This window comes from Balearica regulorum, chromosome 11 (assembly GCF_011004875.1).
Source record: "Balearica regulorum gibbericeps isolate bBalReg1 chromosome 11, bBalReg1.pri, whole genome shotgun sequence".
In the NCBI taxonomy this organism is placed as follows: Eukaryota; Metazoa; Chordata; class Aves; order Gruiformes; family Gruidae; genus Balearica; species Balearica regulorum.
Window position 1 is genome coordinate 21,053,269 of NC_046194.1, and position 144,179 is coordinate 21,197,447.

At 44.2% G+C, this 144,179-nt stretch overlaps 1 protein-coding gene and 1 long non-coding RNA gene across 2 annotated transcripts; one reads left to right on the forward strand and one right to left on the reverse strand.

Moving 5' to 3' along the window:
- Positions 1 to 6,731: 6,731 nt before the first annotated feature.
- Positions 6,732 to 101,246, reverse strand: TRPC5 (transient receptor potential cation channel subfamily C member 5). Its single transcript, XM_075763651.1, has 11 exons — positions 100,810 to 101,246; positions 69,908 to 70,306; positions 52,766 to 53,287; positions 37,063 to 37,399; positions 33,866 to 34,005; positions 29,561 to 29,883; positions 25,002 to 25,197; positions 9,956 to 10,162; positions 9,734 to 9,775; positions 8,034 to 8,123; positions 6,732 to 7,641 (listed from the first exon to the last, which is right to left on the reverse strand). Exons 2-11 carry the CDS (start codon positions 70,283 to 70,285, stop codon positions 6,907 to 6,909), a joined length of 2,970 nt encoding a protein of 989 aa, XP_075619766.1. The 5' UTR covers positions 70,286 to 70,306; positions 100,810 to 101,246; the 3' UTR covers positions 6,732 to 6,906.
- LOC142603388 (uncharacterized) lies at positions 37,118 to 60,262 on the forward strand. Its single transcript, XR_012837309.1, has 4 exons — positions 37,118 to 37,177; positions 47,353 to 47,463; positions 57,438 to 57,509; positions 60,181 to 60,262. It is a non-coding gene; the product is annotated as an uncharacterized LOC142603388 (long non-coding RNA).
- Positions 101,247 to 144,179: the final 42,933 nt, after the last annotated feature.

Consider the following 144,179-nt stretch of genomic DNA (forward strand, 5'->3'; position numbering starts at 1 on the left):
CCATCAAGTTTTTGACCAAAATTAAAATAAAGGAGGAGGAAAAAAAAAAAACCCTCTCACCTTTTCTATCCCATGAAGTAAAATTGTATTTTAAAATATGCTCAGGTGTGAAACCATTTCTGTGATAGGTATTTTTTTTTAATGAAGATTTAATTTGGTATTAAAACTCGATTGCTAAAAAAACTGTTTGCAGAGTAAGCCCGGATCTCTAGGGCTTGCCATATAGAAAATAGAGTACTTAAGCATCTGCTACTATCCTTTGCTTCTCAAAGATCCCTAGCCCTCTAGTTCCCAGACCCACCTTATAAACACATTCAGTAGTTTTTAAATAAGACTGTACAATACTCAAAAAATAGCTAGACCAAAAAGTGCCCCCTTGCTCAAAAACAACTATTTATAGTCAAAGGCATTTCACTCTGTTGGCTAAAGGTATCACAGTGTTCTGTTAGCTAATGTGCTAAAAGGCCAGCTCCTTCACTGCTCACGGCGTTTCTTCTGGCTTAGGAGTTTCTGCTGATATGGAAATGCTTTAAATGGGGGAGTGTGGGGAAAGTCCCCAAAATAAAATAAGCCAGGCTGAAGGAGGATGTGCGAGGCAGGAGGAATGGGCTGTGCTGTTTTCCGTAGGTGGCGAGCCGTTGATCCAGAAGGGTCTGTGTGTAAAGAAAGATCAGTTTGGCTTTTACAACTGTGGGTGGTTTGAGCTAGGTTCGGGGGTGTCTATTGCTGTGATGGCTGGGTATTTTGTTTTGTTTTGCAGGTTAAAGTGTTTCCCTGAAGCATAAAATACTATCAAACATTTGGAAGATAAGGATCAAACACTTCCGCCTTTTAAATATACCTTTTTTTAGGTAAAGCATTTTTTTTTTTTTTTAAACAATCGTTCTTGGTCATGAATTTACTCCAGAGCAGTGGTGGTTCTGGGTGGAGGCAATTAGTGAATAATATATAAATGACTTCTTTATAAAAGTGTAAAGGCCTGAAATGGGGAAAGTAGTGTGAAAATTAAATTGAATCAAATTACAAATGTTTAGAAAATATGCTAATGTGGCTAGCCCAGAGTGCTCCCCTCCTCCAAAAAAAAAAAAAAAAATTCCAGTAAGGGATTGACTTTATAGTTGTTAGGTTTCCAGTTACACATTCACCAAAAACTACAGATTATTTTGGTAAGTTTATTTTAGATGCGCCTCCAGTGAGCTGATTTATTATGCACTGTAGTTTCACTGATTCCAATTAATTTTAAATTAATTTTACCATTACATGAGTGAGAGTCACTGGTGCTCCCAGCACCCCTGGGCAGGCTGCAACCAGCTGTGCTGCCTGCCTCAGCCGGGGCTGCGGTACCGGATGGCCCTGGAAGTCCCAGAGGTCCTTAGGGTGCACCCACCCAGAAACCGCTCCAGAGAGGTTTTAGTTAACGAACAACTTTCATTAATTCTGGGCAGCCCCAATGGGTTAGATTTTTTTTTTGCCTTTTTTTTTTGCCATTCTGCTTGACTGTGGAATTGCAGCGGAGGTGGGAGGGTGATTCTGTTCTTTGGAAATCAGCCCTTGAGGCTGCACAGAGCTTTCTCACAGACATGTCTGGGGAAAGTGTTGGCACGCTGCAGGACGAGTTAACTGATTGAAGAATAACTCAGCCAGAAATTAAACCAAAATTGTACCTCTTCCAGGTTAACTGAAGTATGCTTTTCTTTGGGATCTTGGCCTTTTGAAAAGGAAAGTAGAAATATCAAAGCAAAGCTGAGAAGTCCCGAGGGAAGTGGGACATACACAGAGTGGTGTGAGAGCAGCAGGTGCTCATGTAGTTTTCTGACCACTAGAAAACCCAGTGCTAAATCAGATCCTTGCTTACACTCTTAGTAACTGTCCAAATATCCAGTGCAGATACCCTGCAACTGCTTGCGCTCCTGGAAGGGAACTCAGAATGCTTGTAGCGCCCTGACCGTGCAAGTCCAATCTTAGAGCTCCTGTCACTCAAACCAAAGATCTTTCTCCTGAGTAAGCACTAAAGAAAACCAAATTGTACCTACAGAGAAATCGGGGCGAAGAGCCCCCCAAAGGAATGCAGGAGGGAGTCTCCTGCTGTCCCAGCAGAGGTTCCTCCAGCAGCCATTGTGCTGGCGACACGCTGCCTGAGGCTTCTGCCTTACCCTGCTCCTGGGGACAAAGAAACCTGGCTTCCCTCTGCCCCAGCGTGTTGTGCACCCTCTTGCAACACCCTGTCACCTGTCTGACTTGCTGTCCCTGCCAGGGATGGGGTGAAAAGTGAATATGAAGGAGGTGATGACATGTGGTGACATTTTCCTATAGCCCTGCTCCAGGATCCTGGCGTGTGCGTTGATGCTGGGCTGCTTGTGGAACCTCCCTGTCCTTAAAAGTCTGTTGCATCAACCAATTTTAACCTCTTTAAAAGGTAAGGTTTTATATTTATACATGAATATATTATTTAAATACTCCTAATATTTACAGTGGCCGTTTCTGCTAAAAATTGTTACATGTACCATCAGAAAAAGGATGAAATGCAAGTACAGTAAGGTGACATTAAGGGTGAGACATAAATCACAAAAGCAAGGGTGTAGGAGTTTAGGCTTCCAGGGTATGCTGCTCCTGCTCTCTGTCTGCTGCAGAAGTCCCCTAAATTCCCTTTGTGGGAAACCAGGCTAGTTTTCTACATGGAAAACTATCATAACAGACATACAGTTACATCCTAACCTGAATTAGTTGTAAGAAAATAAAAGTACATACTACTGCTACGAATATTGACTACTTACTGTATATAGCGCCTTTAATTTGAAGATCTGAAAGTGCTTATAAATAATGAACTAACCCCCCCTGCGAGGTAGGTAAGTATTATTATCCCTATTTTACAGTTGGGGAAACTGAGGCATTAGAAAGGCAAAGTGACTTGCCCAAGGTCACAGGTGAGTCAGTGGCAGAGCAGGAACGAGCCCTCAGAAGTCCTGTTCTCTAATCCTGTGCTCTAACCACTGTGCATGCTTCCTCTGTAGGGACCACCTACACAAATAATTGAGTATTTACATATATACCAGTAAGTGAATAATATACAAATGCAATTATCCAAATAATCTGCAGAGATATGTCAGTTAATTTCTTGTTTCTGAAACAACTTCTTTAATCTCTGACCTGAGTACACACACCTCCTAACTCTATTTGATATTCTTAACCCTGGATGTTATTTGTTCACTTTTTAATTGGTGATCATTTGTAGGTGTGCTGCTTTAAAAAGCCAGGTGAAAATAACACCGGGGATGGGGGGTGAGAAATGAAGCAACTTCAAGAAACCTAAAGAAAGGGCAAGTGCTCAAGATCTCTATTATTCTTAATTCCTTTCATACCTACAAGGATTATTATTGAAACCCACAGAAGAAGGGCTGGTGTGCACCAGTTGGAGCACAGCTGAGCATCTGGAACTGGAGCCAGGGAGAAGCTGAACTCCTCACAGGAAGAACTCGAGGTGTCCCATCAGCTCCTACCCTGGGCGCTTGCACAGACAGTGCAGGGGTGGGTAGTTCACTGATTTCTCTAAAGGGAAGATTAACTTTCACTAAAAAGTGTTTTCTTTTTGAGCAATTGAAAATGGAAAAATGCTAGTGAAATTCCAAATACTGTGACTGCCAGTGAATATAAAAAAAGCCCCAAAACCCAAAAAAACCCCAAAACCAAATGACCAGGTTTTGCTATCAAATGTGTTTTTCACAAGATACTTTAATTTCCCTCCCCTGAAGCTCCTGTTTTAGCATAATAATAATTCACCAGCTGCTATAAGGCCTATTGCTACCAAAGGGGATGCATAGATACAATCAAACAGAATTTTGTCTTTTGGGGGACCAATTTGACAGTTTTTTGCAAACTCCTGGACACAGCTATAAATCACAGCCAAATCAAGTATTTGTTTTAAATTCCAAAGTCAGCTCAAACTCGCTCATAGCCGGGAGCTAGGAAGTATCTGAGTCATGAAACAAATCCCAGGGGAGCCCCAGCCAAGCAGCCACGTGACGTACCTCTCGCCTTCAACATAACATTATTGAGAGATTTTGTAGGCTGCCGTTCCAGTGTGGCGGTTCCTCCCCCTGCCCTTTCAGGCTGCAGCAGGGGAACAACGTGACTCACACAGTTTGCAGAGAAAGGGTTTGCGCTGCCCAGTGTCATTTTTACATTTTGGGGGGGCACCACTGTGGAGTTGAGTTTAATTTCTCCTTTGTACCTGTTAATGCAGTGCTGCATCTGATGACACAACATAATCACCAGTAGCAGTGTGCTTGCTCTCATGGAAAACTTAAAAGCCTTTCTCCTGTCCAAGGATATGAACCCTGCTTCTGTCCCAGCCTCAAACTCAGTTGACGTAATCTACATAAACCATACTTGAATTGTTTTCATTCTTTCTTGTTACACAGGAAATACTCTAAAGATTTGCTGGCCCCACATCAGGTAGAGTTCATGAACTGTGCTGTGGTTAGGTCAGACATAAAATGATTCAAACCCTTTCCTTCATCCCCCTATGGCAGCTCTTGCTAACATTCATCTTTCCAGAAATGGTCCTCTGTGTGGTTTATTAAACTGTAGGGCTTTTATTGGGAGCTGCTTTGAGAATTATTTTCAGTTGGTTCTGACTGTACCTCTCGCTTATCGATGGATTTGCCTCTTAAAGGACAGGGGCACTGGATTTCTTCACCAATGATCAGCAAGCTGCTTCCGACCTGCGGATTTTGCAAGTCTCCTTGTGTAGTGCCAACGTCAGTTTGCTCAGCCTTTTGTAAAGGAAGATGAGATGCAGTTTTCAAAGACAACTCTAACCCTGCAATTAGTATGAAAGCCTGAAATCTGTTGATATAAAAATGCTTTTCAGTCTGCCTTAACTAACCCATCTAAAGGCTTAAATATTTTGGGCTTTATACTGCATGCTGGTAACAAGACTGGTGTCACTTATAAGCAAGGAATACAGAAACACTTTTGAGTCTTTGCTCAGAGTTGCTGACTTAACTTCAGAGCTGGCCTTGAGCCATGGTCCCCACCTTCAGCTCTGTATTGAAAACTTCCCATGTGTCCAGTGTGTTGGCATCTCAGTTCTGCTACAGGAGCTGGCTGCATCCTGCACAATGATCTCTGATGTGGGTGTGCTCCACCCTGACCTTTAGGTAATGCTGCATAGGTGCCCAGAGGGAAAACCCAGTGACGTGGTTTTCCTTAATGAGAGGAGGGAGCCAGGTTTAAAACTCAGGAAGAGTATCCAGCTGTGGGCGTTCCAGCATCTCTTCCATGGGGACTGCTGCAGTGAGAAATCCCTCTGTCCTGCCATGGGAACTGTTCCTGTCCCTTGCTGGTAAAATCTGACCAGGTGTAGATTTTGCAGCGTTATGCTTTTACAAATGCACTTCGCAACCCAGTTCACAGTTTTGGCAACTGCCCTTGGGATATGCTCCAGCTCACATCACCTCTCCTGGGAACAGAGCCTTAAGCACAACTGCAGCAGTGCAGTAACGAAGCTCTGTCACGGGAAGGCCATTTCTGAGCTCCTGGTCAGGAGTTGCTTCTTCCAAGAGAGCAGCCGACTAATGACAGCTCTGAAGTGGTGGTAAGGAAGTGCCAGTCATCTCTGTTTCTTAGCAAGACTGCAGAAGAAAGTTCAAGTATCACATTGTTTAAAAAAAAAAAAAAATCACTTAAAAATTATAACCATTTTGCTCTTGATGGGGTTGTCTTCTCCCCTCTCTGATGCTCCTTAGGACAAGACCCCTGATGGTGCTAGGCCCTGTCCAGACACTACCACACCTGGAGAAATAAAAGCTAACATCTACTGCTGCTCTCCTTTTTGTTGTGCCTTAGAAAATGAACTGCAGAGACTTTCCAGGCTGCCAGATGCAGTTTGAGCTGCTGTTGCTTAGGCTGCTTTTCAGAAATGCAGCTCCCAGGCCCAGGGAAGACTATCTCTCTTTGTGCTTGCCCTACACCAGGAGGATGGTTTTCTTCCTAGAGCCTGACATCCATCAGAGAGGCAGCAAAAAGCAAATGCAGTAGTGGAAGTAAAATTAGGAATTTCAAAAAACAGGTACAGCTCAAGAGGTAGGGTGTAAGGGCAAGGCTCAGGGTTTGGGGTTAGCCCATCAGAAATGAGAACCACACTTAGGTTTGGGTTCCAAGCAGCCACAGCTGGTTTTAGGTCAGTTCATCCACGCAAAAGTCGGTAGCAAGGTGCTGGCAGCCTAACGGGAAGGTCATTCTGCTCCCTACGGGGGAATTTCTTATAGGAATTAGGTAAATAACCAAATCATAACATGTTTGAGCTGGATGATCAAAGGGGTCTCTTGCTCAGTAACAATTTACAATATTATTATATTAAACAACCTGAAAAAACACAGAAAACCAAAAGAATCAGAGGTTGTATTGCTTAAAGAAAACAAAAAGCCAGTTACAAGTTGAAACCCTTTCTAAAAAGATTTTAAATATGATTCTCAGCCTCCTGCTAAGCCACTGCTCACCCGCTGGTTGTGTTGATGAGGAAGATTGAGCAGGACGCAGAGCCAATCCTGTTGGATAGCAGCAGTGATAACCCAGCGGCGGTGGGACAATGGTGGTGAGAGCACAGGAGAAATCCTTTACTCGTGTCTGAAGTCTGGGGGGTTTGAAGACTAAGACTGCATCCGAAGGGATTCCTGTGGTTTATAGTGACCTTATAAATGGTGAAACCTTTAGTTTAGCATTTGAGAGTGTAAAAAAAAAAAAATTATAAAAGGTACAGATGGCTATAAATAGGCTAACATAAGTAGTTTTACACTTCTTTTTTTAACCTGTGGACAGAAAGGAAAGAGTAATGCTGAATCAGATGAGAGCAAATAATTACAAATAATTGGCTAAGTTTTCCAGTGAGTGTTACGATAGCTTTACTTATAGCCGAGTTGTAATGTGATCCTCCTGCCCATCTTTCCACTGATTTATAAACAAGTCACAAGCCTCTCCCCAAGAATCAAACACATCCTCTGTTGAGTCTATAAGTTTGGAATTAGAGGAACAAATACTGGAAGCACAGTGAAGGGAGCTGGTACAAACCACAGGGCACTCCTTGCTCTGTCCTGTAAGTCTTGTGTTCCCACTGTAGTCCACCTCATTGAGGTTAATTTCACTTTTGGAACAATTCTCTTCTCTCTCTTTATCAATCTGAGAATATTTAATGTCTTTCCACATGTAGTGTGGCTGAATAATCCCATCTGAAATAGTGTACATGGGTTCTGAATTTGGTTCAGGTACATGTCCGTTCATCTTGGAAAAAAGCAGGCCCAGTCTCTTAAAGGACTCCTTCTTGGAGCTGGAAAGTCTCTGAACTCGGTTTCCATTTCGGACAAAGGAGCGCTTACTGATCCCATTGCTTTTTGGCTTCTCTTCCACCATATCGATCCCAGACATAGTTTTAATTAGAGCAGATACATTGAAGTCCTTTTTTTTGTTGGCTACATTGAAAGACACGCTCTTGGCTTTGGATTTTTCTCCAGCACCATCCTCATTTGTTTCATCCTTTTGGGACACCTCTGTGCTGCTGGTAGAATAACTTCTCCTCTGGGGCTTTCTGTTTCCTAAGAGGTCAAGAACTTCATAGCGAAAACTTGAGATGTCCTGTTTTAATTCCTAGGGCAAGAGGAGAAAGGAGTTACGCTTGGCAGCTTTATCTGTGACATGAAAGAATGATCATGCTCCCTTGGGAGAGCTGTTCAGAGTTATGCAAATAGCTGATACCAAATCACACTTGCAAGAATACCACCTATATCGTCATTATTCAGTGACACACAAAAAGAAAATTTTGTTAATCCTGAGAATTATAGACCTCAGAAGGTCTCCAAAGGCTGTGGGACCAGCCCTCTTGACCAAAAAACCGCCACATGCACATCATATCTATTCCCAGCTCCAGTAATAGTCTTATTTCTCAGCAGGTTACAAATCATCTTAACAAGTTAGTGTGAACTCTGCAAGTGGCTACTTGAATTAATATAATATATTACTATTAAGGAATAATAAATTACCTTGAAATTTTCTTCAGTTAAACCTTCATTGGTTTTGGAAGTTCTTATCATTGCTGCAACATATCTTTTCACAAGATTTCTTATCACTTCCTGGAATAGGAAACAATACGAGTGATTCAACTGCTGGCTCAGGCCAAACTCTGTTCTTACCACATTTCACTGAGTTCTTACCGACAGTGGCTCTCTAAGGAAAATCACTGCCATCAGAAACAGAACACTTTCTTTTAAACAGAACAAACCTTTGGAAAGGGTTATATACACCTCTGTCTTGAATGTTCAGTTGTTAGCTACAGCGAGCAGGTATTTTGTACTTGTTCTGTGTATGTAAAAGTCATTGAGAAAAAATTCTTGATGTTCTTAAATGTCCTCAAGCCATTTAATCTCAGCTGCTGAAAGTTTTTAAGACTGTATATGCTGTGTATCCTGAGGGACCAAGCTTGCCATCTGAAGATTGTTTATGAAGCATTGGAAAGTCAGGGAGGGTATGCTGACAAGAAATCACCAGAACAGCCAGGACCCCACGGGCCAATGCACATTCTGGTTAAACCGCATCTGCCAGCCTAGGCGTTCCCTGATGGCGGGTTAGAAACTCCTTTCAAGGCTGCTGCAGTGTCTGTGGACAGGGCAGAGGGCTGAATCACACCCTCCATGACTTCTCTAAGGGCTCGTGCTCCTCTGCATTACCTGGGCTGCTCCAGTACAGACTTTTGGTAGGATGAGATCCAGTTTGCTCTGTGTTCCCGTGCCTCCCTGCTGGCTTTACGTAAGCAAACTGGTACTTCGAGCTTGTACATTTATCTGACTACTCCAAACCTTCCCTTCGTTTCCCCCATTTCATAAACAGGGATAATGAGTCTGAGCAACACCAAGCACGAAGACGGTCTCTGCACCAAGGTTTTACTGGGAGGCTTTATAAGATCCCACTGTTGGTACACGTAAGCTGTGCTGTGAAGTCAGAAAGTACCGAATGTCTGTTGTCAAAGGTGACTAACTATGTTAAATATCAACTTCAGATAAAAATACTCAAAGCAGGAGATATCTTAAGTAAGACAAATTACAAGTGGCATTTGACAATGTAGCCTAACGCACCACCTAACATTCTGGAGAATTGTTTTCCTTCCAGCACACTGGCATAATACATCACACTGAATTCAAGGACTGAAGCTGGTGTTTTTAGTACAGTTTCATCCGTTTGTAGGTTGACTTTAATGAGTACTTGATGACAGGCAGGCTGAGAATAAACAAAACCAGCAAAATTATCAAAGGAACCATTCCTCCTTCCTGAGCTGTCCAAAACAAAAGGCAATCCTAACCACTGTTTCAGTTAGGGACGCTTTACAAAAAAGAGCAGGAGAGGAACAGTTCAAGAGTGTGTAAAAATGCTGCAGAAACAGTTTTAATCAGGGTGGTGTGACAGCCATCAATCCCTCTGATGGCAATGGCGATGTCACCTTTGACTTCAGCAACCAAACTGATACCTGCCAAGTCTTCCACTACTTCACAGGTGGCAAAATCTGGGAGTGATTTACTGAACCATCCCACCTCTAATGAGGAAATGTTGTAATCTGTGATAAGCAAAATCCTCTTAGAGGACCTACACTTACCAAAATATATTCTAGAAGCAAGCAAGAATCGCGGTATTAGAAAATGAGCAGGAAGAAGAAACAGCAAGTAAAAACTTTATATGCTCAAGAGCTTACCTGGTAATGTTGATTCTGAATCAGGTTGTCAGCGTGCCGTTCCTGGAAAGAGAAAGGCACAGATACGTTACCAGTTTAGTCCTGTCTTTAGAGCTCCTGATGGCTCTTAGCAAGTCACGATCCAGCAACATTCCATTGCACCAGCAGAGCAGTGGCCCTCACAATCCTGAACATGCACAAACACCCTCGAAAAATGAAGTATAAAACTGTGCAGCTCCTTACAGTGAATGTTTTGAGGTTTTCATGCCTCTTCTGTTCGTTGTCAGAGTCGTTGCCTGGGCACAGCTGATTGTGAATCCACTTGCAAAGGTACCAGACTGACTTGGGACTTGGGACAATGTTAAAAGGAGGCGGCAAAGTGGCACCTTCATCAAAGTAACTCATCCAGAGCTTTGTCCGTGCAAATTTCCACTCAATATCTGCATGGTCCTGTGAGAGAAGGAGAGAGACTATCAACAGCTTCAGGCAGGCTTTCCTGGAGCAAATGCCCACGGCTGAGGAGGTGACATGTCAGCTATAAAGGATTTCTCCAGCTGCAGGCAAAGCAGTATCGCTTCTTCTATCTCCCTCGCTGGGAGGGTACTTAAAAATCAGTGTGAAATATAGCTAGAGTGTAAAAATACCAACCACTGAGAAGAGAGATGATAGCAATATTCAGCAAAAAGAATTTCACGTGCTAAAGACCAGCTTTGTCCTTTAGAGGTCATGCTTATTAATTCACCGATACAAGAAGCAAGAAAACACATTTCTTATTTTGCTTTGTGCTAGCCCTTTTATTCTCACAAACCATTGATTCTCATGTGCAAATCCAATGAATTCTCACATTCTTCCCTGGAAAGAAATCTTTCATAGTGTTTTTTTATTAGTTTGGTTTTTTGTAACATCCATTAATTCAGCTCTTATGAGGAAGTGACACATTTTATGCGTGCCATATTTTAAATCTTGCCTCTGCATTATCCCTACACAAAATGGGATCACCATGTTAGCTTGCTGTGCCTTAGTGTTTTTCATCCCAACAAAATAAAGGTGGAAAGTTATTAGTACCATTTCACAGCTGCACAGACAGGCACATGGTCCGTACAGTCACCAGGAAAGGAATACTGAGGCTATGCAAGACACCGACCTTACAGACTGCACAACGGTGAGCCCCAAATCAAGCTATTTGCAATCTATCCAACAGATCATTCTGCCCAGGAGCAAACTGCATATTCCCTTCAACATCAGGGCAGAGACAGCGACCTGCAACCTGGATTTAGAGATACCGCAGCTATTCCACATGGATTTCATGCTGTTTCGTGCTAGTTTTAAGGTTAACAAATGCCACTGGTTTTTGTGTTCTGCAGAAATTCTGACAGACAGAAAAGGAAGGAAATAGTTTGAAGCCTTCAAGCCAAGTGGTGCTGAACAAAGCTTACAATAGTACACTGAATTAAAATGGTGAATTTGTATAGTTATCGTTGCACAATATAGTGCAAAGCTAATGGTTATGACATTTTAGCTGTTCAGCATTTACATTAACAGTATCTGACATGAGATTAAACCAGAGCCGTGATGACCTAGGCTTAAGTAACACCACAAAGTAGGAGAAAAGAACAATGTGGGTTTTTAAGTTTCTGTGATTTCAACCAGGTTGGCACAAGCAGCCCTCTTGAGCAAGGGATGCTGGGCTGCAGCTCTCAGAACTGAGCAGTGAAGCACAGGATGGGGAGTTTAATAAAATACAGCTGAACATCACGCCCAAAGAATTACTACAGTGGCTTTCTGGCTACACTCCAGTGCTCTGACATGGGTAAAATATGCTCACGTTTTGACAGTGAGGTGCAGGTGAACTCCATTTTAGTAGCGTATTCAAATGATGCGCAGCTCTCAATTTCAAACCACTGCCTCGGTGGCCCAGGAGCGTGTTAATGTCTGCAGATGGTCTGAATCAGCCCAGAATACTACTGTCCCCTGCCAGCTTACTGAAAGGGCTGTTTTCAAGCCGTAGGTAGACTTAGAGAAGCAGCCTGCCATGCCCCTTTTTGCCTCAGACATTATCAGACCCTGTAAGCTAGCAAATTTCAGTATCACCATGAAGCATTAGAAGCTGATGCTAGTAGAAATGAGGTTCCAGGTAGTAAAAAAATGCAGTTTACAACAATAGAAATAATTGCCACCAAAGAAAAAAAAGTCCTCCTTTTTTCCTCCCCGCAGGTTTCTGTGCTCTACGTGGACATGCGTACTACCAGGGAAAACCCAACAGCAGCTGCATCTGCAAAGGCTGCAGACAAGAGGCACGTTGCTGGTTCAAGCACTTGAAGCCTTTTGTAGAGGAATGGCTGCATGAGCCCAGCACTAAGTTACTTAGCCCTGCTGTGAGTAAGCCCTTCTCAGGGTGTGCAGGAACTACAACCACCTGGCAACACTGATAGCACTATCTGGGGCAGCTGGAGAGGTTAGGGTAAGGCAGGAGTGGAAGGAGAGTGCAAAAACTTATTTTGGATAGAGACATGTATGTTTTAAGTTCTTTGTCAATACAGAAGTAGGTGTAAATGTACTACTGAGGAGTCAGAAGGGAGAAGGTAGTTTGGAGAAGGTTATAAATCCACCCTTCCCTTCTACAAAGGTCCATCAGAGGTCCAGCGTCATGGGTGGGATCAGGTGTGGTGGCTTGGCAGCAATGTCCTTCAGCACGTTACAAAAAGGGCATGTCCTGGGTAGAGGTAATTTAGTAGTAGATGTTGGATGCTGTTTGTAGAGGAGGATAGGGAAAAGCTGTACTTTAGGGATTGCAAATTAATTTCTGGGAAAGGAAGGAAGAAAAGGGGTAAAGTTTTTCTGCACAGAGTGTTTTCTTTTTGTTCTTTCACTTAAAAATAGCTTCAGGGCACTAAATGGGCTTGACTAGGGGCTGGATGCAGGTGCAGGACAGTGCTGTGAAACTTAGCAGGAGTTTTTCATTGGCAAGTTTTGTGGTTGGTCTGAACAAATCCCTGTTGATCTGCACACGTCAGTGGGTGAGGCTGGGGGATGCTGGCTGCAGCCCCACCTGTATTTCTTCCTGTGCAGTCTCAGTCAACAAGTGCAATGTAACCTCTCTTAAAAGGCAGACCCTCTGTACAAAGCTCAGAGTAGCTTTTCTTTCCTTCTTTTTGCTGCTGTTGTGAATTCCCCAGGGTTTACAAACTGAGCCTGTCTCAATTATTCACCTTGATGTTTTGAGAACCTGAGCAAATCAGATGAGAGCTCCTGGCAGCAGTTTTCTGTTGGAAATATATAGCAAAGAGACATTTCAATTTTCCTGAGAATGTCTTTGTGTGCCAGGAAACCACCATTTTCTTGGTTAGAGCTCTCTTTAGTGCTGTAAGCAGTGAAATCTGCGCACAGAACTACAGCTTTCCTAACTCTCCTCCCTGTGCTGAGTACCAAGAGTACAATGCTTCAGCAATCATTCGATACCCAATTCAAACCTGAAGCACTTGGTAGTTACAGCCAGTCCATCAGTCACTGCATTGGCCCAGTGGACCACTAGACATGCTCCAGGTCTTTGGTTGTTCTTAGATGTGACAACTCTTTGGTAACTTTTATAATAAGCTAAAGAAACAGATCCACTAGCTTTGCAAGTGTGACCTTGTTGCTTTAGGAATTTAAATCCAAGTTTGGATTTCACTGTCGTTTCTTTGAGCTTCTGTTGCTCTTACCCTTGTTCTTGTCACCATTTTCTTTCAAGCACTGCTCATCGTTTCAGCTATAAAACACTCTACTTCTTAAGAGGGCTGAGCCCTCAAGCTCAAAGAACACAGGAACTCAAAGAAACCAGCACTCGGCTTCTCTGTGAGAAAAAAAACCTGTATCACAGTCACAATGCGAACATTTCGCACTGGCCACATAATCCTCTTGCAAATCTCTGCCATTTGAAGTGAGAATTAATCTCCCATAAAGATTTCCCTGTGGGATTGCTGGAGCCATCTTAGTGTAGCAGTTGTGAGGATTTTCTAATTCAGTCAAAGTGATTTATTCACAGATGTGCCAGATTTTAAATAATTACCTGCTACACTAATTATCCAGGATAATTCAAGCATTAATCTCCATCTTTATCTCTGTGTAAAGAATCTGTTGTTTACATTTTGTGAAGTGTTTTCTATAAAGATTTCCATCACCATCTCCTTGCTGTACCATATGGTTTAGATCATATTTTGCCGAACAACAGCCAGCTTCTCAGCTGGTACTGACCCAGCCAGCAGAGCCCCAGCAATGGAAGACCCTTTCAGTTCTCTGTATGAGATGATGGCCACCACTGCCGCAGCCTCTGGGTTCCTCACCCTCTTCATGTGTTTACTATTTCAGCTCCTTTGTGGCTGGAAAGCTGACGGAGGAAAATGCTATTGCTTTTAACTTAGCTCATAGGAACTAAAGCACAGGGCTGTCCTGTGGGAAGCCTCTGGAAAATTGGGACATGGGAGCCCGATCTCGTGACTCTTGAATTAGCATCTCTGAAAGCACTGGGATAGTCCTGAGTTGATGTTTGCTCGAGGCTGATAGGCCGAAATGGATTATGGCAGCTCCCTGCACACCATGGTTAGCTCTGGATTAGGCTGGTGCAGAGCCACGGTACAAATGCTCAGATAAAACATACTGCTGAGATGATGGTAATGCTCGGCAGCCAGGCACTCTGAGATCTTCAAACTTCTCCACTGTAAAACAATCACAAGATAATCAGTTACTTAAGTTCCTCTATGCTACACAGAGGTGCATGAGGGCTTCTGCCCCTTCCTCTAAGAAATGTGTTCCTGGGATGCAAGTCCTCCCCATGCCCATTTGGAAAGAATAATGTGTAAAGATTTCTAGCTGACGCAAAAAGGGGGGGGTGTGCCTTTCTTGTGTTTTATTATACAACAGTCAGTGGGCTAAGCTGGAAACCAGGCTGCTGCCTGTCAGATGCAGACAGAGGTGCCTGTGACAATGCCCTCGGGACCAGGCTGTCTGGCCGTGGCTGAGCGCCTCGGAAGGAGGCACAGGAAGCTTTCCTGTTGTGCTGGGAATACTGGCAGAAGCCAGGGTGATTTCTGCATCAGGAGTAGCAGGATTGCTCTCTGCAGCTGTACCAGGACGTGCCGGCAGCAGCCCCACAAGATTAGGAAGTGCCCAAGCTGTAGTACTTTCCTCTAGGAAGGCAGGAGGAGATGCAGAGTTCACCTGTAAAAGGTGCTCGCTGATGTATCATCTTATCTGCAGCCGATTGAGTAATGGAGCCTCTGGCCTGAGAGGCACAGGAACTTCAAAGGTGCTTTTTTACTGGGCTGGGAAGTGTAGGAGAAGTCATTAAAGTATTTAGTGTATCTCTATCTCTTGTGCCTCTTTCTTGCTCTTTGCTAAGCCCAGAGCAGGAAGCGGCACAGAAAATGTATCAGCAATGGCTTTCAAGAAATACGTGCTTGTGTGTCCCGAACAGAAAGCATTGCAGAAAGAAGGTCAGGAGAAAGTTAATCTTTACAGAACCTGACACAGACAACTCGTGCAGTTTCAAAGCTGTTAATTTTGTAGTATGTGTTGGGCAAACTGGTAATAACATCAGCAGAGCTTGGGGGTTTAATGACAAGCTCAGAGAAGCAAGCAGCAAAAATCGAAGCAGGCTATTTGAGGTAAATGGTGCTTAATATTTTTCAAAGAAAAATACGTCATAGAAAGAAAAAAAAAAGTCTATAAGAAAAACCAGGGACCTACAAAGGCAATTAATGCATAGGTAATTCAACTGCAGCTGACAACAAATGACTTTGCTTTCAAAGCTGGGGATGACATACTGAAGGATAAGAACTTAATAGGATCAATCTAAAAAATAATACAAGAAAAATTACTAAAGGAGGACAATCTAGTATTAGAAAACGCAATTAGAACTGTTAGGGAATGAGACAGCCAGAGAAGAGATGAAAATTCTGTCTAGCACAAAATCACATGCTGCGCTGGGTAAAGCAGAGGGAGTCCTGACCAGAAGAGGAGTGTCTGGCAATGCCCTGGGGAGAACGAGCCCACAGCAGATGCAAACCAGCACGTACAAAGTGAAGGAGTGCCCAAATGTGAGGGAAAACATGCCCGGAGAGCCACAAAGCAAACCCCATGCATGAGGCAAACGGGCAAGGGCAGGGCGCATTCTCGCTCCAGCATGGAAAAGGAAAAGGACGTTCATGAAGCAAAGACAGGTCCTGAAGAAATAGTCATAAATAAATACCAGCACTGGGATACAAGAAAAGTGAATTCTTCAGCCAGGATACAGGTAAAGACTTGATTTCAGAAAAGAGCTATCCTTATCTGGTAAAAGGCAGAAGGCAGCAAGGCCCTTAGATGAGGAAATCAAACAGAGCACAAGAGAGAAAAAACCCAAAATCTAAATTTTTACAGAGCAGACATTTCAGATAAGCCATCGATGGGATTGCAAGCCTTAAAAACTTGAAAGCTGGATGAAGATCCCAGTCACTGCAGAGCCCATAAAAGAACATACTGAGGAAGTCAGGAAAAGCTTCCGTAATTTTGTAGTGTCTGAGGTCCATCACTTCAAACAGCTCAAGGGAATGGCCAGTTCAGTGTCAACAAGACATACAGCACTGTAAGTGCATTTTATAATAAGATGGATATCTTCAGAGTATAGCCAGAGAGGCTGGAAATAGGGTAGATCACTGGTTGCAGTGGAAAAGAAAACCACTAACGGCTTCTGAATACACAAGGTTAAGTGAAGAGTGAAGAGCACGGCATTGACTCCGGAGCAGCACAGGAGCTGGTGCACTGGCCATTGCTTCCCCAGAACGGACCTCCATACTGCGAGCTGGCTGGTTTTCCCAGCTCTGGGGAATCAGTTTGTACTTGGAAAATGCATGATTTAGCATCTCAGCATCTCTGCTATTTATATCTTCTATGTGCAGAATATATTTATCATTAACATTTTTATTATAGCTTGCAATGCACTACATACCACAATGTATTTAGGTTATATATACCAATTACCTTTCATCTCCACCAGCATATTGGATGGAAACAACGACAGCTAATGAGAAGGCCAGGGAATATTATATTTGAGAAAATACAGAGAACTGTGGATTGTGCTGGTTTTAGTGCAGTTAAATTATTTGAACTGACACCTTTTATTTTCTTTAGTCATATTCCAGCAAAGTTCAGTTTTTATTTTAATAGTCAAATATATCAGAGCAGTTGGAAGGTCAGGCAGACAAATAGTTCTCTAAAAAAGCCTCAGCAGGAAGAAACAATGAGAAAGATATCACTAAGGCTTTGTTCTTCCTGCCATCCATTCTCTCTCCTTTATCACTGCCTGATAAGAGCCTCTTTCATGCTGAAAGTCAGAGAGATACGGTGCATCTGTGCTGATAATGTTAACTACCTCCAGCCAGGTCAAAATCAAGTAATTCACACATGCCCGCAGAGAAATGGTGGGCTGAGAAGGTATGTCTAGCCCAAAGTGCTTGAGTGTTGATGACTCTGTTAGTACCATGGCAAAAAAAAAAAAAAAAAAAAAAGACTTTGCCTCATTTCAACTTGCACTATTTCCAGAATATTATCTTTGATATTTATTTTTTTTCTGCATAGCTGGTCAGCCTGGGCTTAAACTCTCCCAAGGAAGAAGAAATGTCTTGAAATTTATTGCCGTAGTGGTGGGAGCTAGATACAAAGGAGAATCAGGTACTTCTTGGTAACCCTCTTTATTTTTTCTTTTTTTTTTTTTTTCCCCCAAAAGAAATTAGTCCCAAGAAGAAAAATCCCAGTTTGGATCCACATGTGAATTTCAGATCCCAGGATCCAGTCTGTGCCATTGTAAGGATGTGATTTCAGCTGGGAAATGCCATGTCAGCTGTGACAAAGGTATTTAAAGGTCCAACAGTTAATTTAACATGTTATTTAGTGCCATTTGCAACTTTTAAATCTGAGCTCTGATTATGAATAATCACAATGCACGTTTGATGGTCTTCGCCACTGATCCCTATGCTACAAAAATGTTTACCAGAGCATCTGGTCACATTGAGCTGACCAGAAGGAACAGTAAATTCATTACTGAGCTGACCCTGGGAGCTGTTTTCACATGTGGCTGGAATTTCCCTGAGCCAAAACTCCGAGCCTCAGTGTATCTCCTTAGGCTTTACAACCTTTTAATGCACATATATATATATACACAGCCCTTATATCCCTTGCTTAAGTAACCAAAAGAATAAAATAATCATTCCAAAACTTTCATAGTTAAGTGATGAAACCATGTACATGTATTCAGGTACCAAATGCTTTAGTATTTTGCTATTTTATGACTGGTCATAAACTGCCTTTCCTCAGCAGAGTGGAACTGGACTGTATCTTTTACTGAGTCTGTAAAGGTCATATAGCACCGGCAGGAGAAGCAGGTGTCTGACACCTCTGGAACTCCGCCTGCTTGCAAAATCACTTAAATGCAGTGCATGAGCTTAGCTGCCAAAAATTGAAAAATGGCCCAAAAATGAAAAATCCTAGCTAAACATCCCAATCGTTTCAATATATCCTTGAGCCAAAAGAAAGGGAACCATTATAAATGTCTGAGATCACTCAAGTCTCTAAGTGAATCTTGAGCTGTGCAGATAGCACTGATTCCGGAGCTGAAGCTCCTGTTTCTTCCCCAGATTCTGAAGGCAGGGTCCACAGCTGAGGAGCTGCAGGGGACTGGAGAACAGAAATGCAGATGAGGAGCCACAGCGTCCAGGTTATTAGACATCTTCCTGTTTAACTGGATAGGGTTGTATGTATCCTCTTTCACCTATGTAATCAGCATCAACTTATTTGCTAGATTGCAGTGTGTTGAAAAGGAAATCTGTGAAGCACTGGCATCTAAAGAGTCATGTTTCAGAGGACTCTTAATATAGCTGTTCCCATTGCTCAGTATCAAGTGAAGACTCTTCCTAGATAAATCCCTTTTAGGTTTTCACTGCTTTTTCCTCAGTAATATTTTTCCTTTATCTTTCACTTCTCCTCTCTTCTTCTGCCTTTTTAAACAAAAGTCCCCTCGATGCAGAAGCACAAGATAATGCTAATTGAGCTTGTCAGGCCTAAATAAAAGATGGGGTAGTGCAGGGGGCTGCAACCTATGTGGTTCCATCTGGATCCTTCAACTCCTATCATGTAGCAAGAGCAAACCTTGCTGTGCTGCTTCGCACGTAATGGGCAGAGAATTATTGACCTGTCATGCGGGGCACTGGTGTGTTAACTACACCAAAGAAAACAGAACCCACCCATATAAATGCCAGCCAATTCCCTATAATATCTTAAAGCAGCCAGGGGTCATCTACAGATTGCAAGTTCATCTTGGGTTTCTACTTAAATGTAATGTTTTGGCTCCTCTGAATAAGCTCTGGAGTGGTTTGGCTGTGGTGGTACACAGGGTCAGAGAAATATCTGGGGTTTCAAAGACTAAAAACGATAGAAAGGATTAACCTTCTGATCCTGCTGACAACACTCGTATGAGCAGGGGGTTGCAGAATTGGGCCCTAGGATGGAGAAATAGTTTTGCCTAGTCAGAAGAAAGATGCAGTATGTGAAGTCAGAGCACATCAAGTGCTTCCATTTAGAGGCTCTGCAAACATCAGATGAATATTAACAACTTGAATCAAGTCCATGGGTTATATGTAATTAGGCCAAAGCCAGCAAAAAGACAAACAGTTCTACACCCTCAAATGATACTTTAGCTTGCTAACAAAAAGCAATTAAGCTGCCTGCCAGTCTACAGCGAGGCTCCGGGGCTAATTTCACACACAGGCCTCTCACTGTATGGTAGCATCACGGCACATCACTGCTGCAATGTTATTTCCCTTCACTTTCAAATAAAAATGTGCTGGGATCTTGTCACAAGCTCCAGAGAGAGCACTCAGCCTTGGGAATCGATCCCACTCCTCTAAAGGTGTGCTACAGCTACCCAGAAGGGAGCTGGACAGCAGGGGCTCTAGCATTTCTTCACATGTATCACACTCATGGCAAAATGTGACAGAAATCTGCCCGTCCGAATGTCACAAAAGGCACTGAGTAACTTCAGGAGAATTTCTGATTTCAATTAACTATTACTGATGACTTGGCTGAGTTTTGGGAGCACAGTAATTGAGATTGGGGTAATTACAGTTGCATTGTAGAACGAAGAAAAGACTTGAGTATGTTACCTGCACCCAGAACATGGGGTTTGCCCATGGGCAGTGAGCAGCAGGATGTGTATGCTCATCAGCTGGAGCCCTGGAGGGCCATAAAACTGGGGGACAAACAGTGATATTTCATTCAGCCGGCACACCAAAGAACCACCATTTAATCCCCTTTCTAGAGCCTAGTTGTTTTGCTACACCATAAAAAGCTTCAAGAGGCATTAATCCCAGGTCATATTGGCAACAAGAGTATAACGAGCATAATTTAATTTCCTGCTGTATGTCAGAGTTATAAAACAAACACATCTCAATTTCTGCTTAAGAAATTCAAATTAATGGTTCTGAAATGGGGCTTGTGAGATGAACGCTTCCTGAGGCTTTACAATAGCTTAGATTTGAGTTCAAGCTTTGGAGCTGGCCTTGCCTCTATAGGGGGACAATCTACCACCTCAAAACCTGCCACATGCAGGGACTGTCCAGCTGTGTAAGTTTATTGATTCGTAAAATTCTCCCTTAGCAAAACCACCAAGTAATAACAGTGCAGGTCATGCAAGCAGAGGAGGTGCAACATTTTTTTGACAGTCCTAAGGGTCATAGATCACAGTGGGGAAGAGAATTTCTGGCGCTGTTGTGAATTAAACTGGGTAGCGGTTACTGCTGTGCTGCTGAGGGAGTTCAACTGGCGCAGAAAAGTAGAGGAATTCTTGTTCTTTGTAGATCAAGAAAAGTTTGATACTACTTCCTGGGGGAAATACAAAGTCATCTTGGAAACAATGTAATAGGGAGCTGAAAAATCTTTGTATTTCTCTGTGCTTTAATTTTTAAGCTCTCTCTACTCTGCAAAAATGGAAAAAATTTCACGTACAACATCCCTACACTTACATTCAAAATTTCCTGAAAGTGAGCACTTATTTTTAGCTGCACATACCAACTGTTTCTGTTTACTTACAGCTTTTGTTTTGCTATGCAAAATATTTACCATTTTCATTCTTGTCCTCCACAGTATGTGCTAATCCACTCTGTTTCATTCCATCATTTAAAACCGCACTCCTAGTTTGGTGTCCAATGCCTGAATCTCTCCAATCTGAACACTTGCAACTATGTTTCAATTTGATTATAGAGATAAGCTTAAAAAAATTGAATATGCAGCTGTCTTTTGCAGTAACAGCTGTCTGAGGTGAACTAGCTTGAAATAAGACATACAAAGCAATGGGAGGATACCAAATACAATATACAAAACGATTTTGTAACTTCATGCATACTGCCAGAGCGAAGTCATTATTCCAACATCACATGTACACCATGTATTACGCACTTGAAGCTGTAACACCTTTGCTTTCATGCACAGTAGTTAGAGGTAGTTTTTCTCAGACCTACTTCGGTGTGACGCTCTCCCTGAGGAATAAAGCATCGTTGTACTTCCCTAAAACATCTGAAAGCTGCAAGTGCTTACATCTCTCCTTAATACGTCAGTGGGATGCCTAGTGCTGCAGCGCCATTGTGTGCCACTTATCGCTCTAACTCATCTGGAACTCCGATTACGAGTTCACAGCCGTATGGTTTTCCTCCTGCAGATGGGTCTTAGTTGCCGTTTTTCCATCGATCTCGTTTCCTATTGCTACTGCGGCTGCAGAGGTGGAACTGTTGGTACAGTTCCAGTGACTAATTCCTGCACGACTTCCCAGAATATCATGGAAGTGTCCATAAGGAACATGCTTTCAGAAAATATGCGTAGATTGCCAATTCCCTGCAAAACATACCTGGACCCTAGGATCCCCAGTAACTCCCACTATCGCATTGTTTTGAAAAAAATTACAAACTGGCAGAAGGATTGTATAACTTCAGCTGCAGCCAAGTGGCAATCCGATGAGAAATAGCCTATCACATAAAGTGTCCTCATTACCCACTCTGTTTCTTTCTGCCACTTACGAATGATGGAGCCACCTGGCTACTCTCAGATAAGTTCCGTTGTCCTTCCTCTTGTCATCATGACATATTCCTCTTCTATTCATCAGGTGATGGTATTTCTGTCACGTCTGGGAAGGTATTGAGATGAGAGACCCGGCAGTGCTTAACAGCCAGTTGCATTGTGTGCTGCTTGTATAGGACATTCTGATCTTTGCATACCGAAACAGCACAAAGCATATGGAAATTCTGGTGTGTTTGGATTTTGTTTGCTTTGTCAGTGAAACATAGTGTCTCCCATAACCAGCTCTTGACAATGGTTTGCCCAAAGAGAAAAATGGGCTGTATGACAAAAAATCAATATTGAAACTGCTTCAGGGTACCCCTAGAAAAATGTATTTATTGAAGTTTGAAATAGCTTAGTAAAAAACCCAACAAAATTACGGCAGAAAAATTCTTCCTTCTGTGAGTCAGGAGTCACTCAAAGCTGTGTGGAGGTTTTACTCTTTGCTTGCCTTGCTCTGTCTTGCACAGATACTCTGTGGTTTCATGCTGTGTGCCTTCAGTGCTTAATTAACTACCAAGCCCTAACCCCCACGCCGGGGCGACAGAATGAAGTAAGAGCAGCTTAGATTCTCCTTTCTCTAACCTCACAGCAGAAATTCATGTACACGTGAGACAATGGAGAAGAGCTAACTTGAAGAATAACTGCTACAAATGCTTTAACATAATTGTCCCTGGAAGAAAGGAGCGGAGAAAGACTGTTTGCATTGCAGCAGTGTCACTGGCTCATTAACAAGCAGAATTAATTAAGATGTCCTGACCACTCCACTGCAGGGAAATCAACAAGCAGCGATGCACTCTTATCCCTCATATCTAGCTCATTTTATTTCTCTGCGGAGTCCTGCACATGGCACAAGATTTCCTGCTGATGCATTTGAGAAGAAGAGCTCCACCCCACTCCAAGGGCTCCTTGGTCCTTTCCCCTCCTCCCTCTCTGGAATGCTGTCATTCCATCATTCCATGTGTATTCAATGTAACACAACCGCCGGGAGGAAGAAATGCCCAGTCCAGCAGCCAGTCTGCTGTGTTTCAGAAAGGGGTAGACCTGATTATAGGAGGTTTAAAAAATGACCCACAGTTGTAAGGCTCAACATTTATTAATGAGTTGTTTTCTTCAGGGAAGGGATTAATTGATGTTTGCCCTTAGAAGTCATGAAGAAAACTTGTCCCTGAGAGAATGCTATGAGCATGCAGAAATATTAGCTTCAAAAAACAGGCTGCATGCACTGCACAAGAAGAGGCTGGAAGTGACTGCCTCTTGCCTCCCCAAGAAATGTCACTGCTCTCAGTAGCACTTGCAATATGACAGCTTAAGTGACAAAGAAGTATCCTGCAGCATTTTCACTGTCATTCTTCTGAGTGGGGGGCTCACACAGAATTGCGTGTTATACCTAGGTTATCTGGTGAGTTCAGTCCTTTACCCTCGGGTCTCTCACAAGCATACTTCCTGATGGAGCAATTCACTGTTCCCAACTGCTCCATATACAAAAATATTAACAGTCCGTTCTGGACCGTTCACTTCAGTTAATTGTTATGATGGGTCTCTCTAAGTCATGTGGGATTGTTTGTAGTGTGTCATTGCATCACTCCAATTATTCAGGGAAAAGAATGATGAGTGGTTTGTATCCCAGTGAATAGCAAATACTGCTATTCTTACGCCAATCTTAGGTTTGGGCTTTGTGTCAGTGACAAGCCTATTTGAGGATAATAAAGGAAGGGGAATGGGAGAAAATGGCCAAGGAGAGTATCTTTGTTTTCGGCCCCTCATTCCAGTCTCCCTGGAATGTGAGGAGTAGCACTGAACAAAGAGAAAGCACTTAAAGCTTTGAAACAGACTGATAAAGCAGCGATGCCTTTGTGCTAAGCTGCTTTTCTGCTCTTTGGAAGGTCAGTGGTCCTGTTTTTCTCATACTTTTGAACGTGATAAAAATCAGATGTCCAAAAGAATCACCGATTTGATTGGGTCTGTGCTCAGATTGACTAGATAACTAAACTCAGGAGCCACTTGAACCAGCAGATGATCAACAGCAGCTGTGGAACCTGTTCAAGCACACAACTCAACACTCTCCTCTGTGTGCTTTAGCCAGGAAAGGAGCTCACCCATACATTTCTCCAGACAATTTGTCCAGGAACTTGGGAATGGAAACAGTAGGAGAGCTGGTGCTGGTTCTTTTTTCTTTGATTTATCCTCTATCTTCTAGGGTAAATCCAAGAGTCATCCAAAGCAGGGAACTCTGCCTGTACTTCTGAGTGGCCAGCTGAGGACACAAATGACTTTCCTAACTCCTGTTTCTGTTCACAGATGATGTAACACTTCTTCACCTCGCTAAACGCATCATGTTAGGCATCAGAACTGAAAAGTAAGTGCCCACTGGTTTACCTTAAGTACAGTGCACACAAGATTTACCTTCCTTCCATACAGTTTCTGTGTAGTTTACCTGAACAGCCTTAAAATGCAGAGCCATGCTGCTTTAGTTGTAAATCTGTTGACAAATTTAATCGTCAGTGTACAGACTGGCTTCTAGGTACACAGAATGAGATTACAGTAGAGACCAGTTTTGAACATTTTAATGAAGATAAAGTTAAGTTTGAAACTGGCTCTACAGCCAACTGGCAGCCCTGAGCTGCCTGAGCTCAGATCCATGCTGCACTGAGGTTACTCAGGAATCTGAGATTATGGGTCTAGAGAGTCAGCTGCCAGGAGACTGGCTGGTGTTACAGATGGAAATGATCTAATTTCAGTGGGAAGACTGTGGAATAAGAAATTACAGGACTGGGCTCCTGACACACACGGTTTCAAATGAGAAAAGAGTAATAGGAGAGAGGAAAAAATAATATACAACACCCCCAAGTTAAAACCAACCATCAGGAAACAGTGGGAAGGTAAATCAGCTGCTAATGACAAGGTGATCAGTGAGGTTACTCTACAGGAGAAGACAAGGGCAGATCACAGCTGATAAGCCTTTTCCAGCTAAGCAGCATTACAAACAGAGCAAAACCTCCTCCGTGAGCATGAATCAGGCTAGTGAGTAGAAATCCCAACTATCTGCTGTCAAAAAACTGGGGGCAGCAGTCTCCAGCTTCCCAGAAGATACACACTTGCTGTAAGCCAAATGGATGAGGCACATGGAGAAAAATCAAAGCAAAAAGAGAGAGAGAATGAGTTAACTTACGGCAATGAGCTGGTAGGAGTTGTTCATCATGGCTATGAGCATGTTCAGCAGCACAACAAGGGAGATGACGTTGTAGGTCCCAAACATAGTGGCCCCAACAAATTCTGTGAACTCATGTCTGGCTTTCACGTTGGTGACATAGAGATTCAGCAGACCGAACACAGACCAGAAGAGTGATTGGAGGGTCTCGAAAAGTCTGCAAATAAAACCAGATTTTTACTTGGCTACCTGACTCTGGGAAATGGAAAACAATGCCTCATTCAGGCAGTGTTCAGGTGGGGAACACATAGACATCCTTGTGAGATGCAACCAGCCTAAGTGCCCTGAAGGATCCCAAGGTTCCCTTTCCCACTCTACACATGTGCAAAGAACAGCCACAATATAGTCCCTCTAATTAAAATTGCCATGCTGTCATACTGCTGTGATCTATAGATAAAAACTCTTTAATCAGTGCATGCATCATTAACATGTCTGCAGACTGAATGTTCAGGGAACCCATCCCCAAGTACAGCATGACCGTAGTAGTTAAATAGTACGCAACAACGAGACACCACAAGGTAGGAGATGCAAGAAATCACATCCACGTGCACTTTTTACTCTATTATAGGCTGAGAACTTGCAGTTACTTTGGCTGCAAGTGAACCAGGCCAGTGTGCTAAGACCCGGTCTGTTAGCAATGGACGTGGCCAAAAATGCTGGTCGCCATGGCTTGTTTGTGCGCTCCCACCCACCACAGCTCAGTGCCCTCAACAGCATGCTGCAACAATTGATCAGGAGTGACTCAGATGAAAGAGAGTCATCACATTAATTCAGCTTGAGAGGTTTTCTTCTTTTGAAGTCTTCCTTCCATAGATGAACTAGACCTGACCTCACTGTGCTTTACAGCTGATGAGATCATCCCAGGTCTCTATTTGCTTCAGCCAGAGACAAGTGACCTTTCGCAATCACGTCAAATACATAATCAGCAATCTAAATAATTGCTCTATTTGGGCATCTTTGTTTTGGCTTTCCAAAATATGGCATTTATATCATCAAAAAATGACATTTATATGCCTGTTTAAGAGTTTCCATTTTGGCCTGAGGTCAGTAGGTATTTTCAAACGCTCCTACTAGAAAAATCAATAGAAATAATTCAGATACTTCACTTGACATACCAAGAATCTGTCCTCCCGGCTTCTCCGGGCATCTGTTCCACGTGTACCCCCATGCTTTATATGGGGATTTAGTTTCTTTATATTTTATGGACCTATCTTATGGTTTTCACTGGCCAAAATTATAAAGACTCTTTAAAGCAAAAATCCTTTCTCCCCAAAGTCAGGCTGTTTGTTAGATTTATTAAATAAGTGAGGTGGTAAAATAAGCATTAACCAAAGAATGCTAAGCATTTCTCTATTAAAATTGGTGGAGTGCTAGCTATCTTTTAACTGATTTTACCTATTAGCAGTAAAAGTACCGATTAGGCTGTAGGCTCGGGGGAGCCAGAGGTTCCCATCATAAAACTGCAGTCAGTCTTAGAGGTGATCAGTGCATTGCTCTGAATTCACAGTATTAACCAGGAGTATAACCTGGGCCCAGACTAAGGCCAGTATATTTACATGTGGACAGGTAGTCCCCCTTGAAAGAGACAGCAACTGGTTTCTGCAACTTGGCATTAAAGTAAGGCGTAGTTACTCTTTCCTCAATGGTTAATGACAGGCCAGAACCACAATCTCTTTTCACGGTGTTTCAGGTGGGGCTCACGCTACTTCGGAGAAGCAGCTTTAGGAAAAGAATTTTGGAAAGTGCGATTGAGAGACTATACCCTCCTGCTGAGTATATTTTGGATCTTGAGCAAACAGGAGAAATCTCAAAACTCCACCACTCTCTGTGGCATCTTAGAGACAGCAAGTGCCCCGCTCTGCCACAAGAACCCTCCAGACCTCCTGCAGTCCCTGGAGAAACGGTCCCAGGGATCAGATCAGCAAGAGCCTCCAGTGAGAATGACACAGCAGGCAGTAAGGTGTGATTTCCTCCACCCTTTCCTCCTCTTCCTCTCCTCCCTCCTGCAGTTGCCAGAATCACAGCGATAAACATATTTTCAAATTGTCTGCCTAAGCAGTAGACGCTGCTTTCTAAGGGATGGTGAGGCCAAAGCATAAAACCTTAAATTATTCATGACTTCACCTCATTGCTGTCACAAAGGAATATTACTTTTCCATGATCTGTGTTTGCGATGCAGAAAATTTCCTCACCAAGAAAATATTAAACCCATCCTTTGGGAGTAATAGGAAATAATGCACCAGTAAATAGGTGTCACATTTTAAACAAGCTGTACAAACACGAGTGGCATCCTGCTTTTCCTTCTCTTACAAAATTAGATCTTATTGTGTGACTGCCTAGAAATGCTGGTAGGAATCAAGGGGTACTGATTGAAAGCTTTTTACATTTATTCTTTCATTAGGGATGAACTATGAGCAAACTTGAGGTAACACCAGCTCTGACTTGAATTCACTCCAGCCACGCTTGCTCTCCCCAGCCCAACAATGTAATTTTCCGTTTTGCAGGTTGCTCGTTCTTAGCCAGTCACCCATGCTGTGCATCTGCTCAAGGGCCAAATGTCAGCTTGTACTGGGGGTGTTAATAACAACTATTTAAACTTTTAAGAACATGTTAAATAAATTTCTTAAGCAAGTCTCAAACAAAAAGTAACTGCAGAGCATTATGTCCCCTGCCAGGAGACCTCAGTCCTAATGGATCCCCTCCCACTGCGATTTTGTTTTAAACAAACCTCTGCCATTAAAGGCTGAGCCCCCTCAATTTCCTTTCTGTGCTACATTCTCCTCGGCAGGGGGTTTAAACTGAATGTTAGGGTGGGAGAAATTGTGGTCTGTATTTAAGCTGATCTGCACGCTTTCTGTTAAGTGGTTCTGTATCATTTCTAGTTCTCAAGATACCACACCTTCTTACAGACTTGAGGATTTTTTTTTTCTCCTGCTGACCAAACGCTTTTTTCTTTAGTCAAAGAATCCTGCTGTTGTTTTCTCCTCTAACTTGCTGACAGTGAAATCTGTAAAACAACTGGTTTGCAATGGAGACAGGTCCAAACCAGAGCAACTGAATACATCTGTTCACCGTAGCCCCAGGGAAAGGCAGGCTCTAGTCCTCAACTTTGTGGGTTTGACCCTTTCTGAGCTACAAGTTGCCACTTAACGAACATTGTGCTTGCCAAACGTTTCTCCCTCTGGCTGCTGCATCAATATGGACGTAGATCAAGGAATAATATTTGTTATTTAATTAATTCCTTTGCAAGGGCAGCACAACACATTTCTGAGGCATGCGAAGCAATTAAAATAGAAAAAAGACTGAAGTCTTTAATTCTGTTTTTCATTAGCACAGTGCAGTTCCATTCACTTCCTCCAGATATAGATGGGTTTAATGAGAAAATTAATCAAGCCTATGGTGTTCCTGCTCTGCAGTGGAAAATGGCAGCACGTCTGGTCTACCAGGTCATGATGCTCTTGTAAGGTTGGATTCTATCCCATGAAAATCCCCTGCTTCGTTTAAGGAGGGAGCCCGCAGGACAATGTTGGAGCCTTTCCTGTTCCAACATAGTCATGTGGCCTCAGCCATCATCTGCTTTTGATAACAGTGCAAATCTCACAAGTCCCTTCTTAACCTCAAGCCTTCAGCTGAGGAAGGGTGGAGAATTATTGGGCATTATGACAAGTTTTATTTAATTTAGCATAAAGTGGTGGACAACAGTTTTGTTTTGCTTGTTTGCAGGGCGTAGGCCTTTTTCTAGACCGTGCTTTATTTATTTCTCTTCCCATTGTGTTTTAAGTACTGTGCAAGCAGCAAGAACAATTGGGTGGGGGTTGATTATTATAATTATTTCCACTATTAGTAATTAAAACAAATATATCAGAAAGACAATTCATGTTATTTTTCAGCATGTGCTATCTCTTTCAGCCCTGCCAGCTGTCATCACAGCAATTTCCATGCCAACATCTCAGTAAAGTACCAGCATTTCCAGCAAAAAGGATTTTGCTGGGATTTTAGTCTCACCCCACTGCAAGGAAATCAGAGAAACCTGCAACACCATGTATGCATAAAAATGGCCTAGGTGAGATTGTTGTTGTTGCTGTATCACATTTTTTATTAATACCTTTTTTTATAGGTTTATCCCTTGTTTTCTACATTTTGTTTAGCTTCTCCTCCTTTACTCCAGAATCAGACAAAAAATTATTATTATGGCAAAAGGATAGTTGCTTTCTCAAATATACAGAAATTGTACGTAGCCATAATAAAATTTAAGTTGCAGGATCATGTAGGAGACTCTTTAGTCCAGAACTAAAATGATTGTCTCCCACTTCCAGACCAGTCAGTCTGACAGCAAAGCTCAGCAGAATGTCTGCCCCAGTTAACTCCCACCTTTCCTGCACAGTCAGCCAGCTCACCCAATACTTGAGAATGAATAAATAAAGGCACTTTCAGTGCAGTGGCAGACAACAGGCAAAGGCAGGTAAGACGGGGGGACAGTGGAAGTCAACCTTCAAAACAGAAAGGAAAGGATGTCTTACGTGGAGAAGGCATTGTTCTGTTTCTCACATCGGATCCCCTTGCAGTTGTTGGGTTCCTCCGAGGCACTGGTCTCATAATAAAAATAAAGCTGGTTCAGTCCATTGGCAAAAGCCAGAAGCACCAGACAGTAGATAAAAAGGAATTTAAGGATGTCTAGCAGCATGCGTCCCAGAGAAATCTGCAAGGGTCCCAGGTGTGAATTTGCTGTAAACAGGGATATGAGACGCAAGGAACTTAAAATGTTGGATATTGCAAAGAGGGCTTCTGCAATGAGAGTCGGGTGCCACATTTCCCATTCCTCCCTTGGACGAGAACCGTTATACTGAAAGAAATAACAAGGGTATAAAAGTGAATTATGTTGTAATTACTCTGAGATAACTCAAAAAGTCACACCTGCTAATACTGCTGCTTCCCATGTGAACATTGACCAGGTACTGGTGACACAAGAAGTACTTGGAAGTCTCAGCTACTGTCAGACTGACATTTGAGATTCAGGATTGAAGCTGACTTGATCAGGGCAGAGACTTGGGTTTAATGATGCCTCTCCCTACTAGATTATGACCCCCCGATAGGGATAGTTGTGGGACCAGCTTTTCTTTAGAGGCTTCTAGTGTGTTGGCTGTTCTTAGGCTAAATTTAGAAAATCAGCCTTTTGAATTTTGAGCTCACTGTTCTACAGGTCCATAGGCTCATACACAATCTCCTCTTTCAACATTTAAAGAGGTTCAGACTGCCCTTTAGCAGGTTCAGGCCAAAAATTTCCAATTATCTTTTTTTCATTTTCCTTCTAAATATGACTACACATTCAATACACACACTGCACATTCCAGGAAGAATGCGAGGGAGGGTGAAGACAGGGAAGAAGGAAAGCGATGAACTATTGAGCATAGGAAGTGGATGCTTTCCTTCCCTAGTAATCTCAAAAAAAGTGCCAACAGCCCAGAACCAAAACACATTCTTCTTATTAATTTTCTTATTAGTTAATTTGTCATGGCAATTTTAGGAGAGTTGCTAAAGCAGAGGTCATAATTACAACTGAAACGCTGGATACATTTGAGTGCATCAATTATAACGTTAACTTGGCTCGTAATGTAACTGTAAAAGCAGAAGCATTTTCTGAGCAAAGTGCAGCCAGATACAAATAGGTAACACAAAAGAGCTGGTTGTATAAATGTAACTGCTCTGGCTTAACTACACTGGCACAACAGAATGGAGTCAAAGACACTTTAACATCAAAGAATAATTGTCCTTTTAACATTGGTCTCTGTACATTTAACATGTATAAAAAGGCAAAAATGTACTTAGAATAACATAGCTAATAGTGTAGCCAGCATGTTTAGGACTCCTAAAATAATTTTTGTACCTTTTAAAAGGAAACAGTATCAATATCATACTGACAGATGAGTTTGCAGGGACTTTCTATTTACATCTGAAGGTCCAATACACAAGCTCACAATTTTTTCAAGGATACAGCTACGAGCAAGTTGGTATTTCAAACTATTCCTCTGTATGAAGGAGCTAAGACATGACACAAAGGCATTTCAGTGTGACCTCTGATTGCTTCTGACATTTCCAAACTGTTCTTTACTCCACGAACATCGTGGCCTGACTCCGTTAACTTGATTTGAAGATGGGTCTTAAAATGTTTACAAACAGGCAGACGTTAACTTTTTGCCAGTGTCCAGCAGTGGGGGCGGACGGCTGTGATCGGAAAGCTTCCCCTTCCTAGAGAGCAGATTTGCACGGTTGTTTGCAATTCTCTTCTGCAAGCTGGCTGGACACAGCAGCCCACGGGCTCTCTGCTAGGGTTTAGTATAGACTGCCTGTAAAGGTATGTGAAAAGGTCTTCTTCGGCTCACATCTATTTTTAAAGCAATTTGTTAAGGTCATATTTTGTCCCTTTTTAAACTGATGGTATATCCTTGCTTCGAAAACAGTAGTGTCTTCAGAGCAGCCTAGTATCATAGGTAATAAAGAAACAGAAGACTTCAGAGGCATCTAATGAAGCTGGAGTTGTTTGGGTTAGGCAGCAGCAGATGAAACGCAGCAGAGATGTATACAGAATAGTACAAATAAGTTAAGCCAAGCAGTCACATTTACCCTTCCTTGTTACATGATAATGCAATGTAACAAATAAAAACTGATTAAGAAAAGTATTTTTAGCCTATAATTAGCCTGATGATTTCATTGGTTTTGGACAATATTAGGGCCAGGTCTTGGAACCAGTCAAATCAAGAAAAAAATCTCCATGTGAAAACAAAGATGGAAAACATTACTGTCACTATGTAATTTATTTTTCTGATATTTGGCAGAAAGCTAAATGTCTATGTAATCCTTTGAAGTTCTAAGAGTGTTAGAATATGGTATATTGGCATATAGACCAGCCTTTTCCAGCTTGGGGCTGTTCTGTAAATAACAAAAACCTTTACAAGTCATGTTGCAAAAGGTTTTGAAGCCATTATCAATGTTATAAATCCTCATGTTTCAGAGCACACTGAACCTCTAAGTGCCATAGGTCAGAAGGGAACTTGTGTGAGCATGCTGTTTCAGAACTACTCCTATATAAATAAGATTTTATGCACCTCTCAGAACTGTCCTCGTCAGGAGCAGACCTTAGATCAGCCAGGTTTAATCCAAGTGGGTCTGATCTGTACTCAAACAGATATATTCCTGTAAGCATTCTTTTGTATGCTGGCATATAGGTCTTTGTAGTCAGGCTGTAAGTTTCTGTAGTTCTTGCAGAGTATATAAACAAAGCTGTACTTCCTTTGTACCTATGGTTTGGCTATGAGTTTAAATCTCAGTATGTGACTGTATAAATCTGTGGATGCACAGCTCTTCTAGTAATTTGTGTGTGAGAAAGAGAAAGAACGAGATTGCTAACATTTTAAGATTTGTTTGTGAATCTTACGATTTCTAGCATTTTTTTGTATTGCTCACAGTTTAAAGACCAACCTTTCAAGTCTGTAATTTCCTCACTGGTTCTGAATGTCGGGAGAAAAAAAATGTAATCTGTTCCTGCTTTGATGCTGTTACAGAGCTGCCTCTTCAGGGAGCACCAAGTATCTTAAAACCTTTCCCTTTGAAAAACCAACTCACCACTCTGCAGCTTTTCGGATTTAAAATCCAAAGGCCCCATAGCAGGACTGCTTGCTAAAGAGTTTTTTATAAAAGCCTTGCCATTTTGGAGTCAATGAGCTTTGTGAATTTTTCTCATCTTTTCCTCTCTGCCTGCATACATGCTTGGGTGAGACTAAACAAGGTTGCTTTGGAGAAGCGCTCGTCCTGGTTATTAGGAGCTGGGCTAAAAGAAGTAGTGCCCTTCTACCAGGGCAAACCCAACACAGTAGCACAGCAAAACTACAAAGTGTAAGTGGCCAAGGAGCAGACTCCAGTTACTTGATTTACACCTGTGTAACTACACTAACTGTAGTGAAGTTACTGCTGATTCCTACCAAGAAAAGAATCAGGCCAAGCACGCAGCTCCAACTGAAGTCAGAGAGCCATCGCATAAGGAAGTTTGCAGGAGGCCATGTGTGTCTTGTTTGTGTCTTTGAAAAAGACAGAAGGGAAGTTCTTCAGGCCATCCTCTGGCTTCAGAACATGTGCACACGCTAACTTGGAGCATCAGAAGTTTATAAATGTGGAAGGTGCTTTTGAGGATGAGCTCTGATGTGCATTCTCACCATAAATGGAACATTACAGTGAAGAATATACACAATGTTAAAGCTCCAGCATGCTCCTTTGTCGTTTCCTTGTCTATAGTTTAAAACTATATATTGAAGAGAATCTGTTGACTCCTTTGTATCAGATGGAAGCCTCCTACTAGCAGGCTCGTTTTTCTTAGTAGACTTTTGACAAACTTCTGATCAGTAATCTACAGATCCGTAGGACTACAGATTATAAATCCTGGCTGTAGATGTTTTCAGATAACCCTATTCTTGTTTTTCCTTTACTGTTTTATTTTAAAATCATGTTTTCACTATGTCTAGCATTGTCCGGTGTCAATATGGAAAACAAAATGTATCTTTGGCAACTGTGTAGCTACAAAACAGACAGCAAGCGGGGTAGGTGCTACCCAATGCCCAAAAAACCTACTTCAGTCTTAATCAAAGAGTCAGAAGGAGAAGGACAATCATTCTCTAAACAAATTAATAAGCTTTCCAGGTGAATTTTCAAAACTGGACTGCTTGGAAAGCAGCGATTCTCTTTAATCTGTAATTTTGATTTTGACAGTTTCTACCCTGTGTACTACAGTTCTCACAAGCAAGTTGTTACAAATTCTCTCTCCCAAGTTACTGTACCTTGACGTAGGCAACAATTTTAAGGGAGATAGTTGCAAGATAGAGGGAGTTCATTGCAAAATCCATCAGATTCCACCAGTCATGTATGTATTCATTGAATCCACCATCCCACATTTCCTTGATTTCTCCCCAGATAAAACCTGTAGAAAGAGAGTTCATTGTCATAACGAGGTATTACTTGCCATTAAAGCACTGTGTATATCTGATGTAATAAAAGACAATTCTAAGTAAACAGCTTGGGAAGAATGTCTCATTCCTTCTGTCTTCTACAAAGTATAATACTGCTGATTATGAGACATTTTACAGCTTTGTGGGGAATGTAGTCTAGAGAGATATGAAAAAGACCTGGGTTTCCTGTCCAGGGCTCCAGATATACACACAGGGAGACCACTTGAAATAGAACCAGGACAGTTACTTATAAGTAGTACGAGTGGATTGGCTCAGATTAAATTTGTTCTATGTGAATATTTAAGCAACTGTATTCGGTATAGTTTCTAATAGATTGTCTGCTCTCATAGAAACTGTAATTAATTCCTTACTCAGTTGGACAGTACTGATTTTTCCTGACTTTCTTTGCAGAACCTGCAACACTAGTACCAGCTTCTGCGTGCCAGTACATTTCCTCCCTGACCTGGAAATATCACACCAAAGAAGGAAGAAGTGAATTCATTCTCTATGCTCAGTCACTGTATTTATGCATCTTGGTGGACAAAAGGCCCATAGGGACTATTTGCGAAAAAAGGTAGGACTCAGCATGAAAAAGGGTTCTGCAGCCTGGCATCGCGTCTCTCAGCAATGACTCACCTACCGTCAAATACGGCTATGGGTTGTGCGAGGTGAATACTTGTTCCCGAGGATACGGCCAGAGCCCATCATCTCAACTCTGAAATGCCTTCTGGTAATAATTTTTGGCACTTGCTAACCTTCACTATACCTCCTTGCAGCTGGAGGGGTGAGGGGCAGCTTCTGAAGTTCATTACCAGACTGCTAAACTCACCTGGAACACAATTCTAATTTGAAGTAACTTTTATGTCCTTTATTGTAGAACTGTTTAAGTATTTTTGAGAGCCTAAGTCCCATTAAAAAGCCAATAGCAGCTAGGCTCCTTCATGACCTAGGACCTGAAAGTTCAATCTGAAGAGCAGGTAAAGTTGAAATGAACTCCTGCAAACATCCAAATATCAATCTTAGCTCTTCAGCTGCCAGCCAGCAGGTCACAATCAGGAAAGTATAATGTCAAGGCCAATAAGGTAATTTTATTACAGCTGCTTCCAAATCTTTGCATGCACACAAAAACATAAAATAAAATAAATCAATGGAGAGGAGCCTGTTGAAGAACTCATACACTGTATTTATAGTGAGTTATCATTGCTGGTTACTATAGTTACAGCAATGCTGTGTGTGCCTGTTCTCTCTCTCCTTTTATAGTGGAAGATATTTCTTAAATAATAACCTTTAATCTGCTGAAACTGTTCTAATTTCTCCATTTAATAAACAGCCCCACAATATCCCTATTTATCTGAAACAAAGGAACTCAGAAAGAAAAGCAGACAGCTGTAAGAGGTGATTTTGAAAGGGTTTTTTTCAATGGATTATCCTTCTTTCATCTGCAAATCAATTTTGCTGATATGCCTACCATTTCCTTCAGTTTCAACCATGAAGTTAAGGATAAAGTGAAAAGATCACCTAAGCTCAGAAAAGACATTTAACCTTCTCAGCTTATTCTGAAGTTTCCACCAACACATGCATTTCAATGCCATAAATCAGTTCAATAAGATAATGAGGCTTGAGTTACCATTTGTAAGTTGTGGTAGAGCTATGCAAGGAGCAAAGTGCCCTGGGTGACGATGGAAAGTGATTTGTGAACATCCTTGCAACTCCTACTTCCTTTCTTCATTTTCCATCAGCAAATTTTGGGTTGGTATGGGGAACAGCTAGGTTGGTTCAGCACAGAACCAGCCTGATCCAGAGCCACCACAGAAATGAGGAGCTGGGACCCAGCGTTACCAGGAGAGGAGCCAGCAGGCACAGGAAAGCAGAGGTGGACCCAGAAGCATTGAGGAGCCGTAAGGAGAGCTCCAGAGATTGAGGTTTGTGAGAGGTGTCCTCACAAAGCATCAGTGTGGCTTCGCAGGCCACCAACCCCTACTAAACAGTAGCAATTCGCTGTTACCTGACTTCTGGGGTTTTGCGCTGAAATGACCTGGGCTGTATGGACAGAGCCTGGAGGAGAGCTGGAAAGGTGTGTAAACCATTGCCTGTGAGCAGGCCTCCTACTAACAAACCAGTGGTGCTACGTGCTAACAGCACAGCAAGGGAGATGGGACCTTAATTAGAGGAGAGCTCATGCTTCTAGTGGAATCCACAGGGTTTCACTTGCTGTTGTGTTGGAGCTCATTTTGAAAGGACAAATACTTCTCTCTTATCAAAAATATATCCAAATATGCTTCTCTGTTCTTCTCCCTCAGTGGCTCTATCTGCTTTCTTCCATCCCATCTCACTACCTCACCTGTACATCCTGCCCTGAGGAACACAGACACCTCCTTTTCTTCACAGTTGTGGTTGTCCAAGCCAGACCAGAATAAAAGCCTCATGTTTAACCTTCTGCTAATAAATACTCCTTCCTTCTCCTGCTTATATTAGAGCTCTCAATATTGATTTGGTCAGTGTTTATCAGCACAGAGGCATGAGGCAGAGTGAGATTTATCTTTCCTCTTCTGCCTTCCCGTAGGCTATTTGGAAGTCTGGGAGCCCAGGAACAAACAGGCGTGGTACCCACACACCAGCTCTGGGTGAGAAGGCGAAGGAAGAGGCCGGCTCTGGGCGCTGCCTCCTGCCATCTACCAGCCAGCACAACTAAGCCAGCATGAGAAGTGACACTCTTTGTTACTAGCGTGACCCAGAAGCTAATTCCTAACCCGTTCCTCACACAGAGCATGGGGGAAGCAGGGAGAGAGCTGTGTCTGCTGGGTCATGTCTAAAGGCATGTCAGATGGCAACATGAACAGCAGAAAAGCCCTAGGCCAACAGGATCTGTTGTTCCAGAAGGAGCCCAGCTGTTTTATGCAGTTACTGAAGCTGGCTGCCAAATCTCTTTACATGCTGATGATGCTGAGATCAGGAATGAGTCTCCACGCAGTTGCCATGGGTGCGAGTCAGGCGACTGTGGCTCAGGCATTTCTGCATTTCTGATTTACCTAGAACCCAGGGCAGGATCATCCACTCCACGATGGTGGGAGGCGGTCCCTGCATGTGAAGGTCAGTCCTGACGATGTGCTGCGACGCCAGCAGTAGCATGAAGAGGAAGGTCAGGTAAGAGCCAGTGTGGCAGATAAACTTTATAAATGGCTTTTTAATGAACAGTCCCAGCCTGCTCTTCGGTGCAATCAGATATGCCACGGATAGCACAGGAAATAGCAGTCCAATGGTGACACAGGTCAAGAGTTTTACTGCCCAGTGTTTCCGCCTCCATCCTGGAAAACCATCATACCAAAGTGTTGCTAGTAGCTGCTGGCAGTTTGGCTGAGCAACAAACTGAGGAGGAAAAAAAAAAGATTATTACTGACTGGTACTTCACGTGCACTCCCCCTCACGCATGTGTTAGAGCCCACATATTAAGTTTGGGGCTGGCTATGGGGTGGAAAAGCATATTTTGGAGACAGAGGGAAGAAAGGAGATTTCGCTCTTATTTTCTACATAGCTTTTAAGATTTCTTCTATGAGGTCTTTTCTATTTGAAGCATCCTTATGCAGATCAGTCACTCACCACACATGAAGCCTCGTGCAAAAGTGATACAACAGAAATTACTATGAGCTTTTTCTCTTCCCATGTGTTTCTGTTTCAGAATGTTTCAGGTTTCGACTGTCTCAAACAAATCACTGTCAGCATCTTTAAGAAGTGACTAAAAGATGAGACAGGAGGGAAAAGGTGTAAAGCTCTGTGTGTGTGTGAGAGAGAGAGAGAGAAAGAGCGAGAGAGAGGGAGAGAGAATGCCTCCAGAACTGTGTGGGGTGCTGCACGTGGTTTTGTGCAAGAAGACCAGCATATGTGTGTGTGGGATGGGCTGGGCATGAGACAGCACGCAGTAATGTAAAGTTCAGCCAGGTGACATCTGTTGGGAAGCAGGACAGCACATTTGTAAATGCGCCTTGCTATTAAGGAAGAGAACAGTTGTAAAATGTAAGAGATTAAGCAGAGGCAAAAAGAAACCTTTGATCACAGTACCAAAAGTGACACTTGAAAGTTTACTTTCACTCTGTAAAAAATACCGTTATGATAGTGATTTATTGCATCTCAGTGACTCCATACCAGACATGCTCAGGTTGCAACTACTTCAGACTGTTTTAATACCTAACAGCCCTTGGAATTTCACACTCAAGCCAAAATATTTCTGGTCTATGCCAGAAGACTTTATGTTCCTGATTATACCTGGACAGCCCCATGGTTTTCAAAACTTTTTAGACCCATAGCTAATCAGAGATGTCTGCAAGACCACGACAACTGTGTTTTTCTTTACATACTTGATTTCTAATCCATCTTAATGAGGTTATACTTCTGATCTGATTCAGATTTCTCACTGGGCTCTGCAAGTTCAAAAGAAAATCTCAGCTATTGTTCAGAGGTTGCCCGTTATACTTGTTTTGCTGTAATTAAATCAGAAAAACTGTCCTAACACGGATGCAGTTATCGATAAACACGCTCCTCTGACAATATAACTACATCTATGATCAGACAGCTCTATCAGAAAGAATCGCACTTCCAATGGACACAAAAGTACTAGCAGCATTTATAAAGGAGAACAGACCTCTCTTATAAAGCAGACAAAGCGGTAACCTGAAGATGCCAGTCCTGTTTATTACACTGGGCTCATCTGTATTTAAAAGGGATGTCTGGGAGGGATGTATTGCTACCAGGCTTTTCTTCCCCCTCAGGGATGATTTTATCAGGCAAAGTGCTCTTTCACCACTACAATTTAAACCAGCTCTTGGAAGGACTATGCCATGGTAGCAAAAGCTTCTGAATACAGGAGTCTTACTGTTTTGCCACCCCAAATTGGTATCATTTTCCACCCTGGCAGAAGCCTGTGTGTAGACAGTACTGCACTTGGTGTAGACACGGCCTGGGCTAATACTGAATCAGTGATCACAGGTGCATTTATGAGACAGTTACAAGGCTCTTATCATCATATCTAAAGATACCTCAGACTCCCCGTAGGTCTTAGTCACCAGGAGATTGGATTCACTGTGAAAGAGAATTTCTTAATAAAAGCTTTACCATGCAGCCATATCTTTTAAATATTCGTTCACTGCCAAAACTGCCCAATATCGAGAGGACTTTTTATGGGCAGTTCTCAGAGTGCTCTGGACAAGCAGAGAACTAGCACTGCCATGTTCAAAATTACTAAACCACGGTCAAGTGAAAGAAAAATCAGTTCCTCAGTCTGATAAAGTCATTCATTTCTGTAGGTATTTTTAGGTTTTATGTATGTATTTTATATGCTATAACAGGCTGTTTATACCAGAATCAGACCATTTTTGGACTGGGTAGTTCAAATATATGGACAGACCAAAATTAGTATTGAAAATAAGATCTCCAAGAGGAATATCTGGTATTTATGAAGCTGGATGTTTGTGTTATTACTATAATAAACATGGGCATCAGAAAAGAAAATCGCAAACTCATTTGTTTTGGAATCAGCCTACACATGCACGCAGCAGGAGCTGAACAACAGTTGATGTGGTGATGATCTCCAGAAAAAGCCAAGACCTGTTGCCTGTAATGATCAGAAAAAGTTACTGTAAAATTCCAAGTCTGGGGACTGTGATGAAAGAAACAATTCTACAGAAACTGAAAAAACATCAAGCATCGATTGTCATTTGGTTGGTTGGTTTCTAATCTATGATTTCAGAAGGGTCAGTACGTTATGTCTAAAAGCTAGAAGAAATGGAAGGTTACACTGCTGTATTTTCTCATTTAAGATCACAAACAGGAGCTGTGACCGGATGTGTTCTGCAGTAATTTACATGGTAATAGATGCTGCTGCTTCTCAGAGACGAGGTACCACGTTGTTGTTCGGGTTTTTTTGAGGGGGAAAATGTATAAACACATTTTCTCTTTATCACGTATGATAGAAAGCTCTAAGGGGAGAATAAAACTGTTTTTCCCTTGAGTCAAAGTCAGAGTCATTTGAGAAATCAAATGACTGTATGTTCCTCTGGTTGCTGTGCAACTTAAAAGTGCCTCTTCTCTGCCTAATAGCTCATTTCTAAAATCTGCTTTCTGTGTTGTATCTGATGTTAGTTCTTCAAATGGACAGAAATTCACACATCATGAAAGAGCCGCTTTAAAGACCAGCTTGGCAAAAGGGAATGGAAATGGAAAAAGCCATTAAATTTTCCAATCAAGCCCATCCCAACCTCACTGAAAATGGCCTAAGGGAAATTTAAGTACATCACAGAAAGAAACTCTCCCTAATGTCACAGACCATCAAATGCTGTCTTTATTAAAGGTAAGGCTAAGCACTTATCAGTATAGGCTTTTACTAATTTGTATTAGTCCAACTTCTTATTAATCACAGATTTAAAATTAGTATATACTGCAGCTTAGATCTCAGGTAGTGCAAGGACCACAGCTGGCTGAAAAACAACATTTCCAGTGTGCAGAAACACTGGAATTCTGAATTATAACAAAGTCACCTAAGCCCTTGGTGTGCTGCCTAAAGAACCAATTGCTGTTCTGTAACTTTGTGTTAACTTGGAGGAATACAGAACCTAGCCATTTCCCTAAGTAGTCCTGTGAATGTCGGCCTCATCTTTGCTTCAAGGTGCTGCTACCTAGACTAAACTATCAAATTCATTGACTAGACTAAACCACTGAATGCTCAACTCATTAAAGATGGTCTAGGATTCATACTGCTAAAGCAATGCACATAAAATATAGAACCATGAAAAAGCTCAGCTTTAGCCCTTTTAGTTCTGAAGTAGCCTGAAACTGTAATAATATAGTGGAATTTAAGTTATCATACATAATTTCAAATTTCTTCATAAAGTTAAAGAAATAATCTTATTTCTACTTTGCAAATAGATAGAACTGAGATCTGGAAAAGCAAGTTGACTTCTCCAACAGTACTTATGCCAAGGCCTTTCCTGAATACAAGTTCAATTTCCATGTAATTAAGGTCCCAAATACATTTTTTCACCTTTTTGCAAAGCCTTTAATTTGCCATAGATAGAAGTAGCACATGTGTATATCATAGTCTTTTATCATTTCACATGAACATGCTGTATAAGACAGGATTTGGTATCAGTTAAAGTTTCTGCACAAAGAAAAGCAGAGATTGGGATCATTTAAAAACCTGCATATTGTCCCAGTTTTGTAGATGGTCCAGAATCGGAGGCAGATATACTGTCCCATGATGGAGAATGTTCTGACAGCTGAATTAATGAAAAGAAATGCTTCCAAAAGGTGGCATTTATACTAAATTCAGCTAATGTATGAACTAAATATTCAAAACTATGCAGCCTGTGGTAGTGCTGGCATAACATTGTCCAGGATTGTCCCTTCTTGTAGACTGTAGATGCATTCCTAGGGGAGGTAAGCCAAGGAGCAAGCTCCTTCCCCACTACTTGTTGAGCAGAACCTGTCCCTATCTGAAGATGCATTTCACTTAATGACTAGGAGATAAGATGCAACTCAGAGTACCTTCTGGTGAGGACAGTGCCACTGTGGGCAAGATGCTTAGTCTCCTGGCTTCTGAAAACAGGGATAAGTACCTTTGCCTTTCCAAGAAGTGAGATCAGCAACTTCAATCACAGTTGGGAAGCACTTTGAGGGTAGAGACTACTGCAATACAGTGTCTTTTATGTTCTCTCTTTCTTCTTTCAGTCTTGCCAGGGTCTTTGTGTAACATTTGGCTTGCAGCTGGATTGTGCTATTAGAGAATTTCATTTTCAATGTTCATCATACTCATTGTCACCTGATCCTTTACCAAGGGGAAAATTTTTAAGCAAAAAAAGCAGCTGCTGGATGGAGTGTCTTTTTCTTAATATCTGATTGTTACTGATATTTTTGTCACCTAAATTCTACTTCTCGGGAATTAAACGCTTTCTGCATGCTGTGCCATTAATATAAATATCAAACACAGAAATTATGTTCCACCCCCCCTCCCCTTATCTATGGGGAAATCCCTTATCTCTCACAGTCATAAGTAATTTAGGATCAGACACAGATGGGCTGAGATGTGAATGCCTCCGGGAGCAACTGAAATAGCTCCCTGATAGACATCACAGGGGCTGAGCACAGTATCTCTCTGCGTTTATTCTGATTGTCGTGACAGCTGCCAACAGGCTGTTCTGTTTGGAGTTTGTTGGAGTTCTTTTCTGTACTCTTGCTGCGGATGGTGATAGTGAATGCTCTTCATAGATGAATAAGCACTAATCTGTAACTGCAGAGCCCTGTGTTAATAAGCAGGACTGAATTCTTCTATCAGTCAGCTACATCAGCTCCCAATGAGGTTACCACTGAGAGCCAAATGTGACATGGGAGCCATGAAATTAACTTTAGTTCCCCTGTCTGACACTCATTTCAATACATTAGACCTCACCAACAGCACTGTATCCCACAGCATCTAAAACACGGCAGCTGAATACCTGCAAGGTTACTGTGTTTGGGGGTATTATTATATGCTGCTGCCTTCTACAGTTAAAGCTATTTTGGCTTTGGGAGGCAGATCTTCACGTGAACTGAGCTAGATTTTGCAGTCTGTGTGACAATCAGGCAACTGCAGTGTCTGATGTGGTAGCGTAAGTACGTATTTTAGCTTGATCTGTAAACAATGTACAGTTCCTATGAATCCAGTTCTATCACGAAAAGGATATATGCCATTGCCATTCTTCACTCAGCAGAAAGCTCTGTCCCATCCTGCAGAGGTACTGCCTCACACCCTCTCTCTGGCAGATTGAAGGGAGATGTCTCTGAAGACACAGGCAGGGCTGGGAGCAGCAGGACTACGCCCCTCTTCATCCCTCGCTAGCAGGGGTGACCTACCCAGGCAGAGAAGTACCTACCCCTACAACTGCAGATGGACGGGGGAGAGCACGGCCTTTCGTACTTGAATTTTCATTATCAATTGGCTAGAATTTCTTTCCTCCCATGAAGATACAGGAAACTCCTACACTGTCAGTCCTACCACAGGTGTGCATTTATCAATCAATGCCAAATCTTCATGTCTTAACCCACAAAGCTTAATACACGCTGTCCAATAGCCCAAACATGCTGTAACACTTGGCACAATGTCAGCGGGCACGAGTCACACTGTGCAATAAAGTGATGCTCTTTACTCCAACTGCAACTTCAGGAACACGAAATGGCATGCAAAGAAATGAACTTTTAAAATCCATCTTCTTCCTGCACTCGAAAATTCTGCAGATGCTCCTGCTAAGAACCCAGCAGCACGATGCACTCCCAGTGCAACCAACAATCCACTCTGCCTCCATTTCGCACCACGGACGGGATCTTCTGAGGAAGAAAAGAAATGCAGTTGTTGTATCAGTTTGATTGCTCTTAAAGGAAATTCCAGTGGGCAGTACTCAAAGAGCTACATTTCTAAATTAGCCCAAGACAGAGAGAGAAACTATCTGTGGCCTAATTTGATGTCTGCTGCAGAGAGCCAGTAAGCCCTACGAGACCAGATATTCTACATAAGAAATACCAGCCTCCTCAAGTTTGCAGTGTTGCAAACAGTGAGATGAATAAGAAAATCCTCTTTTGTAGCACATTTCTTTTTAAAGTTCAACCTTGTTAATGACTGCAAAGTTATTTACATTCTGCTGCTGAAGTGTGAGCTGCAGAGGGTAAACACCTAATGGTTGTTCATCCTGTTAATTAAGTACTTTCTGCAACAGGAAAAGAAGGAAGAAATGAGACAAAGAAGTTGGAGGGGAGGCTGTGTAACTTGGGGAAAAGGGACTACAACTCAAAACATTCCTCATCAGGCACTTCCAAGAGATAATGCCTTTTTCTCTGGAAAATACAGGATGAATATCCTATCAAAACCACAGCTGCTACTCACTTGCCTGTTACTACTAACAGGGAAGCACGATTGCAAATCCAAACGCAGTTATTCCTGCCATTAAGAAGATCACTAGCTGAGCTGGAAGAGTCCTTCAAAAAAACCAGGTGCTACCCAAATTACTCAGTCCCTCTGCTGGTGAATTAAAAAAACTCCAGATCCTCCACAGATGAACATATGGCTTCAAATTATACTGAATTTTGTCTAATCTGTTCTTAAAGTATTTTAAGTGATGGTGACACATGAATCTTAACTAAAGGTCTCCTATCCATAACGCATCCCTTCACGGTAGCAGACATGAACTCAGTTTAAACAGTAGCAATTGGCAGTTCACTAGTGATGTGACTGCTGGCAAAAGGCAAGACTGAATAACCTCTAAAAGCCTGTTACAATTCCATCAAAATTCATAGTTTTCACAAATTCATGTTGGATTGGTTTAAATATTCAAATAAATGAGGTCCTGCATATTCTAGGACAAAGGTAGAAGCTTGCAAATCCTGGGTACCTATGCATGGAAGAAGCAATTAACAAAGTATTTAAGCTTGAAATAAAATCCACCTCTACTCAAAGCACTTAAACTTGTGTTTAGCCATAGGTTTGTGTTTATAGCCTGTGACAGCAGGATTTAAGCACAGGCATAAATCCTGCATTGAATAAAGGCAAGGTGCTGAACGGTTCTTCTGGAGGCCAAACACCCCACCAGAACACGGTTCGTCCGAGTCAGACCCTGAGCAAGAGTCCAGACATAAGCAAAACTTTTCAGCATTTATTTCAGCAGACAGAAGACTACAGCTGATAAATAAATTCCTGTAGGAAGTATTTCAGCAAACATTCCAGGATACAGTTCTGTTTGACTGCGTTTCCAAAGGCAGAGTGCTGCAGTACAATAAGTGCTGAATATGAGCGACATACCTAAGAAAGACAGTCAGTTAATTCACAACACACTAACTAGTTTCCAGGAGCTGAACAGGGGATATCGAATACATTCTACAGAAGCACTGAAAAAAACCACTCGGCTTAAAAACTGTTTGGAGACAAATTTTGCAGAGTTTCCTAAGTTCTGTTGTAGGCAGCACTTCAAGAGTTACAGTTCTTGCAAATGAATACCAGGAGCTCTCACAGGCTTTAGCTGAAGTGGAGAAGGTAATGACTTTTAAGTAAAAGGCTGGGTTTATTCTCCCTAGTGAATTTCTAACATTTACATTAAATAAGTGATAAGTAAAGCAAACATGAGAATTTAAAAAGTCATTCACAAGTATTTTTAAATACATACCTACTTTACCCTATTAGTGTTAACAAAAAGTTCTAAAAATATTTTTCATTTGCTTCCTTTCTGACCTGAGAAATATCTATGCTGAAACTATTTAATCTTGGTTTCTTTTTTCTTTCTACCTTACCTTATCCTGAATGAGTAAATTTACTCCAATATCCAGGAAAGAACAGACCAGCATACTATAAACACTTCTCACATTCTTGTAACATCACCATTGTAGGGTGAGGAGGACATATTCTTTGCTGAAGGATGTTTACTCAGCCAGCTGGGGTTTGTAGAGAAAGAATAAGAACACAAAAACTGTAGTCACAGCTTTTAAATGCCATTCTGCACAAGATCTCAGTTTGAGGGGATTATGATTAACCCATCTATCCATCTCACTTTTCTTGGAGTGAAGAACTATGAGCTAACTGTGTTCTCAATCATGAGACACCTAAATGGCTTGTCTGGGTGATGATGGATCTGATGTATGCATAAGACGTGTAAGTGGAGTGAAATATCAGTTCTCTATGGAGTTTCATAACACATCAGTAAGCAAAAGAAGTAAAGCTGAAATTCACAGAAATCAGATAAATAACAATGACCACTTCTATGTCCAGAAGGGAGAATCCATAGCAAGATTTTTTCTATGGAGTTTATTATTTCAGGGTTTCATTCAAAGTGAAGTATGAAATGACATGATACACTCTTCACGACTGATGTAAAGCCGATTCTGAAAGGCACTCTAGACCTTCAGATGCGGTAAGACTGAAAACTTGGCTTATACAATATACCAGGCATCACTTCTCCTTTCCAGTTTCAGTTGTCTACAGAAAGCAAATCAATCATGTCCTTTACTTTAACTTTGCCTTCCCAAGCCTCTTCTCTTGCTGGGAAGAAGACTGATGGGATACATGAAGTCAAGGGAACTGATGAACTCACTAAATCATTCTTGAATGTTCTTAAAACAGTGGCAATCCCTTTAGCTTTCAACATATTTCCTGTCTTTGTCCAAGAGATCATTTAAGTCAGAGGCACGAGGCACCAAAAATGACTTAAAGAATGATCCAGGCATTTACTGCCTGCTGCACATTACACTAACACAAGCAGAGTCCTTGTCCTTGACTGACATACCGGTCTTATGTTGTTTTTTCAAACTGGTGCATGACAAGATTAGTCAGAGATGATTTTGCTGTCAAAAGATAGTCTTCTGCAGTTCTGTTCTGTGACAGCTGCAATATGTGGCTAACCTTCATCAAGTTAGAACATTTTAGCGTTACGTGAATAATATACCAAATAATACTGTTTCCTCAAATAAACATCCAAATCCACTTTGTCAAATTGATGAACCACCAGTTCCCTATTTCTTCTTCTTCTTCAAAGTTTGGAGAGAAGTTGCACTTAAATGCCACTTGTCCTCATTTTTGTAACACAATGCAGCTGTACGGGTTAAATTTCCCTGCTAATTTCCAAAAACTGAACAAATAGATCTGGCAATTGCACAAACCCATAGAGTAGGGGCTCCAAGACACGAACCCGCCACCCTGCTGCCCCACCAGAGATGGGCAGGAAAGACTGTTTTAAGGGCGCAAACGCGGATAAGTCTCGCCACCTGCCACCCCAAAGTCCCACCGCCAACACTGTTGGTAACAGCTCAGTTAGTACCACATGCATGGAAGATTTTGTAATGTGGTCATCTGCCTGCTGGGATTGAGTCTGAGGAAAACACAGCTTCATTAGCATAGGCCACTGTTCATACATCAGATGGTAACTTTGCTGCATACAATAATGAATGAATGAATGCTGATGGAAAATGAAGGGTGACATTTGGATATTCAGTGCTTTTGAAATCCCTAAACTTACATTCAGGTTTGTGGTGTAGGACAGATCTGGACATAGCGTAATCGCACCATCCTCACCATCTAATACCCTAAGGGATATGGTTGTTCCAGGTCACTAGAAAGGGAGAAAGCTTCCACAAGGAGCAGCTCTCCTTCCCCCCCCCCATCTTGTCCTAATAAAGATCTTTTCATGACATGGTATGATTTCATTCTAGAAACCTGAAAGTAAAAGCCTGTTTATTAATCTTCTGAGCTGCGCTAGCTTTTTATTGTGCCTTTAAAGAGCACAATACAAATATTCAGCCCTGTATCATTATACCTCCAGGCAACGTTGCAAGAAAACAGACAAAACCACAGGAGAATAACTTAGCGCTACCTGCAAGCAAAGAAAGATCTGTGGCTATCCATCCAGATACCTGAGCGGCTTTCCAAACAGGTAAACAAGGTGCAGTAGATGAGCTTTGATTTTCACAGACCTCGCGCTTCATTTTTCATGCATCTCTGGTATTTTTAAAAGCTCTTTTTATACACTAAGTGAAGTGTCCTTAGAAATTCGCCAGGTTTATGCATACTCCCTGGAGAATGATGCTGTGCTTCTAACTGCAGCCACACAGTTGACAAGAGTCAAGACACAGCTGAAAAATATGTGGCATGGCAGGAATGATTATTCATTCACTCCAGTACTGTATCTCAGGAGGTACTTGTCTATGTAAATATCTTGGAAAAAAAAGAACTAAAACTTTTGAAGCTTCATCCTGAAAACAGCAAAGAACACCATTTTTAGATTAGAAAAGCAAACAATTCTACTGCTCTCCTTTCCTGTCATTGATTTTGAGTACAGTGAGTAAGAGAGACTAAGGTTAAGGTTTCTGAGAGGGAATTTCATGCACTCCTTTGATCTAATTCCGTGAAATTGCTAAGCAATATAGTCATAGGTAAAATACATTTTTCCTTGCATTGTGTGCGCTTCTTACAGACATATAAACTAAACCTGCACTGTCATCTGCAACTACCAGTACCAGAAAAATGCAAAGCACTAAAAACCCACTACTGTGGTCTTTCACTTCATTTTGAAGATGTGAATGACCTGTGATGGAGAGCAGGAAAGCAGGAACAGGCTGAATGTATATTGTTATTCTTGTGGCTTAGCAGAATGTTATTTACAAGGAGAAATCTGCCCTTTCAGACCTGATTCATTGCTATACTATGGTTGCTTTACATTATTTTGGCAGTGTAAACAAACCTTAAAGGTCCTAAAAATTGTATTTGCATTCAGCCTATGCTCTGATTCTCCAATACAGCAATGGTACACTGTATGTACAACTGTGCTTTATGTGACTGGCAGAATCCTAAGAAATTACTTTTCCCCATCTTTTCTTAGAAATGCAAACAAATTAACAAACACAGAGCTTATCTGGTGCCAAAACAGCATAGTGAAGATTGATCCCCAACAGCTGAGCTGTGCCTTTTCTTATTAAGTCTTCAGCACAAAAGTCCTTCCAAAATTAGTCATGAATAAAAGAATTTGAAAAATAATAATATGAAGACAAACACCATATACTACAGAACATTTATGAAAACCTTCTTGTCTCTCAGACCATGAATTCCCATGATCCTACAAAAATAATTTATTTCAAAAGTGGACTGAGAAAACTGATGTGTCTGCGCTGGATCTACCTCATCATGTTTCTCAGTGTACTAGAGCCGTCCTCATTTTTTTTCTAATATTTTGTAACTGCCATGCAAACAGCGATTGCAACTGTTAAATCCTTCCTATTGTCTAAAGAAATGATCAGGGTCTTTTTGTAATTTGAAACTGAGGACGCAACCATTCTACACTTAAGATGAGATTGAGAGGGAGCTTGTGAACATTGCACAGCACTGTTTTAACATTTACTACCATAAAATATACTACAAAGCTACCTTAGGGCACATTTTAATCTTTCCTGCATAACTGAAATTTTTCCTTCTGTGTAAACAGTAATTTACCTTCCAGGATATACGGGCCTATTAAAAACAAACATGAAAAGCAAAAAATTTCTTCTCTATTGTTTTGGCCCTCCTCCAAAGGAAAAAGATCTTCTTCACCATGAGTGACACATTTGTCAGTTTATAAAATACTTAACACATGTAATGTTTGGGAGAAATAAAAACTTGTACCTCCCAGGTTTTTTTGTTGGGAAAAAAAAAAAAAAAAAAGGCAGATTTTTCTACCCTTGTAATGACTGAACTGAACTGGTTCCCCTTGCTAATCCAGCCCTCATCCAGGTTGCTCACTGTGACGACTGAAGCACTCAGGCCAGATCAAAAGATGAAATTGTGTATACCATGAGTATGTTTACTGGATTCAGTGCAGGGAACAGGGATTTGTGTCGATGGCAGGGCAGATTGCTAATTGTTTGCTTAAACTTAACGTACAAGGTTAGATTTTTCTCCAGTAGCTAGGTGCCAAAAGACACAGCTAATTCTACAGTGGAATTTCAAATTTCAATTTTCAGCCTCAGCAAGGTAAATATCTAATCTCCAACAGGATTTAGACACATAACCAGATTATATTCTGTTTAAAAACGTATTTCCTACTTACCTGCATATTTAGCAGCCTAACTAGCTTTAAAAAGCTTTCCTCCAAGGGCCCAGTTTGGAGCAAGAACTGCCCATAGATGTCTAGCTTTTCCCATTGGGATTTTTTTCAGTCCTGTATGTTCACTGCCAGAGATCATCAACCTGCCCTAGAAATTTGCATGCTGTTGCTTTTCTGTACCTGGAACAAACCAGCACCTACTCTTCAGTATGGGGGTTCATTGGGGGTGCGGGAAAAGGCATGGTGGGTTCATCTGAAATGCCTTGGAGAGAAGAACACTGAATAATGTGTCTGGTGAAGAGTACTCTTGAATTCCCAGATCACCTACGCTGGTACAAAGAAAAGGTAACTTTAAGATCTACTCCCTACCCAAAACACACAGTAATGCCCCTCCATCCAAAGGCAAGGATCTCTTTACCAATTCCCTCTTAACAACTTCTCTAGAAAGAATCCTGAATGTATCTGTCTGATTAAGCTGAAATGGAATCATTTAATATTTGGGGGGAAATTCTGAGGTTTATTTCACTCAAAAAGAAAAAAACTGAAGGGAATTTGTCTAGCAATTAGTCCAAAATCAATGTGAGGTTATGCATTCTTTATCCTAAACATCAAGAACTAACAACTGCGGTAACAATTTACAGCCCCAGAAAATAACTGAGATCCACTTTGGATTTTCCTCTTAGGCTACTAGAGATTTGACTTGTAACTTTGTCAACATTAAGATTAAGTTTCTCCATCCAATCCAATCCAATCCAATCCAATCCAATCCAATCCAATCCAATCCAATCCCATATAACATTAAGCCATAAAAAGCTTCATCAGAACAAAAAGATCTACTTTTTAAAAGTCTGCTGTTTCTCTCTGCAGAAGTATCTTTCACAAAACCAAACTTGTTTCTAATTTCCTTCCTGTCCCCCACAAAAATTCTCTCAGTCTGATACTCTTCAATCATGATTAAAAAGCATTTCTGAGTGTTTCCCTGACAAATGTTCCTACTCATTTTTTTCAGAAGCTGGCAATGATATTTGTATCTTGCTTGGTATTTTGTATTGGACTAATTATCATGATAAGAAAACCACTGCAATATTTTGTTGCATACAAACACCATCCTGCAGGATGCATCAGGTATTTGTGGATAACCAGGTAGGATGAGGGGGTTCAGTAGTGCTGATTTCCCAAACTCATTCAGTTGGTCCCTACCCACCAGTATTCCACCTGGAAACAGCACTGACTTTCGCTGGCAACACAGAGCATATTTGCTATCTGTTATATGCTGGAACTGTCATGAATATGTCACAAAACATGGAATTTGTCCATATGCTTGGAAATCAGTCAAATATGCCTAAAAAATGAGATAAAAACTGTCAAGCAAGCAAACAAAAATTAAAAATTTGTTGCTTTAAAAGAGCTTCAAGACTGTTCACTGTATTTCAAATACCGTGAATTCCTTCAGACTTGCAGTTTCTTAGTGTGAGCACAAGATAAGGGGTAGCCACAGATTTATGCTTGGATGTCAATAGTGAGCCTGAACTGTGACAAGACATGGAAATCAGGAGTGATCTACACGCAGCAGTGCCGGTGGTGTCCTGCCTGCTGAAGCATGTATGGGGATGCAGCATCTGTGGCTATCAGGCCAGTAAAAAAAAATAGATTTTCTGTCCCTTCTTAGATTCAAGGAACATTTGACCTGATATACTGTATTACCTTTCTCCAGACTAATTCTTCGCTACTTGTTCGTGTCCCTAAAGCACTTATGGTGTTACCTAACCCTGTCAGCTACAGTAAAAACCACAATGTGACATGAAGGCCAGCGAGCGTGACACTTCAGCCCAGTAAGAGCAGTAAGTGACCACATGGTAGATCCCAGAAAGCTTGAGGCTTCAGCTCCAGCTTGTTGCATCACAGGGTTGTTACTCAGGAGATGTAACAGACCAAAGGCAAATCTGCATCTTTCACTTCTTGACTGTTTCACCTCGGATGACATGCACAGCCATTAAGGGAGGTGGAATGTATCCTACCAGGCTGTCCTCATCTGGAGCAATGCATAAAACAAAGTGTTAAATGTGGAGAAGACGGTGAAGAGAGTAATGTGGCAAGCTTTTCTGCCACTTCTGTCACCCTCCAGACACAGAAGAATGTAATAGACATTGCAATTCAGTTCCTCAACCAAGCAAGCTAAATTCTTCCTTCAGACAACCTGGAACATCACTGGCCAACAGTAATATATCATCTACTACATTCTGTCCAAGTTTGGAAAGAGAAAGAAAATCCAGAGCCAACTAATGAAACTGTTGTCAGCATTCTCCTTGGGTTCATGGCCTTTACTGAATCAACTTATAAATCTCTGGATTTGCAGGGCTTCTGAAAGGCTCTGTGCCCTTTAGCTGAAGTATGTCTTTCGTTCCTGATACTATGGGCAGGAGTTTGAATTTCTGGGAATTGCATCCTAAGGCACAGATTAATCAAGGAGCAAGAATCAACCTGAAGTGTCTCAGGTGTGAAGAAGTATTTGCACGACATGATCCACTTCCTAGCATCACATGAGCATTTTCACCGAACAAAACTGCTGGTAACATGGAGACCCAGGACAGTAAGAGTGCTCTCGATCTCTTGTGCTCTCTTTTGCTGCTGTCGTTTCTCTGGCCCTTATGAGTTAGTGTTGAATGGGTGCTAGGAAGTGTTCAGTGGCTGGAGGAAGTGAATTATATATTATATTATTTCCTGCAGTCAAGAACTTCACGAGTCAGGCAACCCCTTCTAGCTTTTGGTTCCTGTATAAAAGCAGCTACTGGGAAAAGCTTTCGGAGCTGGCAAACCTGGACATCTCTGAAGACTGTTCTTTGCAGGGGGGTGGGTTACAATGAAATGGGATTCAAGTATCTTTGAAACAGCATCGGTACCCTAGAAGCCATAACCCACTGCAGCAAGCCCCAGTCCTGTTGCCCTGAACTGTCATCAGATTCACTCTGTTGCCGAGGTGCACTGCACCTCCTGGTTTGTGACTAACCCATTTGCACGTGGTTCTCCACTCAATCCAAACTCACCCCTGCTGGGTCTCAGCTAGCAACCCTGAACAAACCCATGGAGACTAGAGAAATGAATCATTTTACCCAATACATGAAGCCTTCACACACCTTCGTGTTTAGATGACTCTTACCTCTTTCTGGTGATACTTTATTGCTACCTTTAGCTTTGCCAAATCATGACATTTTTGGGGATCCAGCTCTTCGCTTTGATCATCTCTGTGATTTAGAATGATCTCCAGTTCTCGGGAACTCCGTGCTTGATCCAAAAGGTCCTTAGCAAAACGCTTGCACTGCTGTGAAAGCTCTTCATATTCAGCCTTGAACTCATTTTCCACTTTACTGAGCTCCTTCAGCTCCCAGCCCAGTCGGAAAGCCGTCAAGATGGGGTCCTCACTTGATAAGGCAATCAACGAAGGGCTGGCTAAGGCTTTGTAGATGTTCAGCCTTGACCTGGAATGCCTCAGGCTGTCTACCTCCGAACTGGAGACACATTCCACACAGTTGCATCTGATCTGGTGTGGGCGTGGAATTGTTACCCGTCTTTGGACAAGCAGTTTGATGATTTCGTAGTTGTTGGTGTGAGCCGCCAGCATTATTGGGGTGATGTCTGGAGTGAATTCTGAAAACTGGGTGTCCATCATCAAGGTTGGAACCTATACAAAGGGAGAAATCGTAGTCATATTTCATGTGGAACAGCAGAAATCAGATGTCTCTCCTTCACACTTTTGACATGATGTCATAACAAAACAGAGTTTTTATAACACCCTCTGTTCTTTAAATACTATTGTATCCATGCACACACACACACACACACACACACTGCTATTCTGGCAAAACCATCTTCCCACAAGTCATGCCTGTCTGCCTCCCAGGCAGGAACCTGTGACCATTCATTCCCAGCCTGATGGAAAAGCCAGTCACATCCCCATCTGAATGCTTTATATGGGAACCTGTTCTGAAATGGGTATTGGTTCATATACCAAAAGGCCATCTTTTATAGGAAAAAAAGAAGACAAAAGGCCCAGGTAATTTCACTAAAAGAAAAGGAGGGCTAGAAAAGAGTGAACACCAACTAGATTTCCGTAACTATCATTATTTGCATTATATATCTGCATTAGCAGGCCAAGAACCTGCTCGTAGCAGGCCCTACGCAAACCAAACCAAACACAGGTCTGCAGTTGAGCAAAGCTCTTCCTCACTTTTTCCCTACTGTTTTTATTTGAAAATACTTTTCAGTGGAAGGATACATTACATAACTGCCCTCAGAATAGATTTTTTTTTTAATGGGTTTGAAAAAATTTAAATGTAAAATTAATGAGCCATAGTCCACTACAAATAAGACACTCCAGGGTGTGTATTATTCAGCTATTGTTGCACTTCTCAAAAGATGAGCTTAATGCACACCCTGTTGTGTCTTATTACTATATGCAGAGTGCAAAATTAGACCAAAATGCTCTTACATCCCAAGCACGCAGTGTGTTTCCATTTGCAGCACAGGCAGCTCTCTTTGTTGTGTGTTAATCATTACTCAAGCATACTGTACTTCGTGTGCCCACCACTCTTGCCCTGGCAGTTGGCATCCTGCTGCTCAAGGGGTGATTGCTGGGTTTGGTGAACAGTGGGCCTGCTTCCCCTTGCAAATGTCAAAGGCGTTTCAGAGAAACTATTGTCAGAGAGTCCTAATGACAGGAAACATTACTCAGTCTGTAACAATCCAAAAGTAAAGCAGCGATAAAGTAGCATGAAGTAATCAGTTAGAAATCCTTCTGTAGGATAGACCTAGGACTGGTTGTGAGACAGTCTAAACCTCTGAACACTGAATCTGAGTTCCCTGGGAGTTAAGTGCCTCTATAGCACTAAAGAGCTAAAGACTCCTGGGCCGTAGTTGATTGATAAACTTCTACATAACCCAGGGACAGGACCTCTTCACAACACACAACGTTCTCCCACAGGCTGGCACCACCCTGAGATGCAGGGTCCTTTCCTGGAGCAGGGCTCACTGGGTGCCTAGAGGTAGTTCTAGGAGTAAAACAAGCCTGCTACCCTGGATGTGGCACATGAGGAGTTAAATCTCTGGCTGCCCACAGCCACACAGGTGTAAAGAGGCTTTGCTAAGAAGGCTGGTCCCCACAGAGGCAGTCAGGAGGGAGGGAGCCTATAAATACAGCTCGTGGGGAAGGAGAGAGAATGATAGTGAGGATTTGCTGTGGGTCATGGAGGGCTTGGTGTCTCTTAGCAAGGTTGGATAAATGTATTTTAAGATATCTAGTCACAAGCAGCTGAAAGCAGCTCTCTTTGTAAGGTCGTTGACTTTCTTTTCTTTTGCTTAGCTCGTTTAGGTAGTTTGTTAAATGTCAAGAGAAAGGTGCAGGTTTTTCTTTTTTCTCTTAGAAGCTTTTTTTTTTAAGCCCTGATGCTTGAATAACTGCATTTATCTTTCTTCCCCTCCTTTTTCAGTCAGTCCTTGGCTGCTGTATTCGCAGCCTCTGTCTCAGAGGAAGAATACTTTCCCCCTCTATCACTCCTATTACTGTCAAGTTTAATCTTGTTTTTCTGTATGGAAGTTATTGTACCCAGGGCTGTGAAAAGGATTTTCAGCTTTACACAGATGAGGAATTTGTGTTGCTCAGAATATGAAATGGCTACTTGGCAACGAGGCAGTTGTGTTACAGGTGGGGATAGCGCTAATCTTGTCTGCTTCTGTCTACTCCTGAAGCTTTCTAAATCTGGATCTAGGGCTTTCAAAATGGTTGCCCTAGGATTTGGGATAAAGTTGGGGGGATCTATCAAGTGATCTCCCATCCCTTATTCTGGCTCATATCACAAGCCCTCACCCCCAAAATGGAGCACTACTTTGTTAGGTCTCAGGCATGCCTTCCTGGGCAGCTTGCAGCACTTTCAATTAAGGGATAAGAAGCAAAATGGTGGTGCAGAGACATAGAAGCTCCCAGGGGTCTGGGAGCAGGTCAGCGTAAGGCCCCAAATCGCAGGAGCTGAAGCCTATTTCTGATTCTAGCTGAGCAGCAACACAAACCACCAAAACACAGAACAGGAATAGTGTGAATGATGGCTGCTGCAGCCTCTCTATTTCTATGCTTGGCTGATCCAAAGACCATGCATTGGCTAAAAATTATGTGTCTTCTGGTGAATATTTTTTTGTTGTCTTGCACAGTGCTTTGATAACCTGCATCTTTAACTAGCAAACTGTCTTGTTTTAAAGACGGGGCTATGCAAAGCAAGCCTTTGCTCTGAAGGCTGTATTCTACGTGTTACCACTGGAGGGGCAGCAGAGATTACAACAATGCATTGTAATTGCTGATGTTTTTCCTGCACTGCTCTGACAGGTTGAGTTCATGTTTAGATCAGCTTCTTCTATGTCTTGGGTTAACTTACAGTGATGGAAGCAGAAGAGGAATAAATTATTCTACCCCAAGGGCTCTGCTAAGCTCTTCCAAGGTTATTTTCATTAAGTGACCTGAATAACAAATTCTTTTCCATTAACCTCATCACCTGACACAAGCTGTTAAGCTGAGTCCTTCAGAACATTATTGTCACTACTTGCATAGGAGCATGTGCCTTGTCCGTATTTCATCTTGGTATTGTTCGCTTAAGAAATTAATGCTACCATTAACAACAAGCAACTGAATGCTCGTTACCATCTTTCTAGACTTAATCCTCATCAAGGTAGGCTGCTTACCACTGAACAATACTGCAGTGAGTGAAAAATCTCTTTTGTTTAAAAAGGGTATGGAGGGAGAAACAAGCTTAATTCATTAGAGAAGAAAATGGAGGATTAGCTCACATAAAAGCACTGTTCAGTATAACTAAGCTCTTCTCTGAATAGAAATACAAGTTTTCCAGTAAATAGTGCACTCCTGGAAAGAAGCTCTGGATAGGAAGAGCAGGAATCTCTGCTTATGTTAGTAACTAGTACAGTGTAAAAGGAGCAGAACTACAGATCAAAAAAAAAAAACCAAACCAGCAAACTGGCAATGAAGACCTGATGGCCTTGTTGTGGGTCTTTCAGGAGTTTTACTTTGGACCTAATCTGGTCTGGTATCTGAGTGCCCCTGGAGCACATCCTCTGGTTTAGTGTTTGCAAAAGCAATCCAGCTCAAGTGCTCTGCAACTGCTCAGCAACGTGAACCAAGGAGCAGTAAATGGGGAGGTTAAGGAGCTAGACCTCAAAAGCGTGCTCCTCAGCCAAACTAAAAGACTAATATGAATGCATCTTTTGCCTTATATGGACCAAGGAAGCTAACAGCCAGGTTTAAACACTGGAAGATTTCAAAGCAAACTATAGTGTTCCTACAGCATCTGTCATCTATCTATGCATATTAAAAAGGACAATTAGGTGAAAAAAAAGCTGTTCTGCAGCAAAGGAACTTGCCAGTCAAGTGCAAAATCTTGAACTCTGAGGAAAGAACCTGGCTCTGGCTAATGACTATTTGGGGGTGGTTTTCTGTTTATCTCTGCATCTTAATGCTTTTCTGCCCTTCTGTATTGACAGTTCTCCTGATGATGGTCTGGTGACACTACTAGTCTCCCTTCATGTTCACATCTCTCCTCAGTGGCCACCTTTACTGGTGCTCACAGCTGCAGTCTCCCCAGATAACCTTCAGTGCTTCAGACCTGAACTGAAAAGACTGTATCTAGAAAGTAAAGCAAAGCCTTTCTTAGTTTTGTTAATCTCTAATTGTAAGCTGCTCAGGTCAGAGACAGTCTAAATATGCATCCTGTCTGGCACTGAAAATGCTGCCACTTTTGTTTGAAAGTAACTAATAATACCTTTACCTGTTACAGGTGGAATTGCCACATTTTCAAGCCATCTCCATTCCATAAACTAGCACGTCACCTGGACCGGTGTAATAAATTGTAAGTATAACCATGACAAACTGTAAATATATTAATCTGCATTATTTTCAGCTTGCATAACTTTTTGATACAGCTGTATGTTATGAAAATTTTCCAATTGCCAAAACAGTGTTTACTAAACAAAACAAACTCATGCAACCTCACTGGAAAACTTCAAACGTAATGCTTATAGAAATGGAAGCCTGGGTAACTTATTGAGCAAGGATTTCCTATTTCTAGTTTGTTTTTCGGCATGCAGCCGTATAGGGGAAGTGCATATGCCATCCACGAGCACGGTAACAAGCACAGCCAATCTCTGTGATTCTATAAGGAAGATTTTGTACTACATCAATTTATCGCGAGGCTCAGCAGTCAAAGGAGCTTTAGCAGTGACAGTGATTTTGTTCAGAATCGCAGTCCTGTGGTACTTCTAGCTGCAGCTCTATAAATAGAGAATGAGAGACAGAGTCAGTGTTGCCAGCCTGCAGATCAGCCATGTTACCAGCAAAAGGGTCTGGAAAAATATACATATTGTGACTGGCATGACCAATTGAATCCTGCTCCTTGCCTGAACCCATAAACAAATTCTTTTATTGACAGAACCCCATGGGCATTTGTTTCCTTATGTGGGACTCTGGGAAAGTGTTACATGCTTCTATAAATTTAAGCATTCATTTTAGGTGATGCAGTGGTGCCGCTTTCAATAACTGAGTATCTTAATCAGAGATGCCTTGAGAGATCTTATATCAGAGTGATGACAGTATCTGTTTTAATAGGGAGGTTGGGTTTTCTCTAAAGAGCAATTAATTGAATGAAATGATGCAATTTGGTTAATGAAATATAATGAACAACACAAACCAATAACAAAAAAAAATAATGTATTTTAAGGGCTTTTGTACTGGTTATGAACAAAATTGTAACTCTGGCATAAAGCACACGTGGTTGTAGATGTACTTTTGGGCAAGCTCTGCTGTTGTTACTGAAGTATTCCAGTGATTTCAATACAGCTGTCCCAGAATATCCAGCTGAAGAAAAGGCTCCTTCTGGTCTAAAATCTGCACAGTGACTTACATGCTTGTAAAGCCAAATAAAGTCTCTGCGCCTCAGACTTATACTGCAAACCAGAGAAAATTACTACTTTTTTAGTGCCTTATAGCAAGCCAAATGCTGATACAAGGTCACTACATGATACATATTAATACTGAAATAGGTATCTTTGAATAAAAAAATTTCATTATATCATACATTACTACTGAAATAATGTGAAAAAATAATTTGTGATACTTGTATAACCAAACTTCTTTCTTTGTAACCAAGAAACAAAAGCAAAATATGTTAATCCAGATGCATCTGCTCTAGATTCTTCAAGTTTTAATTTGTCTTCTTATCTATGTGTTTAAAAATGGAGGTAGACCTAAGGGATTAGTTTTCAGAGCTAAACTGAAACCTAGTGCATTTGACAGTGGCAGAACTGCATCAGAGCTTGTGTTCAGTCATGTGTTTAGGAAATGCAGTACAGCCAGAAAGATTGTCAAAAGATGTCACCATTTGTGGTTGATGCTACATAATAACTTCCCTTTTGTTGGGGATTAAAAAAGAGGAATCCAGAGCGAAGCCTTCAGAAGGAAAGGAGTTTGCAAATATGCATTTAAATGGCCTATGGCAACCTGTTCCAGACAGAGCACTCTCTCCTCTAAGCCACTCTCCTTTCTGATGCGGGTGGAGAAAATAAGATGAGGCACTTGATGATGAAATGAAGAGAGAGTGCAGTCAGTGTGGAGTTTATTCTCCAAGTCACAGAGGGACGCTGTTAAAGTGTTTGAACCTCTAGTATTTAAAGGAAGTGCAGTCTTGAGGTCTGCTTTGCCCTGAATTCCTGTGTCTTGCTCTAGCTAAGAACTACTGAATCCAGCGGGAAGAGGGGCTAGCGACTGCCTACCGTTGTTTAGAGAAGACCAGTGTTGTGCCATGAGCAATTGCACCCTCTCCTGGTTATGACTTCTCATCTGTGTAAGAACGGTTGAGAAGTTCATTGTAGTCACAACTTACATGTTATGTCACATTATCTCTACGGTATGACCAACTATCAAATGAATCTTGGTTTTACCATACGCTTACGTAGCCTGGGGCTAGCTGAATAATGACACTTGTCCAGTTAAAACAAACAAGGGACAAAAGTTCGGCACTGTTACAAATCCAGACACTAATGAAGCTGCTAGAGAAAAAGTGGCGTAAGTGACCTCAGAACCTGGCTCACAGCACGTTATGGATCTACCAAAGCCTTGCCAAAATGCAGAGATTCCCTGGCTGCTTGCTAGATCTGCTTCCTGAGACCCTCGGACACCAACTCAGGTGGAAGTCTAGTATTGCTGACATGAGAGTAAATGGAATTGTCTCCTGAAGTTTGGATAGGCAGGCTAGTTCATATAAGCCCGAAGGGTTTTTTTCCCCATTTGGAAACATAAAATGCTGATTGTTCATTTTTTCACTTCATTACCATTTTAAGAGTTACTCTGTGATAGGAGCAGCTGTTTGGGGTAAAAATGAAGATTAAACCCTAACAATTTTTAATGTTTTTAAGTTTGGAAATGAATTTTGTTAAAGAGCTTACTTAATCCAGTACTGTAAATTTCTTAACTACACTAAAGGCCTTGGAACGTCACTGCACCTTAGGTATTTTTTCATTTAACAGATAAGCTTTCCCCTGACCCCAGACATGCTGAAACAAAGACAGTCCATGGTTAGCTGGAAATTTGCAGGCTCTATCTTCAAGGTAATCTTTGTTTTATTATGGCTACTATTTTTCTAATATTTCCCAGTATTTATTCTGGGAGTGAAGAGCTGTCCAGCTTTTTAATTCATTTTATCTGGTCTCTGTATTTTCAATTCTGACTTAGTGGTAACAAGGACAAGATGTGCTAATATAGGCTAATAATTATGCTATCAATAGCCTTTTATGTCATCTTTGTACATAAAATGTCCCTATTTCCTGTAATTTATTACTGCATGCGGATGAGAGATGTTTCATTAAGTTTAGGTGAGGTAATATGTTGCTAACAGGGCTCGAAAAGGGACGGCTTTTTGCTTGGGAGAGATGGGGTTGTGTTCCTATTCAATCACATTCCTTTTAAAAAAAAAAAAATCAGATTTGATCATAAGACGACATCACAGAGAGGAGCGAGTGACTGCATCTGGTGCCAGCCTAGTGCTGTATGATGTTGCACAAAAGACATCTTGATGCTCACAAAGCAGGAGGCTGTGTTTCTCTGCATTTTGACTATTAAGCTGTGCTTTTGGCATTGTTATTATACTAACCAAGAAGACACTGTGGCTTCCGAAAAGACCTCAGAGTTTGTGAGAGCAAAGAAATGACAATCTAGACAGGTGGCAGAGTCTCACGTGAGAATAAAATCTGTGTGGTTGTGATCTTTCTTTATTACCACTTAGGCAGTGACTTCCTTTGTTATTTCTAATGCTAGGTAGTTCAAAGCATCTAGCTAATGATATGCTCCTCATGCTTTGGAGACTGCCTCTAACTCATCATCTGTCTGCCTGAAGAGTATTTAAGTGGAGCACACAAGCCCTCTCGCACTGCCATGAATTTAAGTACCAAGGATGCACGTGACTCTGAGCCTCTCGCAGGCTTGAGCGGTTTTCCAACATGTGCTCCCAAGGCAATGACAGAGCGTAGACCCTGGATTACAGCGTTCCCTTGCTGTAACAATGCCAAGAGGTGCAGGGAAAATATTGTTCTCAGTCAATGCCTTTTTGATTCCCCTCCTTCCCTTGTTGCCATCAAAAGACTGCCCATCACAGGGATAAACAAGCCATAAAGGTGCCGTTCTACTTTGCAAACCCAAGCACAGTTCTATTCATAGAATCATAGAATCATTTTGCTTTGAAAAGACCTTTAAGATCATCAAGTCCAACCACTAAACCATGTTCCTAAGCACCACATCTATGTGTCTCTTAAATACCTCTGGGGATGGTGACTCGGCCACTTCCCTGGGCAGCCTGTTCCAGTGCTTGATAACTGTTTCGGTGAAGAAAATTCAACAGCCAGATAAGGACTAGGGGACTCTTACTAATCCTGCAGTTCTTTATAGATCCCAGAGCTTTGTTTTGGAGGAGCCTGTAATTTGTTATGTTCAATTTCCCCATACAAAGAAGCTTTCCTTGGAAAATGTGTTGCAACTATTGCATCAGGCAGAGTCTCCTGATTATTTGTATCAGTGAATCTAGATAGCCGCGTCAAAAGTCCTTTCTGGGTTTCAGAAGTTGTACAGACCAGATGCAAAAACATGTGTTGTGTGATGTTCAGGGCTTGATGTAAGGGAGCAGCTAATGTTGTAATGGGGGCTTTTGAGCAAAGGGTGCTGAGTAAACTAGACACATTCAGAGATGCTGTGTAGGTAATGAAATATGGGTTTTTGAAACTTAACACCTTAATTGACAGATCTATAGAGAGATCAAAATTTACTCATGTAGGAACATAAACAAGATTTTTTTCTCCTACAAATTGTTACAGGCAGTCCACCCAGCTGAATCCCATGCACCCATCACTCCCGACTGAAAATGCACTGTATGGTGTGCCGAACGCAGGCAAGTGCTAAGATCACTCCCACAAATTAATAAAGATAATTCCCTGGGAAGCATTCATATAACAGCACATTCCTGACTTCTCCACCTGTCTATATGTTAATAGACAAGCATGACATGTTTGCGCATGCTGTGATGCAGTTCTTGGCCTGACCCCACCAGCTCTCCTCGGAACAGACTTTATGTTGGCCCAGAAGGAGCAAGTGACTTATTTGCTGCTGTCATGTCTGGTAGCTGACACTGCAGCCTGTGAACTCTAGCCTTGATGCTACTTGTTAGGTCTATGCGATACATCACCCGAGTTCTTCGTTTTGCCTCACACCTCCTCATAGATTTAAGATTATTTGGGGAGGAAGTCAGTGAGAAGGGAGGAAAGAAATTCCCAGTTAAATGTAATCATTAACTGAAGTGGTCTTTGATTTCTCTGTTGTTTAGTTTAATTAGATGGAATTCATTTCGAAGGCAGTCGCCAATGTCAAAGGCATGTTAACTATAGCTGTGAATTATTACTGCATCAATAAAAATAATGAAAAGCTTGGATGCTAGCAGAGCCATTAGGCTTTGGAGCAGTAACAGCTAGTTTTCTGTTTTCAGACACAATCTTTCTTCCTTATTGTGCCTTTCAAATATTTTTATACTGAGAACTTGCGGCCAGTTTTTCTCAGCTGCTTCTATTCTTCAGAACCTGCTCTTGCTCAGAGTGTATCTAACGAGGTTCAGCCTTCCCTTTTCACTTTGGACCTCCCATATTAACATGGAAATGGCTGGTTTGAGTCATAGCAAAGGGCACAGTAGCTGTACTGAGTCATACCAATCAGCCTGTTACCCTCTCTGTTACAGTGCTCAATAGCAAGAACTCAATGAGAACAGGTCATGCCTATGGACTTCCTTGATACAGATGCCCAGGTTTCAGCAACACCTTTCTGAATTAGCTGAATTTTTTAAACTCAAAGAACACCGCAAATACTGCTGGTATGCACTGGTTAACACCGCAGAAGCACTGCACAGATCTGCCTGCACTTTGGGCTAGCTTTGATCACTTTGTTGTACTTCACACCTTTGTAACGTTCCACCCTTGCTGGCACTGGCCTTGTCCATGATGTTCCAGAAAAAGCCAGTGCATGCGCCCAGAATAGCTATTACCACACATAAGCAAGACTTCTTTCTTCAGCCTGTATGTGAGCTATCTCCCCACATCCATCCTCAGCTTAAAGGTTTGGAGTTAGTGCTGCAAGGCTTAGCAATTTTAGCTGGGAAGTCCACAAGACTCTCCTTCACCTCTAAAAGAAACGTTAGCCTTTTACTGAAGGAGACAGGGTAACACTTCTCACAGATACAAACCCCAGATCCTCTGGCCGTGCCGCTGGGTACCTCTGTCCGCTTTGCCTGCAGGTGAGACAGATCCACAGTACCTACTTCAGCCAGGGCATGAGGAACACCAGCTGCTTCTAAAACTCTTGTCTTTCTAATTGCCTGCAGAATCTAGCTTTTATGTCATGAGATATCTGACAACTGATCTGCTTCCTTTGACTTAAAAAGTCCTGTCAGTGACAGCACAAGGCTGACAATGCTAGCAATGAGCTTGTACATCTAGTAAGTATCAGCAAGTCTGCAGAAATCAAGGGCAGTTGGTGGTAAGAGCTAAACTTTGCACTGGACTCTGCATACAGGACTAAGAACCCTATATGAGGAGGAAAATTAAGCTAAACCACATTGTATCAAATAAGTTACTGGATTTGGGAAGAATGAAATGGTTTAATGCAACATATAACTTCTGGTTCACAAAAGATTGTCTCTAGGCTGTTGATCTATGATATTTGCACAAAGATTAAGGCAGATTTTCACTCATCAGCTCATCTGAAAGAGGATTTTTGAGGTTAAATTTTAGGTTCGCTAATACTATCAAGAGCAGCAACCTTCCACCAGCAGGTATCTGAGGATTAGCAACTAAGACTGAAAACTTGCATTTTATTCTCTATAGTGTCCTCTTCACAACATATTCTGCCAGGATTTTTTTCTGTAAAGCTCCTTCTTTCGGAAGACACACGGATAGGTATCTGTTGAGATCTCGTTGATTCAGAAGGCCTTTGGACCGTCGAAACAAACTGAATCACAGTCATAAATACTGAGATCCCTTTTCTTTTTATTCTCATTATTGAGGAATTGCATTTGTAGTCCCATCTGTGAACCAGATTAATTTGGAGCCATCTGCCATGAGCAAATTGCTAATTTTGGCAGATACCAGAGAGATGCTAGTATCATCCTTATGTAAACATTTGATGTCAGCTCTGATTGTTGTGAAGAAAACAGCTACCCGTAAAGGTGCTTATGGCTACACCATGAACATGTAGTAATTCAGATGACTTATTACAGCTTCTTAAAGAACGGAAGGAGGGCTCTGCAGTCAGCACAGATGGTGCCTGGTGCATTGCAAACACATCCACTGTAGCAAGGCAAAAAAATGATGCGTGATCTGTGCAAACTGAGCGCGCTATCCTGTGAGCTGTGATGCACGTTTAGTGGAGAACGGGGACCACTTCACAGAATTCACACAAGAGGCTATTAAGAAAATGCCCCTGAATACCTCAAAGGGAAAATTTGTACTGATTTCAGTGGGCTTCAAAATGTCTGGAAATACAACTATTACTAAGGATAAATTGAAAGTGAATCAAATACGAAGGAAAATGTGAATTTTCAGACATATATTTCCTGCACTTTGCTGGTGCAGTTTAGGTGCAGCCTCCAGCCTGGCTGAAAATATAACCCACTGTATTGATGTTTGTATAGTAAAAAAAGTTCTGATAGGACTTTAGGGAAAAAAATGCCCAAACTCAAAGACCAAATAAGTTAGGAGACAGAAGATTTTACTGGGGAAGAGAATTTGTTCAACAGGCTTCATACATACATTTCCTTGCTCCTACAGTAGTAGTGAATCAAAAAAACGAAAGAAATAATTTCAAGTTCCCTGTTAATTCCAACCCCATAGGACCCCCCAGCCAGATCTCTGATTTTTATGTGTACCTATAGAATAGTACAAAAAGTCTTGTTTTGCCCTTGTATGTATTGGACCTGTCCTGTGCACAGACAGTTCTGGAGTTTAACATTCCTACCCCAAAATCGATGAGCCACCTGATTCAATAAGCCTGGGCCAAAGTCAATACTGCATGTGCGTGCGCTGATTTTTACAATTTCTAGCCAAGCCCTGCTCTTTCTGATGATTATTCAATGGTTTCTCGTCTTACTTAAATAACTTGACACTCATAGTGTGGAAGACCTGAGTATGGATTGCCATGCCAAGCAGTCTGCAGTACGCGTATACTACTCCTCTGCCACTATGCAGTATGATGTCCCAAAAAAGCAAACAATAACTATCAAAGCACCAGCTTAGGCTCACTTTTATTTCCTGGAGAATACATATTCACTGACTAAAAACCTCTGCAGGAAAAGCAACACTTGCATACCCTCCAGGTTCCATGAATATTAGTTTGTTTTGATGTTCCTCTTAATATTCATGAATAGGCTGCTTGCTTTCCAAATGTCTGTCATCTATTTGGGGAAAAACAAACTATCCTATGATTTAAATGACCAATCAGCAATACAAAGTGACTGGCCAAAGCGAACTATGGTTTAAAAACAAAAGCTTGGAGGATTAATTGGACTGAATTATGTAACAGTTGGAAATTACAAGTGAACTTGTAAAAATCACAGAACTAGAAAAGCTCTTTTGTTACTTAATCTATTTTGAGTAGATAATGGAATTTTCTTTTATTTCCCTGAGAATTCAGCTCTTAGTGCTGAGCCAGGTGCAGACCATGACCCGCTGGTCAGCAAAGCTCCCACCTATGCTGCAGTGGGCGTGCAGGGCTGTTGCAGCCTGCAGCACCACATGCTCTGTGTGGAGGCATCTTCCATCGCACTCTGGACCACAACTTGCACACTGACAGTAAAATAAAAAAAAGAGAGTGCACCTCAGAACGTGGTGTGGCACAGTTGAGGAGAGGTTAGCTCTGATCTGAAGAAGAGAATGAGTCCTTTAAAGCCTGGGCTTTACTCTTTGCTGGGACCAGCACACCTCTATGGTCTTCCCACGGTAGCAAAAGACACTTGCACCATGATGACTCTCTCACTGAACCCAAAATCTCCCACAGGTGACAGTTATCTTTCAAAACAGCTGTAACATTATTAGCCATAGAGTTATTCTGGCTGTAACTGGTGAAGTCTTCTCCCCAGCTTTACCAAGAGACTCACGGAGCAGTATGCAAAAACGTGGCTGTAAGTTGTCAGGACTGGGCAGAACAGATTTGAGGAGAAATGTTAAGTTCTTAAAATAGCTCGTGAACCTTGCTTGGAGGTAAACCTAAAAGGAAGTACATCTACTCAAACACATCACTGTCCAGCACACTCATCTATCATGTGCTTTGTAGCAGCCTTTAGAGAGAGGTGGTTCATGTTCCTGGCTCTCATGGGCTCCACATGTAAACAGTAATTTCTTCATCTCCTGAGATACCCCTTGCATGCATGGCTGCAGCGCAGGAGAAGCGTGTTGTTATAGTTACTGGCTATGACTTACCCCTGCCATTGTCATGGTATTTTCAGTAAATGGCGCTTAAACAGCAATCTAGCAAAGGTTTGCAGAATAATGACTGCTTGTGTTCACTTAATAACAGGACACAAGCGTCTCTGCTGTCCAGTCTGTTCATCCATTTCTCCCTGTCCCTTACGTCACGAATGAGACCCCGATTCTCTTACATAAGCAACACTACAAAGGTCACTTCTTACATTTGATTTTTTTTTCTATTTTTTTATTTCTGCTCCCCGGAAAGGTCATCATACAGGGGAAAAGCAGAGCTCCTCCCTCAGGCAGCCCTCAAGAGACAAGTATGGAGCGCCCAGAACACATCACCTTTTAAAGACTCTGGGGCTGGCGAGCAAAACTGCTTCGCAGGTCAAGTCTGTAAGGGGCCACAGTTTTCTGCTTTGTTTTGGGTGTATCTTTTGCTAACTAGATATAGTCACTGTAACCCCACGAGAGGCTGGTATAATGCAACCTGTAACATTTTCAGTCAGGATTGTGGTACGGTGATAAGGCTGTAGGAATGAGCGAAGAGACATGCCCATAAAATGGATTATGCTGAATGATGCTACTCAGCTGCTTTTGAGATGCAAAGACAACAATTAACTGAGCTGACGCGAACAGACGCAAATAGGAACAGCTCTTCATGCCTGGCAGTTAGAGAAACACGACTTTGGTGTAGAGTAAATAATAATCTCTCAGAGGCAGACAGCAGGAAAACAGGAACTAACAGGTTTTTACAGACCCCAGACTCAGATGAATGAAGGCGATGTATTGAACAGTTAAGAGAGAGCAATCAGAAGATGCTTCTTCTGCACCTTTGCCTGGAGTGTGGCAAAGATAAACTAATTTCCCCTAACTGGAAACAGGCTGCTACACGTGAGTCAAGGAGCTGCCTTCACACAGGTTTGTTCAGGTGAACTGAACCTTGTGCGCGAACATTTAATTAATAGATTATACTAAACCTTATATATAAGAAGTGCTGTGACACTACCTTACAAATTTCTCAGCCAGACAGAAACTGTTAATGAAGTCTGAATTTTTGTTACTACTCAACCAAAAAGCAGGTTTTCTATATGTTTTAGAACATAAAAGTAGCTGATTAGGACAAAGCTATGCTACTCTGATTTATCAGGTCCTTTTTGTGAAAGCAATTAGGTATGGGATTCCCAAAGGACTTTGAGAAAGGGTCCAGCAAAGATAATTACTGAACATATATCAATACTGCTGCGGAATTAGCATCAGGAACTTGTGTTCAGAAACCCCTCCTATATTAGATTTGACAAGCTAACCAACTTGGTCCCAACTTTGCTTAACTAAGCACTTCTTTCCATTTAATGTTATATCACTATACATGAAATAAATGTTAATTACCATCACTGCATGGACAGTCAGTGAAACTGCTGAAATGGAAATCTGGTCCTGCAGCCTGCTACCAGCAAACACTTCTTGCAGTCTACGGAAGAGCCTGAACCACAGCCCGGGAAGTTAATCCCAGTTTGTACATAGGGTCTTGCATCAGGCCAGTACTAGTCTAAAACGTACTGATGAAATCTGGTCTTGTAACAAACCTTGTAAATAAAGCTGAAACTGGCACTGCATCTTTTCTCCCACACACGTTCTCCTTCAAGTTGTAAACTTTGCAGCAGATGATAGATACAAACCTAGCTACAGAAGGGTAGCTGCACACCAGCGTAGAGATAAAGAAAAAAGAAACAGACCTACTATGAAATGTATCCCTGAACTAGAGACGTTGGAGCTGAATTTCAGCTGCAATAAATCAACCTTATTTCATGGACCTCTATCCAGTTAAGCCAGCAAGGCTGTGAATTTGAGTTTTGGTATTCAAGAGATCTTACAGAAATCCACATGAATCCCATCACTTGCTCTCTGTGACATTTCAGGAGAAACTTGTCATAAACCTGCAATAATTCTGGCAGTTCCTCATGCTACTGAAAAAAACTTTTTTTCTATTCTATTTTCTGTCCTGTTGGCCTATGGGATGGTGAAACCTTTTAGAAGATCAAGAGAAAAATGGCTCATTCTTCATGTATGGGCCATGTTTTGCTGCTTACATTTTGTCAAACTAAAACCTAGTACTAATATTTCAGTTTTTAGATCTGATAGAAGAGATTCTTCATCTCTCTAGTGCTTAAACCACACATTAGAATCACATCACTACAGTATGCAGAATGCTGCCATTTCTAAATATTAATCTGAGCTCTCTTGAATGTTGTCAGGGTTGATCCTTATTGTTTGCTTTGGCTACATAAAATTACTATTGAACAACTATGTACTAAGGGGCCTATCCAGTGAAAACATTTTCTTCTATGATTAACTGGTATTAATAATTTTCTTCTTTCACACACAGAGGGATATGTTCAAGCAGACTTCAAAATGAAGCTTGATATATAAGAATTATCCCAAGTTTTGAATGTTCCTTTCTAAGCAGTGAACATGCAAAAATTGTCAGTGGTCAGTAATGTGTATCAACTATTCTAGTTACAGGCAGTAGTACTTGCAAATGAAAAGAAGCAGAAAAAAAAAAAGAAAAGTCAGGGACAGTGTGATATGTGACACTTGAAGTGACAGGATTCAGACCGTGGTTTTTCACAAAGATCCTTATGTAACTTACTGATGGCTTTGTAGCTAAGGATCCTTCCTACAAGTTGTAGTTGTTCATTGCTCAGATATATAGCAGCTTAGCTCATGCTGTAACGTTATGTACTGCCTCAGCATTTCTGAACTAGAGCTCTCTGGAGATGGAGACCAAGATGATATGTCTGTACTATGGCTAAGTACTGAAACCTAGCAGACTGCTTGCTTGCTTACAGTTATTTATAAGCTTGTATGTTTTCAGGATTTGCTTATGAAAAGCAATTCCACTTAATATCAGTACAACAGCATGGCAATAGTTCATATTTATAGATTGTAATATAATTTCAGACAGCCCCAAATTCCTTTACAAAGTGCGAGCCTATAAATCAACCTATAAATCAGTATGTTCACAAACACTGTAAGACTGAAAAGAACACTGAGTGAAACTGAAAATGCTGAGTATTTGAGTCAGGCAGAACATGTCTGCTCAGACTGGCAAGTTGTCATCCAAATAGGACTGTCCACACCTACTCTGGGCATTTAAAGCAATGGAGCTACATTAAGGACTTTGGTTTATGACCCCTCTGTGCAGTACCACTTTCCTAAGGCAGGATAATAGCTTCAAACTGAAGTGGAACACTCAACTAACCTGTTTTTCACCACTCGGCTTCCTGTAATTCAGCAGCAGCTCCACAGCTCCCACCACCTCTTTCCGTATTGCATACAGCAGAGCGTCTCCCACATACACGCTGTGGCTCAAAAGCAACTCCATGATCTCCAGATTTTCATTCTCTATGGCTATTAAAAGGGCACTGCGACCAAGAGGATCCATACAGTTAATGTTGATGTTGTAGTAGATCTCTGCCTCTTGCAAGGCATGTTTCACACTGGCATAGTCCCCCTTCTCCACAGCGCTGAGGTAGGCCTTCTCTTCCGCTGAGAGCTCTGCCTCCGCTCGCACGATCTGTAATGGGATCCGATCTCTGTACGGTGAATAGTTTACCTTTTTGTAGTATAGCTGGGCCATTGTTCATAGTGACCGGGCAACCTGTGGGGGAAGAAGAAGCACACATAAGTGACAAAACAGACGAGCAATCCCTATCCGTTCCTCACAAGGGACAAGTTTCCAAAGGTCCATCACGGTAAAACCTCCCAATCCCTTTTTAAGCTGCTTTATTCTCAACGCGGCGACTGTAACACCCCCTGAGCAACCCTACATTGAAAGGCTACCTAAAAAAATAAAGGTTACAGTACTGCTTAGAAGAGGTATGCAGAATGACAGACACTCAGTATACTTTTAAATCTGGTTTAACTATGCCATTGATTTCTTTTATCTGGTCAGAAGCATGATCTTGTTGTTTATGGATAATCTATCACATGTGCAGATAGGTGGTTTCTCATCTTTGCTTTATTTCCCACTCAGTGTCCCTCCTTTTTCACTGCTGAGCCAGGTCCTCAGTATCTCTGAACTGTCAGTGGTGGGAGCTGCTGATATACACCCAGCTATTTACAGTAATAAGATTTATTTTGATTATTTTTGCTGCTTCTTCTCTGCTTCCATCTCTTAAAATAGGTTTTTATTTTTCCCTAATGTTTACTCTTTGACTAGGTCACAGTTTCATTTTTAAAGCTTGTATGCTTTTAAATGTATTTTCTTACTCTCCTCATTTATAAATAGGACCTAAAGACAGGCTGCTGTAGAAAGCCACCACTCTTGCTCTCCAGAGCCAGTGATGTTGTTTATGGTCTAGGAAAACGAGGAGTAAATCCTGCCCCAGAACAAGTGTAGCAAACAATGAATTACTGTTCCTTCCCGTGGCTCAGAGAGCCTGCCAGGTGACTGAAGTCGTAGGAAACATGGGCTGGACAGGTATTCACTCATAAGGAAGAAAGGAGCTATGCTTATCTACCTCTGGTATCGATAAACCACACCAAATCAGGACCATGGGACACCAGCAGCTATAACTAATTGATGACTTATTCCATGTCCTTGCCCAAAGCTCAGTTGTTTCCTGCAGCAAACTACCCAGAGGTTTGTTCCATTTTAGTGCCCTATCCAGGGGAAAGAGGAGGTTTTGAGAAAGAGATAATGAGAAGGAGCATCTTGTGGTTCAGGTGCCGAACTGGGAGTGAGATGCCATGGGTTCTGTTTTTACCAACCCACTGCATGCCATGAGGCAAACGTGTTCAGCAGAGCCAATTTGCATTTTGCCTTCAGCTCCAGTGTAATGGGCCTGGTGCGGCGGCAGTGGGTGGATCTGAGCTCCAGCCCAGCTGACACTGCAAAATAGTGGGTGGTTGTAGCATACAGCAAAGTTACATCTGAGAATTTCCTGGGGAGCCAGAGATCTGTAACGAGTTTGGCATCTCAAAAAATGTGCTCTCTTAGCATCCTGGTTTCCAACCAGTACGAGAAAAGTTTTTGTTTGTTACATTTCCAGAGTTACAGTTCTCTGCACATATGCTTCAACCTGAAGACACACACACAAAGGCGTTAGAGGCAAAAGGACCTATGATCTGAACAGAAGCCATCGTAAATATATTGGCTTATTTTCTACTGAAACATTACGCCACTAAAGCTTTTAGAACTAAGGAACAATCTCGAGTAACTTAGGAGCTTGAAGTCTCAATAAACTACATGTATAAACAACTACTCCGATTTTCAAAAGGACTAAGGATCACAGATCATTTTTCAAATTTTGTTTTTGAAAATGTTATCCCTGCAGGGTCCAGCCAATTCCCACTGAAATACTGACAAGACCCGAAAGGATGCAGAACAAGTCTGATAACAAGCATGGACCAAAGAGATCTTTGGGAAAGTAAGGCTAAGCCCAAATGGGAAGGGAAATTTTGTCCTTGTGTGACAATCTGGCTCACAGGAGCAGGAAACGCCAACCGGTGGCAGAGGACAGTAGCTACTGTGTGGAAGTCTCCAGGGAGAATCTGCTGGCTCCAAAAAACTGAGGGATTCTTATGACAAGCGCAGCTGCTAAAGTGGAACTGGGTATTTTTCACTGCTCTTCAGTTTAATTGAATGTTTTGTAGATGGTGAGTAACATTTGCAATGAGTTATAACAAATGTCACCTTATGAAATATCATGTCAGAATTGGATCCTTTTCCTTTCCAACAATTTTGTAGAAAGAAAAGAAAGCTTCAGATATCTTAACTTCTCAGTGAGATCTCATCCCCCAGTAGAACCCCAGTCCAAGAAAGCAGTTAGTTAATACTTCAAGCACATAAGAAGCTGCAATAAAACCAAACAGGAAAGACTCACAAAATTATTGATTTGCCCTGAATTCTCATGCCGCCATCTGCATAGCCTAACAAACACACACTGCTGACTGGGTTTGGAAATGATAGCATGCAGTATCAAAATAAATATATGTCTGCCTGGACTACATGGAAGATTTCAGCAGATGTGGATGGAACAAATGAGCCCAAGGATCACTGCTTTCTAGCTGTCGCTTCCCAATACCACCAATCTCCTGGAGTGGTACTGTCTCCTGCTTAACAATTAAAAAGTGACAAAAATACTGATGAAATCCAGGTAAGAAAAGGGGGAGGCAATTCATAGGTGCCTAGAGAGTAGAAACAATGAAGTACTTGAAACGTAGCGAAAATAGAAACATAGTCACATTAAAATTTTGGAATCTGTGCAGAGAGCCTGAAAATGCACGTTTTCCATATGAATTCTCTTCACAGAGAGGCATTTTCTGCTATTTGAGTTAATATTTGGGGCAAGAAAAGTTTTTTCCAGTCTATGCCTGATTGCAGATGCGTAAGACAATATCCAATGACTGGCTAATGCAATGGTGATACCTGCAGCACAAACAGGTGTAGAAAAACTAAGAGAACCACATAACAAACTACACAAGGAGAAGCGGACTTACCACTCCATTTGGACTCTGCCACCTCTCTCCATTTGAGTTGCCCTTCTCCCTGAACTATTAGTCCAAATCTTCAAGCCATTTCAGCCTAACACCCCTTCTATGTTGCCTGGCACAGAAATGAGAGCTTTAGCCCTTGAAAAGCAGCCATACTTGGCAGAAACCACTTGACTGGTTTGGGGAAGGAAGGTTTCCAGCCACGTTCCTTTGTCTAATGGCATAAAATGGTTTTTCTACCCCTGCAAAAATGTCTCTGCATCTTCCAATGCTCAGTTCAGACGTATCTATCCCTTGCATCAACAGGGCCACTTTTTCACTCTGAAGAGTGAAACGGCATCACAGCTGCCACAGGTGGGTTTGTTGGGATCTCCTGCTGCCTGCTTTTGGACTGGACTCTTAGGAAGGACATGTTACAATCACAAGGGAATGGTATTACTTCAGTCGAGGGCTGAGAACAATGGCTTTTGCTGAAACCTAAGAAGTGGCTTTATACATGTCACCATCTGTAAGAAATCTACAGTCAGCACTCTCTACAGACACTGCACTGTCCTCAACACCCCTGCGTTGTCTCCCACCCTGGATCATGACTTGGTACCAAATGATCAGCTCATCATACTGATGTATCATGCCCAGGTGAAGCAGAGATCGCTTCAGCACCAAGGGGAAGAAGACAACAGAAAGAACGAAAATTAGCTTTCCTTTCAAATATTTCTGGTTGGAGAGAGAACATCATGAAAACTGCACGAAGTTGAGAGTGATGTGTGGTAGCACGGGAAAAGGCGGGGGGGCAGCCTGAGTGATGTGTGAGCAGTGAGGAGAGGGTAAGGAGAAAGAAGAGCGAAGGGGAAGCGCTGAATAGCAGCCATTAGTTAGAGACATGGTTAATGAAGATAGACAGGCAAAGGTCACTCGGCAGCACCGCCTTTTGCCACTAAAAATTTCATGAGTTTTCACTAGAAATTATTTTAGGATCTGTTAGCAGTTGAACCATTCCTCATTTCCCACTTGACGCGCACAACACACTCCCACGTGCCACTGTCTCATGGGAATCAGAATGACCCGTATGAAATGGGGTGATATAACTGAAAGGGTGGGAGCCAGTGCCAGTTTATATCCATGTAGTCACTAGACCCATTATAAAATAGGACCTTGCTGGCTTTTATTTGCTTTTATTATCATCTGACTTTTCATGATGCTGATTAAGAGGTGGAAAAGCACCACTGCTCCTCATTGCTGAGCTCCCCGTATAATGGAGGCAGCAGAGACCTGAAGGGTATTGAATTTAGATGCTGGAGCTCATTGCTCTCAGCTGATGTGAGCATCTGACTACCTGAGGAACAAATCAAATACTGCATCTTGAACACAAGATCAATAGACAAGAGCTACCTTTCCCACTTGATGGGACTCAGCACGAGCAGCCAACTCACACCACACATTAGAGCAGACAACAAAACACCCCATCTGCCAGGTTGCAAACAGAGCGGCTGGTTGTTCCCTCCTACTGGAGATTCACTCTGACACATGTTGGCAAAACTGTGTGTGTGGCTTTAAATGTCACTACATCTTCTCTCTCGGATCTGCAGAAAGGTTTATGTGCTGGAAAGCCTGCCTGTATTTGCTAGTTGTATTGGCCCAATAAAAGAACTGATCTCTTGCAACACATCTTACTTCGCTGCTTCCCTCTGTCCTTCTCTCCAAGGCTATTTTTTCTTTTTAGTATTACAGGGAGAGTATTTTCCTCATTTTGCATTTCTAATCTGGACTTCAGGTCTGGAAATCATGGACCATAACTGCTAAAACGGCCTGACTCTTTCATCGTGCTCAAAGGCTGTGTGCTCAGTAATATTGATCTTTTTTAAAAAGGTTATAAACCTAAGTTATGAAATAGTCCAGAAGGGCCACTTAGGTAAATAATATTACATGTAGTTAATGGACCAATTGAATCTGTGATTGGATCCTTCTTTTAAGTGCTCTAGCTCTTATTTACTAACAATGCCTGACTGAGCTTATACCTCCCACAGTTTGAGGAAATAAAACTGACCTTGTAACATTCTGCAATTCTTTTCCTTCTGCAAAGATACCCTCTTGTTCCAGAAAATTGCTTTTTCCATGGAGTTCAGTGGGAACTGGATTGCAACACTGAGTCTCACTGCTTCTCATGATGTCTCTGCATCACGCTCACCACCTTTTTAGTCAGAAGCAGAATTTTTTCCTGATGCACTACTGAATAAATGTACAATCTCAGAAATATTTTAAAATTCTAAAATTGCAATGACCTTCTAGTGTATATTGCTGTGTAAATTCCATTCAGCAAAGGCCCCATGATCTCAGAAACTTTATATTCAGCTCATAAGTTATATAAGATATATCATTCCCCTGGAATAAGTACTTTCCAAAACTTGCAGGGTTGCAGTACACACAAAAATGAGAAACCGACAGCTAATAAAATTGGAGATGAGTAATCTAGTTTCCCTGCCCAAGATGAGTGAAAGGGAGAGCACTATTAGAGTATGTGATAAAAATGCAAGGCTGCAGTCATTCATGATTTACATTGGAGGATATGTCCTTAGAAGATGCAGAGAAAAATTCTTATTAGAACGTTTTTCACTCATCATCACTTCAGGCATAGTTAAGAAAACATACAGTCACTGGGGTACTGCATGTAACCTTCTAATCTGGGAAGTGTTTGTAAAAGAAGACAACCTCAAACTTCAGATTATAAATTTACAGAAGCCCAAAGAAAATTCTTTGCCAGTAACTCAAAATGTCATAATTTAACTCAAGTCCCAGCTGCAATTCTTAACTTCCTGGGGATGGTGACAATTATCAAAGATATATATGTTTGATTTGGAAAGGCCAACTCTTTGGTATAATTCTTTTCCGCTGTATAATCAATTGATGAATCATGATCAACTGCATATGGGGAGAGATATATATATGTATATATAAAAATATCATTACAAAAGATATGACATATGTAGTATGCCTGGAGATACTGTTGAGCTTAAGAAAGTACCTGTTCCTCTCTGAGCAATCAGTGGTCCTAACTAAAATTTAAGAATCAAACTCAGTTCTCAGTCTTCTGGCTCTAGGGTGCTCAATCATGTCAGTCCAGGACATCTACAAGGCCACCTAATGGTGGAGGATGGAAATCTTGGCACAGCTGAATTCTCTACTAGATGAATAAGCTCTCTCTGCTGGACACAGCCTTACTGAGAGCCAGTATGACTCTATAGCACAAGCTTGCCCAGGAAGTAAGGAGCGTTGCAAAATTTACCACTCTCCATTCCACATGCAAAACACTTGGTTTGACCTTGCCTTCTCAAGCAGAGGAGCACAGCTGCATGTGTGTTTCGGAGAAAAATAACAAATCATGACACTCCACTACATACGTTTAAACCCATGGGGAGAGCCTAAAAGCCAGCATGTAACAGATGTGAATCATGTTGTCTTGGTGAAGAGCTGAAGGGCTCTCCCGTACTCTAGTGATGAAGAACCTAGAGAGAAGACGACAATGAAACTGGCCTTGGTGTCAGGCTGAGCTCTACAGGCCTGAAACATCCCATGGGTTTCGCAGGGGGGTTTGCAGATGCAAGGCTCCACCTTGCCATATCTCTGCAGAATCAAAGTCAGCTAGCTGGTGGCCGAGGCTGGTATTCAGGATGGAAAAGGAAGATTTAATTTTGGAGAGATGGAAGGTTCCAGTATAACAATACTCGTCCGCAGATGTAAGTAAGGAAAATTTGCAGGAAAAGACTTTTGCATTTGTTATATCTAACTGCTGTAGTTGAAAACAAAACTGACAAATTTGTCAGCACACAAGCCCTTCTTCACTTCTGGATTGACCTGACCACAGAGAAGAACTCACATCAAAAGCCTAACCATTTAAAAAGATGAGGTGTTTGATACTCCTTGCTTTCCTTTTCAAGCCAACTATGAATTTGATTCTGTTCTTGCTAGGTTTCTCTATTGAACCTACTGCTTCAGCACTTGAGTCCTTCATAACGCTGGGGACAGGAGCAGACCATTGCTTCACAGGACCAGGATGTTCTCAAAAGGCTTTTTTCCATGGAGCTGCAGAGGTGGGCTACCACTGATTCACCGCTAGCAATGATCACCTGTAGCAACCCAGAAAAGTTATTCTTCTCTCTTTTGCCCCCAGTGGTTCTCTGTCCTCCATCTCCACCTGCTGAGCTTGATGTTCTCTTCAGCAGAACTGTAGTGCAAAAAGGTCTTGTCCAGACATTCAAGTTTTGTACATCTGTGACTTAAATAAGCTAGTTTTTCCTCAATGGGAAACTTCTTAAATGTGTATTTTAGTGTATTTTAGCTGTATTTTAAAATACACAGTGTAACAACATTTCAGTAGATACACAGTCAACTGCATTTTGTGGGCAGGATGCTTAATTCATCCAAATGAGTAATGCCCCGAGTTTTAACAGTGCATGGGAAAACACTTCTTTGGGAGACTCTGCTTTGCCATGAAGAGAAAGATTTGTACTCGCCTGGCTCAGCTCAGCATACTTCTGTTACCTACTCCTCCATCGCACATGACTTTGAAGGCCTCTTGCCTGAACAGGATGTGCTGGCGTCACTTAAGGGTGAACATCACCAAGGAAACAGTATTAGGAAACCTCTAGTTTGTGTTATAGCCTTCATTAGCTTCATTAGTTTCAGTCCAGTTACAGAGAAGTTGCAGCATTTCATATTAATCTGGACAAGCCCTAGATATACGGGCTTAAACCAGAATCCATTACAGCCTGTGAGCAAGTTGGTATGAGGCTGCGGAGCCTTATACTCTGGTAAGTGAATTCAAACAACAAACAGTACCCTTTCTTGGGAAATGACAGCAAAAGCTAATACCAAGCTTGCCTGAATTTCTCAAACAGTAAATTCATTCTACGCACACATGTAGAGGGTTTGCATTCCAGGAAAGCTGTTAATATGTTTGACTTCAGCGTGCTTTCTCTGGTCTCTGGACAGTAATAAACAGGACATCTACTCCTTGCCGTTGTGATTCACACACAGCCTAAGCTGCCATGCAGAACACGGGCCGATAATCATCCCTGGATTCAGGACAAGCAACATCCTTGTATATCTTCAGCTCCGTCAGTGTGGTCTTTGCAGGGTCTAGGGAGCCCAGATTTGGTTTCATCTGTCCTGAAAGCAACACACAGCTTCCAGCATGCCTTAATGGAAAGGATGACAAACAACCTCTGGTGTAGAGCCAATTGCAAAGCTCCTATTTGGGAGGCAAAGGGAGGGGGGAGTATTGACCCATCCCTGGAATATTTCAGTATTACCTCAACAAAAATCATTTTGGGCTACTAAAATAATTAAAATGACTTCCTAGTGATGGAAGGGCTGCAGCACATGCTGCTACTATTACAATGAAGTATTTACAGTTTCTAATTCTCCCACTTCTTTCCACACAGACATCACATAGGTGTGAATATATAAAAATGTACCATTATGAGCTTAAAAAAAAAAAAAAAAAGCAAAAAAAAAGTCCTGGAATATATTCATAGTATGTACTTTGCAAATCCAGACAGAACAGAAAGCTTATTTTGTCTGTCTGATGTCATTGCTCTGTCCCCTACTCTTTAGAGATGGGCTATCTATTCATTTTCCACCATCTAATAACAAAAAAGAGACGTCAACTGAACTGAGAAATACTGTCAAGCAAGCTGCCCCATTGTCTTATCAGCTAATGCAGCACTAATGTGGCATGGCATCATTATCATCTCTGTCCTCTATGGCCACTGTTTCTGCGCCTGCTGCTTGTAATCTCTAGCTGCTGCAGCTCTTGAAGAAGAGATTTTTTTTTTGCCTGTTTCCCACTCGCTCAACAAGCATTGTAATCATTTCTTCGATCAACAAGATAATCTGTGAACATCATCTCTAGGAGAGCTGATGGCAGTATGGACTGTTAGACCTGCCTCAGCCTGCCTGGAAGTGCAAGTAAACCACCCAGTCACAAAAGGAAAATACAAGATTATAGCACAGTTGCCGGGATGAGGAAAGGGCAGTTAGAGCAAGCTATAAACAACTAACAGTGACAGTTGTTCGGGTTCTGTTTCTCATCTCACTAATGGGTGGATTTATTAGTGGTTATCAGTTACCATTTCTGAACATGCTCTGCTGGAACAGTTTTCATTGGCATCTGTGTAAAAATACAGTCAAGACACAGCGTATGAGGCGGCCGTCACCTGCAGCCCCCTGTGCCGACAGTCTCCGGGGTTACTGCGCAGTAGTAACTCTAGCCTGGCTCCATTTTAGTTTTGTTCCTAACTTTGTCATTCAAACCAGATGGAGGTTCTTGGAAGGAAGAGGAAAAAATCATGTGCTCAATTCTCACGTAAATGTTTCCCAATTGCAAAGAAAGGCTGGTTTAGACAATACTGTGTTCACCTGCAGCGCCTTTTGGAGATGAAAAAGTGCAAGACCCATGAATACCGCTTCCCTGAGTTAATTTCCAAACTATGGTAAATATGGAGGGATTAAAAGCCAAATTCCCTGTAGCTACAGAACCCTGGGGACAAGAACACAAGGAATCTGTGCCCCAAGGGCAGCAAGCACAGCACTTGCATTTCGCAGTCATTTGCAGAAATGGGACCAAAAAGAGACCTCCCGATGGGCAAGGAGCGGCTGCCCCACTCCCATGAGGATGCTAGTGCCTGGCAGTGACACTTGTGTGTCTGAGCTCTGCAGAAAGGGGAGAAGCTTTCAGACATCTCTCCTTTCTAAAACCTTCACAGGAGAAAGAAAGATTTCTTAGGGGCTTCCAGACAGAGGAAGAAAATTCTGAAAAATCCAAATATTTGAGTACTCAGAGCGGGCGACTGCTTTGAATGCAGCACAACTTGGCATTGGGGGATTACCTGTCCTTCACTTGCACCAGCCGACGCAGGGCACAGTCTCCTCTCCCACGGCTGCAGCCCCATGGCTGCGCAGTTTCCCCGCCACGTTGGACCTAGGCACACCTTGCCAGCGAATCCTGTAGTCTGAGCCACCTGGATGGTTGTAGGGCTGAGGAGAAACATTTCTACAGCAAAAGGTCTTGCTGAATGTACCGGTTTAAAATGATGGTGACTCAGATTGCAATGGTAGTGCAATCACAGTTTATCTCAGTCGTGATTTTGCACAAGTCAGGCCTGGTCCTAGCATCCTTCACTGCCACTTCTGTTGAGACGGTCTCAAATGACTGCCTCGGCTGGGCAGTAAAGCAGAGTATTTTAGGGGGAGGTGGAAATGCCATACAGAAAAAAGAGAAATCTTCATAGAAAGAAAGTGGGAGGGAGCTTCCCCTGACAATGATAATAAACAGAATAGTCTGCAGATAAAATAAAGAAGCAAAGCCAAATCCTAGTTCATTAAGATAGCTCAGGAAAGAGCCTAGAACTGCAAACTGGACAGTTTTTTGAAGATGCACAGAAAGGCTGGAGGAGATAAAAACACATTCATTTAAAATGGAAAAATGTTGCTCTCGAGGGAATTAAGCATGCCAATCTAAAAGACACAAAAAAATGCTGCGCAGACATAAAGCAGCATGGAAGAGGAGTAACACTGTTATACTGCTTGTAAGTAAAGAAATACATAGGACACAGATATTTGCTTCTATTGATGCCCTAATAAGGTTCCTGAATAACACCTCCAGTGTAAAACCTGCCTATTCAACCACCAGAAAATTCTTATAAAGTCAGAGATTTGGGTCAGAGATTTGTAGGAGTAACCATTTTATTTCTTAACCTTTGCACACGTACATTGTGCCCTTTGGCCACCAACAATAATAACACCCATCTCTTACATGGCTTTTCAGCCACAGATCTAAAAGTACTTTTTAAAAGACAGACAGCATTCATCCTTTCATTGTACGGATGGGAAACCTGCAGCAAACAGAAGTGAAATGACTTGCTTCATCCTTTCATGACAGCAAGTGATAATTGGCCAGGATTGCCCAGAAATACACATATACATATATATACATATAGCTTAATACGTGCAACAGATCCTTTGGTGTCTACTGAGACAAGCACAATGCCAGAACGATCTGGAGTCACAATGCCTCCAGGAGAGCTGAGTCACTGAGCCCCACTGGATGTGAAATCTTTCCATGCCCTATTGTTGCCTTCTGTATGGAGAGAACCAAGCAGGAGCTTTGCCCCTGCCCACACCTGCTCCTCACCTTGCAGTCGGCCACTGTGGTTAACAGGAACACCGCAGTCTCTCTTCCTTGGGCTCAGGTCTGAAGTTTGCAGTCCTGCCCCGTGATCCTGCAGTGGAAGCCTGCTGGCACCCTTTTCCAAGCTCTCTTACTTCTTCTGGGGCCATGCCCTGATGGGGGGCAGTAGTTCTGTCCCATGAAAGGTTGCACAAGAAGTGACAATAAAAAATGGAAATGTCCCGCCTTACTAGGGAAATACCTTATTTTAAATATTCCACAGGGCTACTCTGTCACATGCTGAAAAATCTGCAGGATACTATCTTGGAAATCAGTCCCTGGTCCTCCTAAAGGGAACTTCTCACATGGGCGTAGGATGCTTTTTTCTTCCTCTGCAAATTCTTGTCTGCAGTATAACTTAATGCCACTTTTTTTTTTTTTTTATTTTCTTTCTTCAAGATTCTATTCTAAAATTTTCTCCCATTTTCTTTTGGATGTAATTTTGCAGTTTGCTTTCCTGTTCAGTTAAGTGTTCATTCAAGATATCTCAGCTTTCAAGAGACATCTGAGGTGAGGCTTGTCAGTTTTTCTTCAGAAGAGATTTATTTTGTATGCTCTCGGTTTTAGGCTCAGCTACAGTATAACTGCAGGGGGTTCATGTTTAAATTGAGCTGTATTCCTCTGGCTGCAGGAGTGGGCCTATGCAAAGGAAATGCACAAATCCATAAATAAGGCTTGGCACGATTTCACTGCTCTACTTAATGCCGACATTTGCAAGCTCTGTTTTCCCAAACCTCTTGCTTCCAAATTCCTGCACCTGCTAATTTGTTAATTCTGTTTTCAGTGAGTTTAGACTTGCGTATTTTTAATTATGCTAATGAAGAATAAACTATTTAAAATACTAATGTTTTGCAAACTTTAAAAAGAAAGCAGTTAACAAATACCTTGCCCCTGGGTCTGTCTTCACTGTTGGATTCACAGACTGGTCCAGGGCATTACTTTTACTCTCCCAGGTTCTCTTGAGTGGACATCCTGTCCTCCCTTTCTCTCTCCTCCTCGTCCCTCTCAGGTCTCTTCTGATACAGCTTCACTTTCCACTTTTCTGTCTGATCTCTGCCAAGAGAAAGATCTTGCAGGAGAATGAAAATCACCCCTGAAGTGGTAATTACCACGGCTGTCTCTATTAGTTTTCTTTTCCTCTTGATACTGATCTCCTTTCCTCTCCAAGGCTCTGTAAAGGCTCTTTGCTTCTGGTTTCTTCCAGTGAGCCCTTGTAACTGGTGTCTGGAACCTGCTGGGAGTTACTGGGGTGCCACAGACCTCTGTCCTTGTCCTGTCCTTTGGGCATCTCTCGGATATCTCTGCCAGGCAGGAAAGTTACGCTTCTGGCAAAGGAATGAGGCATGAGACAATGTGTGGTCCCTACAAGGCAGTAGCTGTGGCCTCTCCTCCCCATGCACCTACAATTTTAATGCACTGCTCTTCTGCTTTCCCTGAACATCGCTTTGCGGAATTGGTTTATGTTTTCCTGGCTTCTACATAAAATGTAGGTCAGATCAAGGTAGACATACATCAAAATTGTGATTTACTGCACATGAAATGAATAGCGAACACTGAACCTGCAAAGAAGAAAGACGACTAATTGTTTAATTTACCCAAATGACATCTACCTGCAGAATGTCTTTGTTCTTGGCTTCTTCCTATATGTGCATTCCTGACGTACCTTTAGCTGCGCTTTTTATATGCCTGGCTTTCCTGGATGTCTACTAAATCACAGATATACAAGTAGGATATCATTCTTGCCATTTCCCTGACAAGATAGCATTGTTTCTTACAGTACAGATGGCTTACAAGATACTGATCTCTGCCAATAGAGCTGCAATGCACTATCTGTAAAGTGACTCTGAAAGGAACTGTTTTGGCATTAAGATTGAGACTGAGGATAAACCACACCATGCAGTCAGGGCTAAGTAGGCCTGAGAAGTCCATGTAAGCATCATCACTCTTAGCAGCATATCAAGGAGTTGTTTCACCCCAGGAGAGCAGTTTTCTCCAGGGTTGCGTGCTCTCCATAACTGTTCACAGTCTGCATGACTAGAGTACACTAGATTACAGTCATGCCATGCTTGTCACTTCCTTGGGAGTCTAGCCACATTTGCTGGGGTTTATTTTCAGCCCTGAGCTTTGGGAGTTCAATAATTACATGAGAATGTGTTCTTCTGGAAAAAAAAAAAAAAAAGTTTCTAGCCTCTAGGGTGTGAAGTAAAGAGTGTGAGTCACTGAGTGAACTTCATTGATGCAGAAACCAGACACGAAGTGTCCCAAATTCTCTAGGTTTAAAAATCTCATTAACTTTAAGGCAAAGTTTGCAGATCTAAGATATGGGGTGGAGAGGGGAGAAATGGGGCTTTGGAGCCCGTGGACTTGGCAGTCCTATATGGCTGTTTGATTTGGGCATGCCAGACCTTTTCTGCAGGCCACGGCACCACCTTCTCTTTCCTGGCTGGGAAAAAACCATCACAGTCTGTGCAGCAAGGGATGTCTCTGTGCTCTGCTCTGGTACCAGGCAGGTCAGGGCAACGGTGGCATTTTGTACACTGACTTACGCCCGCACACTTTAAGGATTGCCTGCTCTGCTATTTATAAAACTAAAAGGGTGTTATCACTCAGTCAACACCGTGCAGAAACATCAGTGGGTACTCTCCATGAAGACAGTTTTGTAAGTCCATTAAATCCTGCCAGCTAGATATCATACACCCTTGTTCACATGTAGCGTGAGAGGATCCCTTTGACTCAATCAGATAAAACAGCCACCAATTTAACACCACTTTTGGCAGAGGAGAAATGCATTTCTATACATGCCTACTTACAGCCAAGGCCTGCTGAAGCTTCTCTACTGCAAGACACCTCTATTACTGCCATGCAGAGCTTAAATTCAGCTGAGAAAATATGTTACACACTAGACAACTTTATTTAAGCACAGTCATAACTGTGGCTATAGACAGAAATGCAAACAGCGTGTGTATTACCAGACAGGCACTATTTTCAAATTTCTTTCCTTTTTCTTTAAAGCCCTGGGCCTAAGGGCCCTCCTCCTGCAAAACCTTGCTTGCAAACACATCCGGTTAGGGCTCACTGCAAAATAGAGAGTATCATCACCTCCATTTTCAAGGTAAAGAAAAGCAGGAGACACTACCAACTTTTGACTGGAAGTCTAGGGCCAGCAGAGAACCCCCTTCCCCTCCAGGCTCACACCTTAACCATTGACTGACAGCTGAACTGTGCGTGGAAGACTGTAGAGGAGAGTAAGGCTTCAGGGTAGCACAGCTGTTTTCCCTACTGATGTTTTCACTAGAACAAGGCACTGGAGCAGCAGATGATGTACGGTGATGATGTACTGCCAGTCTCTTCTGACAGGTACTGTTCTCTCAAATCCTCGTTTTCTTTTGGCTTCCTCTTGCTTTTTTTTCCTCTTGATTTCTTATCTGAAAGCTTCCACCTATGACGGCTGTGAAGAAACTCTGAAAATTTGGGTATCTGATGCTTAGACAGCTATGGGAGTTAGCAGACAGCCTGGGAAAGGAACAAAAGGCTCAGAGAGGTTTGAACAGTCCCATTCATCTCAGTGAGGGGCTAATTCGGGGGCACGATCATGAAGATATCAATGCTGATTGCAATTCCAGTCCTTATACAAGAGGGGAGATGGAAAGTTACCAGTTTGCATTATTTATCCTTCCTACCTCCATGCTTGGGTGATGTTTGAAGACACCTTCACCTAATTTGCCCCAGCTAAAAGGGGCTGCATGAACAAAATTTGTACAAGAAGTGAAGAGAGAGGGAGTTATGCTCAAGGTGTTCATTGAAACACAGAAAACACACAGACAGAGAATTTAAATAACCCTGCAAAGTGCTGGAGGGACCACTGCAGATGTCAGATGTCACTCGGACGCTGTTTCACCTGGCATATCTTACTTTAAGACTGGAGAGGCACTTCTACCTTTTGTTTGCTCAGTCTGACCCCAGTCCTGGACTCTGAACTACCTCCTGCTGTGAACACAGTGTTCACAATGTAATCCTCCCTTCTGAGAGTTATTTCCAGAGGAGCAGGTCTTTTGACATTGACTGGAGAAATGAGTAGCAAGCTAAGATCCCCACTGTCTATCTACCTGAGGCTTAGCTTTCTGCAAACCTTCAAAGCTGTCAGGAGGGCTGGGGGCGACCTCTGGGACAACTGCAGAAACAGCATAACCACGTCAGCCGAGTTTCTCACAGATCATCAGGTCTACGACAAAACAAGCAGAATTAATGTGTGGGAAATGAGATTAGTCCCCAGCTCTGCTCTGACTTTGGCTTCTCATGTCAGTTATGTGAAGGGTCTGGTGGTTCCCACCAGAATCTGTTAGAAAGTACGCTCCATCAAATGCGGCAAAATAAAGGGTGGGTAAAATCCTTGAGGTGCCTGAGAGCTTCTCTGGGATTGAAAAGAAAACAGGATTCTAGCTGGGAGTTTTAGCAGCAGCATTTGATCTATCTGACAGCCACATCCCAGTGACACAGCAAAGTGGGGATTTTTCCACTGCCTTTCCGGTGCACCTTTGGGCACATAGTTTTTCTGATCTGCACTTCTCTTTGCTTCTCTCATTTGGTTTTAGAGTATATGGCATCACTGGTGGTGGCTACAAGTAAGCACACCAAGAGGCCCTGGTCTTGGTTGCTGTAACAGGAATGTATTCTGTTTCTAGAATTCATTTTTTGCCTTCCTCCCAGCTTCGATAACTTTCTCTCACTGCACACCTCTCATTTTCAAGATACTGTCAGCACTGTTCTTTCCAGACACATAAAGCAGATAAAGTGTCTGATTAAAAAACAGATCCAAAAGGCTAAAGCCAGCTTGTATAACGAACAACTGGCAAAGATATTAAATGAAGACCTGGGGATTTTTTTCACTTACACTTTCAATGGGCATGGGCATAATGACCATGTACGGTTCTATAATTTCAAGCTCTATGGTTAGTAACAATCTTATTTTACACAATTTTTTGTCCATCTAATTAGCTGTAAGCATTCTTGAGCACTGTCCATTAAATTTTATTACCCACAATCAAGTTTTCATAACAGAATAGCAAAAATGACTGCAAAAAGAGTATCCATGGAAGACATGATATGTTACATGCATCACTGCAAGGGAAAATTGGGATTTTCCTCAAATCCTGAGCTGTTCCTAGGTGGACTGCATGATTGATTAAAATCCTGAGCCTGATTTTGCTTGAGGGTACGTTGTCACAAATCTAAAATTAATTCTTTGACTCTTTAGAATAACCCTGCATCCCCACTGGCTCAATTACATACAGGACTTGATTTGGCTTCACTGAAAGTATTCAGGTCTATGGTTTTCTCAAGACCTTCTCATTTTTCTGGTCCCTTTCTGTAACTATAATAAAGGAACAGGTTTATATTTAGTAGCTAGTTTCAGCTAGCACATAAATGAAAAAAATAAAATAATGAATTTTTTACACTGATGAACTAAAGACAAATTCTTCTCAACGTACTGAGGTTACATTTCCTAGGCCCTGAGTTCTGAAGTGCCACGATGGACCAGAATTATCTTTTTGTTTAATGTTACAGTACTGGTAGCCCAGCTATCTTTCCTCAGCTTCTTCAGTCCCTGTTTCTCTGAGATTTTCATCCCCTGCCCATCAAGTATCTTTGCACAGCACAGCTCTCAAGTGGGAAGCTAGATTCAGCACCAAGTTCCTTGTGCCCTCCAGCACTCTGAAGAGCCCTTGCATTCTCTTTTTTTAGCTGGATTTTGCTGTCAGTGAACACCTCTTTTCAATTTTGTCTAAAATACATTAGGCCAGTCGCTTGCTATTTGCTTTCTTGTTTGCACACCTTTGGCCTAGCAGGTCTGGCTCCTTCCTTCCAGAGGTGTTTTCAGAGCTACAGTTCAGGTCCATCTTTACTGATTTCTGATCAAAACACAGTAGTGTAGACCTTACAACCAGCAAGCACCTCTGACAACCACAAATACTGTTCTTCTGTGCAGCACCTCCAGCCAGAACGGCAGCCTGCAAAAGTTGAGCTGAACAGCCACATACATGTTCTCCAGCTTTCATACAGGCCATATGCAAGCATGGAAAACTATAGGGCATCAGCCACATGCGCAAAGGGTCCCCTGATGTTAGGTAGTGGCAAAGTTAGCTATCCACCTATTTGGCTCTGTCTAGGTGAGCACAAGTACCACCTTTCTCCCCACAATGAGCAAGGGATGCTGCTGCCACTGCTCATCGTAGCGTTCCCAGGGCAAGGAACTCATCTGCTCCTTGTCAGCCTTTCTCCTTGCAAGAAAGGTGTTTCAGCTGGAGTGAGAATTGGTGCATCTCTTAAATGTCTCTGTTCAATCCTATGCACTCAAGAATTTCTCCTGTCTCCTCAAAGTCTTCTACAATTAATTCATTCCATGTCAGCTTAGTAAGTGTCCCCTCTGGATGAATCCAAGCACTTTTGTGTTTGTTAGAAATTAGTTACTTGAACACACAGATTGGTTTTTTCCCCACTGGTTGCCTCTGTATTTCCATGGGGAGGATGAATGATGGAGAGGAGGGCTCTAAGCCCTGGGCTCTACCCATATTAACATCATGACTACAGCACTTCCCTCTGCCCTGCTTTTGCTCCAAGCTCTACCCTAAAATAAGTGCTTGCTGCTGACCCGACTGACCCTGGCACGATGTTGTGCATCACACTCTGTGCTAACGGTGTCACTGTTGTTCTCATTGCCCCCATGATGCCTGCTTGCCTCCTGCCCACACGCTCTTGCAATGGGAAGGAAGGCACTATGGTCCTTGCACCACTCCCCAAGGCCAGGCCTTGAGGCTCCAATGGCATTTATTCAGAGTATGCAATTTGGAAGGATTCCAAGTTGCAGATGCTTTTATACCTCAAGTCTTTCTTTTTCTTCCTAGTACTCTGGATTTGCTTTCATCCCTGAGGTGTCACAGAACAGTCCACCCTCGCTCAGTCATGGATGACTTATTTTCCGTGGCAAAATGAAAATGTTTTGCTAAGGGTATATTCTGGGCCTTGAAATAGGGTTTTTTTCTGTGAGAATTATTGCCCAGTTTCCCTTAATTTGTGCTTTGAGTTTTCTGTGGTGCTTTTAATGACAGCAGCACTCAAGCTCGCTCTGAATGCGCAAACAATGTCCCACTCGGTTAGTGAGATGCCCTCTGAAGCCAACAAACCTGCTCAACATATCATGCTAATACTAACACCAGTCCCAAACCTCTGCTGACTTAGCCACGATGCCATGCATCGCCTTCAAGGGGAGCTACAGGAGTGAGGGATCTGGGTGAAAGAAGTTGGACTCCTCCAAGAATTCCGCTCTATTTCATGTGAGCTACTGAGTGTCCTTGTAAATCCTTAGCAGAATGGTCCAGGCTGTTACACAGTGACTATTGCCTGGTGTCTGGCTATACTAGTTCCACAAATGTTAGTTGGCTGACATTTCAGGTTGAAAAAGTCAAATGCTATCCATGTTTCCCAAATTTCATTCTGGACTTCAGCTTTCTATAAAAGAAAATGAGGGGCAGTGATAGCTCTAGGGATGCTGCACTCCTGCCGAGGATCCTACAGTTTGAGCTGCCCCAAAACAAGCGCAAACACTGCACCAGATTATGTCACAGATAGATAGTGAATGGAAAGCTGGCATGAAATGTTCAGCATACCTCAAGTATGCTTGAAGCCTCCTTAAAGCCTGAAAAAGGTGAAACCACTCAAACAAACAAACAAACAAACACCATCCCTCCCTGGGGAAAAACCCAAGATTGCCCACTCTGGTTTGTGTAGTGTTTGACAAGAAGTACGCTCCCAAAGCCACTGCACCAGCCACTGAAGCCAGCCAGCCTCCTAAATCTGTTGCTGACAATGAAGCTGTTTGTTTGTCATCTCGAGGCGGAACAGGAATGACATTTCTGTTGCAGTGCAGTAAAAGGTTAGCACTTGCATAAGCTGATAAATGTGAAGTCAAGGTGACTATGTATTACATTAGCATAGGACTGCAAATCCTTAGGGCACACAGAGAAATCTAAGTAAGCAATATAAGCAACTATGGCATTGCAACTGAAAACGTCTCAGGGAAAATCCTCCCTTCACACGCATAAAATGCGGGACAAAATCTCATAGTGTGTTTGCAGTCTGCTAGGGAAACCAACACGAAGGTACAGGGGATGAATATTGCCTGTTAACATGGGAGATACCTTTTCCATGATACTATTACTTTCCATTAAGTGGAACAAAAAGACCCAAGTTCTGGAAACGGTGTCTCATTGTAACGCCTGCACGATTGGATGAATAAATCTGTTTTAATTAAATACCTTTTTTATAGTAGACTGTAACAAAATATTGCGAGAAAGTGAGAAGCTGATAACTGGCTTTGAGATTTCAAGTAACCTTCTCCTAATTAAGTCTGTATATATTTATATGTCATCTTAGTGCAAGAAAATACTTAGAGCTCTCCTTTTAACTTACTTTTCCATTTTCCCTTCTAGTGTTAGTTATTAATTTACTATGTTCTTCCTTCACATTACTTCAGCCAAAGCAGAGCCAAATTGTTTCAAATGCATCTTATGTATTCTGAATTTCATTCTGCTTATGCAGATTCACTTGTCTTGCTGACTTCAGTGACATAATTCCTAATTGCATGGGTAAAACTGAAAAGAGAAGCCACTATTCTGGACTCCTTCCTGCTTCGTTACACTGGGCTGATGCCATTGACTAGACTCACCAAATTAAAACTCTCCTCTAACTCAGCAGGGAAGGTATTGCAAAGCTTTGGAAGCACATCAAAGTATCTCCATGCTTTGCTTCTCGTTTCATGTACCACCGGTGTAGTCTATCACACGCCGTTATTGAACTTCTTCAGCTCTCAGCCCCATGTTTTGAGTTAGTCTCACTTTTGGGCTCTATCTTCCCTACTCAGCACCCCCAAAAAAAGCAAAAGAAGAGAACAAGTGCCAATTTAGGAGTATGTCTCTATCCATATGTCACCAGTGCTTTGCAGGGCTTGGATATGTGCAGCAAGGGGAGCTTTAGGACCAAATAAAGCACAAATTTGCAGGACCATCTTCTGGCACCTTATATATCCGTATGCAGAAATAGGGTGTCTTGGTAACAGGAAACATTGGAGGGTGCTCTGCAAAGACTGTACTGACATGACCCAGGAGGTTTAGGTCATGGTATTTTCCTGGGCTGTAACAAATACAAATAGGGTTCTTTATTGAAACAATCACATGTGGTTGGGTCCTAGTATTTCCTATGGGCTGAACCTATATTTTTCTGCCCCATAAGGTCTCCCCAGCTGCCCAGATATGAAAGGCATGGTCAGCAGTGCTACAAACACATACTAGGCGGGTCTAATGCGAACAGATGACTGGGTTTCCACTAGGAACAGTCCATTTCTTTAGTATTTATCAGTTCCCATGGACTCGGACACTCGTGCAAAGTGCAGTCATTCTCCATACATCTATGAAAACAGAGATGGTCAAACTAAAAAAAAAACCTTTTGGTATTCAAACACCCCTCTGTGTCTCCAGCATCCCCATTGCACAGAGGTGGTCGGTCTATCTAGGCTAGAAAAATTCTGCAGCTGGAGGAGGCTGTTTCCACGGTTCATTTTTCAGGTGCGAGAGGTTCTCTTTAGGACCAACCTGGTGCTCTTGATAATGATAATTGATCCATATGGATTCAACAAGAGTGTTGGATAAAAAACAGTAGATCAGGCCTCTGGATGCAAACCAAGATAAAAAGAGAATGAATTTAAATGAGAAAAGAGTAGGTCTACTTATGTGTTGCTTAATTTGGAAACAAACCAGTACTTTTGAATAGCATCAGTTATCTGTGATATTTATAAATGATCGTTCCTATAAAAGACTGAAGAGAAGACCTGCCCATATTCCTCACTTTCCCTATTTGCAGATTAGAATTCAGTCATTTTCCCCCTGCTTTGGGCTGACCTTAGCAGCAATAAGATTGACACCTATGTAATGGAGAAAAAAAGACTGCCCCACAGCTTGATCTATTCATCATCCAGCAAGACAGAGACAAAGAATCAACCTGGACGCTTCTTCTGCAAACTTCTACAGGAGCTTCTTCTACAAACTCTCTTGCTTGGATCCTCCATCTAAGAGTGCTTCATAATTATTTCATAAATATCCTACTTTATGTTCCTTTTTTCCCAACTACCAGTCTCATTTTAGTGCTGGACATGTTCAATGTTGAGTTTAAGCTGTTATAACGACACAATGTGCGTGTGTGCAGCTGCACCACTGCTAATGGTCTCTTTGTGGGAAGCGGGCTGGGCTTTGTGCCCCCCCCACCCCATCTCACATCTCAGTTTATGACTTGATTCCCCATCTAGTACTCACAAAGGCATATTGTATATGTTGGGACTATAAAAGATGATTAAAATGGGAATCCATCCATCACAAAATCTACACAGCACGTTGGTATCCCTCGTGTAACCATGTTACTAGTAGGACACTGTTCTTTTGCTTCTGAATTAATAAACAGAACTCAGTGACAGCTTTGTGGGCACAGCATCAAGGAAGCTTTGACTTCTCGATCTTGCATGATCATGGGCATGCTGCTGTGTTTCTCTTTCCTTGTCTGTAAAATGGGTGACAATGCTGCTAAGCTACCCTAACTCCACATTAAGAGGCTCAATCCATAAAGCAGATTTCAACAGCAACTGCAATGTGGGCACAGTATTAACACCATTTAACATACTCCATATTTTCCAGAAATGAACAAGAACTAAAAGCATAATTCGATTTCTTTTGAACTCTGCATTCTCTTTGTAATGCTTCAACATTTAAGCATAGGAAAACGCTACTGACCAGGCCTCACTGCTTTGTGACTGCACACTGCTGTATGGCCCAACGTGTACCCACTCATGCATGGTTATCACTTGAAAAGGGAGGAAACCCCATGCTGTAATTCGTGCCACGGCACTCAGCTTGCCAGTACTACCGGCATTTGAACAGAGCAGGCTCTCAGGCTCAAGCATCAGTGTCTGGATCAAGAAGAGCCACGTTCTCTGGCTGCCCAAATTTCCCTACAGGCACCACAGAAAGTGAGAGATCAGTCTACAAGCCATTGCTGGCAAAAATGTGTTTGGCCAAACATCCAGGAATACCAGAGCCATTTGTAGAACCTGGATCAGGGTCTGAAATGCCTATAAACAACAACAAAATCCATCTAACAATGTAATTGCTGTGAATAATCTGGCTGCAGTGATTTGACAGGTGTTTGTGATCTTATCCTAGTTCAAATACAGGAACAATCAGGCACAGGATACTCTCACAGCACCACAGCCTCAGCACTGCAAGTTCGGCGGCTAAAGGCCTTCAGCCAAGCAGAATAACCAGATTAAAAGACTCTAAAAGAGCACTGCCGTGAAAGGGGCTATGTGGCAGGACTGCAGGAATCACATCTCTGTGACTCTGTCTGGAGCAACTCCTTAGTTCCCTTCACCTCAGCCTGTCACAGTGCAAAACAATGCATTCAGCTTTTATCCAGCCATTTGTAACTCCATGCTTACCAAGTGCTGAGCCTAAGCACAAGCCCAAACTCCTGGGCTGAGTCAGCCCCCATTCTGGGAGGGACAGAAAGATGCTTCTGAAGAGGTCACCTTCACAAGTCGCCTGCCATGCCAGTGAAGGCAAGTGTTCCTGCTCCAGATACACACCTCCGGTCACGGAGGGGAAGCTCTGCATGCAGAAGCAGGAAAAAAAGAACAGCTCTGATCCTAAAAAAGCAGACACACAAAACAGCCCCGAATGGGCCTGCTCTGCATGGGTCAGTGCCACAGGGGAGGGAGATTTCTTTCCAGTTGATTTTTGCAAGAGAGAAGGATTAATCCAAATATGCATGGGAAAGTCATGGCAGCAACCCTGCTCCTTCATTACACCCCAAATACTTCACCCTGAATTTTGGTGCCATCAGATATCGGGCTTTAACAAAGAATGAAAATAAGTCATCCAGGGGACAGCAAGAACATCTGAAAAAAGCCCAACATTGTTCTTCAAGCCCAGATCCAAAGCTCAGTAAAGTCGTTGGGAATTTTTCCAGTTCCCACTGTTGTTTCTGTGCTCACCTTGTAGGTCCAGAGGGTCCCTTCAGATTTCACCAGCAATTCAACCCACAGCCAGTCCCAGAACTGATGGAAGAGGACAGTCAGATTAGAGCCACATTTCCCTTCAGAATTGGGAATTCTGAGAATTGAGCTTCACCTTGGACTGGAAATGTCTCTGAGCAGGGACCAAACAGAGCTAATAGCTCTGACAAATCTGATCTTTCTTCCATACAAGAAAGACGAAACAGACTTTGGGCCAGGCCCACCCTTGTGCTGGTGGCCTTTCCTAGCCTTTTTCTTTCCCCAGCCCTCTGCTGCGTGATTTAAGTACCAGGCTCTTGGCTTCTCTATATACTCTATTTTGCATAAATAATTACAAACTTTCAGGGCTTGGCGACTGTTATGTCTGTAGGCTGGAGTGACATTTTGGGAACTTAGAAGATTTTTGTAGGAAGACATTTTCTGTCTTGTTCCATTCATGAGTACATTCAAATCTTTGGCAAAATCAGAAGACAACCCAGAAAGATCTGCTAGTATTTGTGCTACCTGACCCACTCCACAGATGTATGGCCAGTGTAGATGAACTATTTTTGACCGGAGATTGGTCGGAAATCCTTCCATGAAGAGCTAGAAGACTCCTAAAACACCTCTTCCTTTCATCCATTGCAGCATCCTGCATATATTACTTTCAGTCAAGCTACTCTTCAACTTCTTTCTTTTCCCAAACTATTTCAGTCAACCAGGGGTTCATGTGGCTTCTGTGGACAGCAATGGGTTTATTTTTGAGAGGGGTGTCTACCCTCACTAATTACATTTTGTGCCAATAACTAATGTGATGGCTTGTTGACTGCTGATATTCATACCCATGTCTTTGACAGGCAAGGCGCCCACTCACCAGCTGCTCAGCCTGTTTGATTAGGTTATAGACAGGGTGCAGGGAAAACTGCAGGAGATAATGTGGAAGTGAAGCCATTTTGTGTGTGTGCGCAGGCGTGCGTGCTTGCAGGACCATAACATACCGCTTCTTGTCACCAGCCCTTCATGTAATCTTAGTAGTGTGCATGTGTGCACACCAGCGTCAATCCCTGTATATGGTGAAGAAGTAAGGGGAGCTGGAAAGATATCATTTCAAACTTGGCGTGATTTCAAGATCAATAGAAACCCACAGACAAATGTCAGAACATTTGCCCTAACACTCCATAAACACAGAGCTCCAGGTTTAAACAAAGATGTGCATTTTAAGGCATACACTTGTTTTAGACCTTGAGTCTGAGAAGCCTGAAGCTCTTTTCCCAGCTATAGAGCACACCTCTGGGCTGGGTTCAGCTTGTGCCCCTTATCTCTGGCACAGAGGGGTCTGTCAGGAACAGTGACGCGGCCGTGTTGTATGTATCTCCTGTTGTGCATCCCCCTGAGAGCGGGAGCTGGCAATGGGGTGTCAGCCAGGACCCCAGGGGAGCTGCTCTCCCTGCTGAGGAACCAGGAGGCTGCTGGAGAACGGGGCTGCTGGCTGGGCAGCCCTTTTCTCTCCAGCCAGCCCTGTGAAGCCGCTGGGCACAGTCAGCTCCAGATATGGCCCTCACCGACTTTGCCAAGAGGGAGGTTAGTCTTTGTTTTCTTGCTGAAGAAATAGGGAAGCAAGTTTGCAGGAGAAGCAAACTTAGGAAGACTTTTAGGATTCTTCAGAGACTCAGTCTGCTCTTCCCAAATGAGGATCCCCTGATGGTGTTATACAGGAAAGAAAGATCCAGGTAAAGGATTTGCACTACAGTCTTAAATAATACCGCAGGAACTTCACATCTTTTGTTCAAACATTCTCTGTGTTCTCCTGCCCTCTTCCTCTTTCCTAGATCAGGCTTTCCTTCCTTTGCCAATGTAACCTCTCCCTCTCTTGAGGCAGATGCTTCTCTTTGAAATAGCCTTCCTAGCTGTACCTTGGGGACCCATCTCACCAGCCCCTTGTCCATTTATTCAGTGACTGTGTCCCTGCATCTAACTCAACCTCCCAAGAGAAACAGGTGAACAGTCAGTGACAAGGCACCGACATCCTAGGAATCTTTATTCCTCTTGTTCCCATTAGGAACAATGTTAGGGCATTAGGGCAATTTTATAAACCTGGAGGTCATTCCACCTGGAAACTTTCAAATACCCCAATACCCATAATACTGATATTTCCATTAACTGCAGCTCCGGGCTAAGTAAGAGATCAGCACCTCCATTTCATAATGCAGCACAAACCAGAATGAACAGGACACACAGACTGAACGAGAGAGTGCAATTATTTCATCTTCTTGTCCCAGACAGAGCCCCGAGCCCCAAATGGCTTCATCCTCTCACACTGCTTTGCCAGTAAGACTTCACACAATGAAATTCTTGCAGCTTCCTATGTTAATCCATTAATACCTGTGAGAGCAGGCTGAAATCTCTACTCTGGTTATCATTCTGGAACCAAAATGCCCAGTAAACACTATTCCATAAGCTCTATTCTTCCCTCTTTATTTTACTGAGAAGAAAGTGAATTGCTGTTTTAGCAAGCTATGTGTGTTGGTGCTGAGAGAACACAGGAATAGATTAGACCCAGGATTCTATTCCAGGATGTTATCTCTGGTGACGGGCAGCAGTCTGTGTCCACTGCATTTACAGCGACTGTTCCCTTCTGCACTCTCCCTGCATCTGGGAATTCATAGCGTAGAGAGCCAGAGGTTACATCCAGACCATTGTGTTTCCTAGCCACTCTCTGTTCGTTGTGAACTCATCTCATCTTTTTCAACCTGCCCATACTTTTGCCCTCCACAGCATCCTGTGGTAATCAGCATTACAATTTAATTAGCAGACATGATAGGAAACATATCTGACGCTATTCAGGTGCTTAAGTCAATCCTTCCCAAGCAGTGAATCAGATTCCTCTCTAAGGATGCAAAAGGAATGCAGGTCATGTGAGAGGGGCCAGAAAATTGCTTCAGTTCTCACTGGAACATGTTCACTGCACATGAAGAGGGAGAGAAACTGAGAAGGGAGAAGGGAATAAGGACAAAGTAGCTTCCTAGCTTGAATCTAGAGACTGAGTTGAGAATAAATAATACATGTCTAATGATCTAAGTCTCCTATCATGGCCACTGTGATCAACCTGTGACCAACTGTGACTATACAAAACCTGATAGAAAATAAAAAATGGAGAAATGAGCACTGAGGTCTACCTGCCACTCATACACGTAGAAAAACATACCTTGTCTCTCCAGTTCCTCCCCTTCACAGCCATCATCTCATAGAAAACACTGCAGAGATGCCAAACCTGCGGCCACACTTCACTCTAAGGACTCCTCACTGCTTTCCAAGACAGGAAGTCTCAGAAAGAGTACAGGTTTTACATTGAACAACTCCACACAGCAACACATCATCCTGTCTTTACCATGATGGTAAAAGTGGCCAAAACAGGAGGCAGGTTAGCCAGCAGGGAAGCAGAGCTCTGGGGAACTGATCCTTGTGCAGCAGAAGGGAACCAGCCCCAGCTCTCCTCATTTCAGCCCCAGATGCCAGCGCATTTCTTGCTTCCCCAAGAGGGAACTTAACCTAACTTACCCTGAAAACACACTGAAGCGTAATAGCACAGACAGCTGAAAGGGATAAAAATCCTGCCCCACCTTTCCAGTGACTGCAGTCTTCCACACACAGAGACAACTCCATCTTCTTATGCCTTTTAACTGCACTGGGCCTGGGCATTCAAAAGAGGACCTGACTGGCAAGATGCTCTGTTGCAGTGATTTGTGCTTACTGGTCATTTCCCTTGGCAGGAAAAACAAATGAGAACAGCCTTTGCCTTGCTCTGATTTTGTGCTAGAAACTCACCTAGCTAAGAAGAAACCTACAGTTGTTTCGGAGCCACTGACTTGCTCTGGTACTTCTTAATCTGAACCACAAGCTGGGTCTGGATCCTTCTGCAGTTACTCCTATCAACACCACATTGCGATCCAGGATTTTGGGTTCAGAAACTTCCAGGAATCACTTCCCAGCTCGTATTTTTCGTGAACTGGGTATTGTAGAGACTACCAATCAGTCACTGGCAGTGTCCTGCCTCTCTGAGACAGGCAGTACACCTGGTTCCCAGCTCTCATAGCAGGGCATTTAAATGAGCCCAAATGCAGCTTTTGACATGAGCCTGCTCGCCTTTGTACCAGGCTGTCAGCCCAAGCAACTGGAAAACTCTGCTTGCTTGTAATACTTGCATTTAGGCACTCACTTCATACAGGTTCCTCTCATTACCAAAGGTAAAAGACTGTGGCAAATTCAGTCCAGAGTTTTTGGTGGTTGAATCCTGCCGAACTTGGTGATCCTTGCTGATCATGTCATTATAAATGTCTTATCCTTGAGGCTGGCTATTCTCTGCTCTCTCATGTTTTCCTTTCTCTCTCTCTAGCCAGAAATGATTTACATGTTTGTTTACTCTGAGCTACATTCATCTGAGTCATTCAGCAGCCCTCTACCCACAATCATATTACAGCAAATTTTGAATTGGAGTCTCAGTGAGTGAATATTATGCTGTTGTGAACATGAGAACAGGGGGCTAAATTCTGGGATGGATTCTGCCACTGGGTTTCAAGAAGAACTGACCTTTGCTACAAACATGCCAAAATTCAGCAGGATCATAATCCCCCGTGTTCTACATTACTTCATAAAGAAAGAGAAACTCCAGGCAAAGAAATTACTCTATATTTACACCAGTGTAACAATTAGTAGGATTTGGCTCATTTCGTACAAATTATACTACTGTACTTGTAGGAATAATTTTTTTCTGTTTCAAACTAATTTTAGCCACCCTTGAGTGGTGATTATCGAGCTCTTCCATCTGTTGTAGAAAAAAATTATTTGCACATAGCTTTTGTGAATTTTGTCCTCTGAGGTATGTTTTCAAGAACTGTATCTCTCAAAAAACAATGTAATCATATTATTAGCAAGACTCATAACTCAGCTGACAGTACCTTGTCTATTAAATCCACAACATGAAAAGACCTCAGAAATGACGTTCTAAGATTTTTTTAAGGTTGTCTGAAAATAAATCTTTGCAAAAAGCAAGCTAATCAAGGAATTTTGTGTCTTTCATTACCTCAAATGCAATTTTGAGTAAAAGCTATTCAGAGATTCTACCAAAGCAGATGTTTAAGGAAAATAACAATGCCTTTTAAAAAATATATTGCAAAACCAATGAGATTTCAATATGCTAGAATGAAAGCAATCCACATCAAAATATAAGGAATTCTCTCAGAATACCAGTAATAAAAATAAGGAATTCTGTTAACGTTCAATGCACTTGCAAGATAAATTAAAGCCGATGAGAGGTTAGTAGCAAACTCAAGTCCTTTTCCATCTAGTTTCTTTTCACAGCTTAAAACAACAACAACAAAAAAGCAGCACCTGGACCTTTTTCTTTACTTTTAATGCTAGAAATGTGCCCTGTAGCAGTATTTGAGACATAGTTCTTGCCTAGGAAGAGTGGCTTCTAGCTGATAGTGTATTGATCATTGCTATATCTCAGAATAAAAGTACAACCAGATGGAACAGCAAAACCACCCCATGGAGACCAGCGGGCTCACAGTGGGCCAGTTTGATGTCATGGTCAGGGTAAGCTCTTTCATGTCTTCATCCACCACTTAGAGCTTAAACGGTCTAGGACTGAAGTGTTTCTCCAGCTTATGATTACTGCCAAGTTATACGCAGAGAAACTGGGGGCAAATATTCATGGAGAGAACAAAGAGTGACACGTTTGATAACATCCAAATGTGATTTTTTTTTTTCTTTTCTTGAGAAATAATACTAGATTTCTTTACAGAGGAATATCACTCAAGAAAATAGTTCCTTTAGTCTGCTTTGGAGTTTGAGAAGACATTTGGCTACGGTTTCAATAAATCGCCTAAAGATACCACTTCAACTTCTGAAAAGCAGTTTTAAAACAGCAATACAGTAATTTGCATACACACAGTAATTCCCTGGCTGAAAAGTGTTTTCAAGGGCTTCTGAGTAGCTTCACACAGCCCTGAGAAGCAGTAACACAGGATAAGCCATATTTTAAGGAGAAGGCGAGCAACACCGAAGAAGACTGAGAGACTTGCCCAGGATCAAGAAGGATGTCCACAAACCAGAAGTAAATAACCTTCCTCAGATCTTCTCCCACAGGGATACGCGCGCGCGCACGCACACACACACAGAGGCACTGTAACCACATGACCATCTTCTTTCCAAAAATCTTTCCTTCCATCTCCTCTTGCATTCTGCACAGGGCGCCGCATTACATAAGCTTGCTTGCAAGGAGGTGCAACTGACACAAAACTTAGGGTTTACATTCAACCAGCAGGAAGATGAAATATTTTTTTATAATGCAGTGGAAAAGTTAAGAGAAAGTGATCAAACGGACTGGAAGTTCAAAGCGACATTGCTCCCTTGCAGCAGCAGTGAGAATGCAAGACTTCATACATGACTGTTCAACCATGTTACCTAGAGCACGTAGAATTTAATGGAAGACTTGCACATTACCATATTCATAACCATGACTAACAAATCTGTTGTCAATGCCACCAAAAATATCACACAAGCAGAATGTTTTTATACCAAAGAGACCACTGAAGTCACGGCTCTATAGTAAACAAATGAACTTACAAAGAGTCTTGAAAATCAGCCCTGACTTTTTTTTTCGGCTGCGGAATTTGATAAACTATAAACTGCAAGATGTCCGATAGTCTGTGGACCGAGGGGATGATAAATGAGGCATTTCTTCTGTGACCATCACAGCGGAGAACAACCCTTCCGATGTCACTGTTACCCTTCCCATTTTGAGGGCTCGTGGGTCAGCGAGACCAGGTCAAAGGATACCCTAATTAATAATTAATTTGCATTTGTATTTAACCCCTACATGTGAGGATGCCGGCGGCTGATCCGGTACGCGCCCTACGTGCTATCATTTAGCGCAAGGACAGCTACAATTCACCACCGTCCCTCAGGCTGCGAGTCCCGGCGGTGCCGGCAACTCCCGCGGGGAAGCGCGGCCCGCCCGCCCCGGCCCTGCTGCACCGCGGCCGCTGTCAACTTCAGCGGGAGAAACCCCCGGAGCCGGGGCAGGCGGATGCCTTGTGCCTGCGGGCGGTGAGGGTGATGTAGAGGAGCGGCCCCTGTCACACGCGGCTGGTGTGCGGCGCCCGAGGACACGGGGCGAGGGGAGTATTTAACAGCCGCGGCTCCAAGTTCGGGCAGCGCCAAGAGGGGACCGAGGGGGGCTCTCGGCCCCGTCCTCCCGCCTGGCCCCGCCGCCGAGGGGCCGTTCCCCGCGCAAGGTGCGCGCCCGCCTGCCGCCCCGTCCCCCTCCCGCCCCGGGGGGACCGCTCACCTCCGCGCCGCTCCGTCAGGCTCTACATGCCGGGGGTGCCCGCGGGCCCGGGGCGCCGGGCCGCGCCGCTCATTTGTAATCCGCTCCGCGCCGAGCGCCGCGGGGGGGGGGAGCCCCCATGCCGCCCCGCCCGCGCTGCCCAGCCGGTGCGCCCGAGGCGGGCGCGCTACGCCGCTGCCGCCGGCGCGGAGCTGCGGAGCCGCCGGCAGGCAGGGCAGGGCGGGCGCGGCATCGCGCTCCTCGCCCCGGCAGCGGGCAGGCGCCGGGCAGGGCTGCGACCCGCGTCCAAAAAAGCCGGGTCTGCGCGGTGCTCCCTGCCGCCCCCGCCGCCTCCGACCGCCCCTCGGCGGCAGCCGGGCCCGAGCCGGAGCGGAGCGTCGCGCCCAGGCACACGCAGCGCCCCTCGCACTCCCTCACAGGCACACACCGCCCCTCACGCGCACGGATACGTCCGCCCCTCACACACTCGCAGGCATACAGCCGTCCCTCACACACTCACACACTCACACTCATACACATACACCCTCCCCTCACACACTCGCAAGGATATAGCTGTCCCTCACACACTCACACTCATACACATACACCCTCCCCTCACTCACAGGGATACAGCTGCCCCTCACACACTCACACTCATACACACGTACTGCCTCCTTCTCTCTTTCACACACACACACCCCCCCCCCTAGACACACGGACACAGACTCCCCTCACACACCCACACAGTCATACACCCCCCCACACACACCCCCACACATCCACCCACCCACACCCACAGAACTACCCCCCCTACACACACACCCCCACATCCACACCCCACATGCACACCTCCACAAACACCCCCACACAAATCCACCCCAACACACACACACATCCACTCACACACATACTCCCCCACACACCCCCATACACACCCACACACACCCATACACACACCCGTACACACACCCACACACCCACCCACACACCCATACACACACCCATACATCCCCCCACACACACTCCACGCTCTCCAGGCCTGGCCTGGGTGCAACACTGGGCCCCCCACAGGCTGGGCCTGCAGCGAGGAGGCTGAGGGTCGGCCCTCTGGCCCTCTGTCTGGCCCTCCATCTGGCCCTCCACCCCTCCATCCCAGCCTCTCCTGGGGTGGTGAGAGCTGCTGGAGAGGCAAGCAACCCCGGCCTGAGCCCCCTGACGCAGGACACCCCCAACGGCCTGCCTCGGCCGCACCCAGCCATATTCCCTCCTGTCAGCACACCATCGTGATCCCGTTCAGTGACCAGCTCTCGACTTCAACTTTCCAGCCATGTCAGGGCTCTTGAGTTCATCTCTCCGCTTCCCAGGCACTTTGACACACAGGTTTCTAAATCTATCAGATAACTGAGAAAACCTCATAACTCATTTACCGACAGACTGAATCCAGGGAAATCCAGTTTGTACCTTTTCCCTGGCCAGGAAAGCTTTCCTCTGGTCAACAGGAGAGCCTTTTTCTCTCTTTCCCTCCTTCCCTTTCCCACTGACTCCCCCAGGTTATACTGGTAATACTGGGGTCCTCTTCCCACCTTTCCGCACTTTTAAATGTTATTTACACCAGAAGAGAGGAGCTCCACCCGCGGCATTTGCACCAATCCTGCCTTCACCGTCACACTGTGATGTTGCCCACGGCCAGACCTGTGATGGGGAGGATCGTGCCGTCCCAACAGCACCCGTGCAGGAGCACGTTGTGTTTCTTACTCTGCTCCCCCATGCTAATCCCCTGCGGTTCTGTCACAGGCACAAAATCTCAGCATTAAATTCTTTTTCCTTTGTAAGCACTGTAATTGCTACAATGAGCCTTTCTTACCATTTTACGCTTGAAACCAAGACTTGATGCTCAGGAGTTTGTAATTTGCCTTATAGACACGTCAAACCCATGTCCTGCCCTCTTTAATGATCAAAATTGTTGCCAAACTCCCCTAAATTTTGCTGCGATATTAAAAGATGAATAACACGTACGAATGTTCTGAACTCGCTGCACTTCGCCAGCACTTTTCCTGAGAAAGCACTTTACTAGCTACAGTCTGTGCACAGGGACCACTTTATCTGTCACAGAGATGTACCCACCTATAAGGTGTAATGCAACAACGGCTTTAATGGGGCACAACAACATTGCGTAGACAACAACGGGCTCCGCAGCTCGAAGTGCTGGAGCCTGCCGGCAGCCACACTAGGAATGCACAAGCTAAATCGGTCAGAGCATCCGGACAAACGCTTCTTCCCCTGCAAAACAGTACCAGAGTCAACTCAATATTTTATCACTGCAAATGTTTAGAAGCCCTCCCTGTCCTCCGAGGTACTGAGTAGCGCTGAGTAAATGATTCAGAGCAAATAATTTATTCAAAACTTCTGCCTGCATTTTGTGTCAGTCCAAGAACACAAAATGATTTTCTTCCTGCTTAGATTCAGTCAACCCATGCTTAAGAGTTTGGGTTTTAAATCCAAGGACCGGGACACGTGACGCGTTGCTGCAGGGGTTTCGCTGTGCCGTATATACGTGTATGTGCTGAGTGGGTGCAGTTGGCTTTGTAAATGACATCCATTTGTCCCCGTTCCAGCAGGATGAACTGAATTTACTGCCAGGGAATGGCCTTGAGCCCAAGGAGAGAGTCCCGTTAGCAGCCAAGATTAGGTGCAGATTATAGATAGAAAATAGTTTTAGTGAGAAAGGAAAAAAAATAACTGCAAACATGAAGTAAAAGCCTCAGGTCATTGTATAGTGACAACATAGGTCAGGGCTTCTCTGGCAAGCCTGATTGGTTTAATTAATTTTCTCTTGTATATTCTCTGTAAGATTTTTATTCTCCTGCATTTTACGACAGATCCTAGCCCTGGTTTCTGCCCAGCCAGGGCCTCTTACAAGGTGACCACAGTCTGGAAGAGCAAAGGGTTGATTTTCACACATATAAAAAGGGTGCGGTGCCACCCCAAGGGACAATAGGACAAGCCGCTGAAGCTCGGCGTGTTGGAGACGCGGGTGGCCGATGCCGGTGCGAGCAGGGAAACGGGACAAGGCTGCAGCGAGTGCTGGCTCTGCCCCTGGCTGTGACGGGGTGCGAGGCAGCGGGGAGCTTCACTCAAAAAGCAATGCAAAACACCCCCCCAAAAATCCCATAAATGCAGGAAATTAAAAAGCAGTGTCATTTTTGAAAAGCGATGCTAACCCAAACTCCATTTTAAAAGTATATATATGTATATCCCCTTTGGGAAGTCATTCCTCTGGAGCCACTTAAACTAAATTAAAGCATAAAGGACCAGATTTCCATTTACACCAAACTCCGGCAGTGTGCAATGGTACCTCTGTCAATCAGAGTCAGGCCCAGTGGTGCATTGACAACCAATTTTGTCTCACAAAAGCTGTCTGGTGGCAGTAATCTCAAGAACAAAACCAAGTTAAGATGGGCAAGATTGTTTATTTCCCATTTCCCTACCATAAAGTGAAGCAGGACAGTAGCTGAGCCCTGAAAACAGAGAGGGGAACAGTTATTCTTAGCAATAAAGCTTCTGGAAAATGCCTTTTATCTCACTGGAAAAAAATGTATATTCCTTCATCATGCAGAAAGGGAGATTTTGCATATTTTAATTAGATCAGTTGAAAAGTTGGGGAAAAAAAAAGAACCTACTTTGCTGTCAAGCTCCTTCGCGAAGAAAAGTTCTGAAAGTTCAGGAACTTGGAAAGAGCTTTAAATCTCTATGGCTAAAAATAATTCGTCCCTTAAGAAAATGCCATAGATTTTTTTTTCCTTTTTTTTTTATCACTGCCTTAGATGACTTCAGGTCATCAGAACATGGATATTAAACTAGGAAACTGGAATTCTTTTTCTTTTTAACTTTCCTCCCTTCAAAATCTTTTCGCTGTTAACTGGGCAGCGGGTAATCCCTGCGGGGCTGCCATTTCACTTGTATTTGCAAGAAGTGGTACAGCTTGATGAAATAGAGCTTGACAAGATGTTCGGGGCTGCAGCTGCTGATGCAGACTCGACCAGGAGATTTTTATGCCTCCTCTTCAGTCGTTTTCATTTTTCTCTGCATTACCTTTATTATCATTATTTTGGATTTAATCTTTTTTTTTTTTTTTTTCCCCAGGGGAAGATCAGGCTCCCCGGGACTTACACCTGCTGCTCCCACTAACCTGTACGCAACGATGAGTTCAATTCCTGTTATCACAATATCCCTTCCATCCTGCAATGGATGTGTTAGCCCAAGGACAGTTTGTCTCTATTTACTTGTTAAGCTCATAGTCCTTTTTTCCCCTTTTGCTAATACAGAATTAACATTTTTGTTTCCTGCTTGCAGATGGACACACCACTGCTCACTCTGGCTGCTCACATCAGGACGGTTATTTTCTGGCAAGGCTGACACTGAGCTGTACGGCCTGTGAAATGACCAAAATTATCCCTTAATACCTTAAACCAAGTTATTCCCTTCTTCAACTTTACTCCAGTCCATCAGCTTTGACTCTGTTACACGAGCGCATCGTTTCACGCGTGCTGCTACCTGCAGGAGCTGGGAGGAGATAGATGACCGCGAGCAGCAGGCACGCCGCTGTTTAATAGATCGCTGCTCATTAACTTCATGCCATTTGCTCCCTCTGGGCATGTGCCTCTTGCTCCCTGCAAACACAGGTTGTAATGTATTTGCTGAGCCCTCCTCGCGCTCCCCACGCACACGGCCCGTGCGTGCTGTTCTGCGGGGCACGCTGGCCCCGGCACCGCTTCCCTGCACCCGCCGGCAGCTCTCGTGCTCGTGCACCTGATAGTCTGTTCTCAGAAATGCCCTGGCAATTCCCCCCCCAAGACACAGACGTGTGGGGTTTAATGCATGCTCCGATTGTCAGAAAGGAAGCAAAGGCCTTGACCTGGCAATAAATATCACGGGAAGAGTGTGGCGTAACGGCACACAGCCCTGGGGAACTGCAGAGGGCTTGGCAGCCAGGGGCACTCCAGCATGTCCTACTATTTGCAGGCACTTGTATGAGACCGAAGGAGTTTAATTTCCATTTTCCCACAAATCACCTCTAATTTTAGCCTTTAGGATGAATACCTTTGAAACTTCGCCTTTATGCTCTCTTGCTCTGGTTTAGATATCTGTCTTCAAACCTGGTCTTTTCCTTAGTATGCAATTCTTAGTTCTTTAAAAAAGAGAGTTTTAAAAATAAATACTTACTCCTGAGCTAGTCACGGTTTACTTTGTACCAAGTGACTGACACATTTTACATTCCATCACTGCCTCATATTATTGCTATGTTTTTTCCTTGGTTCACAAGCTTCCTTTCCCCCACGACCCTGAGCCACCCTGCATTTCAAGGAAACCACTGAATCTCTAGATAGAACTGGAAACTTCTTGGCAAAGTCATTGCTTTCATCCCATGCCAGCTGGGCAAAAGCAAGTGCTGTCAACTACTTGCTTGAGAGGGCAGTGGGAAGGGTTTGCATCGTATTCCCCATCTCCAACCTCAGAGTGAGCCCCAGGAGGGACCCCAGAGGCAAGGAGGAGTAAAGATTTGGGGTGCAAACTGCTTGAAAAACCAAGTTGGAAGGTGATTACTCCTGTACTGGATGGTTCGTGCCCAGCACTTTAGAAATAAAGGGACCAAAAATTGCAAAATCCACAGTTGGCTCCAGTTCAGACCCTCAGCACTGTCAAAGCAAAGACGTTTTGAAGGGGATCGGCTACGGGTGGTGGCTGCCAGCTGATGCAGATTTGAGAGTTCAGCCAGCTCTCTTCTTCCCAGACAATACCTCAAAATGCTGTTTGAACCACTTAGTTATACACTGTGCCGGTCCCTATAGAAATCAATCTCTAGGGAGCTTACCAGCAAACCGGTGGAGCATATCCTTGTCTGTGTTTTATTAGGATTTGCATATTGGGGACGTCAAATTTGGTGCCCTATCCTTGTCAGGGCTCTGTTCTAACTGAGTTAGAGAAAAAAGGCAGGAAACCACGTTGTGGATGCAAGGGGAGAAAAGGCATCCTCCAATCTCTGCTGACAGTCGGCTTCTGTGCTGAAGCAGGAGGGATTATATCCTTTAGAAAAATATAAACTTCCTCTGTCTGATACAGTGGAGAAAACTCGCTTTACAGATAAATCTCACTGTGTGCCATCTTCAGCGCTGTTTAACTGCTATGCATCTCTCAGACTAATTACAGACAGTGGCTTTCTTTGCATGCAGTGTCTTGCAGTTTTGATCGTTGCGCTCTTTGGTTTTACGTTCCATGAAAATCACGGACTCAGGAAAATCTGCAAATGCAGAATACGCAATATATGGCTCACGATTGTCTGTCCTTCTTTCTGTGCATCTGCGCATCACCTCCCCAAACCAAATCATTCCCATCTTTTCTCTCTCCCCCTCGTTAAGGACATGTATTTTAATTCAGGACTTTTCATATCTTCAAGCCTCAGGTCTTTCGAACTGAAGCAGGATCGTGGTTGTCCAGGTTGCACCAGCAAGACTGATGGTGTACCCCTGGAGTGGGTCACCTACAGCCAGACTCTGATATCATTTATATCAGGCAGGTTGAGCCTAGGCAAAATATTGATTTTTGTGGTGTTTCTCATGATTTACATTTGTGTAACAGAATTGTTTCTGCTGCAAATATCCAATTTCTCTTCTGTTTAATAGAAATAGGGTTCTTCGTGTGGGAATAGTTTTGTTTGGCTTTTAAAACTGGCTGCACTGGGGATAATATAAGAGAGCAGAAAGTATACAGTGGGACTGAGTTTGCCAAATAAGAAAAAGCCTGACTTCGCACAGTTCAGACTACAAATTATCCTTGGGGAATAGGAACCTCTCACTTTTCTGTTGCAAACTTTTACAAAAGGGGTCTGTTAAGTCATCTTTCCCTAACTTACACTGTTATTAATGAGCTCAGAGATGGAGCCACAGTGGAGGGGCAATATGTTGATGATCACTTATTGGTTTTTATCCCAAACCTACCAGTGTCATGGGATTTAGCATTGCATTTGAGGACAAAAGAACAATTTTTTTAATGTATCAAGACCTATCTGCGATTTCAAGCCACGGCATCAAAATAGATCTTTTAGTAGGAGCCTTTAAAATAAATTCCTTTGCTTGTGCAAAGCCTCTGCTATCTTGCCCTTAGTATTTCTATCCATTATCTTTTACTGCCTTCTTTCGTTTTTTATGACCCCATTTTTATTTACAGTACAGCTCTTAATTTAGTAGTGCTGACACAGTTACATTTGCAGTAATAGCTTAATTACCATATATTCATGGACAGGGTGGTTAGGGATAGTAACTACAAACATGACAGATTCATTTGCATTATTGTCATTAGCATGCTGCACAAATGAGTTTTTGTTTGTGAAGTAACTGTTTAATGGGGCTATATTGCTTCCATAAGAACCCAAGTCTGGAGGAGAACAGCAAGCTGCTGCTAACACTGTACCGGTCTGAAACTTCTGCAAATTGCACTACGATCACGCTAGCAGATGGTATGCAATGCCTTTTCCCAACTCAGCAGAAAATGGAAAAATATAATAAAGAGACTACAGAGATTAGAGTCTTTATCAATGGGACTTGAAATCTAGTGCACCATATGCTTGGTATAAAAAGAAACATTCATCTGAAAAAATTAAAGCAGAGCATAGACTGAATTTATCTGTTATTCTTTGTAGACTTCAGGATAGGTTTTAATCCATAATTTTAAGCATAAATGTAATTGCAATGAGTAATAACTGACATCTTCCTTGCTCCCTAGCAGCGAGGCCTTCCTCACTGCTCTCGAAACGAAACTCTCTCTACGCTGAGGTGATGTTGCCAGCGGGAAATGGGCTGGCACCAGCTGAGCGTTCCCGGTCCTTGTCCCCAAAGCCTTTGTGGATGGCAGACCTGACCCGCTGCCCGCGGGGGACAGAGGGATCTCAGCCAGCAGCCGTCTGACCTCGCAGTTTCGAGAGGCCTTTGGCCAAGGTCCAACGATGCATTTTCAAACATTTGCAGTCAACGCTGGTGTTTCTGCGAGGATTATTGTAGCTGCTTTTATTAAGTGTTTCTTGGTGGCAACAGATGCGGTGTTCAACAGCCTCGGAGTACCTTGCGTATTCACAGACTGCTTGAAATCTAGGCTTATGAATTCTGCTCCTAAATCTATTCCTTTCAGACAGTATGCAGAGATAGCCATAATTGCTGATGAAATGCTGATCGCAAAGTGTGTGTGAAATGCCATACCATTGTTAGCTGCACATGATTCATCTCTGTGCACACGTTCGCTTCAGCAAGAGAAAATTGCAGATCTTGATTCACTGAGACCCTTAGGTGTGTGCCTGATTCTCAGCACATGAAAAGTCCCACTGTAGTTATCGCACTTGCTGCAAATCAGGTATTTACTGAAATGCATCCCCTAATTTGGATCAGAATTAAGGTCTGAGGGAACAGGGAAGCCAAAATGTTGCTGTGATTCCCCCTTGATATGATCTCTATTTAGCCATGAGACAAGAGTGGTTGGGATGACCGATGACACAGAAAGCGATGTACCCAGTGATGAGTCTGGTCCCACTGGGGTAAGAGGGACATTTACCACCCTTATTTATGAATTTGCAATACACAAAACCAGCAATTTGAAAATGATAGCTTGTTATCATTTCCCCCCATCTTACCCTACCTGTTAGCTAGTTCTTCGGGATAGGCACTAGCCTGAACAAGAGCTTCTTTCAACCACACTTACATGAGAAAACAGAAATTTGTTTGGAATTGGTAGACAGGCCATTCAACTGATTTTCATTCTCTCCTGACACTCCAGAATAAGACAAGAGAAAAGGAGAGATGCGTTCAGTTTCCTTTTTCATCCAGATGAGCTTGCTGAGACAGCAAGGCTATTAAAAGCAGAGATTGTACCTGGCTGAGCCCTAGGAAAGCTTCATCACAGGGAATAAATTAAAAAACCCCAAACCCTTACAGTACGGCTTGTATGAAAAACTGTTCTGGGAGAAGATGAGCTTGTTAAAAACTGGGTTTGTCCTTTTCTAAGAACCACTGAAATGAGGGTCCATGCTTTCTCTAGGGTCACCCTTAAGTCACTACTCAAGAGAGGGCACCTCCAAGACGTCAGTGCTTTCGGCACCATGTAGTCTAATCCTGCTCACATCTGGTGTCCATGGCATGACACTAAAGCTACAGGTGCCTTATCTACATTAGGGCTCTTATTAATTTAACCCAAACTCCTCCTTGTTCTCTTTGTCCCTGAATCAGAAAAGCCTAAACACCTAGGATCCAGAAATCCTGTAATTTCTTCCCATTTTAGATACGTAGCACAAGTGACAGAGCCGATTGATAAACCCTTCAGTCAGAAGAGAGCAATGACCATGCTGGATCACGCTGGAGCTCTGTCTAGCAGACAGGAGAGATTACAAAGGGGGCAAGCAGGTAGCAACACTTTCCTAGGAAATGCTCCCAAACTCTCACAGCTTGCAGCCCCGGGGCTTCCCAGATGATGCTGTCTTTATATTTCAGATACCTCAATGATGTTTTCTTTAATTTCTCCTGCTTCCTTTTGAACTTTGTCATCTTCTAGTACCCACGGCATCCTGTGGCAAGGAGTTCCACTGTTAATTCACATATTCTCTAAAAAAAACCCCAATTTTTTAAATTTTTTTTTTTCTTTTTAAACTGATTATCTACTTGCTCTCTCCCATTCCTGGAGTCTTGGTTGATTCCCACATAGGCAATCCTATGGCCCTGGTTGTTCATGGATTTAGGATGTGTCAGCAGGATGCACTTGGCAGGGTTACAGAAGTGTTTCATTGGGATAAGACTTGGTCTCTGTGTTCCCAAGCAGCAAACCCCACTGTATTACTCAGCAGTATATTCACGCTATAAATACACTTTTTCTTCACATTAATTCATCCTTATTTACCACAGCAGATAACAGAACTCCAGGCTCAGATTCATGCAGCAATAAAAAAAGAAAGAAATTTCTACCAGATTATAAAGATTTGTCATGTTGTCACTATGTTTATTTTCTTCATCTATTTCTCTCCTTTCTGTGCATTGCTTTATGCTCTGCAAGGCCCTCGGGGAAGGAAAAGAGGGTATTGTTTTGAAAAATGTGAGGGTTTTTTGATTAAAGGATACAAAATTAATTTGCTTCACAGAGCCTGGAAGCATATTATTTGACAACTGTACTCCACTGAACGGAGCACATATGGCCAAATTTATCATGTTGGTCACCAGACCCGGGTCTTTTGTTCTTCAGACTGTGAGGTCTCTTTTGCAATTAGAGAATGTGAATTTGGTAAAACACATGTAACCACAAGTTGCTGTTTTTTTCACTAACTTGCACAAAGTTAGAGTAATGATGTAGCTACAGCTCTCATTGATCTGGGAAGAGCAGAGGAGCACAGCGTTGACCACACCGTGGATACAAGACACCACGCAGACCAGTGCTAGAGGCTGAACCACCTCTACTGCTAAACCCAAACTTCAGCTTAGTAGCAAGGACCTAACTCTAAGAGCAGAGCAATCAGAGGTCAGAAGAGTCATAGAGGTTTTCTCTGAAAAGAAGATGTTTCCCATTTGAAGGACTGGGAATCACTGAGGTTCAGAGTCCTGTCCGGATGGACTCCAGAGCACCACCGCTGCTCTCATGCTGGTTTGCATCCAAGCTACCAGGCACTCCGAGGTTATTTTGGGTATAATTGGACGCTGCCTGTCCTTTGGGCAAATACCATTTAGCAAGCTGGGAAACAAAGCTGAAGACAATTTGCTCCTTGGGGTATTTGTACACCAGAAAATGGGGGACAGAAATCTGTGTGGTTGCGCTGCCCCAGGAAGGTATGTCCGTATGGTGCTGTCCCCGATGGACGCAGCTCCATTGGTCCCACCTGGGCCATCCACTCGATGCACAGTGGTTACATTGCCTGTTATATCTCCTTTTCGCTTTGCGTTTTTGCGTGTGACAAGGAAGAGCCTGAAATCATTCATATAGGCAGAAATGTCACTATGGAAACAAGGAGACAGTTTAGTATAGTTTGGCCAGTATTGACACAGCCGCTCTAATAACCCAGGAGATGGTGCGACCCTGTGTGTCTGCAGGAGAGCTCCCCGAGGAGCAAACCCGGCTGAGCAGACCACGTGGCAGTGAGGTTGGCAAAACCAAACAGCACAGTGCTTCTTTCAAAAGCCTTGGGTATCTGTGCCGTGAAATCTCAATCCTTAAAGCCTGCAGTGTATGTGTAGGGGCTAACAGACATTATCAACTTTTTCCTATTCTCATGGTGCCTTCCAATATCCAAAGGACTTTGAGATGGAAGAGACAGGATGAGACTTGAGCAAGCCAGACCTTTGCTGAGCGAAGGCACCATGTTTTGCCTGTCCCAGCCTTTCTAAGGGATCCGATGTGTGTTGCTCCAATGGTGTGTATTTAGGAATTACGTTATGTTTACACGCACACAGTAGCTCAGGTCTGTTTTCTGCAGCCCCAGGCAGGCTGTGGTCCTGGACTCAGGATGGAGAGTGTCCCACAGTGCTGGTAAGCACAAACCACGCTCTGCTGTAGGACAAGCAGTGACACTTGCCACAGCAAACACGTCTCGTGTCTACGGCACAACCCGTTCTGTCAACCCCAGTGAAAATAATGTTATAAAAACAAGTTGCGCAGGGAGCGGTTGAAATTCTGCCGCTCGTGAGCCTTGGGGAGAGCGCACCTCCCCATCTCCCTTCTTCCCGTGATTTATTCCCTTCCATTTGCCTTAATCCATGCGGAGAACTTTCACAAAGATGCTGCTGTAACCATTTTCTCTGCAGATGTATTCTCTGTGGTGTCTTACTCTGTAGTCACTTGACTGAAAGATGAGCATGAGGAATGTATAGAGATGAGACTCTTCCTGCAGCTTAGCACAAGCTTTCCCTACCAGCACAGACTCTCATACCTCATGTGGTATAAAACCAATTGAAATTGAAAATACAATTAGAAGCAGTAAGTGTGTAATGCCAGTGCTTTAAATACCTTCCAGACATGTCCGTACCCAGGGAGATACTCAACGTGGCATCCAAGTGGATGGTTCCCAAAGAGTGAGTGGGAATAGGCTCTCCAGGACCCCCTTTGGGAAATTTTGGATAGTTATTCCTGCTCAAGGCGGGGAACATGCACGGGGCTCCCAGCACATCCCAGACACCCGCAGCTTCAGCCAGTTTGCCCACGGCAGACAAAGTAATTAGTCTGATTGGGATTTTTTTTCTGGTTTTGTTGTTTTCTGGAGCCAATTATTGGTGAAGAAGGAAAAGATGGGTTTTAACCACCTGTATCTTGGGCAGATCAAACCTCCTCTCTCCCAGAAAATAAAAAGGACCTCCCGCAGCTGACCAGGACCATAACTGCTGCTTGAGAAGCATTTTCAGTAATGGCAAGAGTTGTAGGGGAGACCTCCAAGGGAGATGCTCTCACCTTAATCCTGAACTTGTAGCTCAGATTTTTAACACAAAAATTGCTCCAGTGCTGTCAATCCACCTTGCCTTGAACAGCAAGCGAAAGCAAAAACCTTCTGTTTTTCAAGACCTTCCCCGGCTCAAATCAAGGTTAACATACAGGGGCAATTTTTCTCACTCATCCTCTCTGCAGAAAAGCGGCTAAGCTGGTGCACCGATGGAAGCAGAATTTGGGGAGGGGAGCAGACACACACACACTCCCACCCCTGTGCTATCTCTTTTTTTTTTTTTCCCCACTTCTACTCAGCCTGATTTCCTTACCATGCATTAGATGATACTTTCCAGTACAACCAGGGAGCTGGGACCAAAGGTCAGCATCACTTTGGAAAGACATGATTTCCTCCAAAAAAATAGCTTTTAAAGATAATTAACTGATCCATTTGAGCTTTCAGCTTTGCTTTTTCTTCAGCCCATCGTTCCTCATAGGTAACTATGCTGTCCTTTACACAACCACATTTCTTACAACAGGCAGCTTTAATCCTAAAAGGTCAAATGCACCTTGATCCTTTCTGGTCTAGAGTCTCTGATCTGATCCATTTTTTCCATGCCTATGCTGCTCAAAAGCAGTAGAAACAAATCTTCCTGCAAAGCTCTGCCGCCTTTCAGCCTGCGATTTCGATTATCTGATTCATTTAGTTCTGGATGTGAAAAAAAATCAGGGACGATGATCGTTTTCTTCCCACTGAGGCAAGTTTATATTGGGACTTCTTAGAGTCCAGCACTTCTTACTCTTTTGATTATCAGAAACACACAGTAAAGCAGAAAAGTGAGCCGGTACCACCAAGAATTGTGAACAACGCGAGGGAATCTGCCAGGCTCCTCCATGTTAGGAAACACCAGCATTTTGTCTCAGGCTGCTCTAGTAAACAGAATTTATAATATGTTCCCCCCAGAGCGAAAGATGAAATAAGCTCCCGTATACAATATAATTTCTGTGGGAGGAAGTTGTCTGCATCGTTAGTTATATTGAACGCGTTCTCATTTTCTTGCGTTGTGCTCTGCTTTCAGGTCTTAAGTCTCAGAAAGATTGCCCTTGGAGAACATTGAAATTAAAGACTGAATCGAGAATGAATTAATTCTGTTCACTAATTGTAATGCTCATGTTACCTGGTCCTTGGGAACAGTGTGAAGAGCAGCTGCTGCTCCGCCATGGCGAGGTTCTGCTCCCTGCAGCCAGGGAAGAGCGGAACGCTTGATTTTAATGCTTCTTTCCGTCCCCAGAGTCTCGGAGAACACGTGAAACGTTTCCTGATGGCAAAGTGGTCCCTTGTCCTGGGATAAGCTTGGGAAAACTGCAGGGTCCCACCAAGCCCTTTGCAGGCTGGTGGGAACCCTGGCAGGATGCTGGGGAGGGAGGGGAGCTTCAGCGTTCGGTGTCACCCCCTCCCTCCCCAGCATACCACAGCAGTGAAAGTTGGTGGCCTTAATTTAAGACCCGAATAGCGCTGTGACAGCTCCGCTCCCCCAGTAAATATCATCCTTCACAAGTGCAAGTTGTTTGCCACCAGCAAACACGGGGAAGTGACTCTGACTAACCAATGGCTGTGCTGCTCAGTCACCTCTCTGCTTCTGAGCTCCGCAAACGATGAATTTATTTGCCTTGTCAGCCCCTCGCTGGTCAAAAGCCCTTGTTGGACACCTTAATTCGAAGCATCGAACTGATGCACTAGGCAGCTGTGGCAGACATTTGCCCTGCTTCTCCTCTTGGAGTATCATTTGCCTTCACACGCAGTATTCTCTGGAGCTGATTTCCAGCCGAGAAGACAGCAGGAAGGTCCCTGGTGCACGGTGAACCCGCAGCGTCCCGTGCATCGGGTGTGCTGGGGGACCACTCTATAAATTCAGATACGAAAATAAGAATAGGCCCAAAATGTGTGTATCTATTATTCCTCGCTAAACCTGCCCAGTCTTAATTTTGGAAGCGTTTCTGATGGGCGTGCTCTCAGCTTATCAACTCCTTCATTCAGCATAATGTCTCGGCTCGGTCTGGAGGTTTCTGCGCCGCTCAGGAGATGCAGCGGCGGGGAGGAGAAAAGATGTCTGTAACTTGAATGCTCCCTGCAACGAAGTGTCATGTCTTACCCACAAATCAAGTTCTCTTTGAATTTCCGAGGTGCACCTCTTCTTCCAAAATGGCACATAAAAGGCCCCGAGCCCTCAAGAGAGTATTGTGGCCATTGACTTTACAACGCGTTGGAAAATAATCCATAATGAACATACATTATTGAAAAGAGTCTCAGAGATCAGTCTGAGCAGCGATTTCAGCTCTGGATGTGGCAGTGTCAAGTCAGAAGACAAGCAGATACACAGAACTCAATTTTTTTCATGAGAGTGCACTTTAAATGAGTGCCATCTGTATATTTTTTTAGCTTTTAATGAGAAGTTTCACCCCTTTGAAATTAACTTCACTTTTGACATATAATGATGCGATTATTCATCACGTCTTTGATTCCACGTTAGCTGTTGGAATTCAAGACATTCCCTGCTTCACTTTTTTGAGTGTCTCTTAATAACAAAGTTCAGTTAAAAAAAAAAAAAAGTTTGTCTTCATACGCGTTTCCCATGTGTGTGTAAACCCCACAACCAGCTTTAGAGCTGCCTCCTGATATGGAAGCCCTCAATGATTTTTTTTTTTTTTTAATAAACTCTACAATCTATCGCTGTCATTTGGTATTTAACAGTAGGTGCTATTAAAGGACATAAAATATGTCAACGTAAACCCCGGAGGTAAGGGGAGAGAAGCAGCCTTGGTTGCAGAGCTTGGTGCACAGCGGGAGAGTGACAAGCGGTGGGTGTTCGGCGCTGGCACGTTCCCCGCTGGCAGGCTCCTTGCCTTGCGGGGTGGAGCTCTTTATATATGAATTCCAAATTTAGATCCTCCTTTTTTTTGTTTTTTTTTGGGGGGGGGGGGGCACGGGGGAGACGCTTTTTAGCAAGGAAAAGGCAGGGCGCTACTTTCTTGTTTAGCAAATATTTCTTTTTGTCTTCCCAAATGGGGAGAAGAGAGGGGAGGGAAAGGAAATCCCTAATGATACAGGAGTCGTCAGTCGTTGTTCACACCTAATCAGCCGGGGACGTAAAGGGATCATTATCAAATTAGTGCCGTTCCTAGACTCCAGCGATAAGGTGGTGATAGACATTTTGACAAAGTCAGACCGGCAATTTTTGCTGCAATCTGGAAAACTTTTTCCCACGTAGTAAACTTGTACCAGAAAGAAGCAGGCAAAATTCCAAATTTAGGTCCTCTCTCTGATCGGCGCTCCCTGAATTTCGCCGGATCTGATACATTCCCAAGGCTTCGGGCTTGGCAGAGCAGAGGGTACTGACAGTACGTGCATTTTCTAAGTGTCATATCTCTTATCTGCAACTGTGTTTCAAACAGACTGCACGATAAAAAAATTCTCAGCGGTTCAGTACATGTGTATGTGCATATATACATATATATATATGTATATTCATTCATCCTGTAATTGTTGCTCACCCCTACTACGAGACTAGACCACAATGTGTCTCCAGCCCAAATTTAGAGAAAGAGCGAAACAGCCTGGTTTGCATCCTGGCGGTCTTTGTCATCCCTGGCGTATCCACCGAAGCAGTGTTTGTGCCTTTAGGAATCTTCTGCTACAGCTGGGCTCTCGCCTGTACGGCACACGTAATGCCAGCTACAACTGAGAACACTCGCTGGAATTAAAAGCATCAAGGCTGCGGAGGTGTAAAGCGAAGGAAGGAAAAAGTTGATTTACCGGTAGAAAGAAAGGAGGATTTGTTTCCGATTTCATTCGTATGAAATTGTGGATAATGTCAATGAAGACAAAGTGTAAATGGCACCAGGAAGACCGGCAACTTCCCCTAAATCAAAGTTTCTCGCCCTAACTGCACCACGAAACCATCATGGTTTTGTTATAAGAACAAAGCGCAAAGGATAGTAAGGGGCGTCAGCGTAACTGAGGTGGGCGGCGTTTGGAGAGATCAGGAGAGGATTGTGCTCTTGAGCCGCAGGTTGTCAGAAGAAGGGGAGTGAGGCTTGCAACGGCTAGAAACCCGGCGCAGGACTGGTAGGTGGATGCTCCTCTGCCTGGTGTGAATCCTATCTCCTGTGCACAGTTTGAAGCAGTAAAAAAAGTAGGCTCTGGAGGAGATAAATCATGTTATTAGCTGTTTCTGACTTATTCCCTCCCTCTGCCTGGAGACAGCTGTCTTCCACGGACAGGGATTGGGAAGGATCCCTCTAAAGAGCTTGGGACCCCAGAGGGTCTCTGGGGTGTCTGTGGCAAAACCCACCCAACTCCGATGTCATAGCAGCGTATGTACGTATACGTGTATATATACATACACACACACACTGGTGTAGGTATATGCACATTTATATATACTTGGGCCTGTTAGCGTGTGGAGAATAAATGCTGTCACGGAACTGTATCTTCGTGATGTCTTATGTCCTCAATATTATGTAGAGAACAGCAACAGAAACAGGGAAGGAAAGAGAATTTTTTTGCTCCGAGCAAAATAGCTGCAGCTCCTGACATATATTTAACTGGGGAAAGGCAGAATGATATTAAAAGAATAATAACACAGAAAAGCAAAAGCCCATTTTTCAAGTTAATTAAACACATATAACAGCCCAACTTCTTGGTAGACATCCTTCGAAAGGCACAGTTATCGCTCTTGCTTAAACGCTGAGTATAAAGCACATTCTTTATCTTTACCCTCCCAGCCCACCTGCTCGCTGTAGATGAGTCCAGCTGCAGTCCAAGGAATTCCAAAAAACAAGTCTTTATTCCGCAAGTGGAATAAAGCAGAGAAAAGAGGAGGACTCTACTGTCCCACGGCCAAGGATCTCCCAGCACAATACAAGGAGTCAATCGTGGGATACCCTTGGTGTTCAGTGCAGCTGGGTCCTCTGAAAGACCTAAAGATCTTTACCGAAAGTGGCCCTCAAATAAAAGTGGCCCCACTTTTGCCAATGCCGGGATGGGTCCAGAGCCAGCTGGCATGTTCACAGTGAACAAAGTGGCATTTTTCACTATCATTTACAAAAGTGATCCATTTACTGCAGTCTGTTTCATCTGAGGCTTTCCAGATGCTCCTGCTGTGCATTAATCATCAGCAGAAATCCTGAGGATGACTGGAAGAGCTGTCAGCTTCGGAGGCAGGCAAAGGCAAAGGCAAAGAGCCGGTGCGGACAACTGGGAGATTTCTGCAGCATGGTTTGCTGCAAGTTTTAATTTGCTTGCGGTTTAAGATGCACCGGTTTGTCTCGGGGAGCAGTGGGCAGCGCTGGGATGAGGGTGTTAGGGTCTGGGTGCTGCAGACAAGCGTCTTGGGTATTCCTGCAATTATCATAGGTCATGTGGGAAAGAGGCAAGGTCATACCTAAACACCGTGCCTGGCATCACAGGAAGGATTTAGTTTGAGGGCATCTGCACCAAAAGTTGGTGATGCTCTGGTAGTGGTCTCTGTCGGTTTGCCCATCCCTGCCAAGCTGCTGGTGGGTGCCGTGAGCGAGCGGGTGTCCAAGGGAAGCAGGCGTGATGGGGAGCGACCTCTCCGTGGCAAACCTCCCCCAGACCTGCCTGTCCTGCCGTCCCTGCCCTCCTCGCTTCGCCTGGTACAGCCGCTTCATCCCCAGCGTTGCATTTCAGAGCCCATTTTGGGAGCAGCAGATGAGAGGCACCAGAAGGGCCTGGGGTACCACGGGTCGGGAGCACACATCCTCGCTCAAAAGCTGGGAAATCGCGCTAAATGCAGAGATTTCCTTCTCTCGCTCACGATAGTCAAACTTGCCTCCTCTTTGCCCTCAGTCCTGATATTTTTGGAAATCTGCAGAACGCCCCGTGAGCCCTCGCAGACTCCGTGGGTAAGCTGACAGAGAAAGAAACCGGCTCTGCATGCAGAGCAGCCGGGGACATGGGGACGGCTCCCTGCGTATGGTGATGATACCGACAGCTGGGGACAGGGGACTGGAAACAGAGAAATTATTTGGGAGCTGGAGGAGGGACAGGGAAAGCCTGGCGAGGGCAAGGGGTGGATGCTTTGGCAGGGATGGAGCTGTGGACAGAGCCCAGGGCATCGCTCGTGCGCCTGCAAAACATGCCGTTTATCCACGTGGCTGATACCGCCGTTTCTCAAGCCAAAATCTTCATCATCCAGCTCCGCTGAATTCGGTGGAAGGAGGCCAGAGGCTTTCTGGCTCAGCGTATCACTGGCCCGTAAAATGTCTGGGGGGGAATATGGGCTTGATAATGCTTTCTATGCATGCTGGCAACAGATATTTTTAATAGGGTCACTACCCGGAACGCCTGTAATGATATATCGTATATTCTGAAGGTACCATTTGTTGGAATTGTCAGATTTATGGGAAAATCAATAACATTTTGAAAATGCTTTTAATGTTTTACCCCACAGGTAGAGCTAAAGGAAAATAATGGACTTTATCCTCATTTACCAAGAACGACATCTTCTATTGAAAACCAGAGTTTTAAAAGAATAATTTCTGCATCAGATTTGAAACTGGATATTTGATATGTAGATATTAAGGTATTTGATGAATATCTTAATTCCACCGTTCATAGAGCAGTGTTATTAATAATGACATAGAAAATGGAGACACTCTTTCATGCAGGTTTTCTAATGGAAAATTTTCTTTGAAAGTATATCTTCAAAACAACAAGCTTTTCATACTCAAAAAAAAAAAAAAAAGTTAATTTGCAGTCAGTTATCCTACCAAAAATCTCTTACTGAGAAATGTTGTGCTGAGTTAAGGGCTATTTCTTTCATCATTTCTCCTAGAAGACAAGGGCATCGCTGCAAATTCTGCTGAATTGAAGCATTGACAAGAGATTCAGATTGACATTAAAAACCAGAAAACTTTGACAAGCAGCTGTCACGGAATGCCGTTATTATCAAATCCCATATTTCATTGTCATCCAAAACTATATGAAATCTTTACGGACCTCCACGACAACATTTCTACACCAGATAGTAGAGGTTCCTACTCCAAGGTGAGGTATGAAATGAGACCTGCAACCTGCCCATGGCTACGGGCAGAATATGGCCCAAGCTGGGTTTCAACAACACGTAATTTTGATACAACATTTTCCTTTTAGGTGGGGAAAAAGGGCACATTTCTGTCAAAAGCGTCTTTCAAAATTGCCGGAGGAGAGGGAGCTGGGAGCGTTGGGCTGGTGAGCTACGTGCTGGTCTGGCTGTCAGAGGTGCATCAGACGTACAGTTTAGCGCATGGCTCTATAATTAACTACATAAATAACAATATAGGATCCAAGAATAAAAGCAGCATAGCTGTGATTTACATCTCCCACAGAGCCCACCACCAGCAATCCGCTGTTCCCCGAGACGCCTGTTTTATAGGTGGCAGGGTACAAAACCCTCGCTTGCCAAAAAAGTTTGGAAACTCGCACAAACATTTCTCGAATCCTTTCTCCGCGACAGATTTCCCGTATCCTCCCAGCAAAAACGCCTCGAGTGCTGCGAACGTTTTATTGGCACGCACCGGAGCAACCTACACGCGACTCCCGCACGTCCCCGCTGGCTTCTGTGCCCTGGAGAAATTCTCCTGGAAATCGAGGCAAGAAAAAAACCATATAAGCTCTCAATCAAGCCACAACAGCTTGCATTGCATTCAGTTAAGCAGAGACAGGTGAAGCAAAATATGAGCGAAATAGGAAAGTAGTAGAAAATTGCAAAGAAATCTTATTTCCTTGCTTAAAATGCATTCCCAGGCTAAAATGCACCAGGCAATAGTGGTCTGGTAAAGTGTCTCTCTCTCTCTCTCTCAGATTTTCTCTTGCTGGACCGTCCTGGCTTGCTGGGTGCTGGGGCCGCTGCTCAAGTGGCTTCTCCGCAGGGGCTGATGCGGGTGCAGGCGAGCCCAAGCACCAAATCACCCCGCCTTTCCTTCCCCGCCCAAGGCAGGCGTTAGCATCTCCGCAGCAGAATTCAGTAAAACGAGGGGGTTTCAGCCACAGGGAGGTGGTTGAAGCCAGAAGGACCAGAACGAAGATTTAATTGGGGGAATGTGCTTTTAATTTTGCCTTTTTTCTTTGTGCAACAGGCCCGCTGAAGAGCTTGGAAAGAGGAATAATTAATACATGAGGCCTGAGAGCAGCATGGGTAGCAATTGCAAAATTTAATTGTGCCTGCTAGCTAGTCTTCCAGGAAATCACTGCTGCACCCAGGGCTTTGGAGGAAAAAAGGGGAGGGTTTGCTGAACCGCTTTGATGTTCTGGGCTTTTTCAGGCTGCCCCGGAGAGGATTTGGTGGGTTTCTGTCTCCTGGGGAGCCCCAGAAGGCTCCGGCTTCTCTGCCTCGGCGGCTCAGCTGAAAAACTGGGGGGCAGGTGGGGGAAGTGTCTGTGTGGTGTGAACCCAGAACGGCACAAAGCCTTCAAGAATGAAGGAAATAATGACCCAAGGTATTTCCACAGGCTTGAAGAAAAAAACCTGATGTTGTTTTCTTCGGTCTTTTTGAAAACTAAACGGGGTTTCTGTAGAACAGTGTGATTTTGTTAATGAAAATCTTGAAGGTTTTGAACTCCTTAAAAAAAATAAAATTCCCCATCTCCTTTCCTCCAAGCCAAAATTATTAGATTCCCTCAAATGAGATTCACCAACGTCAGATCTCTGATCTGTGTTTTACGGTGAATAAATTCACCTCCAAAACTCTCCTGGCTCTAGGTGAGACCATAGGAAGAAATCAAACGAGCGGAAATCAATGCCTGCTGACAGTTATGCCATCGTTGACATGATATTATATTAAAATAACTACTTGTGAAAAATAAAGACTCAAAGATGTGGAGGCAAGATTGTCCTTCACCCGACGGGACAGTCCCTCCCGGGCCATGCTATCGAAGCCGTTGGGATCTCCGATCGACCTGCCCACGCTGCATTTGCCCTGCGGATGCTGCAAGTCTCTGGAGCATTTAAATCCCGAAAGGGAAGAAGGAGGCTGCGAGCGTGTCATGCTGTACGGAGAATCTTGTTTTTCCTTGCACGTGTTTCTTCGGATGCAGGGGAAGGCTCTTTGCTCAGCCTTCAATCCTTGCGTTTCATAAACTCTCTGCAGCTACGCTGCAACAGAAATCAGCTCCCAAAAGACATTTTAAGAGTAAATGGTCCCAAATATGTTCCTGGCAGGCAGCAACGTTTATCGAGAACAGAATAGCTTTTAAGTCTGTAGTGCCGGGCTTTAGCTTTTACACAGGGCTGGCGCAGCGGTTGGGCGTGAGCAGAGTGTGAGTACGGCTGTGCGAGCTGCTGGCGGGAGGCACTGCTGGAGCAGCATTTCCCTCCGCTCCCGTGGGTTCCTTGGTTGGTGCAACACCATAGCATCACGCCAGGGCTGGCAGCAGCGGGCAGCTCCCCCCAAGTCTTTAATTAATGCCTGGGTAATGAGAAATTTCATTGTGGAAACCTTCCGGTAGCACAGGGCAGAGTTAAAATTTGGCTCCCAGCGTTGGGTCCTTCCAGCTGCATGAGTCCCACCACCGCTTGCTGCCTGTTTCTGAAGCATCAGAAGAGTTGGCACGGTGGACTTCCCAGTCACGGCATTCCCGTCGGCCGTGTTGGCATCGCGCTGATGCTCGGCTGCGGACTCCAAGCTGAGCGGGGACGGAGAAAAACTCAACCCAGGGTGGAAGACCAGGACGTGGGGGCACCAGCTGTGGTGGCAACCTGAAGGCAGATGCATCCAGAGAGGAAATAATATCCAGTGGTGAAGTGATTAGTCCGGGGACACCATCCCAAGTGCCCCAGGAGCCTCTGCGCTGCCTGAACTCAATAAATGACCGTTAAATATTCCTAGGTGGCACCAGTTTTTCCCAACATTTTCCGGCCACTTTGTGCATGTCCTGCTTCAGGTGGTCATCAAAACCCAGAGCAAGGCTGACTATCTGAGGCTCCTTTTCTGAAGGTCAATTATGATAGTGAAGAAAATGATGAGGGAGAGAAAAAAAAAAATGCACTTTTTGAGCAAGACATCATTACCTCAAGACCTAGGTAAGACCTTCACTGCTCCACCACTACTGCAATGTACAGTCTCCCACTGTAATATGATTTTATGTTCAAACAGAGCTCTTTTTTTTTAAGGAGGAAATAGTTGCTATCCACCTTCAGGAGAAAATGGAGGTCAGTCATCCAGGGCTGCACGGTGAGACTTGGCAGAGACAGCAACGGATGAGGGACCTGGGCTGCCTGGTCCACAGCCCGACTCTCGGCTGTCTCAGCCAAATTGCTGGCGATTCAGTAATTTTTTCCATTTTCTTCTGAACCTGCAGCAATTGTGAGCCGTGGAGCTAAGGGCAGTGTGACCCCTGCACCGAGAGTCTATTCAGGTTTTTCAGTTTCTAAATTCTCGGGTAGATTAGAAAGTCATTTTTGTTGTCATATTTAGGTTCATTAGTAGCCTGTCAAATAAATTATCTCCGATCCCGCTGATGACACTTGGTTGGGCTCCAGCTCCAAGCACACCACGATGCTGCTGACAGCCGCCCGTGTTATTCCCAGCCAGTTGTCAGCAGGAGGGGGAAAAAAAAAAAATCATTACAAATTTTGTCACTGTCATTTGGTCCAGATTGGACAAATTATGATGGAAACTTTAATGTTTCATGAAAACAGAACCATTGACTACAAGTGGCGTTTGCTGGCGCTTGCTCTCTGTGCTCGTTAGAGCCATCTCTGATGTTTTGTGAGCAGCAGGGATTGGAGTTGGAAGGGCTGTCTGATGGCAGATGTAATCACAAGAGCTTCACCTCTGTGTTTAAGCCATCGACGTGCGGTTGCTTGCCACGGCCACGGCCTTGGGAGTCGGGGGACAAAATGAAAGTCAGGAATGATGAACACAAACATCTCCTGCCTTTTAATTTATTTGTGACCAACGACTGACTCGTCGTTATAACCCGCTCACATTTTAAATAGCATTTTGGCATGTTTCCACCACCTAATACAATACAGATAATTCTCTCACAATGTACCAAAGATAATGCAATTAGCATGGAGTTTCCATAGACATGTTTTATATTATCTACTTAAAATAATCCTATTTCCTTGCTGTAATCGAATCTAGCTGTGACTTGGTTTGACCTAAATGAGATATATGCTTAAAGACAACTCAGAAATAATAAACAAGGGGAGGATAAATGCTGTATCATTGCGTTTCGATTGAGATGCTATGGATTTGGAGGAGTAGACGTAGCACTGTGTCTGGCTTGGGGTTGTATATTGGCTAATCAAGTGACAGTGCATTATTTAAAGGCATCGCTGGTCTCCAAACGCAGGAAGATCAAGGCATGCTGCTGGAAGAACACAGCTGAGCGATTTGCTCAGTGCGCTGGGGGGGTCGCGGCAGCTCACGGTTTGGGGAAGAGGGCAACGGGATCTGTGAATCACCTTCTCCGTAGGACTACGTACATAACAATATAGGGTCTGAGAATTAGCAAAATTACCAAACCTTGTTCCTTAACTGCTTGCTTCTGCTCCGTAGTGCCAGAATCTTCATGGCCTTGACTATCGCCTCTGCCTTCCTCTGGCATCCAGCTGAGCCTGCCGGTGTTCAGGACACGTAAAGCGGTGAGCCCCAAACAAGGAACATCCTTCAGCAGCTCCTCAGCGCCGCCAGAGCATGGCTTTCCCTTTAGCTCAGCTGGCACGGTGATAAATGTGGCTCTGCCAACCCCAAGGTGCAGGAAGGGCTCAATGTAAAGTAAAAAAATTAACAGTTGTTAGTATTGGAATAAGATTAGACAATATGGTTAGCAGGTTAAATAAGGATTAACGGGGCGTAGCTGCCATGCTGTATGCGTTTGCTACGGGAAATGCATATTCCCCACATCACCCGTGTTGGAAATCTCTGTGACCGTGTGAAACATCCTGTGCTGTACCCTGGAGTTTCCAAGTGATGTGAAAAATTCCCCCATCTGCACCAGAAAAGGGGTTTGGGCTTTTTTGTTCCTTTCTCATCCTCTAATGATCTGTCTGCCGCAAAATGCATTTATAGCTGGCTGAAAACCTAGATGGGCTTTCAGTAGCCATCAAAATTTCCCAGTTCGACATCAATCCTCTGCAACCACATGCATCCATCACTTTTTCTTCTCCTGTCTTCAAAGCACCGTGTGGTGGATGGGCAGGAAGCACGGAAACTCAGATGATTTATATGGAAAGAAAGGAAATACCTCTGATAACATAGCATTTTCATGCACCTCATGTAGCACCCGTTGGGGTACATCTCTGGTGGGGATCTGAGCTCGATTCCCCTCAGGCGGGGGCTCCCGGTTGTGCCCCAGGCAGAGCGCTGGGCTCCATCACTCAAACCCCTGGGAGTGGGTGCTGGTTCCTCCCGTCCTGAACCACGCCACCCACAAATGTGCTTTTCTCGTAGACGTGCGTTTTTAATAGGGAACCATTCAGTCTGCAAACTCCAGACAGCCTTTTGGATTTGTTGCCACAGCTGAAAAATCTGCTGGAAATAGGAGGGCTTTTAGGTATAATCCAAGTAGTGGGTTTGCCACAATTTAAAGTCAGGCTAGTCGATACAGAGGGCCTGATCCTGCTCATGTCATCGGAGACGCACCGTCTGTTCAAGCTTCCGAGTATCTTGCTCAGCAAAGCAGTTGTTAAGCACGTGCTTAGCGGCATGAACGTGAATCCCATCTCCGACGCTCTGGGGGCTTTGCGGCTGTGCGTATGGATGAATACATCTCCAAAGTGGCTTAAGTACTCAGCGAACGGGGATGAAGCATCTCATGAGCTTACAGTCTTTGCCAAGCCAAGTCTTTAAACAGATTTGGTGGCTATTAGGATGTTTGTGTTTGTGTTCCCCCCGCCCCGGACAAAGCCCTGCGAGGTGTAGGGGAGGCTGAGCACCCGACCCCCCTGTCATCTCACTGTCTCCACGTGTCACGTTTATCCCCACTTGACCGAACCGGCTGATGCCTGCCATGTACCACGATTGCCACTCGAATCCCACCGCTGTGTTCGTTACGCAGATGCCCAGAACACGGCCGTCTTTCCCAGGCTTCGCTTGCAACTCTGGCCAACTACACGATTTGTTTGACTAACCCCAATTAGAAAGCTGTGGTTTTCCGTGTTTATCTATTTCATGGAGACAAAATAATGTACACCATAAAAATAATTTCAATTTTAAGCTCCTGCATTTGTAATATTTCCAACATTTTTTTTTTTTTTGTCTTTAAAATTACTCTGTCACCACTGAACTGCAGCATCTCTAATCCGTATGGATGAAGATGCAGGAAATCCAGAACACATTATTAATATAGAGTAATTTCCAAAGCATTAAGAGCAGACACGTATTATGGCAGATGCTGTAAACCAGCAGAAAACCCTGGTAACCTGTAAAGCAAGAGCAAACTGTATGCCGGAAAGCTTTTTACAAGCTGAAGGATGATGTAAAATACAACAGGCAGAAGCACCTGGCGGAGAGGGGAGCACAAGTAAACAGGCACGTTGAAACGCCGGATAGAAACGCTGAGCGCGTCCCTCGCACGGCTCGATTGCAGATGAATTCCTGGGGACGGGGACTCCGGGCAGCTTTGCTCGGCGTGTCCCTCTCTCCAACAAGGGGGTCGCAGCCCTTCCCTGCTCCTGTCCCAAAGGCAGGAGCTAAGGGCAGGATTTATCACTGCCATCACACTTCATTACAGCGGTTTAGTGTTTAATGGAGCGAGCGGGGCTCTTCGGACGCGCCTGTCCCCCCGCCGCGGCTGGCAGGGCAGGAGGGGGGAGAGGCTGCCCATGCCCTGCTGATCAATATGGGCCGAAGTGTTTTTAAGGGTTAATTTAATGATCCCATCAGTGTGAGAGCACAGTTTATCTTCATTCGTCATGAGAACATTTTGCTCTGCCCCTCGGGTGGGATGCACGGAGCCCGGGAGCGATGGCAGCCCCGGCTGGGACACACAGAGCCCCAGAGCGATGCCAGGGCGCTGCGAGGCCTCGTGGCACGGAGGAGGCAAAATACGGCAAAAAAAGGGAACAGGAGCCGGGCATCGCATCCACGGCCGATGGGAATAAACCTCTCTCCGGCAGCGCTGCCGTGGATTGTGCCGGTGACAGCTTTGCTGCAGCGCACGTCCCAGCCCGCTCTCTGCAGAGAAACCATTCGCGTCAGGTGTGCAACAATGAACGTAAGCGTGCAAGGAGGCTCTGTGCTTGCTGCCGTGGGCCAGGCACGTCACGGCAGAGAAAGCCGGCGCGTGCGTGTGAGTGCAGACGTGTGTCGGAGTCGGTCTTCTTGCTCGGTGCATCCCGGGGATTTGGCTCCCCAGGGAGGGAAGGGGAGCAGGGACGAGTACCAGACGGCACAAAGGGTCCCGGCTCCGCTCTGATCAGGGCAGGTTTATAAGAGTACCTGTAAACACACTCAGTGATCAGCACATCATGAAAAACTCTCCCCCCCAAAAAAAGAATAAGAATGTACAAATCGTTGAACAGACAATGAGCGGTTTGGAAAAGTAGAGGCAGTAGCCAAAAATCCCCCTGTGTGGCGGTGTTATGGATGCTGGCTGTCACACGCAGTGACCCAGCCAGCTCGTTTGCTGCCTTTAGAATCGTAATAACGTCATTTTTATTGCTTGAAATGTTCAGTTGGTGCCGATCGCTTTTGTACCATCTCCACTGTGCCCGGGGAAGAGAAAGTAGCCGTCCCTGTGCCCCGTCTCCCCCGCGCTGCTGCGGGGTGATGCTGGCCTCAGCCAGTTTGCGACATCCCAAGATCTCTGATCTATTGCTCCTGCAATTCATCCAAATTCTTACGGCTACTTTGGTCGTAAGACCGAAGAGGACGTAGAGAGCCTCAAATATTGCGCCCGAGTCACGTAACGCACGCTGAAGAGCTCGGAGAGTTAAGCCAGCCTCAGCTATACCGCTTTAATTTTTTAAATGCTGGAGATCCCCAGAAAACATCATTCAGAAGAGTTTACTTACTTAAACCCTAAACACTCCAATAAAAATGCTGTTTATAACATTGGGATGCATGAAAAAGAGGCACTTGAAAGCGGATAAAACAGATTTAGCAAAGTAATTGTGCACACACGTAAAACACTCGTCCGGTACACACTTCACTGGTTTTACATTATAAGCTTCAAATAATGCCCCATGAATTAATGCTGAGTGTAGTACGAGACGTTACATAATGAAATAAAGTGCAGTAGCCAAAAAAACCCCAAATGCAATAAATAAAACCCTGTCCTGCCCTGTCCCCCAAACACACGCTCTTGTTTCACCCGTGAATTATAGTGCCTGGGACATCGGAGGCAGGATTTCATGGCGTCATTTCATCAAAGGAAGATCATAAAACCTGCTTTTACAGCTACTGTACATAGTCTGAAAAATGCCTGGCAAGGAGATAGAGTATGCCGTTATTCCTACCTAAGTCAAGCCAATTAAATTGATTTAATCGAGAGGACAATATTTATTAACCTCTTCTCAGCCTCTAATTAACCAGAGTTATTTAGGGTCCTGCGATACAGGGGGCTGCAGCGGCGGAGACGCACACGTCCTCGCGAGCATCTCGTCCTCCCCGGGAAGGGCTTGGTGATGCCGAGGAGCCTCCGTATTCCTCTGCAAGGGTGAGATTTTCATTCATGAATGAAAAATAAATCACAAAATATTCCCTGCCTCATCCTTACACTCAGCCTCTTTTAGAGGCCACCTCGTTTGTAAAAGGAACTTTTGTCCCGTCTGCATCTTCAAACTCAGTGGAAAAGGCTGGGTGAGCACCCTGGACGGCCCCCGCTCTCATCTCGAAGGCATCTTTAGAAAGTAGAAATGGGAAAAATAAAAATTGAAAGCCAGCCCGGACCAGCTCCAAATCTGGCTGCTCTTGGACTACCTGGAAAATGGAAGGGAGGAACCTCAGCCTTTTGTACATAAAATCAGACATCCGTTTTGTTGCTTTTGTTTCTTTTTTTTTTAATTTAAAGAAATTGTTCTGAATGGGTTTAAGCTGGAGGAGGGTCGATTTAGATTAGATGTTAGAAAGAAATTCTTTACTCTTAGAGTGGTGAGGCCCTGGCACAGGCTGCCCAGAGAAGCTGTGGCTGCCCCTGGCTCCCTGGCAGTGTTCAAGGCCAGGCTGGATGGGGCTTTGGGCAACCTGGGCTAGTGGAGGGTGTCCCTGCCCATGGCAGGGGGTTGGAACTAGGTGGGCTTTAAGGTCCCTTCCAACCCCAAACCAGTCTATGACTCTATGATTCTATGTTTTGGACAGTTCTGCAACTAAAAGCCCCATACTAATTCTCGGCGTTCGGGCGCTGTATTCCCTAGGGAATCACTTTGCTTGGGATGCCACACGCGTGCCCTCCTCCTGGGACAGCGTGGACCATGTCCCTGCTCGGGGACAGCCTCGGGGACTGCTGGAGGCCGCGTCCTTGGGGAGCAGTGACAAGACGCTGCTCGCCATCATCGCTTGCGCCTTCCTCCAGGTGTCCGGCTGGGATCCGAGAGGGGATGGACCGTCGGTCCCTGCTGCGAAATGCGGCTCTGCTGGTCCCGCTTGCGAGAGACAACGCGCTGAACTAGAATGGATCCCGCTCATGGCCCCAGGTTTAAGCTGAACCCTTTTTTCCCTCCACTTTTGAAAATATTAAGTCTAATATTTATACTAGGTCTAATTTTTAGACTTCTTTTCCCCTGCAAATGGGGCCGGACCACAGCAGCGGGGCAGCAGGGCAGAGCTCAGCTCTTGTTCCTCGTCCAGTCTCCATAACCTCTCCATTTTTCTAGGCTGGATTTTATTCCGTGCCAATTGGTGTATGACAAACTGGCTCCTGGAGGGAATTAGTGAGAAACTATCTTCTGTGGCCGCATGAGAGGCGGCCTGTCTGCAATCCATCGCAGGCTACAGCGCCTCGACGTTGTCCTCTGCTCCATGGGAAAGGCAGATTTACCTGCCTATACGTACTAAGCTATTTAATAAACTCCTACTGCTAAACTAGAAGGATGAATTTCCGTGCTCCAGTGGCAGAGGAAGAGAAGCGGAAAGGCCACTGGATTGCTTTCGTTCCCCAAGGAGCTCTTTAGGGTCACACTCGAGTCCTTTGGCTCCAAGCAAAGTGCCGGTCCTGGTCTGGCGCTGCGGAAGGAGCCCAGGCACTGCCGGTCCCGAGGGGATTTCTGTAAGGGTCTGCCTGACTCACAAACAGAAATGGTGCCAGAAATCCTAGTGAAAAACCCTGCTATGATGTTAAATAGTGGAGACTCGGGGCAGTGTAATCAATCCAGCTCTATTTTGGGCTCTCCTGATAAGCTGGTTCCACCTAAATTACTGAGCTGGACCTCCACTTCACCGAGTTTCCATTCTGGTCTGACCCCGCTGTTAACATTTCCAAATATTTCTATATTTCCATCAATCATCGTGAGACCTTAAAGGGCTGCCGGGGCATATTCAGAACCAAACCTTGTAATGAAAAAGCTTCGTAATGGCCCTGGCCTTGAACATATTAAAAACAAAAGTCAAATTCTTGTTGGTGTTTGTGGGTGCTGAGCGGAGCCCTGAGTCACGCTGTGCCCCCAACTTGCTCTTTAAATGGGTTTTTTCTCTCCTTCGCTTGCATTCCTCCACCGAAGCTCCCAGGCTCCACACCTCAGGGTCCTTTCCCAACACTTCCAGAGCTTTCTCCGCTCCCGGTGCTCTCTCCCAAACAAAAGCCTTTCCCTTGGGAGAGGAAAGTAAGCGCAGCGCCAGGTGAGAGCTGGGAGATGCCGGCAGGGAGGATGATGGTCTAATGTCGGAGCTGCTACTGAAGGAGCCACGCGTCCAAAAACAGGCTCTGGGAGATGGGAAGGGGGAATCCCAGCACAGCGTCCCGCGCAGCACAGAGGGGATCCGTCCCACGGCGAGACGGAGCCCGAACGCCTCAGCCGAGGAGCGCTCACAGCTCCCTCCGCGTGCGAGACAAACTGCCTCTGAAGAATTGAAAATACATTTTCTCAAGGCATTGAGCAGACTTGAGCGCGTCTTGTTTTTCATTGCTTTGTGTTATGCATGTAAGAGACTCTAAACTACAACTATTGGTACCCTAATTTCTTTAAAAGTAACTGCCTGTGGGGCACGGTGAATAGAATTTAATTTTTCTTCAAAGTTAAATAATCTTTCTTTTGGCACAGATCTCCAGATATGACACCCATAAACCAGGAGGTATTTTTCACTCCTCTACAAGTGTGACTCAAATATATATTGACTGCAGAAATTATTTTCGACCTGCAAATGAAGAGTGGGAAAGAGGCAGCGCTTACACTGACAGATGTCCTGGACTTTAATATTAATGACGTTCCCAAGTTTGCTCCCAGGAGGCACCACCAACAGTTGTTGACTTACTGATTTTTTAAAGAACAATAAGTCATGAAGTGTTATGTCATTTATTTTGAGGTATCTTTTATTCTGGGTCAGGGGAAAAAAAAAAAAACCCAACCAAAACGCTCAAGACTCTCACTTCATTTGGTTTTCTTTGTTTCATTTTAACAGTTTAGTCCTGCAGTGAGTCTGAAAAGCTTGGTCAAATGACTTATTCTCTCACTACGAGACTGTTAGAATTAAGGGGTTTTTTTTCCTAGTGAAAGGTGTTTCCTTCTGTACGGTTTAGGCATTCCATGGCTGGGGGGGGGTTGCACTCTCTGATTTTAAGCATCTAAATTGGGGTCTGGGGGTGTCTGCAGACTCACCGGGAGCCTCCGTAGGTCCATTCCTTGCAAATAACTTCAGGATTCCCCTCTGTGTGGGTGTGCAAGTTGGATGCGGTAAAGACCGCTGGCACGGCACGGCACGGCACGGCACGGCATGGCACGGCACGGCACAGCGTCCTACAAGGCAGGACCTGGCTTAGAGACAGAGTTAGGGGCGGGTTGATCTGCCAGCAGTGAGGGATGTGGGATAGAGCAAGGAGTTACAGAAGGCAAAGCTTTGGTAAAGTGACAGGAAAAATATTTTTAGGAGCAAAACCTGTTATATTCATGAGAAAATCTTAGCTGCAAGTGAAATACACCTCAAATCCTTCCAGCCCCCCTGCAGAAGCGGAGTTTCCTAAGCATGGGGCTTCACCCCCGCTGCCTTTCCTTCCTTTCCTGGCTCCGTGCTGTGCCTCAGCCGCACTGCTGGGGACGAAGCCCAGCACGTTTCTGATCCGGAGCAGGAGGATCGTTCACTTCAGGGTGTTAGTGTGGGAGAAGAGCCACGCTACCCCCCGAGGGCAGGGGCCCGTGAGTCAGATGTCCCGGTTTCACTGGTTCGACTTAAAACCACACCAAAATATCTGTCTTGTAAACAAGGAGAAGTATGATTGACCCCCAAATTTTACAGCAAAGCTTATTCGTAACTGTAACTTTGTCACAGGCAAGCAAATACCAAATTCCTCCATGAATTCCTGGTACCACAGCAAACCCCAAAGGCAGAAGGACGCGGGAATCGCCGTGCCGCGCTCAGCACCCGCTGCCCGGCCTGGATGGCTGCTGGTGCCGCACAGCATCCCAGACCCTCCAACTGTGCAGGACCATGCACATCCGCGCCACGTGGGCTGCTGTCTGGCCCTCCAAAAAGCAATTATAGTCTCTGCAGCATAAGAGTTGGCCATTCTGGGGACCGAGGAAGCAGGTCCGTGTGCCGGGATCTGGCCAGGCAGGAGCAACCCGGCCGGGAAACCGCTGCTGCCGCCTGAACGCTCTCCCCAGGTGGAAAATTTCTCCCCGTGTCCTTTAATTTGCTTTTGGTTCCATCATTGTCATGGAGGAGATGTATTTTTTTCTGGAAGGAACAGTAATTTGGTATTAATAGCTGGCACATCCTTTCCCTCTAAAGCAGCGCTACACAAACAAGAGGGATCTCTAAGGAGACGCTATCAAAAATGAGGGGTCAGAAGGGAAGCGGAAGAGCTCAGGTACCCAAAAGCAGCCTGGAGCACGGTTTGCGTTATGTGACAGCTGGTGAGATTAAATCGTTTGGAGAACAGCGAAAACTTTTTCTTGTCTTTTTTTTTTTTTTTTCCTCCCCCCAGTACTATCTTAATCAGTTTGGCAGGAGCAATGAGGTCCGCAAGGCATCTATCACCAATTTATTTTTTTACAGGTAAACATTTATAAAATGACAGATGTTTCTATGGAGTCTGGAATCCCACGGTTACTTGACAAATCGTAGAAAATTAGACCAGGGGCTTGTTACAGGTACTATCTCCCATGCTCATGCGAGGGTAATAGAAAATACCCGCCCTGCTTTGTGAGACGATTCCTAAGGCCAGATGTGTTAGCATCTGTAAAGCACCGGCGAGGAGCAGCGTTGCAGGATGGATTATTTAGAGCCGGATCCTATTCCCGATGACGACAGCAGCAAAGCTGGGGCCTGAAGATGGTTTTCTTCTAGGTTTCTAGTTGCTTCACCTTCCTACTTCAACAATATTTAACATTATACACACATCCACGCGCGAAGACATGAAAACCAACAAACAAGATTTAATTATTACTTTCCCCGTAATCATACAGCTGCACTATTCTGGGAACCATTTTATTGCAGCATTTAGGAACGAATTAGTCTTGTCAGTAACTGCTGAGTGACAAGTCTGGTAGGTGTCATCTCCTCCTGGGTGTTCCCCTGCATTTACGTACAGACCAGCACTTTTCACTCGCCGTTTCTCTGCGCTGAGGAGCAGAGCTGTGACTCTTGTCTAGCCCTGGCAAGGGAGACGGACGCCTGATTCTCTCTTCCCGGCCGGGTTTCTGCCGGGTTAAAGGACATTGCGGCTCAGCGCGGGGGTTCGGCCGCTCCGACATGAGCCCCGGTGCCGCCGCGCCAGCCCTGCGGATGCCAAGCTTTCGGCTAACAGCTCTTTGCTAGCGAGGATCCAGGGCTGACATTGCTGCAGCCCAAGCCTGGGTAGCATTAAAGCTTGCACAAAAGCACGTGCAGCATTTCCCCCTTCAAACCCATAGCGTTTTAAGGTTGGGGTTTTTTTTTTCCACCCACAGCAGCAGGCTGTTGTGGAAAACAGAGTTACGCAGAAGCTAAAGCCCCAGCCAGCACGAGGATAACTGCTGAACGGCCCCGTGGGACTCAGAGAACCGCAAGCCAAAGCAGCCACGCTGCTGCCTGCGTGCGGGACGCGGTGCGTGGCTTTTCCTATGTGATGCTGGTGCAGAAAAAGGGGGGATCTCTGGGTACTACCCCCTGCTCCGTCGGTGCCTGCTGGCAGTGGCTCCGCTCCCCGGGGTGCTGGGGCATCCCTTCTCCAAAGGGAGGGAAGAGGCCGCTCCTGCTGCCCCCAGCTCTTGCATATGGCCACCTTCAAGGCGTTGAGATATAGATATATAGATAGATATATATAGAGAGAGATATATATGGTGTCTGTAAGTAGACCTTGTCATAGGCTCATGTCCTGGACAAAACCAAGAGGTATGAACATAGGGCTGATGAAAACCTGACCAAGGGGAGGGAGTTGCTCTGCGGGATGCCAGGAGGAGCCTGTGACAGGGGAAACCCCCAGAAACCCAAGCAAGGCATTCGCCTGGGCTCCTTGCAACATCACGAGGGCTGCGGAGAGGCTCTGGTGAACTCCCACTGCGCTGGGGCCCATGGCTTTCAGTGCGGAACCCATTGAAGCAGCCTGCCAAGAACAATTATCTGTTCTTCTCGTATGCTTCTTATCAAATTAAAGATCCAGTGTCGTTCAGCGGCTGCTTTGAGCTCATTAGGGAGGAGAGGGGGGAGGTGGCTCAGAGAAATCCGTCATTCACCGCCAAGTGCCAAAATGCCATTTAGTACAAGGGATTCGACTCGTTTCTGCTCACGAGAATGGCAGAAAATCATCCCAGCTCGGGCAGAATTTATTAGCACAAATGTGCTATCGCTGCGGAGCTCAGTGTAGCCTTTCGCTTCGCACTTTTGCACGGTTTGCCAGCTCAGGAGGTTTCTTTTTCACCTCGCGGTGGCTGATCCCCCCATGAAATGCGGGTAGCCCCGGCTTTGCGGTGGCAGGCTGGTCCCCAGTCGTCCGCGGAGCCGGTGGGCCACGGCGCAGTGCCCTCCTTCCTGGGCGCTCCGCTCCTCCCGCACCGCACCACAGTCAGCGTTGGACTGCAGAGTTTGCATCCTCCGGTGCCTGCGACACGCTCGGGGAGGTGTGATGCCGCGGGGTCGGGGCTTTTGCAGTGCTTGGGGTGAGAGATGCACGAAGTTCAGTGCTTCTACCAACATTTGAATCACGAAAATGGGATGCTAAGGGGAAAAAAAATCCTTTAGCCTGTCAACGGTCTCGCCTGCACCCCAGGAGCATGTTTGATATCTGTGGATATCAGCAAAATGTTTGTTCTCCGCTCCTGGAGATGAACCCCCAGCGCCTCCACCCGGTGCCCCTGCCTGGGGCGCCTGGGTCGGGGTGCAGAGCCTTGCTCCCCTCTCCTTTTGCCCTCCGTAACGAAAGCAGAGCGAGCTTTTCCCTGTGCCCCCTCCTCCCCTGCCAGCAGGCAGGGCTGCACGCATTCAGGCTTTACCTCCAGGCACAGGCAGGTGCTTTGCGGCAGAAAACCCAGCGTCCCCTGGAGCCTCAGCCTTCAAAATCAAATTTGGTTCCTCGCCCGAGGTCTCATTACACTCTCTGCCTCCTCGCTTGATGCCCAATCACATAAATTCTCTTACCCATACCTGCAGCTAAAATAAAATGCTTCTTTGTAAAGGAAACGCTTTGTATAAAGCCGGCAATTGCACCGACGATAGAAACTGTTGACACGGACGTGCTCCCCGCTGGCTCCTACAGGCAGCGGCAGCTCTCACGGTGCTCTCGGTCCTCGTTCGGACAGTTTTGGTTGGGACCGTGCCCTCCGCTAGTGCTGCTGGAAAACACCTTTCTGGGTGTCAGGGCTGGATCTGTTGGGGAGAAAAGCTCTTTGGTTCGTTGTTCTGGCGGTTGCAAGAGAAACGCGGCACAAACCCTTATTCCCGCGGGAGTTTGCTAGTTGAGCTATCAGACCGTTTAAGATGAGCTGAGACTGAGCTGTCTGGAAATCAATATGACAGAGGAGGCTCAGCTCTCCTTCGAGTTATGAAAATATTCCCAGGCACAATTTTGGGTCCGAAAAAGTTGCAATAGAGCACCCGAGCGCCGCAGCCATGTCCCCCAACCTCTCCCTCCTGCTTGGCGAGCTGCGGGGTGCTCTGCGACGGAGACGGTACAAACCAGCGTGCAGAAAACAATTGCGATTTGCAATATTTTAGTTTCAGCTCTTGCAGGAGCGGCTGGCACGCCTCGCCCCTCATCCATCCTTTCAGGCAGCCCCCGCCAGCCGCCACTCTCTTCTCTCTTGCAGCCTGCTGGGAGAATGGCACCAATTTGATCCCGCTGTTCTTTAGTCTCTTGACGAACATTATTTCCAAATTACAGCCCTGGAAAAGATTTCACCGGCCCCAGCAGGAGTGTTGGGGGGGGAGGGAAGTGAGGAGGAGGTTGTGAGGCCAGCCCCACGCGACTGTAAATACGAAACGGGGAAAGTGCCAACGATGAGGTTAAAGCTAATGCTCGCGTTGGGCGAGTTATTGTGCGCACTGAATTCGCGGGGTTGAGAAAGCTGTCAGGGAGGGAAACGGTTTTTTTGGGCTCCATGGACTCTTTTCTCTGAAAACAAGTTTTATAATGTCTAAAAGCCTAAACAATCTCAACAGCTGTATGAAACAACCATGTCTGCTTATCGAGCAGAGGAAGCCGCAATCCCTTGGGAGAAAGCATTTCCCCCCACCCCCCCCCGTGCAAACCTCACTGCCATGCCAGCAGCCCCGTGTCCCCTCCGGTTTATTTAGGGGGATGGTTCTTTGCAGCCCCCCCTAAAAACAAAAGCCACTGACAGCCCCAAGCTCCGACCGACGGGAACTGATCCAACCCAGGTACGGGTGGGGGGGAAGGTGACCCCATGGATGGAGCAGCGATTGATGTGGCAAAACAAAATCCATCCCCCATCATTTCTTTTGAGGATCCGTTTCCTCTGCCCTCAGAGCTGGGAGATGCTGATTTCGCTGCGCTTGCCGCTGGCTCGGCCGGGTGCCCAGGGTGCCCATCACCCCTGGGGGACACAGCTTGGGGACCCTGGGGTGCCGCGCAGCCCCTTTCCGCCTCCTAAACCAGCAATCCTTCCTCTTGCCGAGCCAGGTTAATATTTCCCAGCTTCTCTCTCAGTTCTTGAATAATTAATACTGGAAAATAAAAGTTGTAGGTGTTTGTTTTCCTTCCCAGGAGACTCTTGTCATTTGGTGTTGCGTTTTTTTCCCCCCCAAGCTCTGCCTGCCGCACGTGTGGGCTTTGTATCCAGCCCTGCTGCACATCCTGGGACAGACGGTTCACGTGCTTAATTAGGGGCTTAATTACCTTGAAATCTGGCCACATTTCTATTGATTAACAGTAGCCCAAAATTAAGGCATTACTTAAGGAAAAAACAAGGCAAAAACATTTTAGTTGCCTGCTAGAAACTGGAGGGGAATTGGCTGAAATAATCTGCTAAAATGGACTCAGAATTAGGGATAATCTGTCCATATTGTCACTTCCCAACACATGACGCACAGCAGACATCCGTCAGTCCCAGTCCTGCTTTAATGTTGGGATCAAGCAGGGAACTGCGCATCGTGGTAAGGCAGGCTCAGAGGACAAGCAGTGCTGCTCCGTCGGGAGCGGCACCTTTCCCAACCGCTCCTAATGCCCAAATAACTTCTAAAAAGCCATTAGCACTTCCTGGAGCAATGCTGGAGCCGTATTTCTGCGTCATTTTCTCTAGTAATTATCATTTATTTGGGCCGGTTGTGGGTTGGCAGGAAGGCAATAATATAGTGAGTTATTAATTATGCTGTTTATCAACTCTCCACCTTATCTACAAGTAGATTTTTACTCCACCGAGAAGCCTATGCACGCAGGCACAGCAAGTTACAAGGTATTGTTAATGGTGCCACATCAGTCTTCAAGAGGTCCAACCCCACTTCCATCTAGAAATGGATTAAATGAGACCTTTTCCATAAGTCTGCGTGAAAAATGAACCTAAACTGAAGATCTCTGCAGGGATGTTATTTTTAAGCCAGAATTGCATTTCCACCACGACAGCCATGTCAGCCCTGCAGCGGGGCGTTAGATTAAACAGCAAAATTTAAACAAATAACACTAAAAATGTCAACCAGCTCCCAAAGACGAGATGTCTGCAGGGAGACACCACCAGCTTGGGCATGGCGTGAGCACCTCTCCCGGATGGGGAAGCTCCTCTGCGTGACCCAGGTCAGGAGATCCCATCCGACGCTGGCCAGCCCTTATCTCCAGGGACAGGGCAAAGCAATGCCAAGCACAACTACAGGCTGGGCAGAGAACGGATTGGGAGCAGCCCTGAGGAGAAGGACTTGGGGGTGTTGATTGATGAGAAGTTCAACATGAGCTGGCAATGTGTGCTGGCAGCCCGGAAAGCCAACCGTGTCCTGGGCCGTATCACCAGCAGGTCGAGGGAGGGGATTCTGTCCCTCTACTCCGCTCTGGTGAGACCCCACCTGCAGTACTGCATCCAGCTCGGGGATCCCCGGGACAAGACAGACATGGAGCTGTTGGAGTGAGTCCAGAGGAGGCCACGGAGATGATCAAGGGACTGGAGCACCTCTGCTATGGAGACAGGCTGAGAGAGCTGGGGCTGTTCAGCCTGGAGAAGAGAAGGCTCCGGCGAGACTTTATTGCGGCCTTCCAGTCCCTGAAGGGGCCTACAGGAAAGCTGGAGAGAGACTGGTTACAAGGGCATGCAGTGATGGGACAAGGGGGAATGGCCTGAAGCTGAAGGAGGGGAGATTTAGATCAAATATGAGGAAGAAATTCTTCCCTGTGAGGGTGCTGAGGCCCTGGCACAGGGTGCCCAGAGAAGCTGTGGCTGCCCCTGGCTCCCTGGCAGTGTTCAAGGCCAGGCTGGATGGGGCTTTGGGCAACCTGGGCTAGTGGAGGGTGTCCCTGCCCAGGGCAGGGGGTTGGAACTAGATGGGCTTTAAGGTCCCTTCCAACCCAAACCAGTCTGTGAGTCTATGATTCTATGAAAGCCTAACCTGTCCCTCTTGACTGTTTTGGCAGTCTTTCGACATCACGAAGCAATTAGACAAGTCGGAAATTTGTTTTTAAGATGGCCGTGGCTCATGTTTCTTGGGTCAGAAATTAGCCCGCACAAAAGCCAGTAAAGCTGGAGCCCCTCACCGTCGTTTTCCCAGCTGAACAACGTAAATCCACGGAGGCTTTACTTCTGTTCTCCTCTCTCGGTCGGGTTTTGCACAGGCTCAGAAATTTGGCTGAAATACGGGAAGGTCCTCGAGACACAGAGAACATAACGCTGATAAACCTCTTTGTTCTTATTAGTTTTACCAAGAAATATATCGCCTTTCATCCTCGCTGTCCAAGTTACGCAAAATTACCCTATTTCCCAAAATACTCGAGCCAAAGAAGCGGCCTCCCCTACACCCCATCCTTTCCTCCTTGTGCCGCCACAAAAACGCAGATGCGCTCTTTCAGAATAAATCACCGTTGCTGTTGTCAAATGTTGTTGAAATAATCTTTTTAGAAAGTTGCCTGCTTTATGGTGATTTTTTTATTGCTGGGCATCTTCTTCTTTTTAAGAAAAGCTATCCTTTAGTATTTTTCTCTTTGAAAAATTCCTTTTAAATTGTTTCTTCTCTGAACTACTGTGACAGAAATCACTTCCCTGACCTTTCGGCTTGTTAAGAAATGGGAAAATCAGAGGCAATAAATGAAAAACCTCCAAGTCACATTGACAGCAATACAACTTGGTTCAGGAAAAAAATATTATTTATAGTTATCACTATGTTCCTAATTTGTTTCCATTTTTCAGTTGTGTCTCCTGAGCCCATGATACGTCTCTGGGATGGTATTTCTGGCTTCTGCTTGTACAGGCACTGCTCCACCTGGGAATGAGACCTATATTTTCCAGCCCTATATAGGGAGAGGAAGTTGGTGGTAGGATGTATAGCTTGGAGCTGATGGAGTAGTTATGTGAAGGGCGGTTTCTGGCTCTGATGGGGCTGGGGGAGGCTGGATGCTCACTAACTCCTTTGCCAGTGCTTTTACATGTGAAGTTGTCTCTGATTTTAGCAGAACAGCCCCAAGGGACCCGTCGGTCTCCCTGGCCAAGTGTCCCCAGCTTGACACAGAGTCCAGCTGCCCCCCTGGGTACACGAGCAGGCTCAGCCCCAGGGCGTTATCCGTGATGATACCTGCATGACCACAGCATTGGAAAACACGCAAACAGGGAAAAAAAAAATTAGTATGCAAGAAAAAAAAGCTAAAATCAGCAGAAGAAATGTCATCAGAGTTATCACACGGCAACTGCCTTCCAGACCAGGAGCAGGAGACGCGGAGGAGGCCATTTAAAGTTAATTCCAGGAAAATCCAAGGGAGAAACAGGAGTCGAAGGCAGTGAAATCGAAGGGCGAAGGGCGGCGCGGCGACTCAGAGGCACGGGGCGCTGTGAGCCAGGGTGCCGCGGGCGCAGGCAGGGACCGAAGGGCACCTCAGGAAGCGGCAACCAACATCGAACAAATCATTCTGAGCAAACATGGCACAATTAAGGATTTTGTTGGGTTTTTTTTCTCAAAATCATTGATAATTGCCTAATATTATAGAAATTGCCTTTTCACAAGCAACAGTTGTGAACCACCTCTGCCCGCCATTCCCGAAGGGCACAGCCGGGAGCCCGTGGGGCGGGAGCTGCTAGAGCTACTGGTTTGGGTTTTTTTTCTTTCTATCTATTTTTATCATGAGGGAGCTTTAAAGATCAGAGTCAGGCAGAAATCCGGCCTTTTCAGGGAGTACAGAACAGAAAGTATCTATCTCTGGCGTTTCAGAAGCGATGTTAAAAAGCAAGACTGCACCTGAAGCCCCAGGTATTCAGCCACGACGCAAGGACAGGGAAGTTATAAAATGAAGATACTGTGAATTATAATCTGGCACGAGGCTGGCATGCAAGGCAGATGGAGACCCGACACATCCTTATTTTCTATAAATCCTCCAAATGTGACATCGTGAGCCGTTTTTGTACAATGCAAGGCGTCGGTGAGATGCTGGGTGTTGTGGCTGGGACCATGACACGGGGGGTCAGCCCTGGCGCTGGGACGGACCCAGCACCCCCTGATCACACCAACTCGATCAGTGCTTTTGCACTTGCATATCAGCTAGGCACTGTATATATTTCTCAATTTCAAAAGCTTTCTTTTTACCATATTCTCTTGCAGAGAGCATCTATCCGGCTCTCTCCACAGCTGCAGAGCCCCATTTGCGGTCCCGGTGCCCGCACACAGCTGGTGTGTAGCTGAGCCAAGGCAGCAGCCGCTGCGTTCCCCTCCATGCTTGTGGGCAGCGAATAAATTCCCTTTGCACTGGCATCCATCTCCAAGCTCACAATGGCTCTTCTTTCCTTTTTGGTTTGTTTTGTTTTTTGTTTTTTTTTTTTTTTTCCCAGAAGAATTAATCCTTAAAAATGGGGAATCCATCAAGATAAGAGGCTGCTGTTAACTCATGCATCATTTGACAGTTGGACTTGATGATCTCAGAGGTCTTTTCCAACCTTAAAGATTCTATGAGTCTATTCTATGAGCAGCCAGAGCCCCAAGGACGGAGCCCCCCGCAACAAGGTTGCGGCAAATCCAGATTTTGCTCCGTACAGGAGGGTCAAGGATGAGTTCTGCATGCCAGTAGATGCAACCAGACCTTGCAAGGAAAAAACATGGATTTCTCCATAGAGGAGAAGCAGTGTGGAGAGCCGGGCAGAGGTGGGCTGGAGGGAAATCCGTTCATTGCAAGACGATGATTTGGGCGTTGCAGTGCGAGATGGGGCTGGTGCTTAACACATGGACCTTGCTCACCCTCCATCTCCCTCTCCCACATTGGTTATCAACAGCACAGGAGGACAACCCATGTCACCGAGATGGCGGGGCATCTCAAATCTCTATTGACATGAGTGGCGGAGGTGATACCCGGGAATTTTCCCCCTTCCTGCAGCTGTGGGAACGAGCAAGTCGTTAACTGGGATCCGGAGCAGCTCCAGAGGCTGGAGGATGACTCGGTGTTTGCACCTCGCCATGAGAACTCTATAGATTCTTGTCCTCGCAGGGATCAGTGTTATCGGCCTGGCTTTTGCACGTGACAAGCAGTTTTTCCAACATTTTCTGCAAAAGTTCGTAGTAGGACAGTTATATTTTGGGATCTCGTAATGAGTAAATATTTGGCAAAGGGAGGCAGAATTTGGAAGGAGGAAATCAGACAGGGCTCCACCTCACGTCTCTCCAGTTTGTGGGATTTTGGGATTTGAGCATCGATGCCTTTTTTCTTTGCGCACGGTGGGGGGGAGCTTTGTGACTGAAGTCCTAACCAAGGCATTGATAAAACCAATGCTTAGGAGACCTTTGGGAGAGCCACGTTTCTTCCCAAACCCCCTCTGGGTGTCACTGGGGAGGGAGCACCCCCACCCTGTCCCATCCCAGCTCACACCAGGTGAGGTCACCCCAAATCCCACCAAAAAATACCCCCGTGGGGAGATGGTTGCAAAACCTAGGTCCAACCAGGAGCTCCGCCACCACGTCTGTACCCATTGTATGTGCCTTCTTGGAGGGGAAAAGGCAATTAGATTGCGTTGTAACCTTCAAGAAAAACTGCTTTTTGATGACAAAAATGATTAATTGCCGTCCCTTCTGGGCAGATCACATCCGTCTGCGGCAGCGACCAGCAGTAGGAGCTGGTCCATACTCTGCGGCTGAGGGGGACAAGTCAGTAGAGCGGAGTCTGGTAGTCAACCAAGGGAGGAAAAATCTCTCTTAAATCTATATATACATATATATATATATATACACGCACACACATACATAAATATATAGGTGTCTTGAGCTTGAAACTGCTGCCCAAAGAGCATCTCTTTTCCATTCAACAACCCTTTGCAAAATAGCCTGAGATCTTGCGCACTCTCGCTCGTGCCTTCGTTTGCATTTGGCGCATGCAGGATGGGACGCTGTGTGGCTGATGCGGGAAGTTAACGATGCCCCAGATAAGGAGGTTTCATTAACAAACTGTTTGTCTGTGGCAGCCCCGTGACAGATTTTCCCTGGACCGTGGCTGGGTATAAACCACACGTCCCTTTCCATGGCCAGCGCCGCAGTCAGGAGCTTCACGGAGAAGTGAGCGCCAATCTTTTAAAAGACGTTGTGCTTCCACAGATAAATCCATCTTGTGTTGCCATTTCTAAGGTGACCCTCTAATTCTCAAGCCATGAACTGAAAACCCTTTTGAGGAGCTCATTCCTCCAGCTGCCTTGGCCCAGTGTAGCTACTCCCCTACGGAGAGGTTTGGCTGAGAAAGTGCTGCACTAACATCTGCTGAAGCCTCAGGAGGTTTTAGTGCTGGTCCTCATTTATGGTGGCATTTGGCCGGCTGCTACAAGAGCGGCTCCGGACATGTAGTCGGTTTGCTGCCTGGGCAGATCGTCGTGTGGGAAGGGGTCAGGATATGCAAAATCTCCTCCAGCAGCACTACAAGAGGTTGTAAAATATTTATAGCACCAGCGAGCCGTGCAAGACTGGGATTTGTCATGGCGCAGGCATTTCTCTTTCCCAAATAGAGGAAGAAATCAGCATTTAAAAACCACAGAGGTCCGCTGTCGGGGCGAGGTGCTATCAGGCAAGCACCACCAAACTTCACGTCTTCTCCACATCTTTATAATGGCCTTAAATATCGCGTGGAGGCAAGGGGTTTGTTTTCAAGCCTCAGGCAGAAGCGGCCAGGAGCATCTCCCGGAGGCACGGCAGCCCACGGCAGTGGGTTAAGGGCACGCCGCAGCCCACGCTCGTGGAGGTACGTCGTTACCTGAACAATCGTGTCAAAAC

Coding starts and splice junctions, on each gene's coding strand:
- TRPC5 (XM_075763651.1), bottom strand. CDS start 70,285: ATGGCCCAGCTATACTACAAAAAGGTAAACTATTCACCGTACAGAGAT. Junction 29,884..33,865: donor AAATTGTTGCCTACGTCAAG/GTACAGTAACTT, acceptor TATTTCTTTCAG/TATAACGGTTCTCGTCCAAG. Junction 25,198..29,560: donor CAGAACAATGCCTTCTCCAC/GTAAGACATCCT, acceptor TTTTATTTGCAG/ACTTTTCGAGACCCTCCAAT.